This window comes from Corvus cornix, chromosome Z, assembly GCF_000738735.6.
Source record: "Corvus cornix cornix isolate S_Up_H32 chromosome Z, ASM73873v5, whole genome shotgun sequence".
NCBI classification, from domain to species: Eukaryota; Metazoa; Chordata; class Aves; order Passeriformes; family Corvidae; genus Corvus; species Corvus cornix.
In genome coordinates this window covers 44,492,515-44,608,080 of record NC_046357.1, presented here as the reverse complement: position 1 = coordinate 44,608,080, position 115,566 = coordinate 44,492,515, and the positions used below count along the sequence as shown (strand labels likewise).

The window sequence follows — 115,566 nt, the reverse complement described above, 5'->3', positions numbered from 1 at the left end:
CCTTGAAAAAGCAGTATGAGTTAAAAGATTCATCTTCCTTTTTACACTTCATTTGTTGTGACCTAAGCAACACTTTATCCCATCATTAGCTGGAGCATGGAGAGAGTAGTATTTGGAAGATCCCAGAAACTCCTAGAAAAGCTCAGTGCCTGGCCAAACCTTGTGGTGTCCCACACTGCCTCTGTAACACTGTGAGGGAAGCCTGTTTCAGGCAGCCTTCCAACATGCAGGCAGACAGCTGGCTCTTCCCTGAGGCTTCCTCCACCTCAACATCTATTGCAAAGGAATGAGCACAAAAAATCTGGGGAGCCAGCTTCCCACCCCAAAAGCCTGTGTGTCAGTCTGGTGTACTCCTGCGGTCCCCTCTCAGGGAATTAAGCGTGAGCTAGACCCACTTAGCTGACACTTCTCTGGGCGAAAGTGCTTGATGAGAAACAGGTGTATGCAAGTCAGTATTAATGGGCTGGTCCCCTCGTGGGACATCAGTGCTCTGGAAGGGCAGAGCAACAGGTGGGTCTGTGGGGCAGTGCAACTTACAAACACCCAGCTATGAGGACTCAAAGTCAAGGACAGCAGGCTGGGTGGCAGTTTCCTCCGTAACTGCAGGAAGACAAGTGGTCTGACTTGCAGAGAACTGGTGTGACAAGTGGAGCTGGGGTATTACAACACACTCCTAGGATGCTGGTGGTTAGTAAATAAGGAGTTCTTCTCTCATGACCATGCAGAGGGCTTTGTATCCCTGTGTTTTCAGTAGCAGTGCAGCAGAGCTGCACTGGTCTAGGCAGGATCAGAGTAAAAGCCATTAAGCACCTCTGTGGACACCAGCTTTCTGGCACTATACTGGTATGCTGCTATTGGGAAGCTCCTTGGAAAATTGCAAATAAATATGGAAGTGAATAAGTTTCTTGTCTGTTAGTTTGGGGTTTTTTTAAGTTTCCTGTACAAAACACTGGAACTGTAATGTTTGAAAAGCAAATTCATTTACTAAGGCATGGCAAAGCAGCATCAGAACACACTCCATTTGATGATGCATTTATTTAACAGTGGTCCTTAAAGAGAAAGACCAAGCAGGCAACTTCTCCCTCACACTCGACAACTTCTTTTGATGTAAGGAAAGGTTTTAAAAGCAGAATCTGTGAGGCATCATATCTGCATTCCTGGAACACCTGTCATTAAATACACAAAATATTTCCAAGCAAAGCGCTGCTGGTTAATTTGCCCTTCACTTATCTGCCAGTCCAAAAATTACTTGTGAGGGGCACTGCATGATGCCATAAGATTTTGTCACTTTTGGAGAAGATTTCAGAACAAACTCACTTTTAGTAGACCATGGTCCTTCATTTCTGTCAGTCGTTCACCACAGCATCTAGTTGCATCCTGCTCAACAGTATTTCAGCATTTGTAATCCTGCTTTTAACACTGATCCGACATCCCTGCTCCATAGGTCAGAAACAAGGGCACTAGAAGGATCCACAAGAGAAGAAGGCATGGTTTGTTCTGGGACACTAATGGGACACAAGCCCACAAGGAGCCTGATTCAAACAGGAAAGCTTGAGGAGAGTGGCCTTCTGCTCCAGCTGCCTGGACTGCTGGCAATCCCTCTACTGGATTGCTAGGGTAGGTGTTGCAAATACTTCTCTGCCTGACCAGGGTAGCGCAGACTTACACAAGTGCTCAAGCAGGCGTTTTTCTGGTCATGTAGGAAACAACAGGCTGAATTAAAAGGGGTGACCAGCTTGTTTCTGAAGTAGAAGGTTGTGTGGGAGAACCTGAGTAGCAGGGATTCAGGCATCACAGTGCACTGTAAAGGTTTTGTCTTTTTCCAGTAATCACTGATTACCAGAAAACTCCTACCCTTCTCAAATGCCCTTTGAAGGTTCAACACCCAACCTATAGCGCACATGAGGGTATGCTCATTTTTCTTTGGATATCCTGAGGGAACGTGGGGGAGTAAGTACCAGCACTAAAGACCACCCAACTCACAGTCCCTGGATTTTTTATGACTGCAGTTATTCATCAACTTTTAAAAAAACCCAAACAGTACAAAATAATACCTAACTTCAGGTCAGAGCTAGGATCAAAGCGAGTTAGAGTGTGATTGATTAAATGCAAAACAGATAACAGTTTATGAAATCTTAGAGACATGGTAATGCCCAGGAAAAATACCCAGCCTTTGGGTCACTTCTAAATTTTTCATACCCTGTCTGGGGCAGCTAACAACCTGACAGAACTACCTGTTAGCTTTCTCCACCGAGAACCTCAGATAGTCACATTTAGCAGCCACCTTTCCTTCACCTGTGCATGATGCTGAAGGATGCGGTGCAGATATCACAAGGATACTTTGTGATTTACAACCAAGCATATCAGAGCAGAACTAACTCACTGCTGGTCCTTCCTTTGTTAGTTTTGCTGCTAGGCTGCAACTAACAATTAGTGTTAACACAGAAAAAGGTATATGAAGATCAGTCCCCAAGGTGCCTTTGGAAATTCTATACTTCTTCACCAGAGGCTTGAAACACCCTTGAGAATCCAGTCTGTGTGTTTTCAGAGTTGTCACCACAGAATTCTGTTTTGTATTAAATTCCTATGAGTTTTGGTGGAACAGGACATATCTGTGGCAACAGCAGGTGCGTGTCAGCTCTTGCATGAAATATACAGGTAAAGAAGAGCAATTTAAACAAAAGCCTGAATTGTGAGTATGGTAAAAGTATGTAATAACAGCTCAACAAGAAGCCCACTTGAAAGCAAGCAGGAGACTTGGCACTACAAGTATGTGCTAATTATATGAGGGAGATTTGTCTGAATGTACAGTGTGTAATTTCTCTACATAGGATAAGGAAAATGGGACGTTTCTGTCTAAGAAACCATGGTGCTTTTGTCTCTGGCCTGTGGCCTCAAGTTATTCCCTTATGTCCTTTAGAACACAGAGAGGGGCTTTAAAACATAACTGGATCATGCTCTTCACCCAACTCACACTGCTAGCTATGAGTTCCTGAGCTCACAAAAGTGGGTGACTCTCTGCAAATGACATATGAAGGCTGTAGCTGACCTGCAGTGCATCCATTTCTGTTCCCCTCTTAATGCTGGGTTGTGAGGGCAGAACTCCTGTTTTACAGGGTGCCTTACAGAGCTCACAGTGCAAACACAAAAAGATGGAGGGTGGGGGAAATGTTTGCAATGACAGGACTGGAGTCATGCGGGAGCTGAGTCTTTGCTCTGCCACAGAAATCCTGGGGCTATTTCCAATCTCTCATGCAATTGCCTATCTGTAGCAGAGTCTCATTTGTTGTGTCTTTGGGGGCATCTCTTTTTCTTCTAAGAGAAGAAAATAACTGCAGACAAGGTTGTAAACATGAAGATGGGAAATTACTTACTTAAGATATATCTGACTGTCACTGTCACAGGAGCATTTATTCCTCTGGAAAACAACCAACTGAGCCAGTGTTTCCTCCCAACCTGGGTTGAAGCAACCATGGTATTATTTTCTTCCCTCCCTTTTTGGCCTGGTAACTTTCAAAGTTTGAGAAACCTATTTCAGTGAATAGATGTGATCTAGACACTGCTTTTACAGTAAAGTCTGGTTCTCAAAATTCCCCTTTGTCAAGTTAATTTGTTTAGTAGAAATAGTAAGCTATATATATAAAGAAATAACTGACAACATATGAATATAAATAATATGAAAAGTATGAATTATGTTTATTGGTAAAAAACCGCCCAGCACACTGATTTTGTGTTATTTATTCACCCAATACCACATCTCACACATACTCACAATCCAAGTTGTGACAAAGAACATGACTGAAGCTAATGATATTGTACTTATCCCCCACCCAGCTAAAAATTTAACCATTGATGAAAAGGTCTGGTTTCAGACTTGTTTCTTATGCCATGTGGCTCCTATCAGTGAGAGAAAGTGAGAACAGGGAAACAAGCTCAAAATTACTGTTCACATGTAAGAAATTTGATAGAACCCACTTTTTCTTCTTTGTTTCACTGTCTAGTGAGCTAACCATAGAGCTTGAGCTCAACCATGCCATGCCGAAACAGTGTGCACACTTTTCTGCCTCCTTGGTTGTTAGGTTCTAATGTGTAATTGTTATCACAATTTCATTGCATAATACTTCTTTTAGCACTGAGTAGCAAATGCCACTGCTGCACACAGACATGCACAAGTGACTTCACCTTTGCAATGCCAAGTGCCTTCTGTGCACCCTTCAGGGCTCAGCTATCCTTGCAGCCCTGCAGCCTTCCACCCAAGCTGCTGTGTCAGTCTTTCTCCTTCTCCTTCCTATGCTGTTGCCTTGGGCTTCCACTTGGGCAAGTTTCAGTAGGTTCTCATAGAAAGCAGTTGCTCATAGTCTGAGAATCTCCTCTTTCTTCCTCTTGTGTTTCCTATCTGTTTGGTAACTTTAGTTTGTATAAGGATAAAAACAAAAGTTATCAAATAGAAAAGCAGATAATAATCATGTAAATAACTTGTAAGCATTACCAGCCATAAATATGCATGAAGTGGAGTGACTGACACATACCACCTGTGACTGCTTAAATGTGATACTGTCAACACTGACAGCATCATATACAGGAACAACCAAGAGCCTAGCTGGGTCCTAAAACCAAGGGCAGAGTTCACAGAGGAGAAAGACTGACAAGAATAATTATAGTCACTTTCCTCATCTTCACTGTTTGCTGACTCTGGAAAGGACACTCTTCTGGGGGCCACATTGCTTCACTTCTTGGCTGGCCACTTGTCAGGCACTTCCTTCTTTTTCTCTTTTTTCCTACAGTAACTTGAAGTTGATGTGTGGACCCCACTGAAAAAACTCTGTGCAGGTAAATGTGTCTCAAAGAGGTGTGATGATACTGTCCCCAAACAGTTGGCAAGGTCTTATTCTCAGCCCCTGGTAGAAATGGTGGGAAGCAGAGCTACAGTTCCCCCTCCCCCCCCCCATAAAAGACACTGACTCTATGTATTATTGCTTGAGCTTGCTATATTTAGTTAGTTAGAGCTTAACTTTGCTATTCAAAGCACCATCTGATTCTAGGACAGAATGCTGCACTGAACTAAGATTAAGCAACACTCCAGTATATGGACTATATGGACTATATGGATTATATGGACATTATATGGAGATTATATGAAGATTCACTGGGTTTGATTTTTGTCAAAGTTTTAAGTGTTCAGGCTAACCTTCTTCCAAACCAAGTCTCTCCCTGACAATAAAGCATCGTGCCCTCTGATTATTTCAGTGGTCCAAATAAATATGACAGGTCCTGGTGCTCTATCACCTAGAAGTACACACCCTCATTCCTGTTCTGGAGCAGGGTCTTTATACCAGGACCGAGGGAAGAGATGTGAGAGGCCGCAAGGCACAGACACAGATTTTTAAGTTGCCGCAAACCTGTTTATCTCACACTCCGATGTGCTGCCTGCTCCCTCTGCTGGCACCGCCTGCTCCAACCTCCGGCAGAGGACCCAGAACTGCTGAACAGGTGGAAGAGAAGACATCTAAACGGAGCCCTTGAGCACATGAGGGTTACATTTCTTTCGCAGTACAATGAGCCATCAGTCCTGCTCACTACTGTCAGCAGCCTTCAGATCGTGTCTCTCTTATGTACAGCTTGGAGCTGTTCTATTCATTTATCATCCCCCAAGAAAACCTGTACCTTTCTCTCCAGTTACTCACAGTAGCAAAACAGTCACAGTTTTTTTAGTCACTTCATTTTTATGGGCCTCAAAATCGGTGAAATGAGCAATAGAGAAAAAAGAAAAACACTTCTGACCTCATGTAAAAATCCTACGCAAAAGGCAAATATCTGCAATAATTCTTCTCCTACAGCATCCATTGTAGGTCTTGTCCTAACAGTGCACAGTGGACTTTTTTCAATAGTTCAAGATCATCAGCCTTTTAAAATAACATCTGATAGGGGTGGTCAATTCATACAAGCTTTGTGAAAACCAGTACAGGACAGAAAAAATACTGTTTGTCTCCCAGTCAGAGGAAAAGTTAGTGCTGACTTCAGCTCTTACCGTACACCAGAAACATGGTGAGCATCCCCTAATCCTGGGATCAGAACTCACATCTCATTAGATATCAGGTAATTTATAGTAGAGAAAACATTATAAGAAATAAAGTTCTATTAGGTTTACATCTCACAGTAACACAGGACAGTTTGCAGTCAGGAAAAAAAAAGTGAAAATGATGAAAGCTGTCCTTGAAACACCAGAATTTTGGGACATAATTTTTCTTTTAAGTCTTACAGCAAGTTATTTAAAAACCCCATGTTTGCTGTTGGGTATTGTAATCAACCTGAGTTGTGACTTCTGTAGCAATTACAAAATCTATTGATCTTATACTGCAGCAATGAAAAATGGTGTTTTAAAACAGCATTGTAGTTACGTAACAAAAACCAGTATTTTGCTAGTGTTTATTTAACAAATAAAAATTTAACTATAGCAGCATCTTTTCAAGACTCAATGTTAGCACCATTCACCTATAATAGTAGAATTTCCTAATGTGGAAGCCATGAATGGCTTTAGCTCATCTAAAAAGAAGAAACAGAATCATCAGAAAATGAAAAGGACATAGGCTGTGCACAGGAAACAATAATATCGCTAGACTAAGATTTTTGAGTTCTTTTGAAATTCTGTTTTGAAATACACTTTACAGTTTTGTCCATGTGATAAAAATGCTAAATCAGACTCTGTGATTAAATGTCCTACAATTCCAATATCTGAATTTTACAAGGTATTTCCATATACCTGTATCTATCTATATTTCATAATATGGAAGCATTTTGCTGTAAAGGAGGAGGCTGATAATGGAAATAGAATTTACTTTTCCAGTCCATTTATAAAAACATTTCTGAGGACTTGGTTATAATGATTAACTTAATGGATAACTTCTTTTTTTTCATGATTGATCTGTTCTCTTCTGACTCCATTTTGAAGTTTGTTAAAGAAGGTTTGGAGATGTTTTGAATAGTGATACTTGTGGAAGTCACACTTACAAAAAAGTGTAGCAATTTAACATCATGAAAGTTCTGACATTGACTCCAGTCCAACTTAACCAGTAAATACGTTTTCTGGAATGAGAAAACACTCCATAAGAGGAATGAATTACATCAGATGTTGTATGCTGTTACTTAATGAAATTATTAGATTATGACTGATTTAACTAAGAAAAGACAATATGACTCCGATCACTCAGGGGAGATGAAAAAAATCAGGTTATTTTCCTACCAAGTCATCCTGGTAAAAGCAGTGACACAGGAAACACTGCTCAGAGATGCGCAGAGCAGAGGCCCAACACATTGACTGGATTCTTTCTGAAGCTAGCCTGGCTGCTAAAATGTCAGTAGCTGGTTAATAAAAGCAGGGCAAGCTTTTGCACTCTTCCTGCTCACAGGACATGAGAGTGCAGAAAAATCCAAGCAGTTCTTGCCTACCCGTTCCCTTGAGCCACAAGAAGCCGAAAGCTCCTCCAATCCCAGATCACAAAGCCAGAAGCAGCAGAGGCTTTTCTGGGCACCGGTACCTGCGTCCCCTGACAAAGGCCTTTGTCCCTCACCTGTGAACATTTTCACAAAGTCGGCACTCGACATGCTCATAACCACGTCAGCTGTCACAGGAGGCTTTCCGAAGCCAGCGCTCCCACCCTTGGTCTTCAGGTCAATATACCAAGTGCCTCCACCATCACCTGGACGAGAGCGAAGTGAGCTGAGAAGGCAGCAAAGAGCGCGGTGCCCTCCCTCTCTGTTGCCCCCGCCGGACGGCCGCAGCCGTGCGCCTTCGGAGCGCTTCCATGGCAGTCCGCACGCCGGCGGATGCTCTGCAAGAAGCCACCTCTTGTCCCCCGTGACGCCCCGAGCACCACATGCTGGGGACGTGGCCAGGAGAGCCCAGAGGCTGCGCTTGGCTCACAGAGCTGGTGGCAGCTGGCGCTCCTCCCGTGGCCCCGAGAGCGCCCTGTCTGTGGCCACAGCACCCCGGGGCGGGCGGCAGCGCCGGGACAGAGGCTCCGCGTGCGGCACGAGGGGCAGCAGCTCCCGGCGCCTGCCCAAGGGGGCCCAGAGAAGGAGCATCCCACAGAGGGCAAGAGGAGCTGCTCTGCTTGGGACCGGCCTCCAAAGGCTTCTGTTTGAACATACCCAGTGCCTTTTGCCAGGCAAGGCTGCACAAGCGATGCTCTTACCAGATAACTCAAACTGAAAAGACACCTTGAGTACTTCTCACATACTCTTCAGTCATTGCCCCTTGAATAACTCTGAATGTCTCTGCAACAGGACCCGATGGCTCGGCTGCAGCGGATTCTGTCTTAACCTTGGCTCCATCTGCTCCTTCCTGCTGAGATCCGCTTAATTTCTTCTCCTCTTTGAATGCTTGGGCAGCACCTCCAAGAAATTAATTCTTCTGCAAAGGCTTCTAAACTCTAAATCAATTTACTGCTTTTTTTGCCAACTTTTGGAACTCTCTAAATAAACAGGGACAAGAGGTAAGGTCAACGTGAGAGAATTCACACATTGAAATCTACATAAACCTGCCTATCTAATACATAGTTAGCCCCTCTCTTCTGCATAACTGCTTAACTTGAGCAACCTTATGCAGTACGTGTCACTGCACCTGCATGGGCCTCTTCAGTACTCTCTAGTGCTTGGTCCCTGGTGGTGGTTTGGGGAGATGCCCCCTACTCAGTTTCAAGCAAAGTTCAGTTCAGGACGTGCAGAACCTCAGGCTGAGTGTCAGAGAAGATGTCATCTTCTCAGACAACTGCCAGGCAGGTCATAAAATACAAAAGCTTCCCACAAACATTGAGCAACATCTGTTTAACCCACCTGATAGCATCTTTTGACATATAAAAGAGGGGTTAAAGAGGAGAATGATATCATCAACTTCCATCTGCAACAGAGATCAAAAGAAGGGACAGGGACAGCAAATTCTGCTTCAAGACTCAGAGCTTAAAGATCCAGAGAATTCTACTTAAAATACAGAGAATTCTGCTTAAATACATCAACTTGACCAGCATTTTACTTTACCACAGTGAGCATGCACATTGAACAACAAAGGACAGCTTTTGCAATTTACAAAGCAAATCAAGTTGAACAGTCCTGAAAATGCTGTTGAAAGTCTCCTAGGTGTCTTCAGTATCAAAAAATGCTTAGGTCTCTTCTGTGAGTCCCTACAAAATAACCTGCACTGGGAGCCCAGGGAACTAACACCATCCATCCCTGGCAGAATGGCCCTAGGGTGATGCTCAAGGGGTATTTTCAACAGAAAGGAACACTTCCAACTTTGCCTCCTCTGTCCTTGCCTTATCCTTATTTTGGCACTCCTATAAAACCTGTTCTGGAGAGCATTCTTAGTTGCTCTCCAACTTGACACACTGCAACTCTGAAAAAGCAAAAGCAATGCTTTAAAAAAAAAAAACCAAAACATTTCTGTATTTCATCTAAGAGACTGTAAATCATGTAAATTTCATCTAGGATGCAAGACAGACTGGTTTTGATATAATTCAGCAAGACAGATCATATGACTCTCCTGCAAAATGTGCTATTTTCCATTCGATTTCTTTTTCAGTAATATTCACCGGTGACCTTCACTATAAGAAAGGATTCTTCAAAATAAGGTACTGATCATAAACCATTAATGTTTCAAAGTCCAGTGGTAGGTAACATTCTTTCACTAGCTTTAAGTACATAGGGTCTGCAGCCACTTCCATATATCTCACCCTCCAAATGAGAAAAGAGATTTTGGCAAATAGCTTGAATGGAGTCCAAATTCTTGGACTTTCAAGAGAAAATTCTTCGTTTTTCAAGAGAAAAACCAAACCAATCCACTTGAAATCCAGAGAGCTTTCCATATCACCAGAATTGATCAACTTGTATATACAGTGGTTTTCCTACTACATCTTTCTATCTTCACTGCTACCATCAAAACTAGAAACCTTTCAAAGTTGCAAAGAAAAAAAGTTGGAAGTTGAGAAACCATGTCTTTTGCTGGTATGTAGTAAAAAAAGAAATAGTTATGAGATGGGGAATTTAAACCAATTTAATTAATTATCATTTAATATAACTGTGTAATTATTTTATTACTAAGAAATAAACAAAAACTCACCTCAACTCTTCCTCACAAGCCTTATTTGTTTCTAATAAATTCTTATTTTTTCGCCAAACTTGGGAATTGATTTTACTAGTAGTATATCCATGAGTGTCCTTAACATTAGTTGTTAGATATCCAAATGTTATTTAATATTCCAATCAAATAGTGGTGAGTTTAAAATTAGTATTTTAACTACAGTGGTTCTCCTGCTAAAAACTATCTTCTTAATATGTTGAAATAACAGCAATATTCACTAGGGTGCACACTTGTTAATGAACGGGGGAAACAATTTCATGCAGACCATGGGATGGGCATACCAGTGAACTATGCCCCATGCGTGCTGTGTGATCTTGCACAAGTGGCTTTCCTCAGTTTACCTCCCTTCCCAACTTTTCACGTTTCTACCTATTTCTATATTCATATGGATATATATTCATTAAAAGAAGTGCTCTAAGACTTGAGCGATGCTAAAAGGTTAAATGTCACTCAAAAACACGGGAGGCTTGCAGTGAGGCAGTAAGTGTGTTGGGATTGTCACATGGAGGACACACAGTGTTTTCAGAGCCGACTGCTGGCCTGAAAGATCTTCTCACTGTCTTGAGGACACCCAGAGCCCCGCTGACAGTGCTCGCTAGGACCTTGCCCGCCACCTCGTCCCGCACGGCGGCGTTTCCTCATCCCCTGCCCGGGCTGCAGCCGGGTCAGCCCCGGCTGAGGGCTGGCAGTGAGGGCAGCTGGCGGAGGGCGGCACTGGCGGAGCGCGGCACGGGGCGCTGCGCCAGTCAAAAGGGCTGATGGGCAAAACACCCGGCCCCGCGAAATTAAACGAGTCGTTCCTGAGCGAGAAGGGCGCACCACCTTCGCCTGCGAGTAGCTGGGGGTCAGGGGCTCAGCTCCAGGTGAATGCTGCGCCATCGGAGGGAAGGGCATTTGGGAGAGCAGAGGGGTCCCCCCTCGCCAGGACCGCGGGGTTTCTGCATTGTAGACAGCAGAGCACTGGACTGCAAGCAGGGGTGCTCAGCCCACGGCAATCCCGTGCTCCCCCGCTCAGCACCCGGAGTGAGGGAGGGTGAGCCGCGGGGCTGCCGCATAACCGAGCACCAGCAACACTGCTGAAACCCAGCGCTCGAGCCTTCCACCTTCTGTAGCGCTGTTCAAATGCTTTCTGCCCCTCATGCTACAAAAACCTTCGAGGAGGTAAACTGACCCTCCTGACAAAGAAAAAAGCGCCGTCACTCCAGTTCCCCCTATTACGTACTGAAGAGAAGGAAAAAAAAACAACACTTGAGGGAAAGAAGGTTGAACCATGATGCCCAGGGGCTTCTCCTGCAGGTACTTCTGTGCATGGTTGAAAGCGGCAGCTCTCTACACACAGACACAATGGCTCACTTCCATGGAGCACACTGCAGGCATGAGGCTTACAGTCTGGGCATGCAGCTATGGCAGTCAAGCCCTGCCTTGGTCATTCAGGCCGAGTGGCTGCCGGGAGAATGAAGGAAAAGTATGCCTGAAGACCTTAGCAAAGCACTTTCACTTCCATCTGTGCAGGATGTCAACCGGGAAAGCACGCGGCATGGCAGACGTTATAGTTGCAAAGCATTCAGACAGCCCTTGGCCCCTCCAGCCTGCTCGTGGCTCAGTCCTGCAGGAGTCTGCAGCCCTGTGAGACTGTGAACTGCTATGAAGCAAAGTAATAACCACCATTATATCAATACAAAAGGACTAGTGCATCTGCTCAGGCTCAGTTTGATTTCTGTCAGTAAAACCATCTGTCTCAATTCCTCCAGCAGGTTCAGACCTACCAGGTGATTTCCCCTTCTGCCATCAGTTCCCAGTGAAACCTGAAGCCCTCTCAGGGTGCTGCACAGAATCTCTACGTGAGAGCTGAAGGGGGAAAAGACAAACAAAAGGTGGAACCTGGTGGAAGATTTGCCAACCATAGTAACAGGTGGGCAGCATGACAAGGACGGGAGGAGGTCAGAGTCTTCATTGGGCAACAGAGGGAGGAGGAAAAGTTGCATGTACAGGGCGTGGAGGCGAGGGCTGACCTTGCAGTTATTGTGAAACAAGAGAGGGACTACGGGAGAGGTTGAAGGAGAGGATAGGTGTGGCTGGGTGAGCAAAGACAGAGGATCCTACTGCAGGCTTTTTAACGAACAGGGAATCACAGAATCATTAGAGTTGGAAGACACCTCTGGAGGTTATCTACTCCAACCACCCTGTCAAGGCACAGTGACCTAGAGCAGATCACACAGCCTCCCTAGGCAGCCTGTTCCAGTGCTCTGCCACCCTCAACATAAAGAAGTTCTTCGTCATGTTTAAGTGGAACTTCTTGTAGCTTAGTTTACAGCCACTGCTCCTGGTGTCTCTGGGCACCACTGAAAAGATTCTAGCACCATGGTCTTGGCATCCAACTTAAGAGATATTTATATGCATTAAGGAGATCCCATCTTCTTTAGACTGAACAGGCCCAGCTCCTGCAGTCTGTCCTCATGACAGAGATGCTCCAGGCCCCAGATAATCTCTGTGCTCCTCCACTTGACTAACTCCAGTAGCTCCTTGTCTCTCCTGTCCTGAGGAGACTCGAACAGGACACAGCACTCCGGCAGATGAAATGGAGGCAAAGCTCCAGTGATTTGAGTGCGAGTGGCAAGAGACCAAAGCAAAATTTCACGCATCCGGCGGAGAACGAAAGGATGCAGGAAGCGTCCCACTTCCACCCTTCATCCCGCGTACGCCTTTTTCCAGTCTCGGGCTGGCTCGCAACCCCCGAGCCCGCCACCTTCGCTCCTCGGGGCAGAACGGCGGCAGCAGCGGCCCCGGAGCGGCCCGGGAGCTGCCCCGGAGCTGCCCCTACCCCGCCCCGAGCGGCCGCGGCGGCTGCGCAGCGGAGCGGGCCCGGCCCGGCCTCCCCTCGCCGCCCCGCGCCGCCATGCTGCCCAACACCGGTAAGGTGCCCCCGCCGCGGCCGCCGGGGCTGCGCGCTGCCCAGGGGCTCTCGGGGCGGGCGGGCTGCGGCCGGCAGCCGCCGCGGGGTTCGCTGGACACCCCTGAGCGCTGTCTCGCTGCCCCCGAGCGCTGTCTCCTTGCGGGGTGTGCGGGACCCGCAGCCGGCCGAAAGCGAGGGGCTGTAGCGGAGGACACGCGTGTCCCCGCGGGCCTGCGGGGTCGGGCCGGCCGAGGGGCCCCGGGCAGCACCAGAGACCCGGGACGAGCAGTTCGGGGCGTGTCGTGGACTTGAACAGCGCCTTTTGCAAGGGAAACAGTTATTGGAGGACTTTAATGTAAATCAGGCAGTTTATCAGTAATTTTGTATAGAACATTTATATAAAGTATAATTACTTATTATTATTACTACTATTGCTGTTGTTGTTATTGCTATTTCTGTTATTATTGTTGTTGTTATATAGTATTATAGTATTTTAGTACTGTCTTACCTGGCAGTCAAATTTTCATCTGGTATAGGATCTTAATTTAGAAGTGTTCTTCTGCCTTTTGGCTTTTCAGCAGCCAGTACTGCTGACAGCTGGGAAGATAAGTTATTATTTGTTCCTGTGTGTTATAAACAGGATTATTAAATTCCTAGTGTCTGTGTAAGCTGTAAAAAGTGTCCCTGATGTGACCTGAAGGTCTTTATTGGCAGTCATCTGTGGTGGGAAAGGAACCAATCTTAATGAAGATTCCCAAGACCATAGGGCACAGACGTGAATTTGATGTTTTCTGTCTTATTAGCAGAATTCAACTCTCCTGGCAGTGATGCAGATGTGACCTTCACAATACAGGTCATAAGAAATTTTAGACAGGCACATGCTTTATAAACTTTAAACTACTGGGCTGTTAAGTGAATTAAGAAATAAATCCTTAGTCTTCCAAACATGACTAACTAATCTCCATCCTCTGAGCCTGACCAACCAACCAGTTTTTTTACCTGTCAGGTTGCGTACGCATCCAGATCATAGCATCATGTCTTAAATATGAAGCAAAAATATTGTGATGGTGTTGAAAGATTTGCATTCACCCACTCCATTGAGCAAAGGGCCTGCTTTTACTACCAGTGTAGCAGAAGTCTCTGAGCTCTTGATGCCCTTCACAAGCTTCTGCTGCAGGTGAACTTTGGTTTTCCTGACACCACCCCAACATGCCCTGGTAATGTTTCTAATTCCTTCTTTGTGGCCTGTCTTTGCTCCCACTCCCTGTATCCTTTCTTGGGAGCTGAGTCACAAGTTCCCTGCATAGCCCTGCTAGTCTCCCGGTACACCTGCTTGTTTTCCTGAGTAGACCACTCCAGCCCCAGGCAGGGCTTACAGCCCCATCAGCTTTTCTCTGCTGCTCTTTCCTCCAGAGCTGCCTCTCGCTGGACCCCATTTAGGTCTTCCATGACTAAGGTGAATTCTGCTGACCTCATATTGGTTGGCTGAAGGTAGAAACTAGATTCTGGCCTTACTTTACTGAGTTTTACACTTTGACTATGTATTCCAGTCACAGTGTAATGTGCATGTGACTAAACTCATGGCATTAGGTTTCTGCGGTTCACTGTTCTGTTTAGAGTATTTTTCTTCCTGTGCCTTTCTGAGACTCAATTTTGTAGATAAAAGCTGTTTGAAATGGCACCTTCAGGACATGATTGACTTTCTGAGATCCTGTAGATGCCTAGCCCTGCCTCTGCAGGGGGAGATCACTCCCCCTTTCTGCCCCATTACAATTTTCTGCCATCTGAAAGCAAAACATCCTCCTAGAGAGGGTTTATGAGATGGATGTTCTAAGGTTAGAGGGGAAAAAGCCACATCTGAAACAGGTGGGGGAGAAACAATACAAAGTTTGGCCCAGTCTGAAAGGAAAACTAATGGAAGCTCAGAGCATAAACTTTTATGACATTTGTGGTGCGAGCAAAAAGGTGAAGTCACTGTTGCACATAGTATATATTAATTCTTCAACTGAAGTTAAAAACCTGAACCTCTTGGGTTTTGCCACAGTGTTACAAAAAGCAACATGAGCTTTATGCACAGCACTGAAACATGCACTCCTACATTTGAAAAGCCTGTTGTCTAAAAGGCTTTATCATTGAATGTTTTTGTGGAGTTGATATTTCTCTTTTCAAAAATTCAGTGATATTGTGTTGGCCAGACATCCTTCTTAGGCTCTAAAACATGTTAGTTTCTCTAAGTCGATTGGACCTGTTTATTTGGAGGACCCATTGGACTACATGCAGTTACTGGGAAGGTGTTGAGGGTAGAAGATATAAGAGAAAAATTGCTATTTCTGAAAATAAAGGTTTTGGCATTTGCGCATGGCATTGTGGTTCCAGACTCGGTACTTTGTACCACATTGAGACATCAGTTTTTTGTGTTTAGAGCACTGTGATTAATAGGTTACAGAGATCCTGCGTAGGTGTGTCTTGTTAGAAACTGGCACTTTGTTTTTACAAATTACTCCTTTTCCATTGTTGCAGAACATAGCAGCTCTGTTGTAAATCAGTGTGTTGGGTCTTTTTACAAAAAGGGAGAAATGTAACTGGGTGACCTGTGTAACCTTCTTCCTTTATAGTGTTTGCAGACTTGGGGTGTGGTACCTCAGTGGTACTTTTCTGTAGCTGTAGTCATCCCTTTTGTGTTCCCAGGCTGTTTTCTTAGTAAAAGGTTGGGAGACTGTGCAAATTACATTTGCCCTTAGAGTCTGAAAAAAGTCAAATTATTAACAGCTTCTGCTTTATTCTCCTCTTCTTTACCCTCCACTTCCCCCTTCACCTTTAGGAAACTGGCAGGATGCACTCTCTTCATCACAGGTGCGAGCCGAGGCATTGGCAAGGCCATTGCTTTGAAAGCTGCCAAGGATGGTGCCAACATTGTGATAGCTGCCAAGACAGCTGAGCCCCATCCTACTCTTCCAGGGACTATCTACACTGCTGCTGAAGAAAGTAAGTTGTAACAAATGAAGGTGCTGGGCTGGATGTATACCCTTGCTTAATTATCATATCTGAGTGGAAAAATGCATAGACTGTCTTAGTTCAGTTCACATTTACTAAAATAATCTTAGTGTTTCTCTTGCCTCCCAGGAATGCTGTAATGTTACTGTAAGGAAGATGGGTCTGTGTATATAAATGTAAAAATGCTACTCTACTTGAGATACATGAAATAAACATTCGCAGTGTTAAGATTTGGTTTTGGCTTCCCTGTTCTTCATACAACATGTGAAAAGGTCACAATTTGAGAGTGTGATTTTCAGTGGCTTCTTGAAGCATGTCACTGCCTGAGAGATTCTCAGAAGCTTCATACTAGTCCCATCTGAGAGTAAATTTTTAAATGTTTAAATTTTTAATTATGCAGTTGAAGCAGCTGGAGGAAAGGCCTTGCCTTGCATTGTTAATGTGAGGGAAGAGCAGCAAATCATTAATGCCGTGGAGAAAGCTGTGAAGACTTTTGGAGGTAAGTTAAGGTGTAGGGGAGACATTAATGGGCAGGTTGTTCAAACAAAAAGAAAAAAGAACAGCCTGCCCTATGAATTTTGTCTTCAAATGCTAATGTGAAATGGCTTACTTTAAAACCAGGGATTGATATTTTGGTGAATAATGCAAGCGCCATCTCTTTGACGGGCACTTTGGAAACAGCAACGAAGAAAGTCAATCTTATGATGGATGTCAATGTACGAGGAACCTATCTCACGTAAGTGCTGAGAGAAGGAAGCAAAGCAATTGTAACAGAATGTATGGTGTTATTTCAGCTTTTCTGAGAAATTCTGTAGCTGTCTTGCTGCCCTAGAATTTAAGTGCAGATATTCTGCACGTGCTCACAGGAAATTGGTCAGTTATTGGTCAACTCATATAAACTAATGTTTCCAAGAATTATTTGCAAGTTGGAGTGAACAGGAACCTTATTACTGCAGTCATTAAATGTTCACAAGCCCCTCTATGTGTGAAGGAGAAAAAACTACTTTGTTTCAAATGAAGCCCCAGCTTGGCTTTGTTAAATGCTGATGCTCTTTCATTTCAACCAAAATGACTAAATTTATGCCTACATCAAGTCAGTATCTTATTTGTCAGTTTCTTTCTCAAAAGCGTCTTTCTCATCTTTAGAGATGCTATTTAACTCACTGTAGTTAAAAGAGAAGTGTTAAAGATATAACTTAATGATCCAAAGTGTTCTTCACCTACTTTCAGTTTATCAACTCTATTATTTATTTAAATTAACATACCAATATTTGATTTCACAATTCCCGGGGTCCTTATTTTGCACATTTTTGGAGGTGGATTTAGTAGGTTGAATCATCTTTACATTTACAGGATGTCATTTAAAGTACCGTCTTAAAATGAAGACTCTGGTTATCACAGGGTTTAAATAAAAGACCCTAGGATGATGCAGATTCTCTAAATTCAGATGTTGCTTGGTGTGATCAGAACGTTCTGTATCAAAGTATTACCACAGAATCATTGAATAGTTTGGGTTGGAAGGGACCTTTAAAGGTCATCTAGTCCAGTCCTCCAGTCTAGAATAGTGTTTGTCATTCTCCTTTGTGAGAGAATCAGTCTGGTTGCCAGCTCTTGGTAAATCGCTGAATGGATTCAGTTGTATTGCTGTGGCAAGTTCCATCTTCTCCTCACCACCCAAGAGCAACAGTGATTTTCTTGATGTTACATCTTGCTATTCCAAATTAATGGAGAATTCTCAAGTGTATGTTTGGTCCTATTCTGCCTTGAAAAGATTAAAAATCAGATTCTGTGTGCTCCAAGTGGAAGAGCATAAGAAAAATCAGTGCTTCTCAAGGGAGTGGTCTTTGTCATTACTTTTGTAATTCTCAATTGAGAAAACCTAGTGAAGGATTTTCACCCTTTCTCCTTGCTTTGTGTGTTGATTCTGATTGTAATTTGTAGAGACCTACTTTCAGTTTAATGTTCAAAAAATTGCAGTAGCTTAAAATGGTGTGGATTTTTTGCCTGTGTAAAGGTGGTGGTAGGGAAGATGTCCCATCTGACAGAGTATACCTGTTGACATAGAATCGTGGAATTGTTGAATCATGGAATTTTTGAATCATGGAATGCATTGGGCTAGAAGAGACCGTAAAACATCGTCTACTTCCAAGCCCCCTGCCATGGGCAGAGACATCTCCCATAGACCAGGTTGCTCAAATCCCATCCAGCCTGGCCTTGAACACTTCAATGGATGGGGAATCTACAATTTCTTAGGCCACCTGTTCCACTGCCTTACCACTTTCAGAGTAAAGAATTTCTTCCTAATATTTAATCTCAACCCACTCTCTTTCAGTTTAAAGCCATCTCCCCGTGTTCTCTCACTCCACACCCTTGTGAAAAGTCCCTCTCCCACCTTCTTGTAGCCCTTTTGGGTACTGGAAGGCTGCAGTAAGGTGACCCCAGAGCTTGCTCCTCTCCAGGCAGAATAACTCTCAGCCTGTCCTTGCAGGAGAGCTGCTCCATCCCTCTAATCATCTTGGTGGCCTCCTCTAGAGTTGTCTCAAAAGTCCAATGTCCTTCCTGTGCTGGGACCCCAGAGCTGGATGCAGTGTTCCAGGTGGGGTCTCACCAGAGCAGAACAGAGGGGCAGAATCCCCTCCCTCCCCTGCTGCCCACGCTGCTTTGGATGCAGCCCAGGACACGTTTGGCTTTCTGAGCTGTGAGTGCACATGGCTGGGTCATGTCCAGCCTCTCACCCACCAGCACTCCCAAATCCTTCTCAAAGGGCTGCCCTCCATCTGTTCATCCCCAGCCTTTGCTGGTACTGGGAGTTTCCTGATCCAGGTGCAGCACCTTGCACCTGGTCTTGTTTAACCTCGTGAGATTCCCATGGGCCCACTTCTCAAACTTGTCCAGGTCCCTCTGGATGGCAGTTCTGAACTTCAGGTGTGTCAGCAGCACCACTCAGCTTGGGATCATCTGCAAATTTGCTGAGGCTGCACTTGATCCCTTCATCTGTGTCATTGATACAGGCATTGAATAGCACTGGTCCCAATACCAACCCCTGAGGGACACCTCTTGTCACTGATGTCCATCAGGACTCTGAGCCATTGACCACTACCCTCTGGATGGCACTGTCCAGCCAATTCCTTATCCACTGAACAGTCTGCCCGTCAAATCTCACTGCAGTTTAGAGAGAAGGGTGTTATGAGGATCCTTCTCTAAAGCTATACAGACTAAGTGACACCTGTAGCCCTTCTCTTGTCCACTGATGTAGTCCTTGCATCATAGAAGGCCTTATGGTTGGTCAGGGAGGACTTGCCCTTGTTGAAGACCCTCTGACTGTCCCAAATCGCCTCGCTGTCCTAGGATCACCTCCTGATTCTAGGCGGATCTGTTCCATGATCTTCCCAGGCACAGAGGTGAGGCTGACAGGTTGGTCGTTCCCAGGGTTCTCCTGTCCACCCTTTTTAAACATTATTACAATGTTTCCCCTTTTCCAGACACCTGGGTCTTCACCTGATTCCATAGTTTTTCAGATATGGAGAGTGGCTTGATAACTACATCAGCCAATTCCCTCAGAACTGTGAGATGCATCTGATCAGGCCCCATGGACTGACTATCTTCAGGCTCCTCAGATGTCAGAGACCTGATCTTCACTTAAAATAGGAAGCACTTTGCTCCCCCAATCCCCATCCTGCTGTCCATCCACTTAAGAGGTGTGGGAAGAGAAGACTGAGGCAAAATAAGTTTTGAGTCCCTCAGCCTTCTTGTCATCACTTGTCACCAGTTTTCCAGCCTTGCTTATCCCAGGATGTGTGTCAGTACACCTCCTCTGTCTTCCTTTTCTGAGTGACACACCTGTAGAAGCCCTTCTTGTTATTCTTTGCATCCCTCGTGAAGTTCAGCTCCAGCTTCACTTTGGCTTTCCTCACCCCAAACCTACACAACCAGCCTGTGCCCATATATTCTTCTTGGGATACTTGTCTCTGCTTCCACTGGCTATGCATTTGTTTCTTGTCCTTTAGTTTGACCAGCAGTTCTGTACTCATCCATGCCAGTCTCTTACCTTCCTTGCTAATTTCTTGTGCCATTGGATGACTAGCTCTTGTGCTCTGTGGGAGGCGTCCTTAAAGATCTGTCAGTTCTGTTCTGCTCCCTTGTTTCTGAGGGCAGTGTTGCAAGGATTCCTGTTGACTAGTTCCTTGAAGAACTGGAATTTTGCTCTTCTGAAGCTCAGGGCCCTGACTTTGCTCTTTGCCTGACCCATTTCCCTCTGGGCTGTGAGCTCCACCAGTGCATGATCTCTGCAGCCCAGGCTGCCTCCCATCATGGTGTCCCTGATTAGCTCACTTAGGGTTGTGACCATCAGGTCCTGTATGGTGTCCCTTTTGTTAGGGTTATTACCTGGATTAAGGAGTTATGCTCCATGCATTCCTGGAATCTCTGGGATTGCCTACAGCTTTCTCTGCTACTTTTCCAGCAGATATCGGGGTGGCTGAAATCTCCCAGCAGGACAAGAGCCTGCAAGTGTGATCCTTCCTATAGCTGGAGCAAGCAGGTCTCATCAATAGGCTACCCTTGGTCAGGGACCTTTAGTGACACCAACACCAACAAGACTCCCTTTGTTGCCTCAGTCTCTGTTTCTTACCCACAGGCTTTTACCTGCTCATTGTTGTTGATCTTCAGTTCACAGGTTGTTCTTCAGAGATGGCTCGTCACACTCAATCCGCCTCTTGATGCAGGGGGCAACGCCTCCATCTCTCCTTCTTCCCCTGTCCCTTCTGAGTAGGCTCTAGCAATCAGTGGATGCAGTCGAGTCATGGGATTCATCCCACCAAGTTTCAATAATGGCAGCTAGGTTTCTTGGTTCCTATGCATTAAGAAATTGAGACATCTGTTAGTGAACTGCCGTTGAAAAGAGCTGAGACCCTAGGATGGTTAAGCAGGTGGTAAATTATTTACTTTACTACTGTGGTGATTTTGCTATTGAAGGTGTTGAAGTTGTTCCCTTTGTAGCTGAGAGTATGCATAGGTCCTGTTGGAATAGGTGAATAGTTGATCACTAGTGTGGTGATGTTTTCACCTTGTGAAGCTTGATTAAAAATTCTCAAGCAGAGATCAAATACAAACATGTACCCTAGTTCTAGAAGTGAAGTCAAAAGACAATTTCTGTAAAGTAAAAGCTCTGATTTACAGAGATGTGTAAATTCAAAGTAGAATTCTCTCAGCGGAGAATAGCTTTTCAGTTTTCTTCGAAATATTTATAATAGTATTCTGCTATGCAGTATTATTTCTTCAACATGGTTTTAAAGAAGAAATAGGTATGGGATCAGAAGAGAATATTTTTATGACTAAATGATGCTCTTCACTGTTAATTTTGGTTGTTGCCTTGTAGTGTTTTGTTGCCCCTACCAGCAGTATTACAAGGAGATAATGGTTTCTGAGTATCTGGAAAACTAGCTTTAGTCAAAGCTGATGCACTGGTTGGAGAATGTGGTTCAGTTTGCAGGAATGAATACTAGGCCTGAGATAAGTGATCTGGGACAGATTTTGTTTTGTTCTTTATATCATTTAAATATTTGATATGAGGAGAGGGTTTGTCTTGGGCTCTCTATGAAAATACTGGTCTACTAGTATTGTTTTTACTGTAGTTATTGATGTTCCATAAAATAGGACACTGATATGTCTGAATCTATCTTTCAGGTCTAAAGCATGCCTTCCCCACTTGAGGAAGAGTAGGAACCCCCATATCCTGAACCTTAGCCCACCTATGAATCTGAATCCCATGTGGTTCAAAAATCATTGTGGTGAGTAGCATTCAGAGCCTTTGTTGTTGTGAGAAACATGTAAGTACCTGGTAAAGTGTGCAGTAGTGCCTGAGCAGAATGACAGATCATGTATCTTTAGCACTATATACAGAGTGGCACTAATGGCTCCTCAGAGCATTTTGTACCTGACCTACAAGAAGTTGTTTTGTGGGAAAATGTAGGGCAGGTTTCATGGCATCATCCATCCTTTTTGGTTTTAGGGTAAGTCTGTGCTTTTCTATGGGAATTTTTAGGGTTACATAATATTTTTTTCTCCAAATAGAGACTGAAATCCAAAATTTCTTTTCTTACTGATTCAGCTTCACTTTTTTTACTATGGATAAAGCTCAATGTTGTCTTTTAATATGGAAATTACTTTGAGGTGGGAAAAGAACTCCAATGTAATCTTGAAGTTAGTGTTGCTCATTTTAAAACTGCAGAAAAAACTTTCTATTTTGGACACTTGTCGTGTTAAACTCCAGCAAGTTCCAGTTCTTTCCCCAAAAAAGTTTCCCTTCTCAAAGTAACAAGGATTTAGAATTCCTGTGTCCCACCCTTTTGTTTTCTGTAGGATGCTAGTTTGGTCCTTAACAGCTAGTATGCCTTAGGCATCTTGAAAAAAATTGATCACTCTTGTCAGTGTTCTGTTTATAAAAACATGACAAAATCACCATGCAGCTAGGCTTAAGTTATTTTTGGCAAAACATGTGTAGCTTTCATTTTCTTTGCAATGAAAAGACATCAGAGTACAGTTTGTATCTGACAGGGGTGGGAGATCGAAGGGACTCTAGGAAGGTACTGTTCTGTCTGAAAGCCCTGAATTTTCCATGTGAACCAATTACCTGTTTTATCTTCCTTTCATTATTAAAATTACATTTTACATAGAGTGTAAACTTCTATTCTTTTGCACTTGTTGTCTTAGCTTATACTATTTCTAAATATGGGATGTCCATGTGTGTCTTGGGAATGGCAGAAGAATTTAGAGGAGAAGTTGCTGTCAATGCCTTATGGCCTAAAACAGGTGATTTTTTTTTTTTTTTAATATTACTAAAATACTGACTTTCTGTGTTTTGTCTGCTAAAGCTTGTTTTACTTGACATTAAGTATACTTCAGACTTCTTCTGGAATAGCTTCAGGTGACTGAGCAGTTCTTTTATATATTCTTTTTTCATCCTGCATGGGTTCTGGTTTTCATTCCTAGTTGTCACTAGACTATTGCCACTTTGATCTAAACTCATGTTCAGCTAGTTTGAAACCACACAGTTGGTTGAAGCATATGTATAGTGTTTGGCTTGCCTAGGCTTTTTCTGATGCACCCATTGTTTTGGTTTGGACAGAATCACAAAAATATTATTGTGCTTTCATGAGTGGGAATTGAACATCTGTGTATGTAGTACTATTTAGAATTCCTTGCTAGTTAAATTGCGAGAGTTTACTGACAAGATAGATACCTCTGTACATGCGGAAATAATTTTTAAAAGGCCTATTCCTAGAAGTTTTGGCACAGTGCAATTCTGTGAAGAGTTGTTCACAGAACCATCTGATTGCAAATTACAGGAAATTAAAGAGCTCTCTGGAAGAAAAATGGCTCAATGCTCCCATGTTCTATTAGCTTCAATTTGTTTTCTCTGGGTCATTGAGGATAAGAGCTGCTGTTTGAGGTTTGGCCAGCTGTTTGCCAAGGAGGCTGGTCTCTCCTCCCCAAATACATCTGTGGCAGAAATCATACTGTTGTTAAAATCAATACCAGACAGAGGGTAATCCTGCCCTTTAGTGGTGTAAGCCCAGTCATTGTGTTTATTTCCTTAACTAGTGCAAGGAAGAAGGAAGAGGAGATAAAAATATGAACCAAGATCCTCTTCTGAGGATGGTGATCCAGTTTAAGAAGTGTTTGTACACAGACAGTTTTCAGTGTTTTCCTGTTAGGAGCTGCAGGTCCCTTTTAAACTCTAATGGGAACTGGAACTCTCTGATCTACTTTCTCTAAAGTGAGAAATACAAGAAAAACTTAACTATTTCAGACAAAATCAGCCAAATTTCTTAGCTTAAGTGCTGTAGGTGATCATCAGTTGAACAGTTGGGTTGGTGTGCCTGACAGACTTGGTCCTTTTTCATTGGTCTGGATGCTTGCATCTTAAATTCTTCTAGTAAATGGATGCCTCATAATTCTGCTCACTCTGTGCATTCTACCCATAGAAATATTTTGGTAAGAGATTGACTTCTAAAATTATAATTATATCATTCATGATAATTACATCATCACAAAACCTGTACTATGGTGAAGAGAGTAAGGTCTTCTTCTGTGACGTACTGAAGGCAACTACATGCATAACTTCAGAATCTGGATTGCCTTCTGGTGGAGTCAAAGTCCACCTTTCAGGTTTCAAGTGTGTGTTGTATTTTTTTATTTCTGAGGCAGTTAAAAGAAATATGCACTTGTTTCTGCATACTTGCTTTTTGAGTGCCGCAGGAAAACCTCAAAACATTTTCAGTGGAGATTTCCCAGGGTCTATGTCATCTGCAATAGAACCAAGAAACCTGATTCTTGGTCTTTAGCTCCCTAGACCCCACCCTTCCCCCCGTTTTGTCTTTAAAATGGCACTGCTAAATGGGTTTTATATCTCCTCGGAATCCAGTATGTGGGAGTAACTTGGTTTCTCATTAACAGAGGGTGACCTTTTACCTATCATTGTGTGGTTTTTTGTCACTGATTGATTTAACAATGTATATTGCCTGTGAGAGTTAGGGACAGTAAAGGAATTAATCCAGAGTGTCTCGTTCTGATAGAGATATGGTATGAAACTGCAGACAACCAATTTGACTTACTTTTTTCATGGAAAGGCTGTTACAAGATTACCTGTGTCTTGTAAATGCATGCATAGACATGCTATGCTGCATAGACACATTATGTGCATCCCTCGCAGCTCTGGATGTGCTGGCAAAAACATCCACTACTATTGGGGAAATGAGTCAGTGGCTTTATGGGTCCTGTTAAAAGCTAAAGATTTTTTTTCTGCAGAGACCAGCTGGTTATACTAGGTATTTATTTTGCAATGTGGTGTTTTCCCCCACTCACGTGAATAATTTGACCTCCTTTTTTTTTTCATGGCAAGGGAAAAGAAGAACCTGGGAGAATTTCTCCACCCACTCACAATGGAAATTTTTTCAGAGGGGTGGCTAACTTTATAAGCAGAAGTTACATTAAGTCTTACATTGTATAGTTGAATACATTATTTCTTTCTAGTTTCAGCTTAGGCTGCAGGACTCCAAATATCAGTAGTAGTACCAGTGTCTCAGATGTGGTCTGGTATTAAAGAATGTCTATAATTGTATTAATAAAACTTCTACCAAATCTGACATTCTTATGTGGGGAAGTGGGAAACCCAAACTAAATAAAGTTGTATCTTTCTCTTGAGCATTACAGTGCTGCCTTGTCCTTGGTAACATACCCATACCTGCTAAAGTAAGAGGAGAACACTGTGGGAGCTGGTACTGGTTACAGAGTGCAGCTAATACTTGTTCCCCACTGGATCCTGCAAAACATGAGGCTTGGAAGTGCAGGAAAATGCCTTTTACAGATGAAAACAGTAGATATTCTAATAAATGCTTTTTTAAATAAAGATTTCTCTCTGTGAGATGCTGCAAAGAAATTTTAAAAAGTAATTAGGCTTTCTATAAAACCAAAGGTATACAAGCAGAGCTTTTTATTTGCAGAAATCATGCCTGCTCATTCGGTAATCCCTCCATGAAAACTGATGTGACATCAAGTATAAAAGAAGATCCTAATATGTGAATTCTCCAGTACAAAAAAATATGCTTTTGAAAGGTTTATCTTCCAAAAGTGAGAAAGTTAACTTCTTTATTGTGGTCATCTAGACGGATAGTGTTACAGACTTCCACAGTGTCTGAAATACAATTGCAGAGTTCCTGATTTAAAAGTCCACTATCATCTCATACAAATATGTTTACCCTCAGTGTTAGTATGGATGCCAGATCTGTTCATTAACCTGGTTCTTTAAACATGTGAAGGTATGTTGGTAATAAGATGCCAGAGTTCTCCATTTATCTAAAAGTGAAAGAGGATGTCTATCAAAAGGGCAAGGGGCAATCCCATCACTAAGAGTGCAGAGGAATAATTGAGGTGTCCTGGGACAGAACTGGAAGTCTCTTCATGTGCATTAGAGGCAAACCCACATCACTTTATATGAAATTAATGTAACAATGTACAGCCAGACTATGAGGCAGTGCTGTTTGAAACCTTTTTGCTTCAATCTATGCAAATAGGCTGATTGTGCTCAGAAAAATAATAGTTACCAGTAACAGAGAAGTGGCAGACCTGTGGGCCACAAAAAGTGAGCAGCTTAATGAATCCTTAGAATAAATATATTAACATCAACATAACTCAATCAATTTCATCATGGTGTTTGAGAGAAATATTCTCTGAACTGTTGGTAGTTATTAAAAAAAAAAAAATCTTGCAGGGCAGATACCATTTTAGAAGACCAAAAAAAGGCAAATTTATTGACTTTTTTAAAGATGAGAAAAAGACGTAGGTAGACCTACATGCATGTACAGTATATCTATTTGTCACTTTTTAGTTTGATGTGTATTTATAGCCGTTCACTCAGTTTGAAAAAAAAAAAGAAGCTGAGGTTGCTTAAAGGTAAATGAAACCTAGACAGTAATTCTCATCACAGAAGACTAAAGTAATGAAGTCAACAAGGACATCTACACACTTGGGCACTCTTGTAGAAGACACTTGGACAGGAGCTCTCAGGCCAGTGCTGAAGACTTCTGTCCTTTTTCCCAGTACCTACTTTGAAAGGTGAATGATCCTGCTAAGATATGTGTGTCCTGCACAGTGCCTGTTTATTTGCTATTTAAGGAATGTTGGGATCATTTCTGTATCAAAATTACTTTGCGTGGAATGGAAGCACTGAAAGGAGGACAAAAATTTGGTTTATCCTTCTGCCTCCCTGATCTTCTGGCCCCATATGTAGGAAAGGGTTTGTGAATCTGTCTCAAAACTTGGGGATAGAGCACTGAGTTTTAAACAGCAGATGGGAAAAACTAATGAAGCAGAACATATGATGGAAAAACAGTAAGATGGCAAATGTCAAAAGCTACAACCAGACAGCCTTTCTGTGGAATAGGATGAAAAAAATGGAATGGATACCTCAGCTTGGAAGAGCAGATCACAGGCTTAGACAGCAACATGCCACAATGTTAGTAGCTTCCGTGGGAGAAACATAAAGAAGACTACTGGAATGGCACAGAAGTAATAGAACTGCTTAATAAAAGAATCAGAAGCCAAGGAGATGTGGATTTTATTCTTAGGTCTAACACAGCCTTTCTGTGAAATATTGAACAAGTTATGTGAGGTTATGTTATTTGGTTTCTCATTAACTTAGGAGAAACACCTTAGTAGCTCATGGGAGTTATCAAAAGACTAAAATTGAGCATCAACTTTCAGTGTGATAATCACCAAAGCAAATGCCTCTTTATAACTGATGTGTCATACATCCACTTTGAGGAAGACAGTTGTCCTGTTAGTTTTTCATGGGCTGAATAACTTGGTGGAAATCTATTACAGCTGGTGGAGGGGTCAGTAGCTCTGACCCAGGAAGAGGTGACCGGTCTGGGGAGATGGTCCCGAAAGGAATCACCTTCCCTCAGCTGCTGGCAGGAGGGCCCTTGCAGAGACTGTCAGCTCTTTAGTGATATCAGCTCGTGATTCCAGCTCAGCTCTGCAGGGCAGCCTCCAGGCCAAGCCAGACCAGAGAGAGAGACGAGAGGCTCGTGTGGCTGGTTCTGCACGAAGGGAGCTTTATTGTGGGTCCCCTCTGGCGAAGGGGAGAGCCAGGGACGAGAACCCTCTCTGCACAGGGGCAGAGGGCTTGCTTTTATAGGGATACAGGGGATGGGTGGGGACCAATGGGTTATGAAGGATCTGCATAGGGTCTCCTAAAGGATTGTGGGCTTGTCTTTTCTTGCCATGACCAAAGAAGTGGTTGCCTTTCCAGGGAGTCCTGCTGGGCGATTGCAAAATCTCTTATCTCAGCAGAGATCCCTCCAGGGCAGGGGCTGGGCATACCCCACAGAAATCCAGGTGGGATGATAAATAAATAGAGGGATGTGAATGTCATAAAATGTTCTGGCCTTTTTGATTCCTGTAATAGTATCCTGGGTTTTTATTGTTGATTGTAAAGAATTGGTAGTATGATTGGTAGTATTTCACAGCTTTTGTCTTCCTAGAATTTCCTTTTGCCTGAAAGGAAAATAAAGTCTGTTTACTTACGAAAGAAATGAGAATTCCATATCATCAGTGTTAAAGCTTTGTTTTCATACCCTTCAAACTTTCTAGCCATACATACAGCTGCTATGGATATGCTGGGAGGAGCTGGAATAGAAAAACAGTGCAGGAAAACGGACATCCTGGCAGATGCTGCATATTGCATTTTGACAAAACCAAAAACTTTCACTGGAAACTTCATTATTGATGAAGTTCTGCTGAGAGAAGAAGGAGTTAAGGATTTTGATGTTTATGCAATTGCACCAGGTAAAAGAGATCTTTAAGGTGAGAATTAAATTCAGGAAGGCGGGGAGGACATATGGAGAATATTAATACAGTTTTGTTTCCAAGGGCTCTTAAATTAGTTTGTAAAAGAAGTTGGTTTGCCTCAGCTTTGAGAACATGTCTTACTGGAAAGCCCATATGGATCCACTGGGAGTTTAATAATTAAATGCCTATTAAATTAAATCAAGAACTTCTTTAATGAAAAGAAAACCTACCTGCATTGTAGGTGTATGTATTACTATTTAACAGCTCATAGATTTTTAACTTTTTTTTCTCTGATGTTCTTCACTGCAACCTTAAAAGCCTTCTCAGTCAGATTTTAAATGAACAAAACTCTAAACATGTTATTTCATGCTATGTTTTTCCTGCAACTTGTAGTTTATTTACTTATAAACTGAAGTACGGTACTACTTGACTGTAGTTTCAGATGGAATGGATTCCTGCTGTGCAACTTTACTTGGATTTACTATTATATTTTTCCTCCTTCGTAGGTCACCCTCTGATGCCTGACTTCTTCTTAGATGTTGAAACTGACACTACAGCTATGAAGCAAGAAAGATACGGTAGGGAAAGCACTGTGTATACAAGTCCATAATTTCCATAATGAATTTCACTTCACAATAATGAATACCCTCTGTTTTTCATTTTTCTCCTATGAATTTGGACTCAAGCTATTTAGCAAAAACCCTTTTCTCATTTGGAGAATTTATGGAAGTGACTGTGTACTTAAAACTGGGGAGAAAATAGTCTCTCCTGCAGGACTTTCATGGTGTAAAGTCAATACATTATTTTGAAAAATTCTTTTTTAAACATCTGAATTGTGGTAGTAGGGAGGTCACAGGTAAATATTGCTGGAAAAAGAAATTTGACTTCAAACTGCGTATTTTGCAGGAATATCTCCTTTGCCTTGCTAATTTGTACAAAAGAATATGACATAAAGCCTCCATGGTTTCTTAGATGAAATGTGCACAATTTACACAATTAAAATAACTCTTGGATGAAATGTTGTTGCAGTGGGGTCTCCTGCAACATGCATTAGACAGCGAGGCCCGTGGAAAGAAATAGGGAGCGTTTCTTGATAGAAGTTTCAGAGATCTTTATTTTCCAGCCACATGGCCGGGGACTGCCCTAAGACTCTGGAATCACTGGACAACCAGGATCCTCCCGTGGCTGGGGAACACAAAATAACCAATGGGGAACAGGATTAGGGTACATGTGACCAGAGAGCAGGGAGACCCCCGTGCCTCTACCCCAGGGTCCCCTCTCCCAGGACCCCATGGCAGGGGGGAGGAACCCCAATACCTCACCCTTTTATTTTAACTAAAAGAGGTTTAAAACTTAACATTGGAAACAACTGGAGAAACATAAGATAACAAGAACAGTTTCAAAAGAAAACAAGCCACCCTCTTGATTCTCTAAATGTCCAAACAGATTTTTTCTCTGGAACATTTTAGGGCTGGCAGGAGGGAGACAGGACTCTCTGAACATGCTTTGTGGGGAAAGTGAGGCAGGAGAGGGTTTCTTCTACTTGTACCTGTTGGAACTTTAAACAACAGTAGGTAATTCTTTCTCCCTCCCCTTGTCATCCCCCACTCACCATTGGAAAGGAATTTTTGGGCAACGGATTGGTAAAGGCATGGTTTTGTGAGGGAAACCATGAGTGAAAGAATGGATTAGGAATACACTGGGGATAACAGGATATGGGATAAAAGGGAAAGGTAGATTGAGAAACAGAGACTGTATGGGTTGCTTATAATGGGGATATTGTCTGACGTGACTACGACTTGCAGCGTATATACTGCCTTTCACAGAAACACCACCAGGCCCGGTAACATTTGCTGCTTGCAGGCCTTTCCTTCCTTGTATAGTCTTAAACTCTACCACTTCTCCATCTCCTAAGATTGGAATATATTTTTTGGGCTTATTCTTCATAATGGCAGTACGATGAACGAATATGTCTTCCGGGTTGTCACATCTCGTTATAAAACCATAATTTTGTTTAACATTATACCATTTTACTATTCCTAAAACCTTAGCTACGATAATTTTTTCTTTTTTCCGTCTCGCTGGAGCTGCTGGAGTTGCCAGGGCTGCCCGTGTCTGCGCGCTCTCGCCGCAGACTCTCAACTTCTCAGGGTCGCGTTCAGGACTGCGCGGGCCGGGCCGGGCCGCGCCGCTCAGCTCCTTGCGCGCTGCTGCTGCTGCTGCCTCCAGTTCTGGCAACAGCTGCGCTGCCACTGCCTGGTGCCGCCCGCGCTCCGCTTTTCTCGACCAGGCATTTACGGGGCTCGCACCATCACGCGCTGCGCAGGGCCAGGCAGGCACCGCCGGGTCCGCTCCATCGCGCCGCTCCCGCTGCGCCTCTCTCCGCTGCCGACACCGCAGCTCGCGCTGGCCCGCCCATGCGCGGGAATTGCCTCACTGCTGCTCGCAGAGCGCTCGGTGCACACGGCCTGGGCTGGGCGGTAGCGGAGGAGCTCACTGTAACGCGCGCGCCGTTCGACCACGTGGCCCCACGGTGGACTCCATTGTCCACTGCCGGGATAGGAAAGGGACGTTTCCCTTCGCAGAGACACAGCTGATATTGTTCAACAGTCTCCGTAATTAGATAATATTCACAGAAATATTCTTCCCTTGGCATATATGTTGACTCAGAAATTAACTGAGTGTCCAAACATTCTTCCAAAAGTCTTTGGTAAGAATCTAGTCCCAAGAAACGTAGAAAAAGTTCTTAAACAACTATGAAAGGAAATGTTTCAGTTCTTTTTGAGCCTGAATTAAGCTAAAATTTACATACCGTTGTTCAAGAATCTTTTCAAGTTTAAGATAAATGTCCGTTTGTGGCTCGGACAGTCATGAGTCTTTCCACAGTTCCTCCATAGTTTAGAGATGGAACAGCAAAACAAAAGCAAGAAAAGAAAATCCAGGGAGTTTCTTTACTCATGAATTTTTGGGAATCTTCAAAATCTTGATTGTTTCATAGTCACTGTCTTCAGGGAATCGTTACGTTGCCCGCATTCTCTACCAGTTGTTGCAGTGGGGTCTCCTGCAACATGCATTAGACAGCAGGGCCCATGGAAAGAAATAGGGAGCGTTTCTTGATAGAAGTTTCAGAAATCTTTATTTTCCAGCCACCTGGCCCGGGGACTGCCGAAGAACTCAGCAATCACGGGACAACCAGGGTCCTCCCCTGGCTGGGGAACACAAAATAACCAGTGGGGAACAGGATTAGGGTACATGTGACCAGAGGGCAGGGAGACCCCGTGCCTAGGCCATGCTTCTACCCCAGGGTCCCCTCTTCCAGGAGAGAATTGTAGTGTGTCAAGTTGGAGAGCAACTAAGAATGCTCTCCAGAACAGGTTTTATATGAGTGCCAAAATAGGGATAAGGCAAGGACAGAGGAGGCAAAGTTGGAAGTGTTCCTTTCTGTTGAAAATACCCCTTGAGCATCACCCTAGGGCCATTCTGCCAGGGATGGATGGTGTTAGTTCCCTGGGCTCCCAGTGCAGGTTATTTTGTAGGGACTCACAGAAGAGACCTAAGCATTTTTTGATACTGAAGACACCTAGGAGACTTTCAACAGCATTTTTAGGACTGTTCAACTTGATTTGCTTTGTTAATTGCAAAAGCTGTCCTTTGTTGTTAAATGTGCGTGTTCACTGGGGTAAAGTAAACCATTGATCAAAGCAGTAAATTGATTTCCACCTTAGAAGCCTTTGCAGAAGAATTTATGAAAATATGCATGTTCTTTACAAGATAGACTTGACAGAAGTATTTTGGGATGAAAGCGATGGTTATTAAAGACACTGATTTTTTTTCTTAATGTTGTCAGGAGTAGTGTATAGATTATGTCAGAAAACTGTTGTGTAAGCATCGTGGTTATATTTTCACTTTTCTTTTGATCTATCAGGAATCAAAATTTATTGCAGAATTACATTTAGTGATGTACACCTATTCAGATTCCCAGGTGGAGAAAGCATCCTTTATCAGTGTTAATACTGAAATGGTAAAAAAATCATTTTCCCTACTTTGAAGCTTAAAGCTTTGCAAATGGAGTTCTCTGTTCATGTTTTTACATTCATTTTTAAAGTGGTTTGCATTTGAAAGAGAAAAATAATCTTTCTCATAGGTGCTGCCCAAGAGGAGAAGAAATTAAGCAGATCTCAGCAGGAAGGAGCAGATGGAGCCAAGGTTAAGACAGAATCCGCTGCAGCCGAGCCATCGGGTCCTGTTGCAGAGACATTCAGAGTTATTCAAGGGGCAATGACTGAAGAGTATGTGAGAAGTACTCAAGGTGTCTTTCAGTTTGAGTTATCTGGTAAGAGCATCGCTTGTGCAGCCTTGCCTGGCAAAAGGCACTGGGTATGTTCAAACAGAAGCCTTTGGAGGCCGGTCCCAAGCAGAGCAGCTCCTCTTGCCCTCTGTGGGATGCTCCTTCTCTGGGCCCCCTTGGGCAGGCGCCGGGAGCTGCTGCCCCTCGTGCCGCACGCGGAGCCTCTGTCCCGGCGCTGCCGCCCGCCCCGGGGTGCTGTGGCCACAGACAGGGCGCTCTCGGGGCCACGGGAGGAGCGCCAGCTGCCACCAGCTCTGTGAGCCAAGCGCAGCCTCTGGGCTCTCCTGGCCACGTCCCCAGCATGTGGTGCTCGGGGCGTCACGGGGGACAAGAGGTGGCTTCTTGCAGAGCATCCGCCGGCGTGCGGACTGCCATGGAAGCGCTCCGAAGGCGCACGGCTGCGGCCGTCCGGCGGGGGCAACAGAGAGGGAGGGCACCGCGCTCTTTGCTGCCTTCTCAGCTCACTTCGCTCTCGTCCAGGTGATGGTGGAGGCACTTGGTATATTGACCTGAAGACCAAGGGTGGGAGCGCTGGCTTCGGAAAGCCTCCTGTGACAGCTGACGTGGTTATGAGCATGTCGAGTGCCGACTTTGTGAAAATGTTCACAGGTGAGGGACAAAGGCCTTTGTCAGGGGACGCAGGTACCGGTGCCCAGAAAAGCCTCTGCTGCTTCTGGCTTTGTGATCTGGGATTGGAGGAGCTTTCGGCTTCTTGTGGCTCAAGGGAACGGGTAGGCAAGAACTGCTTGGATTTTTCTGCACTCTCATGTCCTGTGAGCAGGAAGAGTGCAAAAGCTTGCCCTGCTTTTATTAACCAGCTACTGACATTTTAGCAGCCAGGCTAGCTTCAGAAAGAATCCAGTCAATGTGTTGGGCCTCTGCTCTGCGCATCTCTGAGCAGTGTTTCCTGTGTCACTGCTTTTACCAGGACGACTTGGTAGCAATGTAGCAGCTGAGGTTTCACTGTGGCATTATGTTTTCCTGTGCACAGGCTTTCTCCAATTCCTTTCATATTCTGATAATTCCGTTTCTTCTTTTTAGGTAAATTAAAGCCAACTCTGGCCTTCATGTCCGGAAAATTAAGGATTAAAGGAAACATGGCTCTAGCAATAAAGCTCGAGAAGATGCTTTCACAGCTGAATTCTAAACTGTGAGGGGAAACCCATACTAGCACAATAGTGGCCTTTCATATATAACTGCAATGCTGTTTTAGATTTTTAGTCGTTGTTTTTCTGATGCAGTATAAGTAATATTGATAAAATGTGAGATTTTTATAGAAGAAATAACTCACTCTGATTAAGAAGGTGTCGATTAAACTAATTCCTTCCCAAGAACACACTTAGGTTCCAGGTGTTTTCTTTACTTCTGCTTCTCTGGACCAATGTAGAACACCTGAACTGATTTTTTTCCCCACATAGTTGTTTGTAGACATACCCCATGGAAAAGGTGGGTAGAGCACATGTCACACTGCAGATCTGTGCTAGAAGTGCTATGCAGAATTTACTAAGCTGGCTTAGAAGTAGAAGCAATGTAGTCAGTTTAACAGGGCTTTAATTTCACCTGGTAAATTAGTATCTCAATTTTTTCTTTTCTTTCCTTAGTTTATTACTTACACAAGTTCTCACACCTCTGTATGGCACTGAGTTAGGCTGCACAGCCATACTGAGTGATAAACAGGTTTTCTTCTTGTGCAAAGGTGTGCTTGCACACATGCATGCTTACGTGCTGTCTCTCTTCCCCTACCCCCTACATTCCTGCAGCCAGTCATTTCCCCTTCCTTCCATTTGGCTGGTAAAGATTTAAACTCAGTGGTAAAAGGATGCATGCCTCCACTTTGTAAGTGCCCGAGTACATGCATGGGCTGCAGCTTCATGTGACAGCATCTGCAAAGCCAGGTGGACCAACATCTTAAAAATGTTTATTCATAGTGGCCAAAAAATTGCCCCAAATCTGGATCGTTCATTCTTCTGAGCAAGATGAGAAGGTTGCAAGGCTTAGGATTTATTTCTTAATTAACTTAGCAGCCCAAAAGTTTACAACTTTTTAAAGCCTGTGCTTGTTTAAAATTGCTTATGACCTGCATTGAGAAGGTCACATCTGTATTGCTTTCGTCGCAGTTCACAGAATCACAGAATGGTCAGGTTGGAAGGGACCACACTGGGTCATCTGGTCCAACCTCCCTGCTCAAGCAGGGTCGTTCTAAAGCACATTACACAGAATTGTGTCCAGATGGTTCTTGAGTATCTCCAGTGAGGGAGTCTCCACAGCCTCTTTGGGCAGCCTGTTCCAGTGTGCAGTCAACTGCACAGTAAAAAAGTTCTTCCTCATATTTAAGTGGGAATTCCTGTTCATCAGTTTCTGCCCTTTGCCTCTTGGCCTATTGCTTGGTATCACTGAGAAGGGCCTGAATCCATGCTCTTGGCACCCTCCTTTCAGATACTTGCAGATATTGATGAGGTGAGGCAGTTGAATTCTGGTATAAAACTAATTCACCTCTGCCCTTCAGTCTCAGGAATCTTGAAAGACAGTAAGATGGGTTCCTTTCTCACCGGGCACAAGGGGCTGAGGGTGCTGAAGGAGGGAGAGAGAGAGAGGAGGTGGCTTACCCCATGTTGGCCATTATGGTAGCACAGCGAAGGGTGGCTCTAGCCAGGGGGCAGCGTCAGTGGGCTGTAATGTGACCTCTTCCAGTCCAGCCCCCACACTGGGCTGTGCTCAGCGGCTGTGCTCAGCTGAGCCACCAGCACGGCCATCAGCCTGAGGCTCTGTTAGGTCTGCGTGCCCTAACTAGCTGCCAGTGCCACTAGTCCCAGGGGCTATGCCCAAAAGTTTCAGGCTCCACTGGGCAGTGTCTGCTTGCTACCCCCATCGTGGTGTCTGAATTGGTCACCACTAAGTCCCTGGCTACTGGCCTGCTGACTGCAGAGCACTGTCAGTCTGCTGAGATCTGCCAGCTGAAGGATAGTAGAAGTGCTTGGCATACACCAGGACATGGAAGCAAAGGCTGTACATGCGACAGGAGGGAAAGAAAATGCAGCGCTGGAAACCAGAGTCTTCTGGAGGAAACCAAACATCTCAACTGATGGTGATAATGCATGCATACTGCTGGCTGCTGTTAATAAGTAAGTCCAGTGCTCTGCTGTCTACAATGCAGAAACCCCGCGGTCCTGGCGAGGGGGGACCCCTCTGCTCTCCCAAATGCCCTTCCCTCCGATGGCGCAGCATTCACCTGGAGCTGAGCCCCTGACCCCCCAGCTACTCGCAGGCGAAGGTGGTGCGCCCTTCTCGCTCAGGAACGACTCGTTTAATTTCGCGGGGCCGGGTGTTTTGCCCATCAGCCTTTTGACTGGCGCAGCGCCCCGTGCCGCGCTCCGCCAGTGCCGCCCTCCGCCAGCTGCCCTCACTGCCAGCCCTCAGCCGGGGCTGACCCGGCTGCAGCCCGGGCAGGGGATGAGGAAACGCCGCCGTGCGGGACGAGGGTGGCGGGCAAGGTCCTAGCGAGCACTGTCAGCGGGGCTCTGGGTGTCCTCAAGACAGTGAGAAGATCTTTCAGGCCAGCAGTCGGCTCTGAAAACACTGTGTGTCCTCCATGTGACAATCCCAACACACTTTCAGGTGTCATTGGCCCTGTCCTTTGAGTAGTGTGTAATGTATGTGTTTACACGCTTCTGCTGACTCAGTTCCATTAACTCTTATGGGAAAATCTTCTCCACTGCCTGTCTCACACTGTTTAGGAATATGTCTTTGGGGAATACTAGGTTTTGGCTGAATCTTCCTCTCATCTTGCCACTGAACAAACTGTCTCTGGAATGTACTTTTTTTCTGGAAGGAAGAAAAACTTCAGTTATTTAATTTCTTTTCCATCTAAGAGACTTTCTCCTTATGGTATAAACCTACATAATCTCATTTAATTAATAAATATTTCTACTAATTTAAGAGACATTACACCAGCCACAGTGAATGTATAGTATAGGCTTCCAGGTACTCCAGAGACAGTGGAAGTCTATTCAATACCACTAGCACTACAAGAGCCACTCCAGGGGTAGTACATGTGCTTTTAATGACTCTGCAGTGATTCTGGCAGGGACTATTCAGCAGCAGGAAATTAAGATATCAAGTGCCTGGCACAGCATTTGTTTGTTCAGTATCAGGACTTTGAACTGAATTATAGAAGATTGCAGGTTTTTTTAGAACTGGAATTTGCAAATGGCAGTACATTTCATCCATCAATGTTTTAAACAGCCAAGTATCTACCTTCAGAGCATCTTCTGTGGAACAGCTGTTTATACAGACAGTATTATTTGCTACCACTCCCTAACAAACAGTCTGTTTAACACAGCAAGATTGCATTTTCAGCTTACAAGGATGAAAATATTAACAACTTGTACTGCATATTGTAAAGTTTTATATCTGTTACCAAAATGGGAAAACCAAGGCAGTTTCATGAATAAGTTACAGTAAGTTATCTTGCACATTTCATTTAGCAGTTCATCAAGATTCATTTTAGTGTTTCCTTTCAGGATTTCTTTTTAGCAGTGATACAGGCACAGGAGGGAGACTAGTCACCATGTCAAGCATTTGTATCTGTTCCAACTGTTTCACCTTAGAGAAACTCCCAAAATTACAGTCCTAGTTAGTCAGAATTCCATGTATTTAATAAAAAGAATGTTTGAAATCAAGCTTTACTGATGACTGAAATAACCCATCTCTACTCCCTTGCTTGTGGCCTTATATTGGTTTCACATCTTGCACCAGCATTACCACTGTGTGTGCTCTAAGACTGTCCTTTTTCTCTCTTTTGCCTATACACTGTACTCCAGGCTTTCCTGGAACAGTCCAGGGTATTTGATTATCCTTAACTTATGTCAGTGTCCTTTCAGAATAGAGGAAGAAGGAAAAATCCACCGGCTCAAGTCTTTTTTAAGCTATCTAATAGGAGATAAACTTTGATCTGGTTAATGACATCCAAGTCTAGCCAAATTAGTTCAGGTTTGTATCATTATCAGCTACTCCTCATTGTCTGTGACCACCAGTGCTCTGCATGTGCATCCACAACGTGGCTCTCACAAAGGGGAGTAACCTACTTTACACACAGGCAAATGCATCTTTTGCATCCCTTAGTGACACATCACATTGAGCAGAGGCAAAAATATGAGGAGGCTTAGAGAAGGTGGCACAAAGCATCACTATCAGGTGCCCTTGCAGTGTTACTCAGGGCATTATGAGGACCTTTCTGTCATGGAAAATCTATTTGTGGGCTCAGAGAGAGACACCTGTATGTCATCTGTGGAGTTGTGAAGATCGTCCAGGAAATCATGATCTGGGATCTGATGAGAAGATGAAACAAAACATGGGCACTTAAAGATAGTGTTGATGTTCTTATGGGCCAGGTCTGTTCTCCATGATTTTTCTATTTTCCAATTAAAGATTCCTACTCCTACATAGTTGCAAACTACAACCAGAAGAAAAACAACCCCTTGCCACCTGAAGCACTCCCAGTCTCTTCCTATGTCTTCTGACTCACAAGGGTATCTGTGGCTCAGCTATGCTGGTGTAAAACTGTGTGGTCCTGCTATGAACCAGAATGGGAAATCCAAACAGAGAAATTAAGTCTTTTTTCATCAAGTTAAGCTATACAAATTCTGCAACTTTGTTAAAATTTAAAAAAACCAAAAACAAAAAGAAACAACGAAACCCCAAAACCACAAACCAAAAAAACCAACCAAAACCCCAAACCCACAAAACACAACAAAATCTAAACAAAATAGCAAAAAACAAAACAGTAGAAAAAGACAGTTAATTTTTTTTCCATAACAGCAGGAAATAAATAATGGAAGCTGGATATGTAAAGCTGGGCATACATGGGTCTTTGTGCAGAACAGAAAATATACTGTGAATATATACCGCTTCAACACTAACACTGCTACATTATTTTAAATTACTTCTTCAGTCTGTGGTTCTGATTTATCTGAAGTCGGCAAAGTCTTTACAGCTAGTCATATAAGAATTTACTCAAATGGACATTTCAAACTATTTGGATAAAGCATTTCTGTCTGTAGGATCTCCTCTGTCCTAGAAGCATCTCCTTGCCACCTGCTGCTCTTGAGAATCTCCCTCTGATGTTCAGCTGGGTGCGTTTGTCCCAAAGACCTTTAACCTACCACAGTGCCCATGATGCCTCACTTAACCATGCAGCTGACTCAGATACTCTGTTACACTGGGATGATTAGCGTCAAGGTCAGTTATTTTTTCCTCAGAAACAGCTGGCTTAATTGCATGTGTCCTGTGACTATTACTGTGCAAACAAAAATGTGGAATAGCAAATATTCTGAGTTAGGATAAGGACAGTTAAAACGCAGAATTCTGTCAGAATTCATTATCTAGTTAGGAACCACATTTTCCACTGCAAGTTATTTCATTATCAATTCTAATCAATTTTTGAATCCTTAAAAAAGGACTTCTATGATCTTGCTGCTATGGAAACATCTTTCTACACATTCCATAGTCTAAAATCGGTGTTGGTGGAAAGGAATTGATGATTGAGAGAAATGAAGTTCCATAGCAACGTATGAAAGCTTCAGAAACTTATAGTAGGATAGAAGGCTAAAGAGCTGTAAAATGGAAATGCAGTCGATCTTATTAAAGTTTTTGCTGTCATTCAAGCAGTTTTCCTCTTAATGGCATGAATGAAGAATATATGGAGTGCTGTGGTGTGGTATGGTATGACATGGTAATGGTTATGGGTATGGTGTGGGATGGAATGCCATGGTATGGTGCAGTATGGTGAGGTATGGAAAGACCATTATACTCACAAGTTAAGGGCACAAGCCTGCCTTTACATGTAATAGTTTCCCTTGCCATATGAGACTGTGTGTTAGTAATTCACTTTTGATAAGGGTTTTCTGTCTTCTCTAGGGAATTTTTGAATCAGTCTTTAAGGTCTAATTCTCTAGTTTTTCTGTTTAAAGCATGACTTCAGTGCTTACAGGCAAGACCCCCTTTCTCATATTATTCTATCTAGTTTGGTTATACTGTGCAAGTCAATGAAGTTTATAAAACTTTTGAGTCTCACCACCAGCCTGAAGAAGTGAAGCACGTGTGGTGAGCGATGGTTGCTGTTTAATTTTTTTTTTCTTTTTCAAAGATCTTTGCAGTTGGCTTTGAGGAGGGGAGCTGCTGCTCTGGAAGATGTATGGAGGCTGGGGAGGGGGCTGCAATGATTGACTCGGTAGAGCATGGTGCTAACAACGCTGAAGTTACGCGTTCAATCAGCCACGGGCCATTTAAGAGTTGGACTCGATGACCCGTGTGGATCCTTTCCAACTCAGAATATCCTGTGACTGTGAAGATCCCCTGAGGATGGCACGATGGATGGCTAGACGATTCTGTTCTCGCCCACGTACTTTAGGAAACCGGGAGGAGGCGGGAACGACACAGAATTTGCCCACACGGGGGTGCGCGTCAGTAGCAAGGATGAGGCGGCCGTCGGCGTGTTTCGGGAAGCCGGACACTCGCAGGTAAAACCCCGCTGTGCAGGGATTTCCGCTGACTTCACCCGGCAGTCAGTGAAAATAATCACCAGATTGCCTATATGTATTCTAGAAAGCACGGACGTAACAACTTCATGCTCGAAAAGCAGTCCCTTAAAAACACCATGTCACACCTAGAGGATTTTTACCTACAACAGGGAGGTAAAAGACCACATTTTATCACTTGGATAAAATAAAAGAAAACCAAAAAATCCAAAACCAAACCAAACCAAGAAAAACCAACAAAAACAAACAAACAAAAAGCCAAAACAAAAAAACCAAAAAACCAAAAACCAAACAAAAAAAACCCAAAACCAACCAACCAACCAAAAAAAAAAAAAAAAAAAAAAAAAAAAAAAAAAAAAAGAAGAGGGGAGGAAGGCAGCGAAGAGGCAGCCTGATTTCATTAGGAGCTAGTTTAGGGATGCCAGTCCAAGACACATCAAAGATACCCTGAAGATCTTAACTTTCATGTATGTACTGCTGCAACAAGGAAATGTTCCCTTAACAGCTAGCATAATGAGGACAATGCAGCAGCAGAGAATTAATCTGCAGAAGAGATCCTTATTGATTTCTTAAGCAAAGCAGAAAGCAGATCTTGCCAATAGCTCAATAGGCATGAAATTCTAAACAAAAAATTTGCAACAGACAGAGGAAGCCAGTCTGGAGCAACAGCATTCTGCAAAAATATTAATTATTAAAACTCATCAAAGGAAGAAGTGAAAGATATTTGAAACAGCTTGAAAATTAAGTAACATCCATCAGTTTTAAAGCTGCTGGAGGCACTTTGTGCTGTTTTCTTCTCAGCCTGAGCTTTAAATGAAGACGAAATACATGAACTTTTTTTTTGGGGGGGGGGGGAGAGGGGGGAGAACACAAGGTCATCTTGACCTATCTCACAGATAGAGCATATTTCTAAACCCTTGATGTTTTTACCTGACCTTGAAGATAAAAGAAGAATCTCAGAAGGACCATGCAGTAGAGAACTGTTTTTAAGTTATGAGAAAAGTTTAATCGTTCTTGACTTGAGCACTTATGAATCAGGTCAGGAGGCTTAAGCTGAAAACATTGCAACAATTCCAAGGAGAGAACATCAAAGTCTCTTCCTTTTTTCTTACTAATCAGTAGATAAAGGAAAGCCTTCCATTATTTAAAAAAAAAAACCAAACTTGTGGGAGACTTAATTATTATTAATTTGAAGCCAGGAGACGAGTCATACATTCAAGAGCTAAAGGGTATGACTTTGATAACGCAGTGGTGAATATGTAAGATGTGTAAAATCTTTTTGGTAAAATCTTGCTACATTCATTCAGCATGTATTGGCTGAAGCCAAGAGAAACTTTTTAGGAAGATATACTGGTAAGTGCTTTGGCTTTGCCTCTTGTTTTTAATAGACTAAAACCATGAAACCTGTAGGGAAAGAGTCGTACAAAACTATTTCATATTAAAAGATTGAGTGGCATTTCTCAGGGGTTGGTGTTGGGACCAGTGGTCTTTGAACATCCTTGGAGCCACAGAGAGTGGGATCGAGTGCACTCTCAGCAAGTTTGCCAATGACACCGAGCTGTGTGGTGTAGATGGTATGCTGGAGGAAGGGGATGTCTTCCAGAAGGACCTTGACAGGTTTGAGAGGTGGGCTTATGCGAACCTCATGAAGCTGAACAAGGCCAACTGCAAGGTGCTGCACCTGGGTCAGGGCAATCCCAAAGACAAACCCAGGCTGGGCAGAGAATGAATTGAGGGCAGCCCTGAGGAGAAGGACTTGGGGGTGCTGGTAGCTGAGAAGTTTGACATGACCCAACAATCTGCATTTCAGCTCTGAAAGCCAAATATGTCCTGGGCTTCATCGAAAGCAGTGTGGCCAGCAGGGTGAGGGAGGGGATTCTGCCCCTCTGCTCCTCTCTGGTGAGACCCCAGCTGCAGTGCTGCACCCAGCTCTGGGGCTCTCAACAAAAGAAGGAGCTGCTGGAGCAATTCCAGATGAGGGCCACAACCCCCACCATGGCAGGGGGCTGAACTAGCTTTGTAGTCTTTTCCAAAATAAACTATTCCATGATTCTGTAATGAAGATGATGATCATCTATTTTGACAGAGGAAATAAGGAAAGTCCTAGTTGTACAAGTTGATGAAGACTACATCCATGGTGTCTAATCCTGCTAGCACTTAAGTGCATCTTTGCTTCCAGTGTTTCAAACATCTCAGAGACACTCATAAAGCTGAGAGTTTATCTTTTGAATAAGAAATGAATGAGAAAAGAAACATTTTACCGATATGACAGAATTGTTTGGTTCATAGGAATAATAGCAGGATAAGCTGCTATCAGACTTAGAAATTTGACAACTTCATCTCCTACAGGTTTTCTAAATTCGTATATAGGATATTCTTCTGTTGCATTTTGAAAAAATGTCCAAATTACCATTTTCCATTTCCTATGCAACTCTCTCTGCCTCTTTTATAACAATATTGTAATTCCACCAGGCAAATGGATTGTAAAAAATGTGCTGCATAGCAGAATGCTTTTGATTTAAATGTATAGCAAGAAATTTCTGTGAAATAAAACCTGCATTAACAAACCTGGCACTTGGCCACAATTGACTCTCTTCTGGTTGCTGCAACCTGTACCACCTGCAAGGTTGTTTACTTATGGAAACAGGTGGAGCACAACTTGTGCCACTGCGGTCCTCAGGAGCCTCTGGTTCAGGTACAGAATATATAGCCTAATCTCAGCTTCACGCTGCAGATCTTTTGTGTCATTTCTACTTGTTATGGAAGGATGACTCTTACAAATGTAGTGCTGTAGCAAATTGCTCTAATACTTAGAGAGAATTCCAGTTTCTTACTTTATCTCATTTGTTCCTCAGCCTTCATACAAAAGTGTAACTGTCAGCTATGTCAGAGAAACGTCCAAGTGAGGGAGTGAAGGGGTGAGGGAAGGCTACCTCACTTCAAAACATTCCACTAACATTTATAATTAGAGTCTACTTTAAAAAAGGCAACAAAACACCTCCTTTGCTTACATCTTGAAATGAACTGTCAATGTAATGCTATCAGAGTTGCTGCATCCTTGGTCTTCTTGGCACGTATGCAAGGAGGAGGGTACAATGCTTTCCTCCCTCATTCCTTGGACAAAGGATTAAGACTATCTGACTTTTGTGTTAAAATTTAGAAAAGCAAGTTATGATGACAGTTACTATGCATCCTGAGCACAGAGAGCAAGTGAGTATTTGATTCATTAAAGGTTCTCTGTATAGTTTTCTCTTCGATAACTTGCAAATCAAGCTTCTAATTTATTAGAAATTGACAACAAAAATGGAACATTGTAGCTTTCACAGCAGTAGAGAAGATAGGTACCATAAACAGAATTAATCAGTCATTCCATGGGGTGAATAGATCTCAAGTATGGGTGAGAACCACAATTAGAACATGTACTATGAAGAATAAAGATTTCAAAAAGATGATGTTATGAATCATTTACTTAAAAAAAGACAAAGTCAAATTAAAAGCTAGAACCAAAGAGAAACTTTATATATTACAGGCTGTTTCTTTTGCTAACAGGTGTTTTATTTCTGCAGTGATGGTATAATAAGTTACAAGTTGTTAAGCAGGGACATTGAAAACAAAATATTTTCTGTGCAGCATTTCCAGCATCAGAACCAGAGATACCTACCTAATTGCCACCTTAAAACTTTAGGTCATCTCTGTTAGAAAAATAATTCATATTTTACAGTTAGCATGCAGTTTTAACCATGGGCTGTAAAAGAAGGAACAATGCAAATAATCCGTAAAATGTCACGTACAAGAAATATTGCTGTATTTATCAAATGTTTTTGAAACCTGACTGAGAATTACATTCTGGTTTCACTGACTGTAGTCCTCCTGAAATATAACTATATATGAAGAGTTTTAAATAAAAAGCTAGTGCTTCACCTGAGAGCTGAGCTGCAGAACAGAAACTTGTAGCTGAGTCCCAGTTAGTCCTTGTCTCAGCAGGTGTGTTTGGCCCCAGTCGAGAAGATGAAAATGTAGTATCTTTGCACCATTTCATGTTATTTTTGGACTTCCCTAGGGTTTATTAACCCTTGGTAAGTATGTTAATGGAAATGAATGTGGATTAGTTAGTCTATTTGCACTTTGCTAAAGGGTGAGGGTGAGAAAAGGTAATTCAGTTATTAAAGGATTTTCAGTGGAGGAAAGGGTTAATGAAGGCTGAGTGGTGTGGAGTGAAGAAGGGACTTTGAAAAGGAGGTCAGCAAAGCACTGCAGACTGTGATTCTTTAGGCAATCACTACCATGAGGCATGTTCCAAAGGAAAGACTTCTCTAAAAGAGAAAAGTAACAGGGAAATTACTCCTGTCTCCCACATCACTGCCCTTCTGATGAAAAAAAATATTAATGGTAGTTGGAGATATTTATTGCCACACAGATCATGCACTGAATCAAAGCATTACTCTGTCACATTTTTTTAAAAAACCCCACACAGACAATCTCATTGCGGTGTTTCAGAAAAGAAGGGAGCCCCTGAAGTAGCCCTTTAAGAGGCCTCTGGACAGGAGAGCTGCTTTTCCAGTCACTCCAAGTATGCCTGCCATAGGGGTCATCATCCATGACTGACTGGGTGTCTCATCTGTAGCAGATTTGTTACTGCAGGTGTTCAAAGGGAGCGGGGTTGAGGAGTCTCTCATAATCAGTCAAATCAATCTAACTTAAAACCACTGGCCTCCTGAACTCAGACAGATGTACTCTCATCAACCTTGCTTTTAGTGTAGGAAGAATTCTCTGCATTTGTTGCCACATCGGCATGGATCTGTGGCTGGAGACATGGGCACCTCCATATGTTCAGGTGGCATCAGGATCTAGGATCTCTGCCATAAGCACTTGACTGAGCAAGCAAAAAAGGGCAAGAGAAAGCAAAGAATAGGCACTGCTTGTAAAGGTATACAGATAGGTTGGTTTCCACTGAACCACCAATAATAGGCCATGAGAGTTTATGTAAAGACAACTACACACTTTCTGCTGAGGGGTAAAGGCAGCAGTCACCTTAAGGGGGATGTTTCCAACAGCTGTTCTCAGTTACCTGCATTCAAACAGTGATGATTTATTTTAAGATCTTCCTTGCAATCATTTCTGTCTGATAAGAAAGAAATTATCTCAGCTTTCAAATGTGTTCAAACATTCCCTAACAACTGTAATTTCTGTTTCCTAAGCTTGGATTGTTTGAGAGGGTTCCTACGTGGAGTCACCTGCCTCACGTTTTCTGTAAAGGGGCCAGGGACTTTTGCTTTCCTGCTTGCACAGCAGCTGCTGAACCCACACAGTTTACTTTCAATATACTGGGCCTTGTACTGCAGTAGTTGCACATTAGCTGATGTGATTTCTTTCCAACAGGGATGCAAATGACTGCAGGCAATGTTCCAGCTTAACAACAGCTCCCTTTTTGGACTGGCTCACAGTTCATGTTCCATTTCACTTTTTAAGTACCACTGGAACTTTTGGTCCTTACCCTGCTAGGAATATAAACTAAAGGAATAGTGCATCTTTTCTTCAGGCAGTCAACCTGCCCACTGTACTGACCACTTACTTCTGCTTGTTTCCTAAGTGGCAGACACAGCCCTCTCTCACACAGCCTCTAAAATTACCTAGGAAACTACCATACATGGATCATCTCTCTGTAGAGCATCTCCATGAACCATGAAACATGGTCCCATACATTGAAACGATAACACAGAGATAAATACAGCACCGTTCAGCAACTTTACAATCTGTCTATTACTGCCTGTGTCTGTCTGTGTGCCAGTCACTTGAATTAATATCCAGTGAAAACAGACGTGTAAGGATTATGCTTCAGTCTGTGACTGAACAAGTTGCCACAAGCATCAAGTGGGTTGGAATTTTCCTATATAACTCTTAAATCCTTAAGCAGTAGAGGCAAAATCAATCCTTTACAATTTACCACTCGATACTGAGTCACTCACTAAACACAAATGTTTGTAGTAACTCAGAACAATTCTAAGTCAGTCATTCATGAACGAGAATACTTGTGGCTTAGCTCCTACAGTAACAGTCTTTGTAATTTTGGCTTTTCTCCTTGTATTTCTGCAGATTTGCACTGATAATACCAGACTCACTGTGCAAATAGCAGAATGCAGGTTCTTTCTACCTTTCCCCTCAAGATGCTGCTGCTAAGACTTTCATTCTGCATGTCTTGGTTCGGCTGATACCTTTTTTCAAAGCCTTATTACTCAATATAAAACAGCAGGGATGAGGTAACTATTAGATTATTGGAGTTTACTGTTGCTTATACTGCTTCAAATGGAACACTGGGAAAGGAAAACTCCTCTTTGCTAGCTACCAAACCATTCAACCCTGTTAAGATCCAGTCCTGAAAGTTGTTGAGAATTCCTCATTGAAAGTGAAACTCAGACTTGAGTGCAAGTGAACCCCAAACTTGAACAAGCCATCAAACTCACTGAGGAGAAAGATAAACATTTGCTTGTGCTGTGCTTTATATATGTGTTTTTGTGTTTGTCTTAAATTTGGTCTTCCAAATAATGAGAATGAGAATAAAAATATGTGCACAAGGAAAGGCTGCAAGATCAGTAAACTAGTCGGTCTCTAACATGCTTTTTTTCCTAGTGGAATCACTCCTTTGTAGCAGGTCCTGTAGATTCTGAGTATTAGATCTTTCTTATTTTTATGTATCAACATATGTCTTGTTCCTGCTCACGCTATAAAAATTAGGAGCAATACTACATGCTGAAAAGGCATCCTATGTAATCCTATTGTTGTCTAAATCAACCAGTGGCTCAATTAGTAACTGCATTCAGCAAAGTACAGGTCAGTATAGGATTTATCCTGACATTTGTCACTAAAATAAATAGCCTAATTTTATTCTGAGCATGCAAAGCTGAGCAAATAAAGCTAATTACCTTAGAGAGGTAGGGCATCTGGCAAAGAAGGAAACAGTGCCTGTACCAGTTTCATTTTTTCCTAGAAGAAAGTGAAAACAAGTTACTGCAAAGAGAAACACCCCCCTCCACACACAGAGAGACACATAATGCTGTGTGTGAAGTGCCCACAGCCATTTGAAGGACCATGCAGCAGAAGGTGAACAATGGTTCGCAAGGAGTAGGGGTTTCTAAACTAAGAAAATATTCTTGTTAATACTAGACAAAGTTCTCCCTAGTGATAGGCAAAGCACTGCTTGATCAGTCAAACGTTTCCTGTTACTATAGCTATCAACTCTTCTAGCCACAGTTCCAGAGAAAATTCAGGCTGTGAACACTTCTACTGGGTGAGGCCAACAGCTTCAGCCTTCTGATACGTGCAGAAACCGCTCTGGGGAAAGGCACACTTTCTTTACAAAGAATTGCCTGAGAGGCCATCTTATGGAGCAGTTATTTTATAGATCAAAGGGAAAAGACAGGAAATGTGCCAGCAATCAGAATTACTATCTTCTGAGCTATGTGGTATTCTAATGAACAGGTCAAAGAAAAATGGTTAGAATATGTCCTAAGCTGTCAGCAGCACTTATCTGAACATTATTTTAAAAACAGTAATAAAAAAGAAAAATTAAAAAAAACCAAAGCAACAAACTCACAAACAAAACAAGCAAACACAAAATAAAATAAAGAAATAAAACTTTCCAAAACAAGGACATAAGCTGAGCCACTTGAAAAAATATCAATTAGAAATTCAGGAGGAGAGGAATTCAAAACAAATTAAGAAACATTGTTTTTTAGAATAAACATAAGGGCAGCCCTACCACAGTGAAATAATATCAAATACCAGCAGTACTGTGTCAAAAATAAACACAATTTATTTTTGACAAGGGAAGTCAGTTAATAATAAGTCACAGGGAAACCCAGTGAATGAAAAAAGCTGTGATGCTAATGCTTGGAGCAATGACTTAGGTTTATGAGTATTCTTGATGAACAAATATTTATTGGAGCATGAGAAATGTAAGATAAGCATTTTCAAATACACAGGATTAGGATAGAATCAAACACCTTCACAAAAATATTAGTAATTAAGCTTATTAAAATAAACCCAGAACCTTACACAAAAGGATGATACAAAATTGTGGTTTCTGCACATCATTGTGTGGAAAAAAATCAGTCTACAAACAGACATAACGTGTGTTAAAATTAATCTAAAACAAGGGGACAAAATGCAAAAAACCCCCAAGCCCAGGAGAAACTGGTAAAACAGTTTTCTTTGTTACCTAACTGACACCACAAGATTATAAAATATTACTTCTAGTTAAGCCAAAGAGAATCTGAATCCACTGGCTTCAGTGGGTTTTATTATAAGAAAAAGCTGCCTTGGTCTATGCAGTTATTTCCATCAGACACTGTGCAGGCCCAAAGATCTTAACACAAGGATCTAGCTCTGAGCTGGGACTATGGCCTGTGATAGTACCTGGTGGCACCCCCAATTAACCCGCTCACCACTTTGCTGGTAAGGAACTGCACTCCTGAATCCTCAGTCAGCATCACCTTCCAGGCTCTAATCTGGGACCTCTTCAACTTCAGGTTTCCGCACGTCCTCCCCAAGCTACAGTTTAATTTTTGCATAATCTTATATTGAGATTTGGATTCTGAAGTTCAGCTGTCTATTCACTGTGTTTGGCCATGTCCAAGCTCCTCTGTTTCCCACTTCTGGCGGAAAGAACCTGTTTACAAGAATCCTAGAGAACTGAAACCCTCAGGTTCACACCTAAACCCTTCAGAATGCCTCAGTCCCATACACACAAACAAGCTGATGGTGAGCTTTCTTAGCATTTCTAGACACATAGAGTCATAGAATGGTTTGGGTTGGAAGGGACTTTAAACACCATTTAGTTCCAACACCCCTGCCATGGGCAGAGACAACTTCCAGTAGATGAGGTTTCTCACAGCCCCATCCAGCCTGGATTTGGACACTTCCAGGGATGGGGCATCCACAGCTTCTCTGTTCCAGCACCTTGCCACCCTCACGGTAAAGAATTTCTTCCTAGTATCTAACCTAAGCTTACCCTCTTTCCACTTGAAGCCATTCATTCTTGTCTTGTCACTACATGGTCTTGTGAAAAGTCTCTCTCCAGCCTTTTTGTAGGCCCCTTTAGGTATTGGAAGGTGCTGTAATTTCTCCCTGGAGCTTTCTCATCTCCAGGTGCACCCCAACCCAGGTGCAGCACCTTGCACGTGGCTTTGTTGAAGTTTATGACATTTGCACAGGCCCCTCTCTCAAGCCTGTCCAGGTCCTTCTGGATGGCTTCCCTTTCTCTCCAGCATGTTGACTGTACCGCACAGCTCGATGTCATCAGCAAACTTGCTGAGGGTGCACTGGTTGTGTCACCAACAAAGATACCAATGCCCATCCCCAAGGAATGCTACTCATCACTGGTCTCCACTCAGACATTGAGGCAGTGATCACAACTCTTGGAATGCAACCATTCAGCCAATTCCTTACCCACCAAGTGTAACATCCGTCAACTCCAGCTTAGAGACAAGGATGTCACGCGGAAGAGTGTAAAATGCTTTGCACCACTCCAAGGTAGAGGATATCAATCACTCTTCATCCATAACTGCTGTAACTCCATGGTAGAATGCCACCAAATTTTTCAGGCATGATCTGCTTTTCAGCAAAGCCATGCTGGCTTCATTGGTTTCACTTCAAAAAGAAAGTGAAAACCATTAGAATGACTCTAAACTTCTTACAGCACAGTGTTCTTCCCTACAGCTGAACTGTTTGCTTCTAAGAACCAGAATTCCCTTCTCTCTACCAACACTGAGATGATAAAAATTGTCAAAGAAGGCAAATAATCTGGCTCCTTCCTTTTTATAACAGTGCATTTCTCTTCTCCTCAGGTGATTGATACAGGGTGCTTACGGGCCTCTTCCACAATTTTCTGCTAGTGAACATGTGTTCTTCAGAACCAGTTAACTTGTTCTTTTCCAGCACATATTTTGTGATAGTGAACAGAAGTCAACAGGTTTTTATTACTAGTCTTATGCCAACAGCCCTGTGCAGTCTTACTGTAATATCACAGTGTGAAGGTGAAGCAGATGAAATGGGACCATAGCTGAAAAGTTTTTTATAAAGCAGTATGCAGTGGTTCTCTTTGTAAAAGCAATTCAGACCTGTACTGATGCAACTAAAAGCAAGCTCTTGCTTACAAGCAAGACATTTCAATGATAAACCTTTTGTTAGTCTCTGTATAGTGGCAAAAGGATTATTTAATTTTTTTGCCAGTACAGCTACATTTAACTGAGCTATGTTCAGCTATAGGGGTAAGTAATCTTCCCAGATTCCTTAATCTGCATCATTCATGGCAGCAAAACCTTTTCAATGCTGATCACACTGAAAACACAGGCAATCTCATGACCGGGCTATTTCTATTTTGACTATGTTTCCACGTTGCAGCAGTGGTAAGAACAACACTCTGTATTCACTCTGTGGATTCTGCATGGTTTAGCTTATGTATGCAATATACAGAAATCCAAGGAAAAAACATTGAAGGAACAGCTATGCTATAGTCTTCATAGTAACATATCTCAAAATAAGTTGATGTATGGGGAACACTGATTGTAACATCTGCACGAGTAAATGCAGATGGCTAGAAAAATTTGTGACTAAGCCAACTGTCCACGTGTAATTTCTTATTTCTGTTTGATATCTCACTGATGCAGATCTTAAATTTTTTTAAGAAAGCCAAGCCCACAGAAAACCAAAACAAAAAGCTGGAATAAAGTCATTACTTTCTTCAAAGTGAAGCTTTTTAATAAGTCTGTAATAAATTACCAGTGAGTACAACTAGCATAAAGGCTAGGCTGACAAAAAAGCAAAATCTGACTACATAACATATTAACTAAGGTGCAGCCTCCCCTTTGTACATTCACATACTCGAGCATACAAAGGACCAAAGGGCCAATGTAAACATGAAGATTAATTAAAAAGACTCCTGCTGCATTCTTCCTTCATTTGATATGCTGAGGCTAACTGCAGACTGGGGCAGATCGCCTGTGCCAAGCACAAAACTCACTGTTTCCCTTTCCAATGCCTTTGAAAACAAGGCATTTTTATTTCTACAACAAATTGTTTGTACAGCTTTGAACTGTGCAGGCTCTTAATAAATGTATTTTATTTTAATGCAGTCTGAAGCATCAGATTATGAGTAGCTGTTTATTCAGAAGAAATTATACATTATTTAAACACCTTGTGAGCCATCTAGTGTTCCCGTCCTTGTAATTTTCTTCAGCTCTATTTAGCTGGTGTTGTCAAAACTATGGATCTTTACTGCAGCATGGACAAGGAATGTGATGAAAGAAGCATATCTATGAGGTGAAAAACACCATAGGAAAAGGGACTGGATTTCAGCATTTGTCATGCTGTCAGCACTGGGGAGAAACAGGGTTGTGATATAACCATGCACTTCTTGATGAAGAATATATCAGAAAAGACATTTCAAAACAGGTAAAAATGTTGTACTCTATTTCAGTGAGATTAAGCAAAGCTGGTATGCAAGACAGCCTATGAGATACAAAGGACACTGCTGGGTTTCAGTTCCAGCTCAGCTGTGCCACCTTGGGCAATTATTTCTATGCATATTCCTCTACCATATTTTATCTATCTGTACTGTGAACTCCACAGGACAGACCTTTTCCCCCACTAGTTTCAAGACAGGTATCTGTGAAAATGGGCCACATTTTTAGCACAGCGTAGGATATTCTAAAGCAGCAATTACCATTAATCACACCAGCTTTAGTATGTCCATAGGAGAAGTGTTGCTGCCTGCTTCGAGCTGCCCTTCCCCCTCCCTGGTCAAACAAGCCAGGACTTGTCCCTGCCACGTGCTCTGAACGCATTTGTTCCAAGCGCGGACAAAGCCAAATGTAACTCAGACTCTTCAGCAGTGTCTCATTGGCCGGTCACCCCGGGTCCGCCCCCAGTCCTCCCCTTTCCCCTTCTCCGAGTAGAAGAAGGACCCGAGAAGGGGCCTGCTCTCTTCGGCTTGCATCCCTTCTGCGAACATCTGTGTGTCTCTGTCTCTTACTGAAAGCAGGACTAGAGCTTAAGCTGAGACCTATATTTCTCCCTCTTTGCTTCGACTGGTGGTATCAGCTTTGCAGCTACCATTTGCCGCTTTCAGAGCTACTGAAATGCTGGATTGCCCGTGCTACCTCTCTAGGCTGCCCGAGGCTTTCTAAGGCATTGAACTACAAGAGCTAGCCGGTAAAAAGCTGTGAGTACTTCCACAGAGAAGGACCTAAATCTTGGGAAAAAGTATTCAACAAAGGCTGAGAAATAGTGTCTCTTTGGAGAAAGAAATTTTAAACAAAAATCAAGGTATTAAAACCAGGTTCCCAAAGCTTTAAAAGAAGGCTTGCAGCTTCAAATAACATCTTCATTCAACAAAATGTACTTAATTATTAATAATTGTTATCAGGAGTGTTGCTGCTGTCTTGTACAAGTGTTTGCAGAAATTAGCTTCAGCAAGGTTTACCTTGGCATGTTATTAGTGCCCACATGCACTGCGCTGCTAGAGCATACTAAAAGTTGAGTACGTCTCCAGCTACCTGAGAAACACTTCAAAGCCTGAAAGTGTGCACCCTCCTCTGTTGTGCTGTAACCAGGATAAGACTCTTCAATTTTACAACTTATTTTCTGTAACATTTATCTTGTAATTCTGACATCTGTGAAGGAGGTAGTGTAATGCAGCATATCTGTCCATGGTTTACTGTTTTGCAGGTCTTTCAAGATGGAATATCTGTTACTTGAGTAAGTGAAATACACTTCACACCTTCACAAAATTATTATTTCTCTTGCTTAGTGTGTATTTCAACATTTCGAGGTTGAGTAGGGTTCCTCCTCAATTGCTATGATACCCTTAACAACTTCTGATCCCAAATGCTACCATGTTTAAAACTTGTGTCTTGGAGCCCAGCTTGGGCTTTGAACCTACAGAGAGATCTGCCACCCAGATGAAACTTCAGTTTCTCTCTTCTCTTACTGTCTCTTTGCTTATGAGATGCAGACATGCAGCTTTATATTGAATGGAAAGGAAAACTAATGGCTGGAGGGCAGTTGTGAAACAGACGTTCCCTCTCTTCCTTCCTTCAACCAGCATGACTTTTATAGAGTAAGAATGAATGTCTGACCATGCCCTCAGTGTCATGCTGGAGATCAATGCAAAGCAACTCTGCCAAAGCAGCAGGAAGTCTGAATGTCCTATCACTTTTCATACAGGTAACTGGCCTGAAAGAGTTTTATTTACAGCATTGTTACAAACTCTTTAAAAGAACTCCAGAACTGTACTAGTGTTGGAAACACCCTGAACAATTCCTTTGTACATCCCTCTGGCAAAGACACATAAGCCCATCTATAGTGCTCTGCCCCAAGGAACCACTGAGACTAGCCCAGTTCCCTTCTGGGAATTTGGCAAGAGTTAGACAAAAAAAGTAACAATTTGTGATGTCACACTCCGGGTTTTGTTCTCAGTCAAGGTTATGCTGACAGGAATTAACAAGAGTGCTTACTACAGATAAGGTCTGACTCTATTCTGAAGTCTTCTAGAGTGAGGTGAAGCACAGATCATTGTGACACTCCAATTGTCTTGGAAGGACGCAATTTCATAGGTAAAGAAACAGGACAGCTACATGTTCAGTCCTGTTCATGTAGTATGTGCTGCAGATCCCACTGAGTTTAGTAATACTGACTGAACATTTGGAAAACTGGACTTGACCCTAAGTGTGCACGGTTTGAAAACATTAACTTTTTAACACAGGTTTGTTTGTTTGCTTGTTTGTTTGTTTTGTGTGAGCATGTGTGCACATAGTTCTACTGGGGATTTAAAAGAATGGCCAGGTAACAAGAAATAACTGATTTCAGATGAACAGTGAATCTGCTCTTGCAGGACTTGCAGGACTTGCCCTGAACATACTGATCATTATTCTTGCATGCACAAAGGTCTGAATATGTGGACTTACTGGTTTTAAATTTTAAAATACTCACAAGTATGAACTGAGTAAATTACAACTGTAAGGATTCTCTCAAAACCCCATGTATTACTATTTAATAGTCTTCAAAATAGTATTATTGTTAAAAAAGCTCTTAAGTAGTTTCTTTAATCTTATTACCTCTGGCTGGAGTTTTTCAAGAGGCATTTTCAGGTGTTGCCTCCTGAACATGAGAAAGTAAGATAAACGTTTCTCCTGTCTCTCTGAGTTTACAACTGTATGCTGCCTTGGCTTTAGTCACCTTCCCTGCCCACTGCTGCCAAGTACTTCTTGGTCACTTTTACAATAATAATACAAGGCAAACTTATGGTTAATTAACTTGTTTCTGACACAATGCCCCTTCAAGACTTCTAAAAACCAGGGAAATTCATCATTGCTACTGGTACGACCAACCACATCTTATATTACACAAGTTCTGAAAACACAGTTTGAAACCAGAAGCAGAAATATAAACACAGTTAAGGATTTAGACCAGTGTCCCCAACTCAGAAATTAACTCTTTGTAACTTCGATCCAGTATCTCATAGAGCCTGAATTAAATCCTTGGATATCAGTGCAAAAGTCTTGCAGAATTAGTCTCTGATTCTTAAAGTACTGCTCTTACCATAAGTCAGACTAAAATTACTGCTATCCAGTGCATTATATAAATTTAAGTTCTATTTATAGCCAAATATGGTAGGCCACTCTTTTATACAACATTTTTTATTCCATCCAACTATAAAGGGCTCTTAATATCCCAGTATATTTTAACTGAAATAAGGCACCTCCTCTAAATCTGAACTCTTCATACTATGTCAAAGAATATTTGTACTTGAAAACAATGGGGAATAAATACTACCAGGTATTCCTACTCTGAGCTGTCCAGAAGGAGGAACACAAAGAAATGCCACAAGAAACGTATAAAGAGAATGCATACTGCAACTGCTTGATGAATTTTCTCAGTTGTCAGAGAGTTCTCCTGAGGAAGCAAAAATAAAAATCTGTTAGGAGAATGGTGGATTGCTTCACTAACCTACCTTATCCCATCAAACACTGGAACAGGCTTCTCAAAGAGGTCGTAGATTCCCCAGGCAAGAGGTATTTGGACAACACCCTTAACAAAACGCTTTAACTTCTGGTTAGCCTTGAAGGGGCCAGGCAGTTGGACAAGATGATCTTTGTATGTTCCTTCCAAAGAAAATATTCTATTCTGTTCTAGTCTAGTCTAGTCTAGTCTATTCCCTCTTGTTGCTTATCTGTAATATACTAAAGGCTGAGTCCTGTGGGCCAGTTGCTAGGCAAACACAGAGTGCATGACTAGTCCTGCTCTGAGGAATGGGCAACCCAAAGAGAAGCAAGAGGTTGGGTACATGAAAGAGCAAACCAACAATGTAGTCATTAGAAGAGCTGTTGTAACTCTTTTATAAATCATGATTTTGACAGATGTCCACCACCTTTTGATAGCATTATCAGAGATACCCAGCTTTCCCAAATGAGCATCTTATCCCACCTGTGTTCAAGTACAGTCATACACAAAGTTGATTAGTCATTCCTTAGAACTATGGGAGAAAAAGGAGTGATTAAGAAAGAAAAAAGAGAGTGGAAAAGGATTCTCCTAAAAGCTGTGCCAAATCTCTATTGGTCAGTTCCAGTTCCCCACACTCACTTCATCCTCTGCTAGATTATCACCTTTTCTTTAAGCGCTATTAGGTCAAGTGTTTGTAAGATGGGACTAATCTGAGCTGACAGAAGCGGTCTTCTTAAATAAAACTAAGGGCACCTTTTTCATATTATTTTCTAGTTCAGCCTAAAAGGCAAAAGAACTCCTCATGTTCATTTTGCAATTTTCTTTTTCACCCGACAGTTAGTTAAAAAAAAGCAGAAGAGAACTATGAATGGAAATACATCTTCACATAGGCAGATGTAGCCCTGTAAATCTGCCAAAAATATGGATGGCTCCCTAAGCAGAGAGGACAGGTCTTATCAAAAGATCATTCAGGAGAGTCTACGAACAGTTTGATATATTAAAGAAAGCCTAGGTTTAAGTCTAAGGGTACAAACTGTTATGAGCAGCAATTAAAAGCTCTTCTGATGGAAGAGGTGTAAGACCAACCACAAAATTACCAGATTTGGTCTCAGTCCTTCAGCACTTTTCTAGGTATTTAGACCATGACCTGATAAAAGACACAAACAGACACTATGCTACAGCCTAGAAAGTTTTGGCATAAACAGCTTAGTCTAGAAACTAAATATTATTTAGACCCACGGGACTGCAAGTAGAGAGATTAATCTTCATGCCAGGAATCTCAGAAATTGCCCACATGGCAACTGTGGCCTGTTTGTGACCACATATGATCAAAATGCATGAGCAAAATTGAGTTCAAACTGCGACTCTGGGAACTCTTTGGTACCAAGTAATTCCAAAGAGTTGTGGAATAGAATTGTTAACTGTAGTCAAGAAATACATACTGCTTTAACAAGTAACACTGTGCAGTTACAAATGATCCTTACTCCAGGTGTCCAGAAATCAAACATAGCAGTTGTTTCCCTGGCTAAAACTCCTCACCCAGTCATGTATATGCTGGTACGCTCAGTTATTTACAAAGTTCATGTAAGATAGTGCTTCTGTATCTGTTTGTGGAACAAAGCTTGTAGAGCTGGAAATAGTAATTTGTTAAATATAATGTGGGAATGAACTCTAAAATCATACTGGAGCATCTTAAGGGACAACTGACCAATGACAGATGTATAGAAAAAACCAAGTTGTAAACATGATACTCTTTCAAATTGATCGAAGTCTGTAAGAGACAATACGCATAGTAAGAAAATCGCAATTGGCTGCTACCTGCCAAAAATAGATTCTTTGAATATTTGGAAAGAAAAAATAATGCAAGTGTGCTAGACATGTAAAATAAAGATCTGCTTCAATTTGTTAGAGCCATGCCCTGATGGGAAATTTGGTCCACTAATGAAACTTGCTACTGTAAACTCATCGATAGCACTGGAAGAATGTCAAGAAAATTCTTCAGGGAGAAAAAAAAGGTGCTGTGTGACAATGATATTACGCTCTAACACTTACCAGCTAATTAACCATCTTGGAAGCTCTGCCATTTCCCTGACACTTCCAAATATGCTATAAACAAACAAAGCTTACCACTGGCGGGTATTGTTATGTCAAGCTGTAAAAGAAAGGCACCTGGAGGTGCTAACAAATTTATTACACAGGTGTTATGTCAAGATGTAGCAGGAAGGCACATGAAGGAGGTAAAAAACCTGTTATACCCATGTGGTGCTGTTCACACAATAAAGTACAAAGGCTTCTCTATGGAAAAGATGTGATCATTTCTCCATTATTAGGCACAGCAGTAGCCTCAGTGGAATAAAAATTGAGAAAACTTACAGAGTTTTACAGAAGAGGAGCTGTACCAGAAATCCATGTCACAGAATGTCAAGATGTAAGTACAATAAATTAGTGTATGTCCTAAAAAGTAGATGGTTAAAATAGGCAAGATAGGTGCTTCTCTTCAGTCAACCACCTAGTCAGCTAAGAAAACCTAGGCCAAATGATCTCCAGTATTCAGAGTTTCATTACCAAAATTATTACATTCTGAGGATATTCTCATTAGCTACACTAGCTACATCATAACTCTAAGTACTGTTAAAATACAAAGCTAATAATGTGTTTTTTTCCCCATCTGGGGAAAAAATGAAGAGAGAAAAACATGAGACAGAGTGTTTTGATGTTATCCAGAAGGCTTGGGGCCGGAATCTCTTTCAATAGAAGATGCTATCACTACTCTGTGTCCCATCAAGGGAGAAAAAGTAAGAATATTTCTTCATTCAAAAGCAATGTCTGCTTTTCCAACAGACATTCTGCTCAAAAGAAACTCTGACCATTAATTTTCTTCCGAACAGCCCTTCACCACTAGTGAAGATGAAAACCTTTCTTCTGGCTTTTCTTCATCTTGATATCCCATCTTCTTTCTGCCTTTGAAATAAACAGTCAATGGGAGAGCCCACACCCACTACGTCCCTGACAGGAACCTTGATGAGAAATAGGCTTTGGTTGCCCTGACAAGGCTCTCCCAGAGCCTCCATCTACACCTTCAGACTGGAGCTTCCATTTAACCTCATGCCTGGGCCTTCAGTCTCTGTTTAGCTACATCATAGGTACACTTGCCCCTTCTGTGCCTGAATCATTGTTTGGATTCACCTGCCTCTGGTGCCAGGGGACAGTGCTCTGTTGCCGAGGGCGCTGCCGGGCCTGCCTTGTGGCTGCTCTCCTCAAGCCTTCTTTTGGGAAACAGTCTCTTCTTGCTGCTACCTGACCATCCCATGATAAAAAGAGACTTGGCTTCCTAAAAGAGTCCCACTTGTCCTTACAAATAGGATAGTAACTTCAGCCTCTGCCAGCCCTCCTTAATAACAGTCCTTAAATGCTTCTCCCATCTGCTACATCCAGTAACATCTAAAAGGTTTGTAAATGGTGGCAGTGAGTAACTCAATTCAGCATAATAAAAATGCAATAGGAAACAAGATGTAATATTCCCTCACTGTCTCCAAGTATGTATTATGTATTATGTATTATGTATTATGTATTATGTATTAGAGTGAGAACATACCAAAATTTTTGATGCACCCTCAAAACAGCCACCTCATTAGTGATGCATTACATACATACCCAAGATTCATACCAATTGGATCCTGGGAGAAGGGCAATGAAAAGGACTAAGAATTAGATCTTTGCTGCCATATTTACTGTGTGGACTCCTATTAAATTTTTCTACTTTTTTTTTCTCATGGACAAAGGGTGTCTCAAAATGGTCAGACACAACAGGAAGTGTTTGGTATTGTCTTATCAGCACTGAGAAATGGTTATCCTGAGAGTTGAAAGAGCAAGTTCTCCTCTTGCTCCATGCCTGTCTTTTGTCTACTGATCCTCTTTGTGATTCAAATGGCTACCATTGAGCTTAAACATGGATTTGGGGTGATATTCTGGGTTTCCTCTGAACTGGCCAATGCCAAATATTTATTTTAAAAACAAAATGTATTTACTTCACTGGGGGTGGGGGCTGCATGTTCCAAACTTTACAGATTCTGTCAGTTCTATGCACAAATACTGATTTCGGAGTGTAATTTTACATCCCAAATTTGCTAGATTTTATATCAGTATTTACTTTAAGGTCTGGTAACAATTTAAAATTTTATACCAATAGGCACAATTATAATATCTTTCAATTTCTGCCATTCCTAAATATTACATACCATTTCAATGCTCTTGAAATCCAAACTCTGCCAAAGCCTTTTATTGTGCTCACCTGATCTTTTGCCACCTGCTAAAGCATCCAAGGGTCTTGCCAGCTCTGGACTAAATTGATTAGGCTACAGTTAACAGGTTAGTTATGTTGTTTCCAACACTGGTAATTTAGTTAGTGTATTCCATGAGATAGACATATATTAATTTGTTGCCATTTGCCAATAAATGCTATTTAGGTTTACTGTGATCTTAGAATGATTCTGCATTAAAATCAGGAGATAAAACATAGTCTCAAATGGTAGGTGAGTCCTAACTAAAAAACCGTTTTCCTCATGTAAGGATATTACAGACAGTGTAGCTAAATTCTTTAATAGTAACTTGATCTTTGACTACAGCAAGAGCACATATAACACATTCTCACACTCACCTGAACAGAAATTTCTGGAGTTTATCTCAGGAAAAAAAAACAACCAACCTCTCCCATCCTCAGACCTCCCCAAAGACAGCTGCTGCTGAACCATGGCCACATAGTGATTTCAGTCTGAACTGAACTCAGGTTTTTGATAAATACAGCTTTTAGTAGCTTAGCAAAACAATTTTTCCCTTTTCTTCACTGCCAGTAAAATTCTGCTAAAATTCTGTACCCAGTTTTCTGTAATGCATCAGGCCCCTTAGTGGAAGACACAGAATTTTAAATCGTGATATCCAAATGTGACTTTGAGTGGTTCACTTAAAGGAACTGGTTTGGTCAGAGAAAGCATCTACTTTAGTTTCTCTCCAGAAGTGATTAGTAGAGTCAAAGATGCAGCTTGTATTTCTGACTATCAGTGCAGGGAGCAGTTTAGTGGAGTAGCCATAGCCTACCAGGAGCTGCCAGCCTGTACAGAGCATGGTAAACCAGAGAGGGGTTGGACCATGGAAGTCCATGGCAGCTCTCTCCAGATGTCTGCTCTGCTACACTAGTGTACTAATCCTAACCAAAAAGGTGGAGGAAGTTACCTTTTTAAATCCAGCTTGTGGAATGACCTTACAATTCAGTTGCACCAGAAGAGCTGAGGCGCTGGTAAAATTGCAGCAAATCGGTTTAATCAGGACTGTTATTTCTTGAGCTACAGTCTCCACTTGAAAGCCTTTTGTTGTCAGGCTGGATCAAAGTTAAATGACCTAGTCAATGACTACCCTGCTAAGAAATCTCTTAGGGTTTTTTTCCAGGAAACTAAACAAAGAAGTTCCTACTAGAAGTGGTACTGTGTAGTATTCTGAGAAACATAATTTATCTGGTTACATAAACATAATATGATACAAAGAACTGGAGTTTTCATAGGAGAATTACCTGAAAAACAACAATGAATTGAATTATTCTGAGTAAACAGGAGCTACATAAAATGGATAATAGGCCCTCATTGAACAGAGAGCGGCTTAGAAGACACCTTTTAGCCGCCAAATACTAATTTATGTCATAAATACTCCAACCCATGAAATTATAATCACAACTGCAAAACAGAAAAACAGGTAAATTTTTTTTGGTTTGTTTTCATAGTATAAGCAAATGTTAGCAATATGGACAACAACAATATCAATAACGTATGAAGGAGAAAAGCACAGTAGGTGTCTGTTTCTTTAAACTTGATAGAATAACATCAAAGACAAGTAATTTTTGGTAAAATACTGTGCTGCTAAAAACAGATAAACATAGTTTGTTTAAAATAGATCAGGTTGACTAATTGCATCTGTCAAATTGTATTTGTATGCTGAGCAGACAAAATATTGTGCACCCAGGCCCTGATGCTATAATTGGATCTGTGCATACAGATCTCTGTTCTTCCTCGAAGTTCTATTTAATTAAATTACACTATATACCTCTTTAAAGTAAACAAGACCATCATTCAGTTTATATGTCCTTATAAAAGAGGCAGCTGGAAACAACACATCCATTCAACACAATCACACGCACCTAATTTATGGACAGCACAACACCACGACTTCCCTAAAGTTGCAAGAAACATGAATTTGACATAGACCAGGAAGAATACAGTTTAAATTAATGAGAAAAAAAGCAACAGACATAACCAATCAGGGAAGCAAGCAGAAAATAAATTAATACAATTAAAATTAAATTATTAAAAATAAGTGGACCAATTAAAAACAAACAAACAAAGCCACAAACAAACAAAACCTTCAAACCCCAAACAAACAAAAAACAACTAAAAGTGTGACAGGCAAAGTAGAAATATAACTTCCAAAGCTCAAGTTTGCTTCCTAGAAGTGTTTTCCCTCACATTATCTTTATCTCTCTCCCCTTCACTCCTTGCCTCCCAGGAAGGGAATGATCAAAGTTTTCTTCCTTTCTGTTGTTCCCTGCTTGTGTTAGCAACCAGCTCACAGGCCCTATCACAAAGGATTTATTTTCTTTTTCTATTATAACTATCTATCAAAATTTCTATTGGCTTTGTGAATTGCAGTTGAAAGTTAATTTAAAAGCATTCTTCAATGGCAGCAAAGTCTAGATTACTGGAAAAATGCACTTATTTCTATTTTTATAGTATACAGAGCAATTACAGGAGAACCCTTACAGTATTTTTAAATTACATTGTATATTTAACTTGTAACAAGAAACATGTGTGCTAAGGGATGAAACTGTATGTCATTTTTCACAATCTGACCTCTAAAGAAAAGTTCTTTCAAAGGACTCAAAAATCCTTAATTTTTAAATTTATGTATGTATAAAAAATCTAATTACTAACATATAAAAAATATATTCCAATACATTAGAAATAATGAATATATCAGCATATTCTCATATGTGTATGTATGTTCTCATATTAGAATATCTAAAAGAGATACATATATATTCTCACCTCCTTTTCTCATAATAACTGATTCAAATATAATCTTTTCTGAGTCTGCTGTTATGTCTAAAATTTATTTTTGAGCCTTGTGTTATGACTAAAATTCAGGGTTTTTTTCAAACGATTACTCCCCAAAGTACTTCTTTGATCATGATGATTTGTCTTGTTCCTGTAGTTTGTGGGGGAAAAGCAAACTTGTAAATATTCCTATATTCTTAGGAGTGAAGTCTATCAGACTCACAGGACATTCAAGAATTGTCATGTGACTGTCATCCATTTGATTGAGGCTGCACATTTCTTCAACGACATAGCCCAGAAAAGGAGTTAGCTCAGGGAAGTCCTCAAAGTCCACCCTACACAGGACATAACCAGAGGAACACAATTCCTTGCAGATACGTGAAAAGCGGATGTCTCTACCTGGTACCTCCAGGGCACCTCCTGCCCTTGGGCGCCCACTCCTAGGGTGCAGGATGCAGACGCAGCTCACTTGACCCACGCACAGCCACGAGTATGTCACGAGGCCTTGCCCAGCATCACTCAGGAGCTCTACCCTCCAGTCAGGGGACCAGGCATCTGCCCACTGTCCCACCTATGGATTTCAGAGGCACCAGCTCGAGCTGTTCTTTTGTTGTTTAGTTATTGCACCCCAGAGGATGCGGACGTCTGAAACGCTGCTGTGGGAAGCCTGGGGTCGAGATGGTGAGGAAACCTGGTGTGACTGTGTGAGTGTGGGGGTGTGAAGGGGCCTCGGTCCCAGCTCAGGTGGTGCAGGAGTGACTGCCAGAGTGGCTCCCGGTCATGTAACGAAGTTTCCTTAACATACGGCTCAGCGAATTTACAAACCCACATGTCTAGCTTTGACACGGACAGCGCAACAGCCACCGCTGAGGCTGCGCCACACGGAGAGAGAGACACATGACCAGCATCCAGCTCGGGGCTGGCACCTGACTCCTGCCTGGTGGCCCCGGGTGAGCGGCCGTCTTTCTCCCTCTGTCCTGGCTGTCCCAGGTTGTCTGCGGAACCCAAAGGGCAGGACACTGGGGACCTCGAGGGATGGCGGGGCCCCTGAACTGTGGCAGCTGCCCTGACCTGTGGCGGCCCCCCTGAACCTTGCAGCGCTACGGGCTGGGGGAGGAGTGGATAGGAAGCTGCGTGGCAGAAAACGACCTGGGCGTGCCGGTCGACGGATTATGAACATGAGGCAGCAGTGTGCCCAGGTGGCCAAAAAGGACAGTGTCTTTCGTCTTGACTTGTACCAGCAACAGTGTGGCCAAGAGGACCAGGGCAGTGACCATCCCCCTGTACTGGGCACTGGTGCGGCCATGCCTCAAGTCCTGCTTTTAGTTCTGAGCTGGAAAGACGCGGAGGTTCCGGAGGGAAGCCAGAGAAGGAAAATGGAACTGGGGAAGGGTCTGAAGCACAAGTCTGATGAGGAGCCGCTGAGGGAGCTGGGGTTGTCTAGCCTGGAGAAAAGAAGGCTCAGGGGAGACCGTACTGCTCTCTACAGCTCCCTGAAAGGAGGGTGTAGCCAGGTCGGGGTCGGTCTCTTCTTCCAGGAAACCAGCGACAGGACACGAGGAAATGGCCTCGAGCAGTGCCAGGGGAGGACACTACGGGGAATTTTTTCACAGAAGAGGTTATTAAACTTTGGAATGGGCTGCCCAGGGCGGTAGTATAGTCACGGTCCCGGGAGGTGTTTAGTGAAGGAGTGGACGTAGTGCCATGGTCTAGTTGACATTGTCATGTTGGGTCGCAGGTTGGACTCAATGACCTCGGAGTCTTTTCCAACCCAAGCGATGCCGAGTGATGGGTGCGGTGTTCCCCTGCACCGGGGCGAGCAGCCGAACGCACGCCACAGCTCGGCACCGCCGCACAGCGGCGACACCGCCGCACTGCGCAGGCGCCGCGGAGGGAGAGGCGGTGGGGGCGCGGGGGCCTCGGTGCGCCTGCGCCGCGCTCCGCTCCGGGGCGGCCCCGCCCGCCCCGCCGGGCCGTGCACGGGGGTCCCGCTCCCCCGCCGCGCCGGGGCCGCGCTGAGGGGCGGGCGGCGCCTGCTGCCCGCGGAGAGCGCCCGCCAGTCCCCCGAGGGTTTCACCTGGTGCCGCCTGGAGCGGGGCGGGACGGGGCGGTGACCGGCACATCCCGGCTCCTTCTTCCTCTGAGCAGCGGGGGTGGAGAGAGAGGGGCTGGGGGAGGTCCCCTCCGCCCGTCGGAGGGAGCGGAGCGAGGGGAAAGGTGGGTGTTGGAGAGGGGCTGGGTTTCGGAGGGGCCGGGCTTGGGGTGGGGATATTCCCGAGGGCTGCTCTGCCAGGTACTTGTGGAAGGAGGAAGCCGGCGGCCGTCACCGACCTGGAGCTGAGGGGCTGGGCGCTGCCGCGGGGAACTTTGTGGTACTCAGGGCGTGCGGGTCTCGCTTCCTTTCTCTTCCTCTCTCTTTTTCTCCAGCGCGGTCGGAGTCGCGTTTTCCCCACGGCCGTGGTTTCCCGCCCCGCGGGGCCGTGGCCCCGCGCCCGGCTGCGGGCCGGGATGCGCCGGGAAGCGCCGCTCCGCTGGGCTGGGCGCGCTCCCGTCCCTCCGCGGGGCGGAGGTGGCGGCCGTCGCTCGGGGCCTGCGCTTGCCCGGTTTTTAAACTTTATTTCGGAGTTACCCCTGTTAAGGTGGCAGAAAATCCTTTGGCGCGCGGGTTTCTTAGCGGTGGGTCGCGATGAGTTTTTGGGTATTTGCGGTTTTGTGTGGTGGTTGAAGTTTAGTACCCCAAGTTTGGGGGGTGCTTGTCTGTAGCAGAGAAAACGTGGAGCCGCTGCTGTTTGCCTTGTCGCTGGTGCCTGGTGGAAGTGCATATGTGGAAGCGAACTGATTGACATCTATTCTGCAGGGTTAATCAATAATCAGAATGGTTATTCATGTAATGCATTTTTATAGACCGTACTAAAAGCCTTGACTATGCAGTAGATTGTTACAAGTATGAAGTTTCTACAGCATGTCGTCCTCAGAAGATAAAAATATTTTTAGCAAGTCTGAAGTATTGTGCTCCCATTGCTGGGATAGTGTGATAGTAGCTGACTATCTGTCATATGTCTTGATAAAGTTTCTCAACTTGAAACGAAGTAATAAACCCAAGTTCATTATGTGTACTGCCAACTTTGTTCACTACTTTCTAAGTGAAAATGTGATTGCTGATATTTTCCTTTTACCTGTTGATATTTCAAAATCCGAAGTCCGGGAAGCTTGGCCATGGTGGCAAATTCAACCATCCCAGGAAACTAACGATGCCTAATGTTTATTTTTTTCATCATAACAGTATGCAGAGGTGAAAATGGAAATGTTCACTGAAGTCAGCACTTCTTACTTCATGCAAAGATGTAGATGTTACATTAACTTAAACTTGAATTCTGTATCTTAGTGTCTTGTAAAATGTTTGCTGTTCTGAAAATCTAGGTATTCTGATACAGAAGTTAAGAAGGCTTCTTTTTTTCCTTGTGATTCAAAAAATTTTCTGACATCTTTTAATACTGTTATAGTAGGAGCCTTTATAGGGAGACATGTTGACAAGAACAGTTGTGTATAAATGCTGATTAATCAAACAGCAAATAGTCTTAAGAATTATCTTTTTGAAGAATTTAATTTTAAAAATTTACTGCGTAATTTTGCTATGATTAGCATTTTTCACATTTGCTTTAAAACTGCATTCTGCAAGCTTTCGAGAGAAAATTCAGAAGGTTCTCAGTGGAGTGAGAATTTGTTTTTATTAATCTGTCAAATGTTCTTATGGAGGAACATATAATTTTGTTTTTTCTTTATTCTATTTGAGAATACAGTTGTTTTTATTCTTAGGTTGTGGAATTGCTGTCTAATGTGGGCGTATGGTTCCTATGCTGCCATACAACTTGTATGATGGGTCTCTTCTCCCAAGTATTAAAAAAAAAAAAAATTCATAAAGGTTTTATTATTTCAGTTGAGAAAGGAGGGAAAAAGGGTAATCTATCAGTTGATGTACTGCCCTGAAATACTAATAAAGATAGCTTCATGTTGACATTCTTTCTGGTTTGGGTAGAAATGATGCAAGTAAAGTATGTGTAGTTCTTGAACTGTACAAATGTAACATCTCAAAGTAGAACCTCCCTAATGCACTTCCTTTTCTAAGAGTAAAACAAAGACTGTAGACATATTAGAGGTGAAGCAACTGAGTGTTTTTGAGGAAATTTTCTGAAGAGTCTTTTATGTGTTTCAGTGAAGTACAGGTGGTTGGTGATAACTGCAAGTTTGAGTATGTTCCGAGATGCAAAGTGCTGCCTGAGATGCTTCAGGAAGACCTGGGGCTTTGGGGTGATTTGGGGGTGGGTTTTTTTTGTCAGAAGATGCTAAATACCTTCTGAGAATTGAATTTCATTGGGTGATCTCCAAACTGTTAGTTGAAAATGCAAGGTGTTACGATAACTGTTGGTTAAAACTGCCTTAGTAAACCTAAAGTAAAACAAAATCTTTCATAAGCTGTCTTGTGGCTTATTCTCAAGGGCACTTAATCAAAAAATTAGAAAGAAAAAAGTAAAAGAAGAAAAATTGCACTTCCTAGCTGCATTAATGCCAAAATGAAATAGAGCCATTAATTTGTTTCTGTGGAATGCTGAGGCTAATTTAGATCCAAACCTTCTATTTAGGGGTAAGAATACATGAAAGTGAACACAGAGAAATCATTTTATTTGGATCAGAAAATTTCTGTAGAAAACTATGAGAATTTCAGTTTTATGTTAAAGAAATTGGGTCTTTATTTAAGCTTATTGCCTTAAGAGGAAAATGTGACTCAAGTTAAACTGATAAAATTCAAACAAACCAGAATGATGTGAGCTGTAATTTTTTGTTGACTATCAAAAGCAGGCCAGATATGTACCTAGACCTATGGGGTTTTATAATTGAGGTTAGTGGCCTCCTTGTGGGTTAGTAAGTGGGGAAGATCAGGAACAACACTAAACACAGCAGCTGTATTTATATTTTCAAGTTAGATTCAGTCATTCCGGTACCAGAAGTCTTCAGGTTTAACAACACTCTGGAATTCTGGAAGATGATGCTTTTAAAGAGTCATCAACCACTTCCATATAATTATCCATATGTTTCTGGCTCATGAGCCTTTTTTTGATTTATTTTCTATATAGAGTTACATAATTTGCTTTTTTCTGTAGTTACTTCATAAATACCTGTTTTTAAGCCACTTTGAGCTACGTGGTTGTGGGAAACAGTATAGCCTAGTATGAATGAAGTTATCCCTCCTTATGAGCTCACTGTTCACTCACAACTTGTTTATTACTACTGTCTGATATAAGCAGAAACATGAAAATAGAAAAATATAAATAAATCTCCTAGTTTCCCTAGCAGTTGACAAATTGTCATTCATTTGATTTGGTCTGTAGTCGAGAAAATTAATCTGCTTTGTGTACCCCATCTGGGGAGATAAGCAGTTGATTTGGGTTGTACCAGGGAGTATTTATCAGGTGTTCTGCTGACCTAATCCTGTGTTAAGTGATAAGCACAAGTGTGTATTCATCAACTTTCTTTTAAAGGATATCCTGATTAAACATAATGTTGTGTCAAAACATGAGGATGGGAGTTAGTTATGTCATAAAATTATGCCTACAGTTGCTTTTTCAAGGTACACTTCTTAATTCTTTTGCACTCGTTAACTGTTGCATGTAATTGCACTCTTGCTTTTGGTTTTCCTGCTTTTGACCACTGTATATATTTTGTACTTTTAGTTTCATTTTGTGCTGCATATTTTTTATGAAAGGCTATATTTAAGAGGCTTTTTTTCCTTCTTCTTTTCTCATTTCAGCATGTGAAAAGTGTGCCTATTTCTTCAGGTCTGTGGACGTGAGTTTTACATTGGAGTTAGAGGCAGCATTTTTGGCACTGCTTTGCAGAGTGGGTAGGTGAAAAAGTATTTTGTCTACTCCTGTTGATACCACTCTTCCCTGCTCTTGCTGTTTCCCTCTTGGCTGAAGTTGTTCAAACTCAGGTGTGCTGCCAAAAGAGGAGCACCATCCTCAACAGCGCATTTCTGCACCTCCCTCATAGTGTAGCAACTGTCACATGTGAACTGCATGGTAAATTAAATTATTCTGGTACCATGCTGCTTTGCAGTTGTTAGTCACTGCACTGAGAGTCATGAAAACACAAGGGTGAGGAATGACATGACTGCCTTTGCTCACTGCAGCCATAGATCAGCTTAAACTGACCAGGAAACCTCACCCTAAATTTCTTGTGAAAGCCTATGGAATGAATGCTCATATAATTCAATAAACCAACCATTATCTTTGCAATTAACTTCCTTAGTCACACTGAACTGCTAGTAATTTGTTACCATTCTTACTCCTTAAAAGACATGGTGTATTGCAATGGTATTTAAAGTCAATGAGAAGATAGATCATTCTTTCTGACACTGAATAGCAGAAGCAAAGGAGCCAGATTTGTGTTTGCATATGTACGCTCTGTGGAAGTGTGCATACTTCACACGAGTGCACAGGTGTATGGTGAGCTCAGTGCTCTCTATTAGGATCTTACCATTTAAATGAGACATTACTATTTTCTTGGAAGGTGGATTGCATTAATGATGGGAATAAGGCTGAACCAAAACCAGTTCACATATAGGCAGAAATCAAATCTTATCACGTCTGCTTTGGATGGGACCAGACCATATAGCAAAATCAGGGAATGGTAACCCTTTCCTTGTCTATAGGTTGCATGGTAGCTACAGTTGAAGTGGCACATGAGAAGGATGTGACAAAATTTTAGAATATTGCTCCAGCTTTTGATTCCAGCTTACTAGGTGGTTCCTAGACTGCAATACTTTGGAAAAGACAATAAATATTTTTGAAGCGAGAATTCAAAGCACATTTTTGCACATGTCCAGAGTGATAACATATTTCATGGGCTGCATTTGAATGTGTAAATTATGCTTCAACACTGAGATACAGACTCTCCTGTCTTAAAGGTCTTTTCCAACCTAGGTGATTCTATGGTTCTTTATGTCTTCAGGCTTTTAACCATAGTATTTTCTAGTACTAAAAACACTAACAATACTGTTGGGCAGTTAGCATAAATGCATGATGGTACAGTGATGCCAAAGACTACTGAAAAGGAAAACAATATAGCATCCAAGTATTTTGTTGACTTGTAACATTAAGAGGTGACTTAGTTTAATTAATAGATTACATGTAATCCCTCTTGGCTTTTTTAGGCCTTCTTTGTCTTCCTGACTGTGTTCAGCTTAATTACAATTTTGCTTCTGTATGGGTTTCTTTTCCATTTCTGTAGGTTTTTTGCTGGTTCACTTCCTCATTTTATTATGCAAGATACAGCATTCATTTTCTCACTCTCTTGATCTGTCAGTTCACGTGTTTCTATTTTATAGTCTCTAATTTGTCTTTCTTGCTCCATGGGTACAGGCAGGTTGTTTGTTCTGATCTTATGTTACCAGGAAAACTACTCTAGCTTCATGTCTATTCCTTCCCCATCATCTCAGTTAGCTGTCCTTTCCCAAAACACAGTCAATGTTGAAGTAATTACTGTGGAGTTATTCAGTACACAGTATATGACCTTAGACATGGTGAAAGCTGTAGTGCAAAACTTAGTTTCTGTGGAGGAAACTTCTTGAACTCAAAAGTAGGTGATATGCTCATTTTTCATTTGATTTCTGTCAGTGCTAGAAATTTTTTTTCTGTGTAATAAAACCTCGTAGAAAAACTGAGTTGTCTTAATTGTCATTGGTTTGAAATTCTGTCATAGAAGATTCTCTTTCTATATAATTTTCTTCTACTGTGTACAACCCTGCTTGTAAATGTACAATGGTTTTCTAAAATAGAAAACAAATGTATGGAAGTAAAATTAAGTGCTTTAAAAATACGAAAGTAACTTGAAAATAAGTCTTCATTGGTAAATGTTTTCTGCAGTGTTCCATAACATACTGTCTGTAGGGAAATCACTTTGCTCATGGTAATTTTTCTGTTGCCATCACATAAAGTAGCTTTCAACTGTATGTGTGTATATTTATATGTATGTACAGTAATGGGACTTCTATGCAAAGGTTACCCTGTCTGTATTGTTCCTCTGTAGTCTCTGCTCTATGTAGCTTGTTTTTGCTGTATAGTGGTTGCTCTCTGTAGGGCTGAGGATTGGGCAATAAATGCAGGTTTTGGTGTAAAATCCTTAAGTAACAACATTATAATTCATTAGGAATTTTTTGTTTTTGTGAACTTTACTTAAGACAAACATAGGGTTCATCTATTTTGTGTACAGAATTGGTATTTTTAGTACCTGTGTGTAACAAGTGTAGCCTAATGTGTTGTGAATGATGATGTTATGTTCTCTTGGAAGAGATATTTTTCGTGGTACTGGTTGCTGTTCCAGTGTGTACCTTAAAATACAAGGAGAGCAACTCAGAACACACAGACACATACACAAAAAGAAGCAGAGTCCTCAAAGCATGCAATCCAAAGACTAGATTTGAACTGTCCTAGACTGAAAAGTGTTAGTCGTTTAATTTTCAAATAAATGGTCAAATTTAAAACTGTAGACTTTCCAAAGGTGGTAACTGTTTAATAACCAGTAGTTTATAGAACACAGAGTGTTAATAGGGTGCATGGGTTTAAATAATTGATAAAATTCAGGAGTTGTATTTGCTTCATAGGTTTTCTTCTCAGAAGCATGTTTCTTGCATAGCTGGTTGTATGTTTTACTGTTAAATCACTTCACAGTATACTTCAATCAAGGAAAAATAATTTTTTTACCAACTAACTTGTGTCTTCCATTGAGAGGTGGAAGAAATGAAGATTGTTAGGGGATATATTACCGTGAAGTAAAACTGAAGGGAAAAGTTAGTATTGTGTGACTGGTGTAATATTTAGGTGAAGGAATAAGCAAGAAGAAGAACTTGTCCGTGTATACTGAAAAGATGAAGCATTCATTTTAACAAAAGATTCGGGTTTTCTGGATATGGGGGAGAATGTAAACAAAAATAGGGGTTTATTGATGCTGTGCTATCTCTTGAGTCTCCCAGCAGGCTGAGATTATGACTTTTCCCTCATTTATGAGACTTGTGTATTAATACAGAAGCTTCCATCTAAAGGATGTTCCTTACAGGAGCTAGTTTATTACTAGTTGTTCCAAAAGATGAAGTGGAGGTGGGCCCGAGGAACACAGACCACTGCATGAGAGAGTTTCTCAGAGTGAGAAACTGATCAGAAACTTTGCTAAGGAAGCAAAGAGGAAACCAAACACATGAGACAGAAAGGACAAGAGCTGTGGGATTCATAGGTGTGACATGTTTTCCTTGCGTACAACACTACTCTCCTACAAAGCATTAAGGAGTAATTAAAAATTCAGCTTGTGAGTAGAAATGTTGAATCTATTGTTGATCTTAAGGCAAATCTTTCACCTGCTAGAACAAGGGCTTATTCAAGTCATACTTAATTTATGTGATACACATCATCAAACAGACTTTTATTACTTTCCAATCTCTTGACTTTAAGTGTGCAATTCTTAGAGCTTTTAGTCCTAGATTTAAATGATTGATTGTGCATATAAATTTTCCTTTTAAAACATATAAACATTCTTCTCTTGTGCAGGAAATATTTAATTCTGAAGCTGAAAATTCAATCATCAAAAACCGTAGTCAAGAACATGTGTCTTTAGAGTGTCACAGTTAAGTTCAGACTGGAAATTTTTTTTTAAAACTATTTGTAAGGCTCTGAAAATTTGTAAGTTAGATAAAGTGGTTTCATGCTTTTAAGCTAAATGATCAATCAGTTGAGAGTCAAATCTTTTTGGTAGCTTCCTAAGAATCTGTTATGGTTTTTGGATAGGTAGGTAGTGAGTTTCCTCCCCCTCAATATTACTTTCTTAAACTAAGCTGTGTACATTTAGTTCTGCAAAACAATAGGAATCAGACTAACAAAAGTAGTTGTCTTTTATGCTGCAAGGTGTAGCTGCTGATAAACACTGTATCCTGGAATCCTGTTTCTGAATTTTTCTGTTTTTAGAAGGAACTAGAGTTAAAAATGAATGATAAAAGGGATGCTTCAGATAGCAATTTTGCAGAAATTTTGATTGCTGCTGTGATCCAGCTAGTTGTTTTCTTTCTCTTTCTTCATGCTGTGTAAGTTAAATGATTTCCTTTGCAAGAGGAAAGAAAATAATCCACAGTTCATCACATTTTAATTTTTATCACAGTGGGTTTTTTTCTTCCTTTAGGCTGTTTACCATTACCTTTGTGTAATTTGCTAACATATTTCAAATTTTTTTTAATACAGCGTTGTTACAGATCTTTTAGCAGTTGATTTAAATGGAAGAATCTTTTTGTAGCCTTTCACACACACTACTTCTTTTGTTATATCCCTTCCTGGGTTTTGCTGTTACCGTATTGTTTGGCATTAGTGTTGTGTTTTTGTCCTGTTTCTTTCTGCTGTACTTCTTTTTCAATTTTAATCTTTAATAATAAATTATAAACCAGATTGTCCAGTTACGGTACTTTATAAGGCTATGTAAATTTTCTTTTGAACAAATTCAAGAGGTGATTTATTGGGATCCTTACTGGTGATTTATTTGGGATCCTGGATGTTTAGAGCATGACTTGTGCATAGCAAAGTATGAAATGATGCAAAACCCTACACAGTGTGGCATTGTATAGATACATTTGTGACTTCAAGTATAAAACCTTTAAATATAAAGCCAAGTGTATTCATCTGTACAGGACTTCATTCTGTATGGTGTTTATTTACAGATATGTCCCATATTCAATTGCTTATTAAGAATTAGAATGAAGATTTTTAGTAAAAATTGTGTTGAGCATTCTATTGATAATTTGAAAAAGATATATATGTGAAAGGAATGTATTGCAGTAACTTTAGTAAATTTTCTTAACAAAAAACCTGTGTTAACTCGTGAGGGAATCTTAATCTTCATATATTTAAAGGTTAAACTTGCTAGGAAGCACAGACACCAATCTTTGTTTTTAGGTAAGTTTGTATTTATACTCTTGGAAAACAGTATTATTGGAAATTGTAAATGAGCGATGATATCACAAAGAAAAGCAGTCATCTTTGATGGTGGTTTCAAAGAAAGCTCTGCCTTTGTGTTGTGATGCCTGCTGGGTCTCTAGAATACTCAAACTGGTACATGGCTTGTTGTCCTTTTGGATGACTTTAAAGCCTTCATACTAAGTGAAGGTATTTCTGACTTTAGGAATTAAACTGCATATTTTATATTCATTAAAAAACTAAACTTGTCACTCGTAGTTTTGTAGCTCTTGACAATCACATGCTCAAGGTTGCTTTTGCGTATTTTGCATCTTCAAGGGGAAAATGTTATTTCCTTACATTCTTGCCCTTTATCTAGCATAAATGCAAAGTACATAATGTTTCTCTCTTAACCTGTTAATTACTGTTACATGAGGCTTTGAAAGTGTATACAGTACCTTGTTGCCAGTACAGGAGGGAGCTTCAGTAGTTGACAGCAGAGGAAGTGGAGCAAGCTGTGTTGCTGGCAGAGCCACTGAGCATTCAAGCCTACAGAAGAGCAGCTATCAGTGCTAAGAGTGCTTCTAGGGTGACTGACCATCAGCAGCTTGAGCCTGTGTTGGGGGGGGGGGGGTGGTCTTTATGGCAGAGGAAATGAGGTTTGCTTATTTGTGATCATTGCCCATGATTTCCTTCTTCTCCAACTTACTGAAAGGGTAGGTTTTATCTATGTAAGGTCAGTTTATTTTTAATATAAATATATGGTTTTGAAATTTCCCGTAGTTTGTCTCCACTTTCTTTGAAATCTTGCTACTTTGGCACCAACAGCATTGTACTTCACATTAAATCCCCATTTTGGAAGTAGGAGCTGCATCTCTTTTGCAAACGTGAAAGAGGAAGAAAGAGTAAATGAATATAGCAGTTATCTAGAGACATTGCTGTAGAAGATAATGGAAATTTTCACTCTTCTCATAACCCCTAGCTTTTGTCAGAGTCAGATTCTATAAAAATTAATAAAGTATGCATTAGAACAGTTAGTTTAAATACAGCAATGGTTTATCACTGCTATACCATGAAATTGTCATGTTTTGAAGTTTGCCCTTTTGGGTACAGTAATTAATTTGGTTTGCCATGTAGAATCTTGTAGAAAAATGTCCAGTTTTAATTTACATACATGGAGAGAGGTACTTTTTGAAAGAATTGCTTTCCCTTAAAATTGCCCATACTTTTTTTATTTTAGCTAGGTGTTTCATAATAAAACCTATAATCATATTCTTCCGTATTGTTGTCTTAAAAATAATAGCATAGAAAGATGACTAGCTAAATTCTAGAAAAACCATCAATACAAATATAAGTTTCTCTGGGACTATCCCATTTCTAATTAATTGAACTGTACTGAAGAATTCATGACCTCTAGAAAATTGGAGAGGAAGAAAGTACTTCAGTTGAAAGCTGAGGGGAGGGTGATAAGGGTGTTACTTACAGCTTTTTTAAAAATCAGAAGATTATTTGTAGGATTAATTGATTCCAGAAGTAATGCTAAATAGATACCTGTCATAGTTTTAGAATGTGGACATGTTCTAAAGAAGGATTTTGCAGTATTAGACTTCTGTTTCCAACTGTATGTGACTCACAAAGATTTTAGAAAATTAGACTTGCTGACTTTCAGATGTTTGTTTTATGTTTTTGCTATGAATGCAGTGGGTTTTATACTGGAATTGCAGAATCATTAGCATAAATTATTATCAGCATTTTAAAAATCATAGAACAGCTGAAGGAGTTTCAAGACATTTGCCTGTTGCTGTAGTCAGTTGTGTAATATGCCTTATTTAGTCAGGGAAATTGACTGTGGTAGGTACAGAAGAATACTTGTATATATACAAGAATATATACAAGAATACTTGTATATATACAAGAATAACTTGTCATTGGGTGCCACACTTTGTACAGGTCTCTTACTGGACTGTTTACTCGGCACTGTAAGTGTTACCGGTTTCTAAAGAAATGTCCAAAATCAAACTAAGCTTTCTAAGCAACTGGTTTCAGGTTCCCACTCAGTAATTCAAGGAAAGAATAAACTTAATCTAGCTGTAGCTGTTCTATTGCTCTTACCTTACCTGTCACCAATTAATAATCACCAAAAAATGCAAAAATGCTGCCTTGAAGTCGGAGAGGTGGAAAGTCTTATGGTGTTAAAAAAGCAGTCTTAAGATTTTAGGAGATGATTAATGCATTTGGAATGATGGAGTGAGTGCAGGAATAGAGGAGGGTGTTGCAGCCTTGATTTGGTAGCTGTCCTTGTTTTGAACCAACTCCATTTACATCATGTACCACAGATCTGAAAGAAGTAATATTCACCAGGTAATTGGTACAGTCGTTCTGACACTCAGAAGGCAGATGCTGCTTTCTGTGAGGTAGCTTTGTGCTTGGAGCAGTGTTTATCAGGGAAGGTTTAGGCAGCATGGTTACTTGTCCTGCCTGCCTGTTCACTTTCACTGTGTGGCCTCACAGAGAACTAATGCAAGCAGCTTGCTGAGGTTAAGCAGCTGTCTTACCCCACACAGTTGTGCCATGCAAACTGAAATGGTAGTGGTGGCATGAGGGCAGTATGAACTCACATCCCTGCTTAAAGAAGGGCTTGTCAAGTGTCCATATATGAAGTGAGGACAAGGAAGGATGTCAAGGTAGCTTTATAAGCAGGATTTGGCTGCTCTTCTACTGTTTCTCAGCTGGACTTGAATAGGGAATAGCCAAGTAACTGGTGGAAAACTTTATACAGAGAGGAATTAGGGGCATGGTAGGACTCTCTAGCCTCCGTGGAAAGATTCAATAAGGATTTTGTAAGACATTGTCTAGGGCATACTACCCTCTTGTGTGGACTTTTTCAGCACTCAAGGCCTTGCAAACCCTTTTACTGTGATCTGTGTCACCATATTAAATGCTCCATATTACAAAGTATTTTGAAAATATAACTTTTACCTTTATGTGGGGAAGAAAGAGATTGAACTGGAATTCTGTAATTTCTTTGTGGATTCTGTATGAGCAGAGTTGTGGAAACATTGAAGAAATAAATGTCGTCTTTTTCGTTAATCCAGAATGTCCCAAACATATGCATTTTGTACTTCAACTTGCACAACTGCCATGGTGTCAGTTTATCTTTGCAGTCTTCTAGAATGTTTTTGCATTTGGTTTTCTTTTTTCTTTCAGTCAATGACTGAGAAGGCTTATCAGTTATAAGCTGGTTAAATAAGGAGATAATGAAAGGCATCGTTTTAGTATTCCTGTACTTGAGAAAAACCTTGGTCAGCCACCTGCAAAAACAGTGGCATTCCTAGCAGTTTTCTTATACTACACCCTTCCAAGGGGTACACTATAGTTAGTAAATGTGTTGTAATTGTATGGGTAGGTATATAACTTAGTACTGATATAAAATGTTAAAAATTGGAATAGTGTTTCAGTGGGGCATTCAAATAATAACAAAAAGTATAATCAAAATCTCGTGTAAGATTCTAAGTTCTTCTGTAAGAAACTAAGTTTTGTAGTCAGGGTTCTAGACTTAGCAAGCCTGTGGCAGGCCAATTATTCTATAGTATCTTTATTTAATGTTAATTATTTAGTTTTGTTTTTTTAAACACAAAGATAGTTAAAAGTATTTTAATTTAAAAATACTCCTTGTATCAGGTTGAAGATATGAAGACAGTTACACATTTGAAATTGTGATGGTTCCCTGTATTGCAAGAAGCCCAAAGCTTTGCTGATCTGTTATTAAACCAAGTAGAACAGTTGCATAGATGATGAGCTTGGAGTTTAAGAGTTCCTTTGTGTTTTGGCTGCTGTAGCATCTTAATGGTTGTCAGTGTAACAGCAAAATCTAGGGAGCTGTTGTAGGATATAGTGATTGAATGATGTGTCAGTTTTAAGTACAGGCACATGTCATGGATGAAGATTGTAATTTTGGTGTCATTTTTCTCTTCTTCAAGCTAGTTTAGTCCACCATCCTAGAACAGCAGTTCATTGTGTGCTTCAGTGAGCTACAGCTTCAGTTTTACAGATACAGGTCAGTTGCACAGAGTGTTTCTACACAGGTCACTGCAGCCATCTGAACTGTGTTTCTTTGTGTGTGTGCTAAAAATGGAAGATGTTGGAAAATACTTTCTTAAAATGTCTGAGGTGTTTTATTCTTAGTGTGTATAAAATTAAATATGAAATTGTAAGAATACATGTTGGACATGGTAATACACCATGATTTTTTCACAGTCTTTTGGAAACATGCAGAGATTTCTTCTGTTGAATAAATGCTCAGTTAAAAACCAAATTAAAGCTTCCATAACAGGAAGTTATGGAAACATTTACATCAGAAGTGGTTTTTCTTCCTGCCCTCCCGTAGATAAAAGGAAGGTGCAGTGTAGTAAAAGACCATCCTTAATACTTTCTACCACATCTGCACATACAGCTTTTGTTTAATTAGTATGATACGCATTTTAAAATCAAAATATGCTCTTTAGGTACAATACCTGAGTGCTAGTATACTCAATTTACTGCTAATAAGTGAAAATTAATATCAATATTGCTTGTTAATTACATTCTAGTATTCGTGCAAATACAGTGTGATATGCATGACATCTAGTAACCATTTAATTGACATTTCTGTAAAATACAGAGTTTATATTTTTTAGTTCTCTTAATTTAAAAATTATTCTGCTGTTTGCCACAGTTAGATGTTGTATTTAAATATACTGTTAAGATGCAGTTTCATGGTTAAAAATAAGTCTCTACTGTTGCGGGAGAGGAACGAACATGCTCATTTTTTCTTCCATCCCACACAAACACCTGTGCTCCTTCATGAGCAGCTAAATTTGGCTGAAAAGCTTTTTAAGCACCCTAGCCTAGTCACAGCCTTCTGTTGTGAATGACTTTCCCACACTAGAGAAGCATCCGGAGCACATGGTTAACAAGGATGAAGAGAACCTAATTGCTCCTTTAAGTGCAGACTCCATACAAGCCAGTACTGAGCAGTATTTTTGCAGCCAGTGCAAGCCAGCGTGATTGCTTATCCTTACCCCTTTCTTTTGGAGTGGATCCTGCCACTTCTCAACCTTTCTTTCAGCTGAATATTCTAACTCAGCATAGGATGCTGGCAGGCTGGAGAATTGATTATACTCATAGGAAAACTTTTGGGCACTGGAGTTGGTGCAAGATAAACAGTTCGTGCGCAGGTGGGAGTACTGGACCAAGGGCAATGGGAACCTCTCCTTCCACCAAAGTGGTGGGAAGCTGTTTAGATCAACATATTCCATCTTGTAGAACTACTCCCTTGGTCTCTGTTTTACATTAAAATGCTTTTATGGAAGAGAGTAGTTAAAAGTTTGAGGAAACTTAGCTTTCAGAGGTGTTGTGGTACCTTGTTTCTTGTTGGCATTTTGAAGCTGATGCTTGGCTGGAATACTGCAGCAGTCTTAATGAGTAAACAGACGTAACTGGCAGTTAGGTGCTGATTTTTGAAAGAAGGACCTGTAGTACTCAAACTCTTTTCTGTTGGTAGTCAGAGCCTCTAATTGTTAATACTCTTAAAGCAAGTACTTTGATCTTTGACCTAAGAATTTAATGGTAAGTCATAAGTATTTTTAAAAAATGTACTGAAAACCAGGGGTTTTTTTAAAAGTGTCATAGGTATGTTTAAATATGTCTCAAATTAGTTTTGCTCAAGGTCCCATATGTCCTGTTGCAAATGCAGACTTTACTGGTGTGGCTGTGCATTTGTATTGCAGACCCAGAGCCTGCAGCCTGCTCATTTCTTTTAATAAGCATTTGTTATTCTTGGTCTTTTAAAAAGTGAGCTGTAGTGGGATAGATTTTACTGTGAAGTGTAACACTTTTGAATTTGCTAATTTCTTGAGACATGTGAAAAAGTTATGTTGTTAGCATTTCTTTTCCTGAAAAATAAGTTCCTGGCAATAGTGGATAATGTATGTAGGAAGGGGGTGTTCTTGGGAAGAATAAGTAAAGGGAATTGTTGCACTTTTATATTGAGCTTTCTCTGTAACAGCTTGTACTAGTAATCTTGTCTTTTATTTCTTAGTGTGGTCCTGACAAGCTTCTTCTGGTGTCAGTAACAGACTTTTTACCATGAGCAATTCTACTCCAGCTACAGGTATACAAAAAAAAAAAAAAAAAAAAAGAAGTTCTTTGATTGTTCTTTCTCTGTTTTTTTTTTTTGCTTTGTTGTTTTGTGTGTGTATATTTACCTGAAGTTTGAGATCAGACGAGAACTTGAAAGTGAGAGAAAACTGGGTACTGCTTTTGTTAGTATTACTTTCAGCATTAGGTGTACTTAGAATGTTAATGACCAATGGTTGCATGAGTTAATTTTATGTCAAATAAATTAACTAAATCATGACATAGACAATTGCCTGTCAGCAGTGGTTTCCAAATAGCTTATTTTATATTGGGGCAAAGGACAGAGCAGATAATCACTTGATAAGTATCTAAGACTTGCTATATTTTTGGTGGGGAAGAAGGAGGAGTCTAGGGAGCTAACTTGAAGATTTTTTTTTTTGATTTCTTTGACTTACATGTGTCAGATTGTTTATACTTATGCTGATCAATTCAATGTGATGTCCAAATGTTTCTGCTTGGCTTGAAATAGCATTAGCTTATAGCTCAGCAATGTAATCGCTGAAATACATATCATTAATTAACAGTGCCATGACTGATCCTTTACAGTGGTATCCAAGATGTCTAAATGATATTAAACTTTAAAATAATATAGAGGTGTTTGGGAATTTTGGGATATATTAGGAGACATTCTCATTAATAACTGTATAACTCTAAAATTAAATATAATCTCTATCAAAATATATCTTTTTACCTAATACAGCTTCTTTCAGCTGCAGCATTTGTTTTTCATTGTTATGTTTGGGGTTTTGGGTTTGTACCTCCCATCTCAGGCTACTCAGGGAATACATTTGTACCAGTCATGAATTGCAATTGTAATGAACTGGCCATTGTACATCAGGAATCAAATTTCATTTTGTTCATAAGGCTTCTTTTTGTCTGTCTGAAAGCATTTTTTACTTTTACTCAATTGAGTGTAAAATTCAGAAAAGGTGATCGCCTTTGGCATGCTTTAAAGAATTGTTGAATCAATTTTGAAATTTAGATGCTGGAAGATACAGATGATTATCACTCTGCATCAAAATTTGTATCAAACCACAGCTGGATAAAGAAGCATGGTTTAAAAAACTATGAGGTTTTATATTTGAGATGTGCTAGCTTTTATTGCTCATTTAGTAACTTTGCTGAAGTTTCACAAGATAAGAAGCGCTTCAAGAGTTTGCTCTATTTTGTCACCTCTGACAATGTATCAGAACCCAGAAGATACTGCTTCTGCAAGAGTCTGTCATATTAAACTTAAGGAAAAATTTATACTAGGCTTCATTTCCTGCTTTCTTTAGTCAAGCATTCTTTGACTTAGTATAAGTCAAGGACATCTTGTCCATTTTGAACCTGAAATGTAACAAAATAGGTTGTTAGACTTTACCAGTAATATGTCCTGTCATGGCTTGGTACCGATATGTGCTTAATATGTTCATGTTTGTCTTAAAGTTCACATTTTTCAGAATGCATGCAGAGGACATGAAGCCATTTAAAATTTCTTGATGACAAAATCAATGCATAACAGAATTTTCAGTTTTGTAAGTGGGAGAATTTTTAAGTGTGGTGTGGTTGGGGCTTTTGGTCATCCAACTTGAAATTTTACAGGCTTCCACTAATAAAAAGACCCTCTGTAAACATCCTGATGTAGAATGACTTGTATGAACCAGTTCTCAGCCTTAGGCTGTATGTAAAACCTACAGCAAAATCTGAAATATCTTACAAAGCTCATACAGAAATTTCTTCCCAATATTTTGTGTTTCTCCTTGGAAAGCTAAATGCAACAGATTAGGTGTTAAGCCTCCATTGCCTCCATTGCAACTGCTTCTAGAACAGTATGCCTATTCCAGATGTGGTGTTCTGCTTGACTCAAGGATACTGAGTAACGTTCTTGAAATGTAGTCGTTGGTCACTTACCAATCCAAATTGGCCACTTAAGAGTATCCAAATAGGCATTTGTTCAAAAAAACCCCCCTTCTGGCAATGTGTTGAAGTGGAAGACTTGAGAGTTTGTCTGGATTTCATGTTGTCTATCTTTTTCAAAGACTTTTGAAAACTGAAAATAATTTGGAACAGCAGGCTTTCTTTAATAAAATAAAAACAAACCCCAAACCTTGCGTTAGCAACTCAGTCACAGAAACATAAGCTGGTGATAAAAGAAAAATTAATGTATTACTTCCCAATTATGACTTGCCCCTCTTCTATGCAACTAACATTTTGTAAATATCTTATGTAGGCATTTGGGGAGAAATTACTGGCCTCCATTAAAAGAAAAAAGCCAAAACAGCAGTAAACCAAAACCAAATCACCAGAAAATAAACAAACACTCCAAAGCAAAGCCAAACATATCACACCATCCCCTTGCTATCAAGATTTGGAATAGCTGAAGATGTCTTCTTACACTGTCCCTTTGTTAGATATGAAATGTCTTTCTTAGGATTCAAAGGGCTATACCTAAGTCAGTGTCAGTGCTGAGGCAGCAGTTTCTCCTTTAGGTTTTGATATGTACACTGTGCAATGTGTTTGTCTTGTTTGCTTGTCTGTCTCCCTCCCTAAAATATTTTAGATAATGAGAAGAAAAAAAGTAAAGGAAACAGATCGCCATGTTCCCCTTCACGTGTCCTTCATATTCGTCAAATTCCAAGTGGTGTTACTGGAGCAGAAGTCGTTTCATTAGGCCTCCCTTTTGGCAAAGTAACCAATCTCTTGATGCTAAGAGGAAAAGGTCAGGTATGTAGTTTTCAATGTTTCATTTACTAGAGCTTCAATGCTGAAGGTGTGTTTCATGTTATGACAATTTTTATCTTGTGGTTGACTGAAATGCTTGCAACAATGTCTAAGTATTTCATTGATTGCTGAGGATTTTAATATTTTTAAATGTGAAAGGACGTTATGAAATTTAAGTTTTTAATATGCTTTTAGATTAAATAGTGAGCTAGAAATTTGTTAATAATATTGCTAAATGTGATAGCCACTTTCTGTAAGAGCATACAGATGATAAAGAACTTCATTGTCACTATTGATGATATATGTCTTCAAAGAGCCTGCCTACTTGAATTGCTAACATCCATGTTAAGCACATCTGTTTAATCCCATTAGATGTGACAGAGTAGTTTGCATCGTGAAGAAACACAGAAATCCTAAAAATAATAAGTGTTCATTCAAAAAATTGTCTGGAGCATTGAGCCGGGTTAATACAATGCATAAACTGATGGATGTTTAATGTTCTGTTTCAACTTCTTCAATCAGTACGCATATCAGCTACCTAGGTAATAATGCTTGGTTTCAGGAATTTAACAAATTGATTAGCAGTGTGATATGCTTAGCAGCATGGCTTCCCATATGCCGTACTTATTCCATGTCTTCTTAAATGACATAGTGTACTTAAAATGTAAAATTTTCTAAGAAAACCCATAAATGGAATAAAACAGCCCCATAAACATGCACACACAAATGCATTCTAATGCTGTGCAAATTAGTACTGTACTTTTATATCATCTTTTTCTAGTGAGACTGGGATTGGGAAAAAATGATGCTTTGTTCTCTCTTGTAAACAAAAACAGCATTGAAATCAGCTATGTATTGTTTGCAGGCATTTTTGGAAATGGCTTCTGTAGATGCTGCTGTTTCTATGGTCAACTACTACACTCCTGCTCCACCTCACCTCCACAATCAGCCAGTTTATATTCAGTATTCCAATTACAAAGAACTTAGGACTGACAATCAACATAATCAGGCTGTAAGTATAATACTTCTATTTAACAGGATATAATTGTATGAGTTGTGTACTGGTTTTGGCTAGGACAGAGTTAATTTTCCTCTTATCAGCTTGTGACAGAAAGTATTAAGGCATTTTCTGCTTCTCACATTGCCCTGCCAGTGAGAGTGCACAAGAAGATGGGAAGGGTCTCAACCAGGACGGTTGATTGCAGCTGACCCAAGGAATGTCCCACACCATATGATGTTGGGCTCAGCATTGAAAACTGGGGGAAGAATGAGGAAGGAGGGATCTTCAGACTTGTGGCCTTTTTCTTTCAAGTAATTGTTATGCTCAGTGAAGTCCTGCTTTCTTGGAAATTTTTAAACACCTCTCTGCCCATGAGAGGTAGTAAAGGAATTCCTTGTTTTGCCTTGCTTGCATGTGCAGCTATTGCTTTGCCTGTTCAACTGTCTGTAACTGAACCCATGAGTTTCCTCACTTCCACTATCCAATTCCCTCTTCCACTGTGCTAAGGGAAAGTGACTGAGCAGTGGCACTTTGCTGCATACTAGGGTTAAGCCACAACACTAGTAAATAAACAGGCTACTCTTCACTATACCAGTAGACAAAATCTGAAATATATAATTTCAGTAACTTCTTACAGACAGGGACTTCTCAATATCTGTAAAATTACTGGGGAGGAGCTCAAGTTCAAAATTAGTTCATCGTCATAACCATGAAATCAAGCAAAGGTGGCAGGAGGACTGCTTGTATGAACAAGGAGCTCCTGACTAAGCCGAAATGTAAAGGAGAGGTGTAGAAAAGTTAGAATCATGGACAGGTGCCCCAGGAGGATTATAGAGCATTATCTGAACATGCAGGGATATGGTTAGGAAGGTCAAAGGCCACATGGAGTTGTCTCTGATGAGAGATGTGAAAAGCAGCAAGTATGGTTCCTTCAAGTGTATCAGCAGTAGAAATAAGAGGTGGGGGGTTTTTTTGTTTTGTTTTTTGGGTTTTTTGGGGGTTTTTTTGGTTTTTTTTTTTTTTTTTGGAATACATAGGCCTGTTGCTGAATGGGGCAGGGACAAAGGAGGTGGGAAAGGCTGAAGTACTGAGAGCCTTCTCATCAGCCTGTAGTGGTTAAGAGTTGCCCTTGGTATTACCAAGTACATGAGAACGCTGGGAAAGTCTTGATGAAGGAAGTAGAGAATAATCACATTAGAGAACGTTTAAACTAATTGGATAAACAAAAAGTCTATGGCCCTAGTGAGATACACCTGCGAATGCTGAGGGAGCTGGTTGATGTCATTGCATTGCCACTGTACAATCTTGAAAAGGTCATGGCAGTTGGAAGAAGCTACTGAGGACTAGAAAAAAGAAAATCCTTCCTTATCCTATCTTAAGGAAGGACAGCAAGGAAGATGAAAAGAAAGATCTGGGGAGCCACTGCCTGATCAGCCATACTTTGGTCCTTTGGAAGGGAATGGAACAACTCATTCTGGAAACTATCTCCAAACATTCTAAGGAGAAGAAAGTGGTTAGTCATAGTCCAGCACAGGTTTTTAAAAGGATGTTATGCCTGACCAGTGTGATGGCCTTTTATGGTGAGATGACTGGTTTGGTGGATGAGACAGGAGGATATTGTTTATCTTGACTTTGGCAAGACTTTGTATTGTTTCCAATAACATCTCAATAGATGAACTGATTAATGCAGTCTAGTTAAGTGAACTGTGAGGTGATTTGAAAGGCTAACATGGTTGTGACCAGTGGCATAAAGCTGGGGTCCAGTCACTAGCAGAGTACCCTAGGGGTTTATACTGGATTTTTGGATTCCTGGATGAATTTCAATTGTCCTCCCTTTTAGATACATAAATTATATACTGTGATGTGTATATCATGATTTTTTTTTCTCTCTAAGAATGTTGATAGTAGTGATTTGAGCATAAATCATTCATTTGTGCTGACACAAAAGTCACTGAAGTCTTGCAAGCTGTCAGTCTGGTAAATATTATTTGGATCTTTCCTCATGTAAGAGCACTGATCTGCAAAACCAAATAAATAGCAAGATTTTTGTTTTAAGGATGTGGTTTGCAAAACAGCCTCAGGAAAAGCATATGTATATTTGCAAATAAGATTCCTTGGGTCTCTTTCCAAGTATTTTCAACTTGGTATGTAGCACTTGCTTTCTTCTATGACAGCACTGTCTACTTCTAAAAATAAGCTGTTTGGTACTTGTAGTTGAGTTTTATCTAAATTTTAAAGAGACCCTAGTAGAGCAGTTGAATACTGTTACTGTTCTAGTGCCTAGGCTGAGGCCTGAAGTACAGATTATTTTGCAGGGTTATGTTTTTCTGAAACTAGGTAACATGTGCTATGTGGCCTGTTTAGTCTGTCTTCCAAAGAAATAGAGTAGCTGAGACATGAATTCAGGTCACAATACTGCATTTGGAAAGGAACATCTCTGTGTAGTGCTGCTACTCACAGGGGGTATGAAGACCTTTTTCGGGAAAGCCCATGAAAAACAAGTGTAGAGACTCATGTAATCACAGAAATTGAGTTTGAGGAGTGAGATTTAAATCTATTTTTTGTGGTTGATGGCTTGGCTCTGACAGAAGAGTAGGGTGTGCATTTTTAAGCTTATCCCCATGAAATCTTAGTTCCTGAAGAGAATGAACTCCCAGTAAAGCAGAGCAAATAGTTTCTGGTATGCTGACTGGTTACTCTGTTACAATATCGTCATCAACAATATTATTGGAAAAATGTCTAGAATGACAATAGTTTACAGAATCAAAGCAAAATCATGTCTGTATGACATTACAAAGTAGCAGCAGTTTAACTAGAAAAAAGCCAGTTGTAAGTGTGAATTACACTGACTAGTTAAGGGAGGGGCATGGAAAGTAGGAGGTTATGATTTGAATCAATAATAAGAAGGAAAAATCGTGTTTTGAAGTTATGTTTTATGTGCTTTTCATTTAGGAGAACTTTGTTTCAGTATGAAGAATTTGTATGTAAATTAATTGTGCTCTCTGCTATGACCTAATTTCAGAGACCCCAAGCTGCATTGCAAGGTGTGAATGCTGTGCAGCATGGAAACCCGGGTATTACAAGTGCTCTTGCTGCTGAAGGTGGGGTCCTTCCAAGTCATGGTTCTGTTCTTCGAATCGTTGTTGAAAATGTTTTTTACCCTGTCACTTTAGACATACTGTATCAGGTAATGAGGATTGCTTAAAAAAGTCACATTAATTTATTTTTTTAAGTACCTGTTTAAGTTCCTGAATCTTTTGAATGAGGACTGTCTCTTTAAAGTTATTTCTTGAATTTAGGGATCTAGGTTTGAAGTAGTTCTGAATAAATGAAGTTCAAGTAAACAGGGCTTCTCTACTTCGATTTTCATGTTGTCTCGTTTAGTTCCTTGCTGTGGAAGCAGCAACGAACTGTTACTTCTGCTCTCATGATAAGTTAGTGAAATATTGAGTGTTATGAACTTGTGAATCCAAATTTTAGCACTCTTTCTGCTGAGTAACCTTTGTGGTTTGCATTATATTTAGGTTTTTATATTCAATTTTATAACTCAGAGCAAGTGATGTAATATGCAAATTTCTTGGACAAATATTTTTGATTGTTCATCTTTAGAATGGTATTTGACTACCTCTGAAAGCCTAGAGTAATGGTAGGCTATAGTTATGAAGGACATTACTGTAACTTCTGCTAGGTATTTGGGCTATGCTGTTGAAAGCTCTGAGTTTAGTAACTTCAAGACCACTTCTTTGCATCCAGAGGATTTGTAGATACTTTACAAATGTTGCAAAGTTTTTCATACTTGAAGCTTTTGTAATTAGTAGTAATTTTTGCCACACATATGGGTTTCTTAAATAGTACAATTTAAAGTAACTGGGATGATTTTGTAAGAACCTGCAGCCTGGGAAGATTTTTTTCCTGCTCTGCTAGGATCGCAAACAACAGTTGTTTATAGCAACACTAGTTTTCCTCTTATCTCTTAAAATTTTCTGTTTCTCTGTGTCTCCTCATCATGACATTGGTTAACTAGTATACATATTAGTTGTCACTTGGATGTAGCAATTTGATCTAAACCTTTTTTTGTATCTTTGAGTGTTGTTGACTCATTACTGAACCTGTGCAAATACTATGTCAGCTGCTTAGGATTATTATTGCATTCAGAATAACCTGAATACAAGCTCCTGTGGTTATGGGAGCTGTACTAGTTCTTACAGTGCAACAGCAACAAGGAAATTTATTTTAATTTACTTTCATTTTATTTTAGTCTATTTCAGTGCAGCACAGCTATATTTTCAGTATTTGAATTGCCCTCACTCAACTACTTTTCCAATATGTCTAGAAAATTTAGCAATATTTGAAACAGAATCGTATTTGGAGTTCTTAATAGGGGACAGTCTCCTCTAATTAAAGTATCACTTTGTGCCCAATGGCTACAATCTAACTTTTACTTTGTGTGGTGAGGTTAATGGAAATTAGTATTTTCACTGACAATGATAGCATCTTATGGAACACTAGTAGGCCAGCTTTCATCCCATACTTAGATTGTATTTTGTAAGCTGTCTTTCTTGTCAAGAAATTAACTTTTTTTAACCACAGTTCACCTTAAAATATTTATCATAAGAAGCTGAAAATTTAGAGTTTTCTTTGCAGAAAGAAAATTGATATATACAGTGTGTTTAGGTTTAAAATCAAACAGGAAGGAGTACATTAAATTTCATTACCTTAAAAAGGTCTGTTAAGTTTTCTGGATAAACACGGAAAAGCTTGAGAAGCTGTATTTAGGCCTTTCTTAAGAGGAAGTGCTTTATGAACAGGAACTCAAAGACTAATTTTAAATCGCTGTGAAAAAGTTTCTGTTCTGTTTTCTATGACTAAATGATGACTGCAGCATTAGAATCTTGTTTCTGAGAGACGGAAAAACTGGATACAAAGGGTTGGGACATTAGTCTTGTATCGTTGACTCTAGGCCTAAGCGGCTGGCAAGAGATGCATATCCTTACCTGTGGCCTTTCTTTCCATTGCAAGTTTAATATTTCTCAGGGGTTTCTGCTTTCCTGACTTTGCGTTGATTCTAACAGTGTGCTTGAAAACTAGTAGTATTTCTCAAACTCACCTTTCCTCTTTGACTGTTAACTTGGACATATATCATGCAAGTGCATGATATATCCTGGCTTTAATTTTGTCTTCACTCTTTGTGGCTTTGATTTTGCGTAGACACCTTCATGTAGTGCACACTCTCATTTTGAATGTATATCTATTTAATTTCAACTTTTAAAAGTATTTCTGAAATGCTTATGTTTGCAATAAATCAAATACTATTTGATTATAAAGTATAGGGGTAGGTTCAAATCTAGGGCTTTGTCTTGCTTCTTTCCTCTTCATTTTCTAATTTAGGCAGTGGATCTTTATAAGCACATCAGCTATTTAAGTTGTATTGTTGTTCAACAGATTTGTGGAATTTGCCTAATGTACACAACATAAAGGGGGTACCTTGAAATGTAGTTTGCAGTTCCCATCTCAACTGACTTCCAGCAACAAGGAATAATATCGATATAAATAGATCCATTAGGTCAGTGGATGGCTCTGTGGTGTACTTGAATAAATTTTGGGGGTTTTGACCATGAGATTGTCTATTCAACACCTGTTCCACTGACACCTGATATGATGGACCTTTCTCGGAGGGGAAAAAGGGTTCTAGCGTAGGAGCTAGTGGGGCTTGTTGACAGAACTTTAAACTAGCTTGGAACAGGGAAGGGGAACGTGTATAAGCTAGAGAGCAAGAGGCTGGAGAGGACCAGTGGAAGGGGACCTGCGCTTCCTGGTCAATGGCAAGTTGAACATGAGTCAGCAGTGTACGGGGTCTGGAGGGAGAAGCCTTATGGGGAGTGGCTGAGGAAACTTGGTCTGTTCAGCCTGGAGAAGAAGAGACTGAGGGGAGACCTCATTGCAGTTGTAACTTCCTCAGAGGGGAAGTGGGAGGAGCAGGTACTGATCTCTTCAGTGTTGTGACCAGTGACAGGACTGGAGGAAATGGCATGAAGCTGAGTTGGGGGATATTTAAGTTGGACTGGAAAAGGTTCTTCACCTGGAGGGTGTTGGGGTCTGGAACAGGCTCCCCAGAGAAGTGATCACAGCACCAGCCTGACAGTGTTGCAGAAGCCTTTGGACCATGCTCCAAAGCACATGGTGTGACTCTTGGGGTGTCCTGTGCACAGCTGGGAATTAGACTCGATTGATGACCTTTGTGGATCCCTTCCAGCTCAACATGTTCTGTGATTCTGTGACTTGTGAAAGTCTATTTTTCAAATCTCCACTCTGATTCATTATCCACATTTGGACAAATGCCTGTTTGGACTGTCCTTCCCTGCTCTTAATTGACTAGACATTGCTGAATCTTCAAGGAAATTTTATCCTTTCCCATTTCTTGTAGCCTCTTCTTTAATTATTTTTTTACCTTAAACAAAATTCTGAGTTCACACAATTTTTGTTCAGCTCTCACAACAGAAATAGTTTTAAAAATTTATTTGAAATATTAAATGCTAGTTTTTAGTGGGCATGAATTATTCATTGCTTCTTAAAGCCCATGTTTTTTCCTTAACAGATTTTCTCTAAATTTGGCTTTGTCTTGAAGATTGTCATGTTCCATAAGAACAATCAATTTCAAGCCTTGCTCCAATTTGCTGATGCAACGAACGCATATTATGCCAAAATGGTAAGTGTAGTGTATTCAACTTGAGTTTGTTTCTTTGGTGGGGGGTTTTTCCGTGCTTAGGGACAGGGGAACCATTGGGAATATTTTGACTGTTAACTTTGTGATTTCTCATCATTCTAACATTCTTATTGCGCATGAATAGCTTTGACATCTCTCTTTAGTGAAGAGGACAGCACTCTGTCATCAAGTGCAAACAAACGTGTAACATATACACCAAGAGATCCATGAGTCTATCAAAACAAAAATCATTGATAATATTCCTTGTCAGTCTTCTCGAGGCTGAACAGGCCCAGCTCCCTCAGCTTTTCCTTGTGAGAGATGCTCCAGTCCCTTAATCATCTTTGTAAGCCTACACTGGACCTGCTGCCAGAGCTCTATGTCTCTTTTGAGCTGAGGAGCCTAGAACTGAACACAGCACTCTAGATGTGGTCTCACCAGTGCTGAGTAGAGGGCAGGATCACCTCCCTTGACCTGCTGGCAATGCTCTCCATAATGCCCCCCAGGATGCCATGGCCTTCTTGGCCACAAGGACACATTGCTGGTTCACAGGCATCTTTTGGTCCACCAGGACCCCCAGCTCCTTCTCTGTAGAGCTGCTTTCCAGCAGATCAGGCCTCAGTCTGCGCTCAGTTTGCCTTTGTTGAATTTCAGACAGTTTTTCTCTGCGCACCTCTCCAGCCTGTCGAGGTCCTTCTGAAAGGCTTCACATCCCTCTCGGCTATTGGCCACTCCTCCCAGCTTTATGACATCCGTGAACTTGCGGAGGAGGCCTCTGCCCCTTCATCCAAGTCATCTTTAGTTCTCATATAAAGGGAGCAGGAGGCAATCAATAGTCAGATGTGTAGAAAAACCTTAGCTATCTTTTCATGACACCTGTGATTAAAGTCCTAGAGAGGCAGACTAGAGACCTTTTAAGACCAGTGGTCAGGTCAGCCGATGGGTGCCTCTGTTCGCTGCCTCAGTGCGTCACCCACAGCTATGCACCACTTCTGGGTGTTCTTGGGCACGGAATCCATCTACTCTGTTGTTTCACTTGAAGCCATGCCCAAGTCTGAGGACTTAAATTGGAAAAGAACCTTAAGGTCATTGAGTCCAATGATAAACCAAATGATGCCAAGTTCACTCCTAAACCATGTCCTGAAGCACAACATCTGCACATAATTTAAATACCTCCAGGGATGGTGGTGACACTTGCCTGTGCCAAAGCCTGCTAACCTGTTTGATGATGAAATTTTTCCTAGTATCCAGTCTAAACTCCCGTTGCAGAAGTTGAGACCATTTCCTCTTGTCCTATCACTTGTTACATGGGAGAAGAGACTGACCCCTACTTCGCTACAGGTTCCTTTCAGGCAGCTGTGGAGTGCATTAAGGTCTCCCCTGTGCCCCCTTTCTCCAGGGCAGACACCCCCAGCTCCCTCCAGCGCTCCTCACCGGCTTTGTGCATCAGGTCCTTCATGAGAGTCCCTCATGTACAGGTCAATTCATGCAGTTAAAATTTCCAAATTAGTATTCCTATTACCATCTGATACTGTGTGTTGAGTGGGAGAGAAGTAAGATTAGAAACAAAGGAAGCCAAGTCATGCTTAAAGCTATGTTTTGTCCAGTTGGCTCAAGGTGATACAATACTAACTAGAAGACTACACTAGAACGACACACGATGTTTAGGTAAGAATAGTGGCAGCATAATTTTCTACTTGATCTTTAGAAGGAGGACTTTAAAACCAGTTGGTGATTTACTGTCTGGATACAGTTGCAAGGTGAAAACTGCATAATAGTAAATGGTTTGGGTTGGAAGGAACCTTTAAAAGTTGTCTAGTCCAATCCCCTGGAGTGAGCAGGGTCACCTTCAACTAGATCAGGTTGCTCAGAGCCCTGTCCAATGGGTACTGACCACCTCTCAGGGCAACCTGTGTCAGTGTTTCACGATGCTCATTGTAAAAAACTTAATTTCATATAGCTAATCCAAATCGACCCTCCCAGTCTAAAACCATTGGCCCTTGTCCTATCCCAACCTGCCCTTCTTAAAGATCTCTCCTCATCTTTCTTATAGCCACCTTCAAGTACTGAAAAGCTGCAATAAAAAATACGAACTTACAGTGGTGGCTGCCAGTGTGTTTTATCTCTGAAAATGTAATTATTTTTCTTCAGTCTCTGGATGGCCATAGTATCTACACTGGGTGCTGCACTCTGCGTATTGATTTCTCCAAGTTAACTAATCTAACGGTGAAGTACAACAATGACAAAAGCAGGGATTTCACTCGCATTGACCTTCCTTTTGGTGATGGCCAGCGAACCGTGGAGACATCCTTATCTACTCCCTTTGGTAAGAAGCCTTCACCTCTAGTGCTTAATACACACTGAGATCAGAATTTTTAAGTGACATGTATGCTCTGGCTTCATATCAGGTTCATAGAAGGGTACATTTTGCATACCTTTTTGTTTGTTAGGTCCAGTAAAATTTATATGGAAAGCATGAAGTCCAAGTCATGATAAATGAATATCTAAAACAATAACATGAGGAATACTCGTGGGCAAATTTAAAGTGTTGTAAAAAAGCTGCAAAATACTACTAAAATGCTGTAAAATGGTATCATTGGTACAGGTAATGCGTATCAGAATGGAAGCCATCACAAGTTGACACTGGCTGCCTAAAGCTGCTTGAAAAGAAGTGTGTTAAGGGTATTAACTCCTATTTGTTGATACTTTAGGATAGTTGCATGCTGCAAGAGACAAAACTATAAGAAAATTCAAAATTCTGTACTTATTTATATATGTCTGTAGTCATCTTCTAAAAGATAACATTTAAGAAATTTTCTTAAATTTTAGAAGCCACTTTGGCATAGGGGAGACAGTGTCTGCTTGAAGTGACACTGGAGAAGTGCTCACAACACAATTTGAGCTATTTTAGCTATTCTTTTCTCTCTCTAATGACAGTGATTAGCAATAATACACAGCTAAGAACTGTCTTAGCTGTTTAATAGGTATCTAAGTGCTGTCCAATGGATTAGCACACTAAAAAGGGTGGGAGAATAATTTCCTGTTTTCCTTTACTTTTCTGTGGCAACTAGGGCAAATAGTGGGTTTGGATTAATTTTTTGTATACTTGAGTTAGTTAGTTTAGATTAGAATGAGAAAGTGAGTTGCACTCACTACTTTCTTGATTTTTGTCTTTACTGCTCCCCTTAAAGGCAAGCCTTGGATCTTTGTGTAATGAACAACTCTCATTATAGTCTGGGGCAGAGGAGGAGGGTGGAATTTGCCATACAGGATTATAGAAGTGTGCTGTTACAGGTCTAATACATTCAAATTAATTAGACTTGCACTTTTTGAAATGTCGGTGGAAGGGAAAAGTACAATTAGTTTATTTCTGTACTTGCTTGTAGGGCAGAAGTAACTATGCTTTTGGAGAATAACACTCGAACACTTCTCCATATTTTCCCCCTCACTCTTCCAAGCTGCTCATTGCTAGGAGCCTTGTTTTCTTTTACTGTAAGAGTAAGAAGTGCTGGAATAGTCTGATGTCTGTACCAAAATTTGTCTGTGTACATTCACAGTGAAGCAGCTGCACAAATATTAAAAAAAAAACCAGTAAAAAAATAGCGGTAGACAGGGAGAAATAGGCTTCATAGCCTTTCTGTCAGTGGTGACAACATGCACATACTGTCATTGGCATGCTCTGAGAGGCTTAGTTATAGAACATGAGGAAAAGATGTTCTACGTCACGTGAGTACTTCCACTACCTGTTATTACTAGTGGATGTAGTTTTGATGTAGAATGATAAGATAAAACTGGTAACTCTCAGAATAATACATCTTTTTTTTTCTGTAGACTAGAAGTTATCTTAATAGCAAACCTGAACTTCTCTTGAAACTTGTTTTGCCTCTCTTTTTTCTTTAATTTTCTTTTACTTTTTGTGGAATAGATACCGCACTATAAACAAACAGATTTTGTGCCTGTTTTATATTTAAAGAGTTCTTGCATCCAGTGAATGTAAGCAGAAATACATGAATTAGCTTGCTTAGAAAGCTAGGCTGATAGCCATGAAGCAAATGAATTTAAAAAAAAAATGAAAAAAGGCAACAGGGAGTTCCAGATCTTTCTGCATTAGCTCAGTTTGACAATTTTTACATTCCTGATTTTGGTATCAGGGTGCAACATGCAGGTCTTACTTGGCAGAATAAAAGCTCTTGATCTATTTCTTCATTAGTGTTTCCATTGCCTTTCTTGGATTGTGAATAAGTGATTAATAACTATATTGCCAGAACTTGTCAGTATAATGCACCAGTGTGTGTATTTCAAGAACATATTTACTTGCTTTGGTGTGATAAATGTATTCAGTTTTTTGTATGAAAGACACTTTGTTGCCACAGATAAGAGGGTGTAATGTGATGCACTATTCATGAATACTTGATCTGTGGTGTCTGTTCCATTTGTTTTTGTAATCCATAATAGATACTTCTTATGGTATTGTATCATCCCTATCAATAACCATTTGCTAGTAGCTCCATTTTAGTCAGTGGTGTGGCAGTTTGGGTAGTGAAACAGACATATTACCAAGCTTGTAGAATGTGTTTTCTGGTATTACATGCCCTATTTAAAAAAAAATTAAAATCTGGTGTGTGTTTACATATGAACAGATCCACAGTGCAAGCTTGTATCTAACTGCCTCTTAGAACACAGCTTTGTGTGCTATTCTGGTAGCACTTAACTCCACATACTAATGTGGAAATCACTGAACTATCTTTGACTCTGGGACTCTCCATATGTTGCTATTCCAAATCTGGTTAATGCTTGTGATTTCCAGGGGAACTATAAAAAACACTGGTTATTTATAAAGTTACACAAACTGGGAAAGTACATCTCCTTAAAATGCTGTATATGTATACTTCATGCATTTCAGCAGCTAGTAAAATTCAGAATCTCAGATTAGTTGTAGATATTTGTATTGTTTAGCTTATACTGATCTTAGAAATATTCAGGAGTTGTATCTCATCACTGCAAAACATCTTTGACTATATTTACTAGCAGAAAATTTCTAGGATACATGTCCATTGTGTGAATAAAAACCAGTGAACACAGTCATATTAACTTTAATGGATACTAATCTGTGCTGTGCTTTCCTATTCAAACTTGTCTAATTTATATTTTGCCCTGACCTCATTTTAGAGAGTAATGTTGAGGCTGACCAGAATATTTGCCTTCAAAAGTAGCTGAAAATTGTCTTTGTAAAACATAGTCTTGTATTTCAATGAGAGTTTTAACCCAAACATTTTATAAACATCTGGAATCACAGATGAAGTCAATCTAGCAATGCTGGTAGCTGATTCTGATTGCTGAAATCTCTTCTGTTTTCCAAAACTTTCAAAATCCGCGTTAATTAGATGTATCTGTTCTCTCTAGCCACCCAAAATACCATCTTTCCATCATATACAGGGCCTCCTGGGTTTGCCCCAGCCTTGGGCTTTCCTCAAGGTGCAGGTAAGTTTGTTTTCTAAAAATGTGGTATTTGTAGTTATGGCTAGTGACCCATCTGAATACATCTGTCCAGTGTCTTTTTTTTTAATATAGCTATCAGAACACAGTATTAATTTGAGTATTTGTAATTCTCTATCTCATATGTATACTCAGTAAAATGAGTTTTTGTAATAAAAACCATATACTGATGTAGTGTATCTTTCAATAAGCAAAAAACTTAAATTCCATGATGAAGATTATCTGCAAGAGAAGAAATAAAGCATTTGTTTTTCTAAGAATCATAAAACTGCCATGTCATTCAAAGCAAATAAAGGGAAGTCTCCCCTTTTCTGGCTATCAAGTGAGAAATAGATAGTCTTTTAGACTGAGATCTTTTCCTTTCTAGCACAGGATAAACTTTTATGCTGAATTATTTTTCTTTTTTCTTGGGCTGCAATTTATGTCCCCTTTTCTTTGGGTCTGTGTAGCTGAATATTTGTTTTTCTCTGAAAGGGAGGTGCTTCCTGCTTTATTGGTCAAGATATTAGTAATAACTAAATTCTTTAAAAGCATTTGTAAATCGAATACTGATTTTTTTTTGCCAAATACAGCCTACTTTTGTATTCTACATTTTCCACTTTGAGATGTCAAGTGATGCTATTTATACCCTTCCAGGTCCTTCCATTCCGCCTGTTCCTGGAGCACTTGGTCCTCTCACGGTCACCACGTCAGCAGCGCCTGGACACATGACTATTCCTGGTATTCCAGGAAGCTCCGTTTTATTAGTCAGCAACCTCAACCCTGAAGTAAGTTTGACTAGTGGAACTGATGCAAGTGTCACCTTGTACCAATTGCCAGAATCATTGCAAACTGACATTAGCTGAAGGAATGAGAAGAATTCTCTATGCTGATAATATAAAAAACAGGACAGCTCTATACTCATTTTAGGTAGCTGGTAATATTAAAAACTCCAGTCATCAGTGAAAAGCTTCCTAACACAATTTACTTCAAGAACCCTATGTTAGCAGTGTAGCTGGTAATTGGAGAGAAGTCTGTGGCCAAATGTAAGAAATATTTGAAGATGTAAACAACATACATAGGATAATTTACTGATACATCTGTTAGCATGACTCCTCTATGTGCTGTTTTATCTGTAAAGAAGGCAAAGAATTCTTCATTACACTGGTTAAAAACCAAGGAATTAGATGGAAAGAAGGGAAGAGAAAAGGAAATAAAAGCATGCCAAATCAAGAACCTTTCTAAGTATGTGTAGGGTGTTTCTAGTTTTGCAACTTTTCCAGACTGAAGAAAAAGAATACAGGTGCACTGTTACTGACATCACTCTACATTTATTTTTAAAAGTTAATAAGTACATGTATTCACTTGTCATAGTACCACACAGCTGATTTTTCATATGGTGGTAGTAAAATTACAAAGGATAACTTGGAAAGTTATTTTTGTAGTGGAAATGACACAGGCTGATCTATAATCTTAACTCGTGTTATTCAAACACTGATCAGTGCTTAATTAAAAGCAATATGCATCTTTTAACAAAATTAAAATCAAGCTTTTCCAGGGCCATGACTTAAAAGACAATTCTGTTTGACTGTTGATAAGCAGTCCTATTCCAGTGATCTAAAATTCTTGTTATACACACTCAATACATTTACTTAACTGTAAAACTGTTAGGAGTTGTTGGCAAAATGGAAGTTACCTTCATACTCTGAGGTTTAAAAATCTGTTCACCAGTTTCTTTAAGTAATTGTGTTTCTGTTTTCGTACTAACAGCCAAATTCACAGTAAGCATCAAAAAACCAGCTGCAGATAGGGCTGTAAGACAAGTCACGTTTTCTTTGATTTTTCAATGTATCAGTGAGTTTCTGGTGATGGCTGCGGGTGTGCCTTCTGCAGCCAACTATTTAAGATGATTTTCTGAATGTGTAAGGAGTGTGCTTCTCAAGAATATGTGAAGCATAGGTTGGAGCTCTTTTTAGGACACTGATGCTTTACATTACACTAATCATAGCTAAGAATTCATGTAGAACTTAGTGCTGTATTGCATGATACAATATCAGTGTATTAAGTAATGCGCAACTTCTTAAAAGGATAAAAATAAGAATGTATAACAGCATTAATTTCCAACAATTAATGCTGTTGTACATTCTTATTTTTATCCTTTTAAGATACTGTTTCTTGGCAATTCTGTAACACTTGTCCTTCAGTATTGGTAGTCTGACCACTGTCATTTCTTTTTCTCTGCATAGGAAATCTGGTTGACCTTATTTCAGTTCCTATTTCTCTCCTGTTGCAGGGTTTCAGTGCGCTTTTAAACATGCCTTCATGGCCTTTAAATTATCTGGTTTTGTCTTTCACTCCCCTCCCCCTCCTTTTTTTTTTTAAAGAAGAAATACTGTGGTCTTATTTGAATAAGGAATTTCTTTTTAAAACAGAGACCTCCATCCTGAATTAAAATATTTGGGCTAGAAGAATAAACTCTTGATGAATTTAAACTTTACATTGATTGTTCTCTACTACTAAATGCCCTTGATAAATGGGCATGGGCTTACACTTAGGCTGTAATATCTTCTATTTTTGAATAATTTAGGTATGTTTGGTGCACATTTGAGAAGTTGAGCTGAGAAGGAATAGTGCTAGAGAGTGCAAGTAGTGCTTCTGATATGCAAGTATTTTTAGTGCTGGCAAAACCTTTGCCTCAGTTGAAAAAATTTTGGCTGCATTAGAGTGTAAATTATCTTCTTTGGTTCTTGGTACACAAGAATTTAATTGAGAAACACTGAAGAAAAATAATTCCTTTCCATATTTAGCTTCCTGTTCACAGCTTCTAATTGAATATACAATTTAAATACCACTTTCTATATGATTCATGCATAAACAGTTGAATTCTCTGTGTCTCTGTTTAGAATGTCTTGGCCATGTAGAGGGATGGGGACAAAACTGAAGACAAAGCAAACACATTTTGAAGCAACTGGGTTTAGTTTTGTTGGTATTGTCTGTTTACAAAATATAAAGGAGTTCTTTAATGCTTTATTTTCAGTTTAGCAAATGTCTTTCATTTTTTTTCAGGGAATGAGCTGCTAGCATACAAAGAATAAGGTCAAATAATAAAGCTACTTAGAATATTAATAGCTTCTACAGCATGACGGAATCATTCTTGAGTGATGAAAATGCATGAGCTGAAGTGTTAGCTTGTTTACGTATTTTACATGTGCATAACAAATGTGTATTAACGAGAGTGCCATACCCTGTGGTTATTGGAGGGAGTGGCTTTTGGAGAGACAGGTTTATGTATTAGTATGCAGTATCTCTCCATTCTTTTTGTTTACCATGCATTTATGGAATAGATGTCTGTATTTGCATGGCTTTAGAAATAATATACTCATTTTATCATTTAAACAGGCCATCACACCTTATGGACTTTTCATCCTATTTGGTAAGATATGTCAAATATACCTTGAGACAGGGCTAGTGTTTCTTTTTATTTGTCTGACCCATGCTGGTTAATTCAAACTCCATTGTTCTGTTCGTGTCCAGAAAATGCGCTGAGAGAATGCACTGGTTTCTAAATGGCAGTAAGTGGAGTCAGAAGTTATAAGCCACAGGTAGCAAAATTGCAAAGCAGTTAGTGTCAGAAGAATTTTGGTGTGTGGTCCAATTTGTTTACTACAAAAAATGGGAAAGCAAAGTAAGACGAAAAAACAGAGGTTTCATCAGAGGAAATGCTGTACAGAATTGGCTCATACATTAGTTGCAGGGGACAATGTTTGTCAGAATAATATTTTAAAATACCTAAATTAAGAGGACTTTGACAACTATTGCACTATTTTAAAACTGAACATAAACATGCAGTAGTAGTATGACTAGGATCCTGGGGATTTTCCTCCACTTTTGAGCCTCAGAAAAAAATACACAAACTTTAAAACTCTCCTTATACTAATATTTTGACCAACCTGTTTAATGAGGTGATTGTTCTTTGTAGCATTAATGTTAGTCAAAAGAAACAGACTTGGCATTGTGCTTTTCATAGTAGTGCTCTGAAAAAAATTCCTTTCTGGATTTCCGCAGGTGTGTATGGTGATGTGCATCGTGTGAAGATCATGTTTAAGAAAAGAGGAATTGCTTTGGTTCAGATGGCAGATGCAAGCCAGGCTCAATTAGGTATTGATTTTTAAGGCGCAATTACGCTTCAAGCTAACAGGAGTTTGTTATAAAGGAGGAATTTGCCATCTGTTAGTGACAAGCATAAACATTAAATTCATCATTGTGCTGCATTACTGCATACAAACTTTGATAATACTCTTAGTGGCTTTTAAAAAAAGGTCCTGTGAATCTCAATCTAGTAAATACTAGAATTAAAACATACAATTTTCTTGTCATTTATTTTAATAATACATTATATTATTTTCCTGTGGTTTATCTTATATCTAGCTATTTAAGAATAATCAACTGTTCTGTATTGAAATGCTGTTTTATGGTTTTTTGTCATTTGAACTGGAGATTATATTGGATCCTTATACCTTTTTTAAATGTAGTGTTCTGACATAGCCCACCTGGTAGATGTGGAAGTTGCAGTTTAAGTTCAGAATGTGAAATCTGACACTAAGTAGAAAACAGTATTCCAAGAATTGTCTTTTTTTCCCCTCCATTAATTCCTGTTCAAATTACATTTCCACTGGTTAGCTATCAACTACTTGAATGGACAGAAGCTTTATGGAAGGGTCATGCGTGCTACTCTTTCAAAATATCAGACAATTCAACTTCCTCGGGAGGGACAAGAGGACAAAGGTCTGACAAAGGACTACAGCAATAGCCCTTTACATCGCTTTAAAAATCCTTGCTCTAAGAACTTCCAAAATATCTTTCCTCCATCTGCCACCTTGCATCTCTCAAACATCCCGTGAGTATCTACATGTGATCTTCTTGGAAAGATGTTTTTTAGGTTATGTTGTCAAGTTACAAAGTCTGACATAAGTTTTAGTTTTCTTTCCTTGGCCTTTAATGATTTGTTCTGCTGTGGGTGCTTCTGGTATGTAATTAACAGCATGTGAATCCTTTAACTGTCCCTTTTTTATCATTAGCAAAGAGGATAACTGAGTGAATTATCTTCTTTGAATTTGATTAGTTTACATTTTCTTGAGAGTATGCTTTTGGTTTTTACATATTAAGTCGTGTGTCATGAATTTTCACAAAGGTTAAAGATGTTTTTTGAGGTAATGTACGTCACAACAAATTCATCATTGACATTATTTAATATAGGTACAGTTTTTAATAATTCTAGCTCTTCTTAAAAAATAGTTTCTACAGAATTCAGACCTCTTATGTGGAGAGCAAGTTGTAAGAAAGAAAAAAGTATTTAGTGTGTTCTTTAAGACTGAAATAATCTTTTTTATGTCTAGAATGTTGTCAACAGTGTGTGGAGTAACAGCCAAACATAAGTTTTTACAGGCGTCTCTTGTTAGGCAGCTGTGCAGGAAGGGGAAAAAAAGAAACTACGGCATTTTGCCCAAGTAAGAAAAGAAATTATAACACACTTTGAAAACAGCTTTCTGAGTAAAATGAAAATCTTTGAAAATTGAAACGTGAAGCACATTTGCACAAATTGAAATGCAAGATGAAGTGTATTCTTTAAGATTTTACGAGATTTTTATGCAATCTGAATTTAACGGAGAAAGAAACAGGCTTGGATGAAAAACAATAGAGTGTGTCTAAAATATTTTTGTAGCACAATGTGATACTAAAATGTAGAGTAAAAGGCAAATGTTTTGGGCTGAAATGTTGACATGGTTTGAATTGGTGGAGATAAATTTGAACAAATTAGCAAGAACTAATTTAGAAGCCAAAATTGAGATCTTGATATTATTACAGAACTCTGTGCTCTTCTACAAGCTGGGGTGAGTTTTTCTTTTATTTGTTTTTTGTTTTTTTCAATTAGGCCTTCTGTTACTGTCGATGATTTGAAGAATCTTTTTACAAGTAAAGGATCTACTGTGAGAGGCTTCAGATTTTTCCAGTAAGTTCTCTTGTAAAATTGCTAAGCAAGTTTTCATCCTGGAAAACAGCTAATTGCTTTTTTGTGACTTTCTATGTGTATGTAACTATAGGCGGGGTTCCATGTATGTGTAGCTATAGGCAAAAGCAGTACACCTATCACAATTTTTATGATACTTTCAATCTTAAAATTTTAAATGGAATACTTTGTTAGCATAACTAAACTAAAAATAAGCAGCCTTTTGACAAATTCCATGTGTTCAAAGTAAAATAAGTTTAAGGAAACTGCTCACTTCTTGAAAAAACACAAGTTGTGTATATATAAAATGCCATATAAAAGATGACAGTGATGACAATGTATCTACATTTATTAAGGTTACTTGACATCGTTATTTTAGTATAATCATGCCTGCTAGAATAATCCCACCTATATGGACAATGCCACTATTTCTTAGAGGTCTTCAAGGCTTATTTTGATCTAGCTTTTTGAAGTCCAGAGTAACAAAAGAATGGCATGGCTTTAAGCCATAGCTTTGTGAAATTTGTGTAGTTTAGTTGTCTTTACATTTTAGCAGGTGCACAAATAGTTCTTTTTTTTTTTTTGCTGTACAAATGTCCAGTGTGTGTGATATGGCTGAGAAAAAGCCACTTACATCACTTTTCTGCATTGGCTAGTGAAAATTTGGTTAGGATTAATAATGGATTTTATTGTACTGCAGGAAAGATTGCAAAATGGCTCTTATCCAGCTGGGCTCTGTGGAAGAAGCAGTTCATGCTCTCATTGAGCTTCACAATCATGACTTTGGAGAAAACCAACATCTCAGAGTTTCCTTCTCAAAATCTACAATCTGAATTTTCTGTGAACTTTCCCTTTAAGGCTGCAAAATGGTTTAGTAAAATCTTCAAACAGAGACTGAGACAGCTGTGACCGACTCTGTCTCTTAAAAAAAACCTCATTCATACACAAAGAATTAAGTGATGATTTTTTCTGATTCTAGCTGCAAGTATGTCATACCTAGAAAGATTCTTCTGTGAAATAGTTTAGGAAAAATATTTATCGTCAAATTTCCTACTTAAAATGGTATTTTGAGAACGTTTTTTCAGCTTTTGTTTGAAATCAGCCTTACAAAAAAAAATTTGGAGTGCTTTTACATATACAAAACGAGTATGTTTAGTGAAATGGTAAATGTACTCCGTGCAGATTAAACACTAATTTGAATGTGAAATAGTGCTCGGGTTTCTTGAAGAAAAGCAAACAGTAACTGTGAGTATCCTCTAGGTAGTATTTATGTTACCAAGGTGTGTGTTCATACTTTGGCAAATCTTTACAAATAACTTGTTTATAAAAGTAAAAAGTCTGTGCTGTTCTTATAGATTAAATTATTAGAGAGAAGACAGCGCCTTCTCTCTGTGGAATAAAAGGTGTTTGACAAGTTTCTTCAAGATGTATTGGAGAATTAGGTTGACTTGACCATGGGTTGGAACTTTGATGTCCTATTTCTACTATGAAGGGATATGTAATAGTACCTTGGAGAAAGTAAAACAAGAAAATGGTCCTGATTTAAAATAATCTTTTACATTTCTCTAAATAATTAAGCGTTTGCAATCTTACAGAAAATATTCAGGTCTATGATGGTTTCTCAAGTTTCTAAGAAGTTATTTTTGCTAAGGTCATCTTTCAGGGCAGAAAAATTAAACCTCGAGATTTTTTACCACTCTGAAGTCTAATACTTAAATTACTGTGTATTTACCTAATTTCTTATTATGTGCCTTACTATGTGTGTATGATACAATAGATTAGAGTGCTATCTGACGTATCTTGCAAAAATATTGTGGGCTTTGTGAAAATTCTCCTCTTCATCTTTTTTGAAAACGTTTTCCATAATACTTCAAGATACATTTTTTTTCATTAATTAACACTTTGAATTCTAGTTCCTTGTGTTTTCTTATGGAGATTGCATATAGATGGGAATGAGGTTTCATTCATTGTGTAATCACGTAGGGATTCTTTAAATTTACCTAGTTGCACTTCTCTGGTGGTAGTACTTCACCGATAAAAAATTCACACCCAGACAAAATAAATTAAAAAACCCAAACAAACCTATATAGGAAAGCCAAACAGCAAATCCAGTTCAGTTTCTGGACTTAGTCTAACTTTTTGAGAGACACTGGCTGTATCAGAATATTCTCTTTCAGGTTTCTGCATTTCTTTATCAGTATTAAACTTTAGGTAATAGAATGCTACCATTCTTTCCTTTGTAAGTATGTTTGATACTGAATCTTGGTTTCTCTTTGGGGAATGAGCTGAGATGCACTTAAGTTTGGTCATGAGTGTACAGATGAATACTAATGACTTCTGATAGTATTTTTAAGAGCTAAATCTCATTTTAAGGGCTTTTTTTTCTAGCATTTTCTTTTACATAAATTAATTGAAAATAAATTTAATTTGACTTTACCACATTTTAAAGACCCATTTCTTTCAAACATGGCATTTACTTACTTCTAACTATTGCAGAATGTTTCTGCTGTAATGTTTTGCCACTCATAATTGTTTTCATTCATCTGAGTTGTATGAGTTTATCTTTCTAGAAGAAAGAGTGTTCTGAGTATTCTGTAGTGAGCTTTCTCAAATTTTCCCTCTGAATTATTTTTGCAAAATCAGCCCAGTAGTAGCTTGCCAGCTCCTGCTGCAGCTGCACCCTGAGCTACCTCAGCGAATGTGTTCCTCAACAGTAGCAGCCAATCTGACTGTACAGACGTAGCTATAACAAGTGCCGTACAACACAACTATATGAATATGCAGAATGTACAATGTACTGGAAAGTTCAACTGGCTTAGGAATAGTATTCCCCTTAGGGATGTTACCTTTTGGATTTCATAGAATCATAGAATGGTGTGGATTGATCTTCATGAGCGTCTCACAGGCCCCCCTCACAGTCTGTCCAGGTCCTTCTGGATGGTATCCTTTCCCTCTGGGTGTGTTGACTGTACCACACAGCTTGGTGTTGTCAACAAACTTGGTGAGGGTGCAGTTGATTCCACTGTCCATGTCACCAACAAGAGTGTTTAACAGCTCTGGTAGCAGTGCTTATCCTTTCACAACACCACATATTATTGGACTCCACTTGGACATCAAGCTGTTGACTACAGCTCTTTGAATGTGACCATCCAGCCAATTCCTTTTCCAGGTCCATGCATCAAATCCGTGTCTCCAGTTTAGAGACAAGGTTATTTTGTGGGACAGTGTCATGCTTTGCACAAGTCCTGGTAGATGACATCCGTTGCTCTTTTCTTATCCACCATTGCTGTAACTCTGTTGCAGGCCACTAAATCTGTCAGGCGTGATTTGCCTTTAGTGAAGCCATCTATGTCATAATCTTACTGGGAACCAAGGTGGGACTCACAGACTTATAGTTCCCTGGGTCTACCTTATTTCCCTTTTTCCAAATGTAGGCTATATTTCCTCTTTTCCAGGGAAGCTTTAGTTTTCGCAGTTTCATAGACTTAGGCTGCTCAGAAAACCTCTTTTCCTCCCAGGCTACCTGTCATTATTTCCATTCTCTGTAGCCTTTCTTTCAGTGTTTAAGTTCATCCAGGAACTCCTTGTCCATCTAATGTCATCCTGATGTTTTTACCTGACTTCCTCTTTGTTGGGATAATCACTCCTGAGCTTGGAGGAGGTGATCCTTGAATATCAACCAGCTTTCTTGGGCGCCTCTTCCCTCCAGGTCTTTATCCCATGATTTTCTACAAAGCAGATCCCTGAGGAGGCCAGAGTCTGCTCTCCTGAAGTCCAGGTAGTGAGCTTTCTGTGCACCTTCCTTGCTGCCCTAAGGATCTCAAACTCCATTTCATGGTCTTTGCAGTTGAGGCTGCCCTTGAGCTTCACATTCCCCACCAGCCCCTCCTCATTGGGAGAAAAAGGCCTGGCATAGCACCTCCTCTCCTTGGCTCTTCTATCACTTGGAGAAGGAAGTTATCATCATGGCACTCCAGGAAGCTCCTGGATTATGTGCTGCTGTGTTGACAGATATTAGGGTGGTTGAAGTTCCCTATGAGGAACAAGGTTTGTGTACATGAGGCTGCTCCTCTCTGTCTGTAAAGGGCCTCATGTTCTCTGTCTTCCTTGGTCAGACAATCTGTAGCACACCCTCACTAAAAAGTCACCTGTCCCTTGCCTGCCTTTAATCCTGACCCATTAACTCTCAGTCAGCTCCTCATCCATCCCCAGGTGAAGCTCCATGAGCTCCAGCTCATTATTGACATAGAGGGCAACACAATCTCCTTGTCTACCCTTCCAGTACTTCCTGAAGAGCCTTTATCCTTCCATTCCAACACTCTTTAGAGCCATCCCACTGTTTGTCCATGACATGCAACTGAGATCATAAGCCTGCTGGCATGCCCACATCTGTAACTCTTCTTGTTTATTCCCCTTCCTTTGTGCTATTGCATAGATGCTTTGGAGTTGAGACCCTAATGAAGCTGACTTACTGGCTGGAGTGGCTAGAATTTGTCTTGTTCTTCAGGTGCATTTCTGCTGACCTGTGATCCCTCTTCAGGCTCTGGACATCTGTTGCTGGCACTGGCACCAAATTGGGGAGTGGGGTAGACTGAGGTTCCCTTCCCCCCGGCATCTTTAGTTTAAAGCCCTTCTCACCAGCTTGGCAAGCCTGTGGCAGAAGATGCTCTTCCCCTCTTCTTACAGGTGCACCCCATCAGCCCTCAGCAGACCCAGTTTCTGAAAGCAAGTTCCATGGCCGGATCAGCCAAACCCCTGGCTGGGACACAGCCTCAGAAGCATTTGTTGATTTGCCAGATTTGACTGTCCCTTTCAAACACCTTCCCTTTGACTGTGAGCACTGATGAAAAGACTGACAGAATCTTAAAAATTTTTAACTTAGGGAAAATCTGAATGTGGGTATTTATTATGTTTGCTTTTTGGTTTTGTGGTACAAGTATTGTGTATCTTGTTGATTCACCTTTATTGTTCTATTTCTTCAACAGAATTATTCTTGTCAACACACTTCTAGATTTGTGTGTATCTGAAAGATGCTGCCTCTTAGGGAGATCTGCTTTTACAAGATGTGCAGACAAGCTTTGTAACTTGACAGTACATTTTAACATTTGCTTAGCAGCATGAAGGCACTAGTTAAGGCTAGTTTTTCCCATCTAGTGTTCTGCCTTGAATAATTGAAAGTACAAACATAACCCCTTAGTTATCACAATGCATTGTTAATGAAGGATCGTGGTAAAAGAAATATTTTTTTATACTTTGTGCTTGACTCATTAGTGCCTGACTGCAAAAGCACAGTTGCATGTCAGTTCTTGATTCTCTAAAGTGTATAATAGTAGATCCCTTGATATCTGTGAAAAGAGCAAGATTTGGGAAAGAATGGTATTATTCTACAGAATAAATAAATCTATTTATTCTCTAAATACAGAATGGTAATATTCTATTATCTACACTGATGTAGATAGAAAGGAACCTCCAAAGGCCTTAGTCCTACCTTTCAGTCAGATTATGGACAACTTTAAGCAGTTACTCAAAGAATTGTCCATGTAAATTTTAAAAAATCAAATGGAACAAATTCTTTGTTCTTTGCTATTCTGTTGGGCAGTCCTCACTGTGACTTTGCTTTCCTAATATGTAACTAGGCTTTAAACATACTTCATCCCCTGTCTTTTGCCTTTTTCTCTGTTAACTGTATAACTCTGAAGAGGATTCTGGCTTCATCTTCTCTATACTGTGGCCTTAAGTTGTTAAAGATAGGTTTATAATTACTTTAGCATATGTTATTAATGTCTGTTTAAATAATTGGTGAAATATCTGGTAATGTGCACAGTGTAAGTTGGGCACATGATGTGATTCTTTGGGGCTATCCTGTGCAGGGCCAGGAGCTGGACTTGGTGATCCTTGTGGGTCCCTTCGACCTCTGCATAGTCTATGATTCTATGACTGTACAGTTATGCCTTTGTATATGTCATGCCCTTGAATCAACTCTTAGTTACCTCCTAGTCCATTTTTTTTTGATGGATGCACACTTGGTTCAAAGTGTAATAAGGCCTTTGTAACAACCCAGGAGCAGCTAAGTGCCTTTTCAAATGATCCTTGATTTGTTATATAGTGGTAAAACTTCTGCTTCTTTGAATTTCTGCATAACTCTTGAAATATCAGAACCAGTTTTTTAAACTTCGACTCATAATTTGACTCAGTTGCCTTGTCTGCTGGTCCTGTAAGTTGCACTGGTTTTGTGTATTGATAAAGTGAGGTCCTTTTTATTTGGAAGATATTCCACATATCTGTGGAGACTTGCCTATTTGTGACATTACTGATTACAGACCGCAAACTTGTGTCTGTATGCCTAGAAAACTATTAGTGTTTGTGGATAGTACTGCCAGTGAGACCTGTGTGATCAATTATCTTTCCCTCCTCTGATTTATGTCAGTAGGAAAGTGATGAGTTGGGGATAAGAGATGTAGACCTACTACTTGTCATTTTATGCTGTTAGCTTATACTTCTCTTTTTCAAATGAGAGGTCAGCTGCCTACAAAAAGCATTGTGTTGCCTTAACCTTTGGCCCTGATATGTTGTTAGGTAGAGCACAACTATCGAACTTAGTATTGTTACTGTTGTGCTGAAAGGATACTAGTGAGATTACACAGAATTTTGTCTTTAAATTAACTTCATCTTCTGTAGCTTTGTTTGCTGTATACAAGATTGTTTGCCTGCTCTTTTCAAAGCAAATTGTAACAGTTAGAATAGAAAATTTCTGAAGTATTTAACTTCAGAGTTTTATTGATGGGGGATGTGATATAGGAACAAAATTGGACCAAAGTTTTTGTGCCTTCAGTAGTTTTATATGTAGAGTTTTTCATATTTGTACATGTCTTAAGTATAATAAATACATTTTCCCCCTCTGGAAAATGTATATTTATATTGTGGAAAATTAATATTGTCTACTGACTATACAAGAAGTGAACTACAGCTGTTTCAATACATATTTAATTATTCTATTGCCTTTCCCATTGCAGCTTTTTCTTTTGTACTGCAATATGTAGAAATCCAAGCATAACTCAGTGTTATTTCCAATGTCAGATAATAATGACATGTTGTGCTTGGAGCACTCCCAAAGAAATTAAATGCTTACATAATTGAAGGTCCTTGATAAATGAAAAAAGCTTTTACGTTAGCAGATTAATGTCATCACTGTAAGCAGTTTTTCAGTTCTTGGAAACTCTGCTTTATTTATGAGTGGGAAGCTACCACACATGAACTTCATTTGAAGCACTTTCCAATTCTTTTTGAATATGTTACCCACTTTGTGCAGAAGTTCTGCAGCAGCACAAGACAAAAGTTGCTAACCAAGCAGATTCTTGCATCAGAATGTCATTGCACTCACTGACCAAAGACTGTTCTGGTTTTACTGAGATACATGAAAACCTGTTTTCTCTCACACTCTTTTCTGATGGGAAGACCCAATGCAAAGTGGTCTCTATTTGAGACTATTACTGGTGGTAGAAACAGTGGAAAATGAAACTGTAATGTGAACCAAATGGTGTGAGAGAATGCAAAAAGTTAATGCATTGCTTTTAGTCCTGTACTCAAGACAATAAACATCTCTAAAAATTGCTGTCATTCCTTCATTTTACATGATCTGTTCATAGAAGTTCCTTTTGGTTTAGAAAAATGTTCATCTAACACAAGAAAATACTGTAAATATTTGTACCATCATGTTTTGTTTGGTTTTTGGTTTTCTTGTTTTTAAATCTGGCAAAAGAGTGTTTGGGGAAACAAATGGAAATGTAAAATGTTTTTATATAAAAAGATTGTCTGTATATTTTAATAAGCAACAGCTTTCATTTGTAAAGCATCTTGTGGCATTGCATGAAAAGTATTCCATGTCTGTGGAGATGACTTAAAACTGAAAGATGTAAGATGTATTAAAGAAACCTATTTTGTGACTGTGTAGTGCATGGTGAATTTGATTTTGTTTGTGCTGTAATATATTCTGGGTTTTTAGGTTAGTGTGTTTTCTGATTACATGGTATCTATACCTAACTCTTTTCCTAACTCTAGTTGTTGTAGCATGTCTTTTAATAAATGTAATTATGGCTGTACTCTCTTATATTTTCCTGTGTTCTTGTCTATTGCTTTGGGTTTTTCTGGTCTTGTAATTGTGCAGCTAATAACACCTTATTTTCTGTTTTTCCCTTCAGCATACATGGGCATCTAAGCAAAAGCTTTTCCTATCAAAAGTACTTTAAGAGGGTTAATGCACATCTTCAGCAAGATGTGAAGGTCAGCAACACCTAAACTTTCTCATGAGCAGGGCAGAAATTCTTATTTCAGTTGGATGGAAATCTGTTCTATAACTCTAAGCCAATAGAGTAGTTGATGACTGTTTTATTTGTGACAGGGATGAGAGGCTTCAGTGATGAGAGATGTGGGGCCTTATCATTAAGAACTCTTTTGTTTGTCTTTTACTATGCTGTACTCTTTTCTAGTTGTGCCAGTTTGGGAAAATTTGGAAATACATCCTCTGAGAGAAGGTAGGTTACAACCAGCCCTCCCCCACCAGGTTTGGGAAAAAATGAATTTTCCTCGAAGGAAAGAGATAAAAACTATTTATTTAACAAACACACAGGAAAAGGATAATGATGCTAAATAATAAAACCTCTTGCTATGCTGAGAGAAACCTGGGAAAATTTCAGAGTCCTTCCGTAGATCTCTCTCTCCCCCTCCTTGGAGCTGGGACGGGGTGGTGGGCCCACCTCCAGGGCCAAGGCCTCGGTGGAAATTCTTCCCAATGTATTCTGATGTTGAAACAGTCCAGCAGAGGAAAAAAAATATAGGAAAAACCAAAGTCCCAGGAAAAACAAAAGTTCAGCTCTCTGTCTCTCTCCAGAGAAAGAAAAAGGAGCTGAAAAACTGGCCGAAAGCAAGCCGGGTGCCTTCCCCACTCTCGCTGCCACTGCTGCAGAAGCAGACAGGTTTTATCTCTGTGTCCTTGGAACATGAAAACAAACTGCAAACTGTTTTGAAAAAGTACACTTCTCTTTCCCCTCTCAGGCATAGAAAGGCACAAAATTAATTTCTGGGCATAGGGCAGCGATATGGGATACAACATCATAAAGTCACCCCAAGACGCTAGTCCTAGGATCCAAATTCGTATCTTCTGCACAAAGATTTTAAAAAATGTGACTAGCGGCTGAAAAAGATGATCTGCTTTCAGTTTCCTGTTTCTCAACTGTCTTGTAGATTGCTTTTCTTTCATAATCCTTTGGTTGCCCTTCTCTGTGTTGCACAACACTAATTTAGACCCTCTTATTCTTGCATCCAAAATTCAGGATTGGTGGGAAACAGATAGTAGTCTAAGGCCATAGATAGAAATATGAGGGGACTGCAGTACCTCTTTCTGAGCTAGAATTCTCAGCCAGTCTGGCAAGGATTTAATTGTCTCCACCCAGTAAATTATGCAATTACCAATCTCTGAGTGTAGGTGCCTTTATAAGGAGAAAAATCTGATTCAGTTTAGACTGAATTGCAGGTTTCAGCAAAATGCTTATTCTCCAAGGCTACATATGAAGTCCCCATGTGTAACTCTTTATTTTGTCTGTGATACTTAAATATTTGATGAGCATTCTGGGGAAAATGCTAGCTTTTGGTGGCCATAATCTGGCTTATTTTTTGACCAAGTCTACCTGAGAAGGTGTGAGAAAGTGAAATTCCTGCCTGTTGTCTTCTCCCATTACTCCCTAACCAAAAAATAAATCCCATCTTGAATTCTTGGCTGCTGTTGTTAGCCCTGCAATACAATCACAGTAATTTTTTTCCCTAAGCAGGAATGGATCTTGGAAAATGAAAACTAAAATACAACTTTTAGATAGAACAGATACAATTTTTTTTTATATGAGAATTGGTTCTAGTACTTGCAAGCTGAAAGAGAAAGGGCAGTAACTGGTGCATTTACCAACATCTAGTTTCTTATATGGTTTGGATCAGTCCCAAAAGATTTCTCTGTAGCCCCAGGGCTCACCCATTTACAGAGGTGGAAAGAAGATAATGTGTGCTTTGAAAATGAAATAAAAATTCCCACTTCCATTTTCTTAGTGCTGAGATATTTGTACTTGAGTTCTTTGGCACGGAGCAGGTGAATACAAGGCTGTCCAAACAAAAGATAATGAAAGTGGAAGTTGTGGTAGAATACGTAGGTGAGAGAAGGTGTGGGAGGTAGATACTGAGGGAAGAAGAGACCTCAGAAAAGCAAATCATCCCAAAGACCATTTCCAGACCAATGCCTTTGCTGTTGACTGTAAACTCAACTCAGATGCTGCAAAAAAACCAGAGAGAAACAGTCCAGTGACAATGAGAACAAGCATCTTAAGGGTAGTGTTAAGGTAGCAGTATGAGTTGCCTGGCTCCAAAAGAGCTCTTACAGGGAGGCTAATACTTTAGTCTCAAGTTAGTGATCATTCTTATTCCATAGTATTTCTTGCTTAGTCTAAGATAGTTCATCAGGGTAACACTTTTAGGTCCTGTGTTTCATTTCCAATCTGCTTCAAGCACAGCTAGTCTGTCCTTTTGTGAGAATCAGAGCTTTTAGGGGGAAGCAAAGCATGTAATTTCTCCATTAAATCTACTGTGTAAAATGTTTTTCTAGCTGTGCACCTAAGGGAGATACAAGAAGGATGGACAGGGATTTTTCACAAGAGCAATAAGACAAGGGCAAATGGCCTTAAGCTGAAGGAGAGTAGGTTTAGATTAGATACTAGGAAGAATTTCTTTACTAGGGGGGTGGTGAGACCCTGGAACAGGTTGGCTAGAGAAGTTGTGGACTTCCTATCCCTGGAAGTGTTCAAGGCCAGGTTAGATGGGGCTTTGAGCAACCTGGTCCGGTGGAAGGTGTTGTTGCCCATGGCATGTGGGTCAAACTGTGTGATCTTTCAGGTCCCTTCCAACCCAGGCCATTCTATGATTATATGAACTGTTTCTCTTGTGTGTGCATATTATTTGTACAATGAAGGCTCTGTAAGTTTGTATTGAGGATTTTCTGTGGGTTTTTTTCCCCTCCAGGGCCCATCTTGGCTTGCAAAGCCACATTACTCAATACTTGGAAACTTTTTTTAAAAGGGGGTGGACTGAAGGATGTTGCATAATACTGCAGGCTTACAGCTCTGTGATTGGGTACAGGTTCTATTTCTACCCTGCTATGGTGCTGCCTAGCACACACTTAGAGAATGTATTCAGTAAGCATCACTGCCTGTAAAAATAGAATTGAAGCTCTTTTTAAAACAAATATGATCTCAACACAAAAAAATGACAAAGGCTAAAGAAATTGGGATTACTCTGCTATTCAGTACTATGTTTTCTGGTGATCTGGGAGAAACTGTCTGTAGCTCCATAGTCTATTTTAGTCAATGCAGTGTGGGTGGGTGCTGGAAAGGAGAGTTGTGGGTTCTTTTCTAATTAAAAGCTTTTTGGGTTCTTTTCTAATTAAAAGCTTTTGACAAAAACCTGAAGTTGTCAGGTTTAGTTCTTATCAAAGACCACGACAATGTTACTGGCTGACTTTTCAGCATTACTGACCTCTTTTTCTTTTCTTCCCTCCTCCAGTTCTCTCCTATGGCCAAATTGTCCAAAAGCAGTGTGAGATTTCATAGCAGCAGTGCAGTACATCCAGCAAAATGTCATTTCTGTATATGCAGAATTTGACTCATCTGGTCATCAGATTTGAAGTATTTTGTGGATTGTGTAACTAAGGTTCCCCATTTTGAAAATTAGTTTTCCTATTTAAGGTCACAATAAATTTCTGAAAACAGTTTGCTACCCAAGTAGTCTCTTCTATGACATCTATTAACTGAAAGTGGTTTCTACACTTTTCTTTGTACATTATGTTTGGTTGGGTGACATGCTCTTTTCCTTTTTGTGTGTATGTTCTCATTATGACTGAACAGCTTAAAATTCTGTCTTGCTGAGTCTTTAATTATCTTGTCAAAAGCATACAGGGTTTACACTGTTGCTCTTTGTTTTTCAACAAGTTTATCCTCTTTCTCAGAGCTTTCATTGGTCTATCCAGATACTGAAGATTTTTGACAGCAGACCTCTCCCGATCAACTCCATCATTGTTGAGTGTGTTTGTTTCAACAGTAGATGACTATGCATTATGCTATTAGAGTATAAGATCTTTCAATGTTAATTCAACCACACAGATATGAATGTTAATAAATGACACCACACTTCTTGATGCTAAGACTTGATATGGTATAAGTGTCTTTTTTTCTGCTCTGGTTTGGCATTGCTGGCTACAGCCTGCCTGACACAAGATGGCCTGAGTTAATTTCTCCTTCAGGGCATGCTATATATGCTTGTAAGATTCCCAAAGAACTTACTGGAACTCTCTGTGGAGATCTTTATTCCCCACTCAGTGCAGAACTACGCTGCTTGGGTGAAGTTGTTCAGTCACTGTGTACCTCTAGCTTTTACACAAACTGCTTGTTCTGCAGTTTAGATTCTACCAATTTTATATTGTGGGAAGATTGCATTTTTCATTTATTTTCTTTTTTATGTGTATGATTTTAATCAAGGCCCTTCAAAAATATTTTCAGGTCATTGTTGCCACTCACCAGCAGGAAAATAGACAAGGGAGAGATTACTTTTGAAGGGCCTGACCATAAGATGTTAGCAGCAGCATCCTGTCTTGCCTGGGATATCTCACTCACTTACTGTCTCATGAAATCTAACAGAAAAATTGCTGATAACTTTGCAGATCATTGCCTAGAAACACTGGACTTGATTAAGATGCTGAATATAACTTTGGGAATCCTGATGACTAATCTTGATTTTGTCTCTTTCAAAAGAGTCTAAACAACCACACTTCTAAACTGACATACACACATCTTCTCACTCTCCAAATGATGGGGCTGTACCTTCAGCCAAATTTTAAAACAATTTCTGGTGTACAGCTGGTTGTACATCAAATGGGTATAAAATAAAAAAATCTGTAGTTGTAATTGGGCAGTGGATTCATGTAGCACATAGCAAGAAAAAAATTCTCAGCCTCATGCAGGCCTAAATGGTCAGTCGTCATTCAGTTCTCACAGGCTTAAGTTATTTGAATGTCAAGTTTTTCTGCTGCTTAGAGAGTTCATGAGCCAGCGGTGTCCTTGTGGCCAAGCAGACCCATGGTATCCTGGTTACATGGAGAGGAGCATTGCCAGCAGGTCCAGGCCCCTCTGCTTAGCCCTGGTGAGGCCTCACCTGCAGTGCTGTGTCCAGTTCTGGGCTCCTCAGTAAAAGAGAGACAAAAGAGAATGTCCAGCAGAGAACTATGAAGATGATTAAGGGACTGGAGCATCTTTCATATGAGGAAAGGCTGAGGGAGCTGGGCCTGTTCAGCCTTGAGAAGAGACGACTGAGAGGGGACCCCATCAGTGTCTATGAGTATCTGAAGGGAGGTGTCAAGAGAATGGAGCCAGGCTCTTCTCCATGATGCCCAGAAATAGGACAAAAGGCAGAAACTGATGCACAGAAGTTCCACCTGAACATGAGGATGGACTTCCTTACTGTGTGAGTGACAGTGCACTGGAACAGATTGCCCAGAGAATTTGTGGAGTTTCCCTCCCTGGAAATAGTCAAGAGCCATCTGGATGGAATCTTGTGCCATGTGCTCTCCGATAACCCGACATGAGCAGGGAAGTTGTACCAGTGGTCCCTTCTAACAATTCCCATTCTGTGGTTCTGTGATTGTAAGATAAGCTTGATTTCTTGCAGATACTATTTGAAGATAAATACGGCTTTCAGCTTTGCAATTCAAATGAAAAAGAAAATAAAAAGACTAGGTGACCTTTTATTTCTATATAAATACCAGTCTTAAGTCTTTATTACAATTTATAACAATGCAGAAATGCCATCACCCAGGGTTATTTCTCCTCTGATTGCCAGTAAATGTAGAAATAATAGAGTTATACCTAATTTAATTTTCCAAGATCAAAGAGCAGAGCTTTTGCTGGTTTTGTGACAAAACAAAAGCACTCTCTTTTTTTACGCCAATGAATGCATAATTTTATGAATCTGAAATCCAGCTCATGCTGCTGGCTTTGTATTTCCAGGGTCTAAAAATACAGTAATTTAAGGTACTTTCTAATTGAGATAAAAACAGCTACTTTAAACTTGATAAACAGCATGTGA

At 40.3% G+C, this 115,566-nt stretch overlaps 3 protein-coding genes across 10 annotated transcripts; 2 read left to right on the top strand and 1 right to left on the bottom strand.

The window, feature by feature from the left end:
• Positions 1-12,973: 12,973 nt before the first annotated feature.
• HSDL2 (hydroxysteroid dehydrogenase like 2) lies at positions 12,974-34,056 on the top strand. Of its 2 annotated transcripts, none has more exons than XM_039567344.1 (11): positions 12,974-13,044; positions 15,846-16,010; positions 16,420-16,518; positions 16,641-16,755; positions 21,705-21,808; positions 22,731-22,829; positions 28,173-28,367; positions 28,877-28,948; positions 32,515-32,703; positions 33,199-33,327; positions 33,760-34,056. In XM_039567344.1, the coding sequence occupies exons 1-11, from the start codon at positions 13,029-13,031 to the stop codon at positions 33,870-33,872; spliced, it is 1,296 nt and encodes a 431-aa protein (XP_039423278.1). In that variant the 5' UTR covers positions 12,974-13,028; the 3' UTR covers positions 33,873-34,056. The 2 variants fall into 2 exon arrangements, with proteins under 2 accessions (XP_039423278.1, XP_039423279.1); XM_039567345.1 differs by lacking the exon at positions 12,974-13,044 and adding an exon at positions 13,154-13,380 and having other exon boundaries at positions 15,847-16,010.
• Positions 34,057-39,841: 5,785 nt separating this feature from the next.
• Positions 39,842-65,565, bottom strand: LOC109144853 (wiskott-Aldrich syndrome protein homolog 1-like). Its single transcript, XM_039567574.1, has 4 exons — positions 65,524-65,565; positions 64,425-64,959; positions 47,174-47,234; positions 39,842-40,396 (listed from the first exon to the last, which is right to left on the bottom strand). The coding sequence occupies exons 1-4, from the start codon at positions 65,563-65,565 to the stop codon at positions 40,393-40,395; spliced, it is 642 nt and encodes a 213-aa protein (XP_039423508.1). The 3' UTR covers positions 39,842-40,392.
• On the top strand, positions 64,479-113,631 carry PTBP3 (polypyrimidine tract binding protein 3). 7 transcript variants are annotated; one of them, XM_039567341.1, is made up of 16 exons: positions 64,634-64,719; positions 68,154-68,246; positions 79,412-79,483; positions 82,052-82,215; positions 83,078-83,224; positions 86,235-86,399; positions 89,808-89,918; positions 92,067-92,241; positions 95,319-95,396; positions 96,048-96,178; positions 98,790-98,823; positions 99,456-99,548; positions 100,071-100,287; positions 101,323-101,400; positions 109,884-109,928; positions 112,993-113,631. In XM_039567341.1, exons 3-16 carry the CDS (start codon positions 79,459-79,461, stop codon positions 113,027-113,029), a joined length of 1,500 nt encoding a protein of 499 aa, XP_039423275.1. In that variant the 5' UTR covers positions 64,634-64,719; positions 68,154-68,246; positions 79,412-79,458; the 3' UTR covers positions 113,030-113,631. The 7 variants fall into 7 exon arrangements, with proteins under 7 accessions (XP_039423273.1, XP_039423275.1, XP_039423274.1 ...); XM_039567340.1 differs by lacking the exons at positions 109,884-109,928; positions 112,993-113,631 and adding exons at positions 77,313-77,389; positions 102,098-109,506; XM_039567339.1 differs by lacking the exons at positions 64,634-64,719; positions 109,884-109,928; positions 112,993-113,631 and adding exons at positions 64,479-64,564; positions 102,098-109,506.
• The last annotated feature ends 1,935 nt before the right edge of the window (positions 113,632-115,566 follow it).

What these genes read in the sequence shown, in the direction of transcription:
- LOC109144853 (XM_039567574.1), bottom strand. Translation starts at nt 65,565, where the DNA reads ATGGCCAAGCTTCCCGGACTTCGGATTTTGAAATATCAACAG. An exon ending in GGATTTTGAAATATCAACAG is followed by an intron (nt 64,960 to 65,523) that starts GTAAAAGGAAAA and finishes TCCGAAATAAAG; the next exon opens with TTTAAAAACCGGGCAAGCGC. An exon ending in CCCGCTCCAGGCGGCACCAG is followed by an intron (nt 47,235 to 64,424) that starts GTGAAACCCTCG and finishes ACTTTCTTCTAG; the next exon opens with GAAAAAATGAAACTGGTACA.
- PTBP3 (XM_039567339.1), top strand. Translation starts at nt 79,459, where the DNA reads ATGAGCAATTCTACTCCAGCTACAG. An exon ending in TCAGCAACCTCAACCCTGAA is followed by an intron (nt 96,179 to 98,789) that starts GTAAGTTTGACT and finishes TCATTTAAACAG; the next exon opens with GCCATCACACCTTATGGACT. An exon ending in AGAGGCTTCAGATTTTTCCA is followed by an intron (nt 101,401 to 102,097) that starts GTAAGTTCTCTT and finishes ATTGTACTGCAG; the next exon opens with GAAAGATTGCAAAATGGCTC.
- HSDL2 (XM_039567344.1), top strand. An exon ending in GTACGAGGAACCTATCTCAC is followed by an intron (nt 16,756 to 21,704) that starts GTAAGTGCTGAG and finishes TCTATCTTTCAG; the next exon opens with GTCTAAAGCATGCCTTCCCC. An exon ending in TGCCTTATGGCCTAAAACAG is followed by an intron (nt 22,830 to 28,172) that starts GTGATTTTTTTT and finishes CAAACTTTCTAG; the next exon opens with CCATACATACAGCTGCTATG.